Below are 136901 nucleotides of genomic sequence, written 5' to 3' on the forward strand. Positions count from 1 at the left end.
ACTGCTGCTTTCAAAGGCTGGATGGTTTCCAGGAGGATCACACCAACCCAGGCATTGGAAGGAGAGAAGGAGAGAAGAAATCTTAGGGTTTCCTTATTTCTTTTTAAGCTCACACTAACTCATTGTACAAAATACTTGAGGCAGTGTACCTGGAAAGACCCCTGTGGAGTACAGAGCTGGAGGCAACCCTGCTCCGACTGGCTAGTGGCTGTGGCAACCCTGTTTCTGCAGGTACCACTGAATGGTGTTGTACAGAGGGGAGAGGAACAGTTGGGTTTGCTGCTAATCTGAGCCTCAGCAGGTTTTGTTTTCGAACTTGATCTTTTTGACTTGTAGAGCAATGTGAATGAAGTCCATGGCCATCTGTGGGGCTCAGAGAGCGCTGCATCTTGCCCCCTCATCCTTAGCTGTGGGCAGCCTTGGGGGAAACCTGGAAGAACAAAAGGGTACAGCCGACAGCAGAAAATCAACAGGAGCACCCAGCAGGCACTGAAAACCAAGGATGGAAGAAGTTCTTTTGAGAACATCCAGGCAGACCCACTGCTCCACCAGTGCTGGTTTAGGTGGTTTAGGTAGTCTTAGGAGTTTGGCTTCCATTCATTAACTTTATCTTCCCTATCATCAACAGATAAGAAGGGGAGGAGGGAGTTGGCTTCCAGGCCAGGGTAAAGAGGGGATGGCTGGATTATCCCTCTTCTTGAGGATCACAGCCTCAAGCAAGGCTTCTTCAGGCTCCAAAGCAGGCAAGAGTACTTCACAGTCAGGGAGTCCTCACAACTCCTAGTCTACAGTTCTCAGGATTCCTTGCCTAGTCCTCTTTCTATGGCCTGTGGGGTTTTTCTTTCATGCTGTTTAACCATTACAGACCCCAGCATTCAGTTTTTCCCTGTATTAATCTTTCAAGCAAAGCAGTCTTCCTTCCAGCCTGTGTGGTTGGGGTAGAGGAAACTCCAAGAGATCCTGATCATGGTTTTCAGGAGACAGTCATTGGTTTTACAGCCTAAGAAGGCAGGTTACTTCCAATAATGTCATGCAGCAGAGTTCAAACAGCCCGAATTTGTAGATCTCCTCACACTGATGAAGTAATAAAACATCAAATTAATTTACCTAGAAATAGGACAGCAATCACAAGCCAAAGTTCACCACAACGATTTGCATTACAGTAACAAACACAAAGCTTAATCATAGCTGCACATTTCTATTTCCCTTCAGAAAATACTATACCCTCTGCTCATCATGGATAGCTCATGACTGATCATGCATGTAACTAACGCTGGTTTTCCTTTAGAAATACCAGGTAAATCCCATCTGCTCTGCTAAGCAGTGCATGTTTCATCTCATGGAGTGTGTGGCACAAAGAACATCATGCCAGTTCCCTCAGGTGCAAATGAACACAGCTCCTTTCCAGGCAGTGGAGCAATATCAGATTGCTTCTGAATAATGCATGAGCTCTTAGGGAAAAACAACCAACCCAAGACTTAAGAAAATATTTCTGTTAAAATTAGCTAGTGTACACAGTAGTACATAGCTGAGGGGATAAGAGCATTCCTCTCTCACTACCTAAAAACTACTTCACTGAATTCATTATTCATTTTTATCAGCACCCCTTTTGTTCCTGGGCTATAAGAGTACTTGAACTAAAAGTTTCTTAAGTCCAAATCCACTCTAAGTGATGAGTACCTTTGAGGTCATAAATTAATGAAAGCAATTGTTATGTTAGCCACATAGTCTGCAGTAGAAGAGCAGTGACCCCAAGAGAGAGATTTTACTAGAAGTAACTTTTGTCTGACCTCTCTGCAACCTCCTAGACAGGTAAATATCTTATAAATATATTATCTTATAAGGTGATCTTGTAATAATAGATAGAGAAGAATTGGCATTTTTCCTGTTAGAAAGAGGCTGGTGCTTGGAAACTGGACTGAAATAACTTTATTTTGCTTTATAACTTCCTAATCTTGATGCACAGAGAAAACATTGTATGGAAAACCAAACAGGGAGCATTCTGATATCTTTGATTCTGATATTTCTATTTTCCTCCCCTCTGTAATTATCACGTATGTTTCAATATTTATTATTACAAGTGTTTGCACAGTCACTGTAGACTGTTTTGAAAAAGCAATCCATTACTGAGCACATATGGCAGAGTACCAAGCTTTCAGGAGATTCGAGGAATCCCACCAAGGTGGGATTCGTTGTTGTCAGTTACAAAACAGAGAATATATATATATATATATGTATGTATGTGTATGTATGTGCCTGTGCCATGTACCTATGTGACTCTGGAGGGATGAAGTACTGGCTGCTGTAAAGCAGCTCCATGGTTTTGTTTACACTTTAGGGCTGGAGCAGGCACTTGGAATAGCCCTGGCTGAGGTGCAAGACAGCCACCCCCACCTCTACTGCTCATGAAAACAGGTGCCAAGAAGATTTCTATTATGGCATCATGGAATCAAATGCTGAAGAAAAATCAGGCTAAGTTCATCCCAAGCTATTGGCTATTGGAATGTCTTCTGTGTGGGACAGGGAACTGAAATATAAGGGGTTTTATCCTCATTTGGGTATTCATTTTTATTTTACTGGAATTTGTTTATTTCACTGGCATACATAGGTATGAGTATATATACATGTATGTATGTATAAAAGCTACATAATGAGAACTAACTGGATTCAACATATTTCAGCTAATTGCTTATTAAAATAGTTTGGGAAATGAGTAGTATAAATACTGGTTAGCAAAAAAAAAAGTCAAGTAAAAAAATCACAAGATTTACCCACACCTACTTTAAAGTATTTAAAACCCCACAGTAATTGTTAGAGTACAGATAAGACAGACAAGTTAAACTTTTGTATGCAAAATTATTTACATGGGGAAAGTATATGCATATTCTAAAGTAAAAATAATGTTGGAGGAGGAACAGTTAGACTTCTACAAAGATTAACTGAAACTTCAGCCTTAAGGTCAGCCTTGAACATCCCAATGGAATTGGTTACTTCTTAGCAACTTCTAAAAGCAGGCAAAGAAGTGTCACCTACAAGTTTTAATTTACTTCCCAGGGATAAATTTCTGACTCTCAAATTTCCCCATCCCACTGGCAGATTGAGATGATAGTAACCAACATGCACATAGTTAACATAGTTTTGCACTGATACAACACATCCTAAAAGAACAGCCATACAAACTCAGCAAATTATACTGAGATCTGCCATGGAAAATTTGACATAATTTTCTTGAAAATACCTAGAATAAAACATTCACATTTTGTTCAGGTGGGGGAATTAACTTTGTATTGAATAAATCTTTGGGGTATTTTTAACTTTTATTCAAATACATAAATGCCTGTGGGTTCACTTCTCCAACACTTGCCATCTCTTTGGCAGAAAAACACTGAGACACAAAGAATTCTAGTTTCCTAAAATCTTACTCATTCCTGTTATTATTTGCAACATTTATTCCTTATCTACCCCAAATTAAAACTGAGCTTCACAAAGGCTGCTGTCCCCGTATTTCATCCTGCTGCACTGGACAGTCACAGCATCCACTACCCTCTGTGGGGTAAAAGAAGACAAATCTCAGAGCTGTATGAAGACTGGAAACTTCCCTGAGCCCTGCACCATGCCTAGGTATTTCTACAGCAAAAGGGTGCATATGCATGTTCCCACATGGGACAATTCCAAGCAGTATTCACTCCTAGTCCAAGGAAACTATCTCATAGAAGGCTTTAGTCACAGAAACACAGGGGCACAATTTCACAGGAGGTTCCAATACAATCTGCTGTAGAACAATATAAGTGTTTTCACAGGAGTACTTTTGCCCTGAAGAAGTAGAAAGCAAACACATGACTGGCATCCAATGTGCCAAGGACATTCCAGCCACAGAGTTCTGGGGCCCTGGAAAGGCAGAGACCAGTTAGCTCCCTGACTAAATACAGAAATCAGAGTTCATTCCAGAGGAAATTTGCAAAACTTTTGGAGAAAAATGTGTCAAGAAATACAGTAACATACATCAAACATCAAACAGAAGGCCCCAGTGCCCTCTAGAAGCCAGCACCTATTTGCATGGGCAAGCAAGGAAGCAGGAAGGCTACTGCCTGAATGTGAAGAGAACCTTCAAATAATTTTCTTGAAAAGCAGTGAGCTCACTCCTGTTGAACCCTCTCTGGCAGCAAGGGGAAAGGCAGTGAGTCACATTCTGAATGGATGACATTCTTGCCAGTAGACAAGATTGCTGACATCCAGAAGTAGAGAATAGCTGGGTAAGTTTTGACCACCTTGCAGTAAGTCGGGATGAGTCTGTATCTATGTTATCTGAAGTCAGCTCTGCGGATTTTTACAAGCAGACAGATGTAGCCCAGCTACATGCTAGCCCTTAAATTTAGAAGGATTAAAGAGGTTCTAGGTGGCATTTAACAGTTCTGCTAGGTTTCTTCATCTCTAGGGTTTACTCCAGCAGAAACCCCAAAGCAGATGAAGCTACTTTTCCCCTTAGCGAGTTCCATCAGACTACAGTGCCCAGAACCATCCCTGCAGAGCGTGCTAAAAAACCACTCTCCAATATTATTTTACTCATTATATACTCATTCTCTGAACTTTAAGCACAATGATAAATTGGGATATACGCTGTTTTTTTATTGACAACACAACACAACTCACTTTACCGCTACTCAACAACCATATTCCTGGTGAGGTAAGAAGTGTTATAATAATGAACTATCTACAACCCAGTGTGGCAGGGCAATGGGACAAAGCCACTTGGTGAGCAGGAGCTGCCTCAGTAGCTCATTAAGCCAAGTTTCTGTCAGGGCACACCTGATACACCAAAAGCTGAGAGGTGCAAAGCACTCTGCATGGGCATCCCAAATCTGAGAGAGCAAAACACATTCACAAGTCCTACAGTTCCCTATCCTCCACTCCAGTTAACCAGGTAGCATGCCTAATCCTTGGAATACAGCAGTAATTGCTCCCCTTAGCCCTAGAAATCTCTTGTCAAAACCATCCCTGGAGGAGGATTGGGAAGGTACTTTGGTGTAAAATACCGATGTTGCTCTCCTTTAGCCTAACTTCTCTGCAAAGGCATGAAGAAGCAGGAGCTCATTGTTTTTAGAAAATGAAGCAGCAGAGGAGGTTTAAGGAAGGAGGTGCTTTTGAGATTTTTTTTCTTCTTCCTACTGTAGATAGAATAACCTCAAACCTGAAGGAGGGTCCTAGAAAAAATATTCTTACCCACAAGGGGCTTCCAATATCACAGGTGAAGACAAAAAGCATGAAGAGAAACAACTTATACATTAGGTCATACAAAAAGGAAGCTGGTAGAATCTCAAGCACCTCTATAAGTCAACAATCTGAGAATACTTGATGCAAGACCCTAAAAATGAACCGAAGATTAAATCTTTTAATCTCAAAGATTAAAATCTTCCTTTTAAACCTTCACTTTTCCTTAACTTCCTATAACTAGAGGTTAGTGGTTGGAGGCAATGAAGATGGAACAGAGTACCTTCTCTACTCCAGACTTGGCTGTAGGACAGATCAGATGATGGGAAATGTTCTTCCCCTCCCAAGCACTGAAATGGGTCAAGTTCTCCCCCTCTCATGTACAAAATAGCATAAAAGGGGAAGAAACAACAATGCTAGGGCTAGGTCTCCAGTTCAGTAGCAGTTTCAACATGTTCATCTCTATCTTTTTTCCCTGAAAGCTATTTTTAAATTAGTCTATAAGTAGCTTCTCTATTCTTTGATACTTAATTAGTTCCAATTAAAATAGACTATATTTATGTAGTGTACATTGAAGTGTGAATGGTGTTCATCAAAATACAGTAAATAATAAAAAAAAAATTGCACCTACACCGAAATATATATCTCCTTAAGACTTCCAAGGGATTTGGGTTATGAATCACAAACATTCCCCTCAGCATTAGAATCTTGAGTCAGAACAATAGTCATCATTAATCACTTCTCGAGCATTCTTAACAAGGTGGCTCCTGCTTGCTGCATGTTTTCATTCACATCAGTCATTTACATAGCATAAAAGGTGTGCCTAGCACTTTAGAGACAATTAACACAAAAATATTTGCTTTGTAGTGTTTACAGCTATAGTAAGATCACACAAAACAAGAAAAGATTCCCTTTGCAAATGAAAGAACAGGACTTGCAACTATGGCAAAGTAGCAAGCTTTTTCCATGGTGTGGGATATGCCTGCATTTCTGTATTATTCTTACTACTCACAATTTTAAGTAGGAATGTATTTATACAATTCCCTTAAGACTTCAACATTATTGTAACCATGAAAGTATTTTATGCTATCCTCTTTCTCAAAGGGATAAGAACCACTGTTAGACTGTTTTGGGGGTGGGGGAAGGCACCCAATTCTCCACCAAACACTTACACTACTTGCATCAACATGTCTTTTAAGAAGCAGTAACAGAGATGCCAGTATTGCTGCAACCTGAGTGGCTACTTAAGAGAAAAAATATCTGGAAAAGAAATACGCTTTCCACTCTTAATAAAATAAAAAAAAAAAAAAAAAAACAAAGAGAAAGATAAGACACCTATTCCATGACTGCCACTTAGTTCAGTACATTTCAGCAAAGAACAGGGAAGATTAAATTGTTCTTCCCAGCTGTCGTCATCTCATCCCCACCTATACATTGAAAAAACCCTCATAATACAACTACCTCTCCACTTCATGGAAAAACAGTATATCCTCACACATTTTTTCAGGACTTGACTCATGCTTTCCTTCAAGTACCACAGCTGTTATTTTGGACTTCAGAGCCATAGAAGGATGCATCAGTCCACAAGTTGAGAGGAGAGTTACAAAAAAAACTGTGAAAGCAATGCAGTAAGGTACAGTTTCAGAAGTATTCTGTCACAAGCAGTTTATTAGAACTTCACTTTGACAATAAATAAGGTATTTCCCAAGCAATCAAAATGTAATTATTTAGAAAGTTAAACAATGCAAATTTTCACAATGCAATTTTTTAATATATACATATTTTACTGTACTTTACACATCAGTTCATCCAGCGCTGTACAACAGTAGGATGTCTATTTTTTAAATTCACACAGCAGGAGACTATCAAGACACTTCTTCAATCTGGAAACTGTGTGTGTAAAAGTAACCCCAAACCACATCAGCTCCAGATTGGATAGTCCAACTGGTATGACTGAATCTCTGTTCCTTAGACTAGCTGCTGAATTCAAAATTTGATGTCTGGATTACCCAGAAGAAATACTGCCTTTTGAGAGTTACGGTTTCAAAGGACTAGTAAGCTGCTCAACTGCAACAGTACGATGCAACCATTTGTAATTTACAATGCTACTGCACAACCTGCTGTCTTCAACACAAGTGGCACAGGATAAACTTCTGTAAAAAATGATAGTTTTCAATGTTGTAAATCTCTAATAGTAAATACAAACTTCGCACTTAAACTGTTAACTGTGAAAACATCTTTCAGGTTTGGTCAAATGAATTAGCATTTCTTCACTTAAATACTCAAGATATTTAATATGCCTCAATAATACTTTTAAGAATTTGACATTCAAAATGAACTTCAAAAGAATGTTCCTGTTAAATAAAGCACCGAGATTTGTCCACGTGTTTATTCCTTAAAGGAAGTCTATGAAACGCTAGATTTTTTTTAAAACATTATTTCTGCTAAGAGTTGTAATTTCAAAATACAATTTAATTCTTATGGTTTGATCAAAGCCATGTTTCTAAAGTGAGCTTTACATATTCTGTGCAACATCCCATTTCCTTAAGTGCAGAGGTACAGGTCTCAAAGTTATGCAGCTGCAATCGAGTTGTCATCTGCCTGACGACCCTGAGGCTTTAAGAAAATAAAAACAGAGAATTAAACAAACAAACAAACAAAACAAACCACCAAACAAACTCCCCTCAAAAAACCCACTCCCAGACAGAAAAGATAAACTACTAGGAAACCAACTCTGCAATACACTGTGCTGTCAATGTAGCTCTGGTACCCAAGTGCAGCATTAAGCTTATCCTACTTCTAAAGGTTTCCAACAGTGGCACAAAACACAGAGGACATCCAACTTAAATTTCAGTCTGAGAACTTGGTAGAGGCCTCAGCTCCTCAACTGCCCTGTTAAATGGCTTCTCCACACACACCTGCACAGTTTAGCACAAGGCCTGGCTGCTCAGAACTGTACTACTGTACAGATCAGTACTGTAGTACAGAAAGCTGATAATTATTATCAGTGTGTAAAACAGGAATTAGACTGACAGGTTCTTGAAGGAATTTAAAGCAGCATCACTAGAGATAGAAGAGATCAAGGAAGAAATTATAAAGAAGGGCACCCTTACAATAAAGTTTTCTGAGATTCTGACAACTCCAAAAGAAAAGCAAAGAACTCTGAAGCTTGAGGGTCCACAGGAGTTTTATGAACACCATGCTTTTGAGAAAAAAATGCCTCTTCTACTTACTTAGGAGGAGAGCCTGACAACCAATCTTGAAGAGCCAGTGACTGCCAGCATACTCAAAAAGTAAGTTCTGCTATCTCTTTTGGTTAAAACAAAACTGAAATAACACCAGGCCCATTTCCTAGAAACATGATTACAGATGTCTCAACAAGTCCATCTCAAATCACATAAACAAGTCTTTGGGCTCCTTGCTTGAATAAAATGTGAACAAAATATTCTGGAGACAGCAGCAGTGGAATGAGAAAGCACTTTTTGGGCAAATGGATTTAAATGATTCTTAAGAAGTCAAAAGACCTGTTTTTCATGGCATGATTGAACTGATCTTCAGAGTTATACCACTTATGAAAAAAAATCTAGACTCATTCACTGACAATGTGTTCTTAGAAGTTATTTAGGGAAGTGTAGGATGCTACAGTGTCTCTGAACCTAGTCATATGGGTTGCTCACACTTTTTTCAGAAGTGCTATGAATTATGGTATTAAAAGCATTTGATTATTTAGCTCCCTCTACTATGCTCAAAATAGAGGCTATTTTAATATTTTTTTTACAGAGTGAGACATGCAACAGAACAACAGGGACATGACAAGTACATTCAGTTCGTTCATCTAGTATTAATCAAATACATACTGCACTGAAACAGATTTCCTAAAGATTTTGGCTGACAACACCAATGCACAACACAAGACTTTTCAAAGCAAGTAACCCTGTTAAAAGCTGGACATTTTTGTCTGCTTAGAGACACTCAGCTTTGAACACAGCTGGGGCAGCTGTCCTCAGACTCTGAGCAGCCCCAAGGGGAGCCTTTAAACACAAATCACTCCTCACAGCCTTACCTTTACAAAAATGTGTGTCGGTATGAAACGTCTGAGCAACTGATTGGTGAAGTTTGGGAATCGCATCAGGTTAACGTGAAGAGAAGGTAACTGCTGATACCCAGCCATCAGAGGATAGAAGTTATATAACATTTCCTGCTGCGTGCCAGGAAGGATTCTTAGTCGGATCTTAAAGGAAGAAAAGAAAGCCACAACCATAGGTAAGTTCTGTGTCCAAAAGCTCTGTTTACTTTCTATTTATGCACTGGTTACTTTCTGAAGCTGGAAAGAATAAAAGTAATTTCCAATTCTAGCTAAACTATTGCTTTTTTACTGAAACACCATGTTACCCATAAACAACATGACAGACAGCTCCTAGACAGGCTTCCATCTAACCCTTTTTAAAATGGAGTCTGCATTCATACATTTTTCCAGACAGAATTTACCATGCTTTAAACATCTTTAAAAAAATGAGTTTGTCCTCCAGGAACATCAGTGTAAGTGTAATCAATGTACTCTTCACTACCAGTTAAACCAGCAGGATCAGTGGATGTGATGATTCTGTACCTGTTTAAGACCAGAGAACATGAAGGCATCACTGGGTTCCACGGACACCTCCACATCTTGGACTAAATTGGTCTTATTTTGCAGGTGATACCTGACAGGTAAGGACTCGCGGACTCGACCAAATGATGGCAGATCTTTGGAAAGAAAGTAAGTAATTTCAAATACAAAACACACCTTCAAATTCCACTCCAAAAAAAAAGTCTATTGCAAAAAGCAGTGAAAAGTTAAGAAAAAAATATATCAGAAGTGCTTTAGATACCTAGTTCTTGTAAGTTTTTTTAGAAACAGATTAAACAACAGAACACAACTTCATTACAGTTTTTCAGTACCATGTTTCAACATCTAGTTACAAACCTTCCAGCTGCTAACACTGCCCAAGAATACAAACCAGGAAGTCACTTCCATTGCTGTTGACTATTTTCAGCTTACCAAAATCTAATCAGATACTATCAGGAAGCTCCTTCAAAGTGTAACAGGATAGGATAATGGAAGAATCTCAGTACAAATGAAACCAAGCTGAGGAAAGCATTGAAATTATGTGTGCTTCGTGGGCATCTCAATCCCCCTCTGCTCTTGTGCAGGTGAAGTGCTAGAAAAGAAACATTTCACCTGCCAACAAGCATCACCAGATCTCCAGTCTGTTTCTTTCCAGGATGCACCCAGGATATGGGTGGATGGAACAACTGCTGTCATAGGCATCTAGAGAAACCTACTGGGAAGGCAGCATCAGCAGAGGTAACGCCAATCTCTGTGCTGCCACATAACACAGGTCAAGTATTGTCAGCTCCACTGACAGCTTTTAGGAGAACACATTTGTGTAACTACCTACCTCCTTTTCCCTTCAAGTGGGAAAAGAAGAGCAAGCCCTGAGGCAGTGCTTTCTCTAGCTCCATAGTATTCAGCACCACTTTTCTCTATTTTGCTGCAGTAAATTGGAGCTCTGGGTGCTGTAAAAATTTTGGCAGTCTTAAAAATTCTAATTGGGACATGCATGTTGCCAAATTAATATTACCTGCATTAACATGGAGGGGGATGCTCTCTACAACCACATGTGGAAGAGTGATGACTGTGTTAACAACAGGTACACTTTCCACAGGCGAACTTCTGCAGAAAAAAGTCAAATGCAGACCATGTTGAATACTATACTACATAAAGTATCAAGTAAGTATGCAAACTAAGTAGGTCCAAAGTCTAGACAGTGCTTGTTACAGGAAAACACATTTTTTTTTTGTTTTTTGCACTCCTCCCCACTCCCAGAAAAACCAAAACCCAAAATCTCACTATCATTCGTAAAAACAGATCAGCTTACTTCCTTTCCTTATCAAGGCCAAAAGATGCTTACCTCTTCCAGGAGATCATGTAACATCCAGTTGCCACTCCACTAGCATTAGTAACTGGAGGACATTGAAGGCAAAAGCACTCACTGGCACTCTCACCTGTCTGTAAAACAACTATCAGCAAGATTTTGTTTAAAATCAAAGCATAATAACAGCCTAAGCCACCAAGTCTAGAAATGCATTATGACACAAACACAAACATTCAGCCATAAAGGCCTTTCAAGTGGTTTGTAAAGTATACCTACAAAATGTATAAATCCAACAGATTGGGAACTATTCCAATACATTAAAAGGTAGCATATACAAATATGTCACTTTACTTTCTGAACAGCATTATAGTATCTTTAATGTACACATAGAATGAGTCATTGCAAATTTAGAGTTCATAAACACACACAAAAAGCAAAACATTTCAAATTCTACACTTCTACAGCAGATTCCAAGACATTGGCATATGATGCCTCTGATGCTTGAAAATCAAAATGGATATGGACACATCCCCTCTCCTTCTCAAATGGATGAGAGCTGGGGAAGAGAAAGAATACAAGAAAAAAATCTACTGGCTTTTCAATTACACTGAATTATCATTTTTCTTCTTTTTTCTTCACTCAAAACCACTTTAGAAAATAGTGCCTTTTCATGTAGAGAGTGAATTAAAAAAAAGTACTAAGAAAATAGGTTTCAGTTGTTCAAAATTTATCATTAATATTTTAAAAAAACCCATCAACCAAAAGATGGATAACTGAATGGTTGATACCTTCAGGGTTTGTATGTCCTGGCACTTAACTCTTTAGGAGTATCAACCAGAAGCCATGAAGCTCAAGATGCCAGGGCTGAAGATGAAATATCATAGTTTGAAGACTAAAGGACTTGGAAAACTAATTGCTTTTTGCCAGGCAAACCTTGAATCAACAGAGCAAATAGAGCCTTGTAAGTCCTTGATTAAATGAGGGGACAGCTGCCCCACAGGCTGCCAGCCACCCAGAGTAGCTCATTGGACTCAAAGTTTCAACAGAACATATAATTCACATCTCTGATGCCACAAATGTAAACACAATGTTTTATTGGAAGATTTTGGATCAGCTCTACTTTTAAGTACTCCACTTACATAACTTTAGCACTAACACACTGCAGTTTTAATGGCTGAGGTGTTCAAGATAACTTTTAAAAGTGTAAGTAATAAGTTACTAAACCATGGTAATAGTAAAAAAAAGATTGTTACTATTGGTTGTTCTTTATACGCTATCCTTTCTAGCTTTTTCAGGTTTTTTTCAGTTTTTCAGTTTTGTGACTGCAATCATGGACATGGATCACTGGCCTTTGGATGCTGCCTCTATCACATGGTAAAGTGTTTACATTCCAGAAAGTATACATGGCTCAGAAACACTGGAAATACTGAGTATCTTTTCATATGGATATCTAAGAAGTTGCACTTCAGGTGCTTTCCGTCATGTCTATTATATTTAGAATTTTGTTTACCATCCATCATCCAAGTCTATTTAGTTGACCTAGTGAAGCAGAACTACATTTTAAAGCACGCTGCTGTCCAAGTTGTATTCTGGCAAGCAACTTGAGTACTAAGCAGCTTTCTTCTACTCACAGTTCAATAAGCAAAAACTATTTGAAGTGTCCCCTTTTATTACTCCCAATTTATGCAAAAAGTGTCCTCCTGATAGAGAACATACTCCAAGAAAACTTACCATTCTCCACATAAGATTCCAGTTGATCCACTGGGGTCATGGAAGCTGACAGCTGCAACTGGCTTGTTACAATTGTGAGAGGCCAAGGAGAGGCACTCAGGATGTCCGTCATCAGTAAAAATGGTATATCTGCAAATACTCTGTCCAAGTGCTCCAGCTGTCAAGACACACACAAGCTCTGACTATTTCTAACTAAACAGGGTGTGATTCCAAAGTGCTGTGATTCCAAAACAGGAACAACTTTTCAAAGACATACCTTTGTGGAGACAAATTTGACAGCAACATCAAAAGGAAACACTGTGTCTATGGTTACAGTTTCATCCTTTAGAGGCAAGGAAAGGGATGGGAAGAAGAGAGGAAAAAAAGTTATATTCAGCTTAAGCCTTGACTAGTGATGTCGAAGATTGTTAATGTGAAGTTACTTTTAATCATTATTTTAACCAAGTCCTCCCCAGAGAAGAACATATCTTTAAAGATATTTACAAACAAATATAGAAAACTTTTCTTCTGCTAATAATTATGGAACAGCTCATGCTAAAAAAGGCTACCATAATGCTGATTTAGCATTTATTCTATCTCCTGGAAAGGGTTCTAAGATTCTCGAAATTACAGCTTTTAGAATATTTCTTGTATTTCACAAATTTATCCGTACAAAATGCAAATCTTTAAAACCTACCCGGTGACACCTGCAGAGGATTTCTTTCCCCTCAACAACAGTGTTGATTAAGTAAGAAATGTAAAACAGAAACATTCTTGCACCAACTGTACCACAACGGATGTATATTGGTTTTTCCAGCTGCAAAATAGAGAAGACTGTATGAGCTATATGCAAACTACGTTAATTAGGCCTAGAGCTGTCCAAAGGTTGTTAATCATCTGACTTGGTCCATTTGTTGAATGGGCATTATTTTGACCATAATATATCTCCTACAATGGACAATCTGGATCATGCAGTGAATGATTCTAACCAGAGCAGCACAACTCCAACTGCTTCACTGGATTTTTTTGTTTCAGATGCTTGTCTGTTATATAACAATGCAAAAAAACCTCCAAAAAAACATAACTGTGTAATACATGACATAACCAACTTCTAACTTGCTAGTCACAACTTCAGTTTAGTGCATATCTGATCCTCTACCAACTTGAATCACATTTGCTATTATCTCCTGTCCATTAAGCAGTGCATTTCATTAGCAGTTGAAATTAGTCTCCTTATTTCATATCTCCCAGCTGTATCACCAAGCCCAGAACATACCTTATTCTCCAATTTAGTCCAAAAGGTGATCTCATTAAAGGAATACTAAACTACATATGAACAGTAGGCAAAACATGCCGTAAGTATTTAATTTATTGGTTCAGATATCAGAAAGTAAACTGAAAGTCTGTCTAAAGAGTCTTTTATTAGTTGTCCCCTATTTTTTGAGTGGGATATAGAAGTAAGGTTTTGAGCCTTGACCTTTTCTCCTGGTTGCAAGTCTCCTACAGGGATATCAGGAAGCAGTGCAGGAAAAGAGTCATCACATGCATCTGTTCCATGAAGAGTCACCTGAGTTTTCTGAGTCAGGTTGGCATCTTGCCCTAGGATTAAAAACAGTGTTCATATCCACGCCGGCTTACATTACATGTAAGCATGAAAATGAAAACAACAACTAAAATTAAAAAAAAAAATAGGAAAAAGCAATGCATGAAGAATTAACAGTTCATTTATTTTGAGACTCTTTCAAAAGTACCAGCAGAAGGTAGATTTGACAACACCTCAACATTTTCCAAGTTGAAGCATTTGCACCCTTGCAAGTTTATTGTTTCACCTCTTTGGGCTAGGAAAAAAAACCCTCAAAAATCAGAAATCGTGTTCCCTACCATCTATGTAAAACAATAGGATTATGTGATCCAAGTTTTTCTTCACACTCTATATTGAAGTAGAAAGGAAGTTTTACTGTTCCGTGATTCTTTTGTTTTCAAGAACATGGTTTAATGATTTCACATACTTTTAAAAGCTTTCGTTCAAGTCAGTGTTGAAAATACATAAAAAGAAATGTATAGATGTCAAATGACACCATTCTTCGGTCAGAGCTTAACTAGAATAATGGCATTATAGCAATTACATGGGATAATTTTCAAAGCAAAACAAGCCACATCTTGCCAAAGAGCTACAGGTGTGGAAAATACATCACTTTCCCTATAAATGAAACGTCAGATTTCAATTGCTCTTTTAATGCAGTCAGCAAACCCACACTGACCTTGCATATTCCATGTTAGAGATTAGATCAAACAAGGAAAAAAAAATTAAGAAAAACAAAGACCATGTATTAAACACTACTTCAGGAGCCAAGCCCAAACATCAAATTAAACATGTTTCAAGAATACTCCACTGACTTTGATGAACCATACAACTCTATAGAAAACAACGTTCTATATTGGAATACACAGAACACATGGCATCCTACATGCCAATGACTTAAAATATTTTTGCCTTTTAGGATAATTGCTAAAAAGAGGCATATTGAGTACAATATTTGTGCTTCACACATTGAAAATTGTCAGCAATATCTACATACAGATAAGCTAGGACTTATGCATACAATATTTGCATTTTTTCTTTTGTTTTCTAAGAAATACTGCTTCGGTTCCCCAAATTTCACGTAGTTTAAGAACCAAACCATCTTGTCCAGGGCAGGGAAAACAAAAATAACAGAGTGGGTATCAGAGAAAACCCACAAAGTCTATACTTAGAAAACATTTATCTAGCACTGTCTAGTGCTTTCAGCTCAGCACGAAAAAGATCTCTACTGAGGGTAAAGAAAAATTTAGTTACAAGCATACTGAAAACAAGTTGGAAAGGAATACAAAAGCTTTCACGTTTTCTTTCGAATTTGTAAAGACTTATATTCTGAAAATACCCATGCAAGCACCACAGACAAGCAGTAGTTTAAAAAATCGTAATGGAACGAGTCTGTTAGCTGTTGTTCTTATCACTGGCATTCATCATTCCCAACTTTCACTTTGGTTTGGCTTTTCATCACTGTGAGAAAACAGTTTACTATATTTCTCTGCACTGCATGCACAAAAAACAGTCGATTATGAGACTGCTGGATTAAAAGAAAATAACCCCAAATACCTGGCTTTAAACCTGCTGTAAGCTTGACATCTTTGGCCACTGTCTCCTCATGTGACTGGACTGTCACAATCAAACAATACATTTCATTAGTCAGGGCAGGAGGTTCATGACGGAGCTGAACAGAAATGTTTGGCACTCTAGAAATAATCCTTTAAGAGAAAAGACTCAGTTAATGTTTCTTTCTTAAATAATTTGCTTTTAAGCCTAGTTTAAAGGAGGCTAAAGCACCCTGTAGTTTAAGAAAATTCCCAGAACTGGTAGCCTATTAAACTAAGAGATGTGAGACTTCTGAAAAACATGGTGGGAACAACTCAATAAAAAAAGACCGGTTTGGAACTCCAGTTACTCACATCGTGCTTGCCTGAATAGCCAAAGTGTCCCAGTGCACTTCATTGTCTGGAAGCTTTGGTCTTCGCTTGAAGGACCGTGCTGCCTGCAATGCTTCCTGAGATGAGGAAGCATCTCCACCTCCTCCTCGCCAGTTCAGAATGACACAGCGGCCAGATTCACTTCCCAGGATCAAATCAACAGAAGTGATCTGATAGACAAAAATTTAAACACTTATTGGTGAGTCTCCCGACCACCTATTGCAGGAGTATAGTTTTCCAACATACACAGACATAATAAACACATAAACACCATCAAAAAGCTTCTGAGAGCTCAGAGACTGAGGACCTCACCACACCTGTTTAATAAAACAGAAGTGAAAAAAGTATCCATGTTCAGGTGAAAGCAGTGTAAGAGGTTGCCATTTCCTACCCTCTCATACTACTATACCACCACTCACTTTTTAAGCATTGCACATATTTAAAAAAAAAAAATTGAAAATTTCTTGAAACAATTCTTTCATTTTTGTGGTTTTGTGTTTTGTCACCGTCAATAATTTCACTCACTTTTGATACTCAGTTTCACTGAGTATCTAATACTCAGACATTCAGAACTGCAAGTGACTTTTTAACTGGTACCAGATTAGGGGCACATTGTAGTTTGAGTTCATTGTATCTAACAGTAAGAAGGGTACAAAAAAAATGGACAAACCTCAATCTTCTTCCCTACATCTTCAGTTTTTGCAACAAATTTGAAAGAGAACTTTCTTGTTTTGCCAGGCACTAAGCACATTGTTCCTTGTGATGATGGCTCTAAAATATCACTTTTCTGATAGGCTTCTTCTACAACACAGTATTGGTTGTAATCCTACAGTGGAGGAGTGAGGAAAAAAGTTGATACATTCAGATGGACGACATCTTTAGAGAGTAATGGCAATACAGCAAATATTAAGGCTCTGTGTTACTGGATCGAACTCTATGGATTTTTCCTACTTTACACAACAAAGTTAAACTAGCAAGTAATTATGCTGCAATTCTCTGACACAAGATATCCATTATATTAATATGACTTCATGAATCAGAAGAAATAAGACATTAAAATAATCCTTCTGAAACTTCAGCAAGCTTCATAAAAAAAACCCCAAACATACGACAGATGAACGAAACTGCATTTCAGAGTCTTATTCCAGTATCAATATATTTGTCAAAAGCAATAGCTAATGCATTAAAAACCCCAAAATATTTCAGCTTAAGTATAAACATAGTTTTTGGAAAAATCTTGATTATTTTTTAATGTTTAAAACCAATAAAATGCTATTCCGTTCTTATTATCAGTTTCTATCACTAGGTCAGAGATAGAACACAGGTACCTGATTACTGAAACTGATGCAGAGCTTAGAAAACCTGATAGGATGAGGACAATCAGCTCTCAAGTATACATCAAACTGCACAGGAACATCAACATGGAAACTAGGAGCAAGAAATTTTGCTTTGCACTGTACTGGAATTTAAAAAGAAAAGGAAAAAGAAACAAGAAGTAGGTGTTAAACAAACTATAACATTAAATTCCAGAAGCACACTCCTAAAATGATTGTGGCAAGAATTGTCCAGCGTATACTCTTTCAACTCTGTTTTGCAAGTGGACAAATTTGGCTACTAACACTGTCACAGAAAGCCACTTTTCAGCACTTGGCCAAAACCTTTGCACAGGAGAGGACATACAGATGTCCAGCAGAAAACAGATAGTCCTGTACACTTGGATGCTACTCACGTCCCCTTTTCAATGGCAAGTATTGCTTTGCACACATTCTGCCCTCTTTCCTCAGAGTCCTACCTCAAAGCATACCAGAATGTTGTAAGTCTTTCACAAAGCAGGGAATTCCTTAGTAATTCATATCAGGGATAAGATCACTGACTTCTCTCATTATTTCTTATCTTGTTGATTTAGACAAAGAACAGACCAAGGCTGGAACACTGTTGTTAGTTTTAATATACCCTTCCTACTTTCACCCTAGTTATTTTCAAGGTATAACTACATCCAAATTTATGATCTGGTGTAACTTGCTTTTTTACTTACCAAATGGTATGAAGTCTTGGACTTCTATTGTAAAAATATTACTGCCTGCCAAGGAAACACGGTCAGACCACAATTTCTGTGATGCTTTCACAGCAGCAGTGTCACAATCAGGTTCAGGATCAGGACTTTCATTCTGTATGCAGACAAAGGATTACAAAGAACAATAAAAGAAGGTTACTACACACTGACCACTCTTAGGATTATTTAAAAGGGTAATAGGCGTTCTGCCACTTACCATCAGAACTTTTATTAGATTTTTTTCTATTCGAGATTTCTGATCTTCTTTAAGTGTAGATGCTAATAAAGAGAACAAAAAGATTACAAGACAGAAGTGAGGGTCCCTACCTTTTTTTAACTTAACAGTAAATCTTTCCCTCAGACTGCATCTTTCAAACAACACATCCCAGAGGAAAAAAAAATTCTAACATCCATCTACCAGTAACGAAGGAAATTTCCGTTTAAAACATTTTCTCTTACTTTCACTGGAGCCAAGTAAAATATTTTTTTATTAGACAGGCATTTTGCAATTTATTCGAGCAAAGCTTCAGAAGAATACTGCCTATACCTCCTTGTTGTTTATGTTTAAAAACAGAAGAAAGCATAGACAAGTCTGGAACATGCAAAGAGGCCAGCTCAGATAATACTATGAAAAAAAAAGAACTACAGAAGGTGACAGGAAGAAACAAGGACTACTTAAAATAAGCATTCTTTTCTTGAAGAAAGGTGGTGTTGCATCGTTTTCTCTTCTTCAATACAAAGCAGAGTAGCCTGGCTAGCTTTAAGAAGATGCAAACCTGTTTCTACCACACCTGCACTAACAGTGGTAATAGCAATTTAGGGCCCAAAAGGATTATTTCTGCAACATCAAGGAGTAGGCATTACACAGACCAGAGTGCTTGCATCGTTTCTGTGAAGCCACTCTATGCCACATTTTTTCCCTAAAACATCCTGCATACATATTTCATCAGCAGAGCTCTATAAAGAGTTTGGGAGAAGCATATGTGGAATATTAAAGTCCAGAAAAATCGTGTTAGCTTTGTTACTAGGAAAAATGTTTTTCTCTCTTAACTGTACTACAGCTCTTTCCCAACCCAAAGCTCAGGAATTTCCTGTAACATTATTTGAACAGTCTCAAATGAACTTCTGTATCTCAGATATCCTGACACAGCCTATTTTAATGCAATTAATTTTATAATAGAAGAGAAAGACAACTTCAAATGTAGCATATAAGGTAGTAAAAATCCACCACAACTGCAATTATTTTGTAGTCAAATAATCTGAAGTACTGTAAGCACTGTGTCTGACAACAATTTGTCATATTTCAAAATATTCATAAAAGAATACCTCTGCCCAGTAGCTCTAAAGAGTATGTTATATAATTTTTCAGCTGGGCCATGAGATATGAACATTTGAGTGCTGTTGTCAATATGGAAGTGAGGAGGGTCCACCATCCTTCGCTGCGATATTCACACATAACATAATCCAAGAGCCTGCAACACAGTAAAGTTGAGAGGAAACAAGTTATGCTCACCAATATTTTTAGAAGCTTGCACTTATTTGGTATTATTAATACAAAATTCATCTTCACTAATACAAATGCTAGATTAAAGTCTCTGTTTATACAAGGTGATGATTTATCAAAACCAGCATGAAACTATTATAAAGAAATATTTATTCTCTGAATTTCCTATTTTTGCCTAGAAAATTTTTCACAAGAGAACAAGAAAACTCATCTGTCTTCACATAAACAGCTAGCAAAACAGCAAAGGAACAGAAGCACCTTCGTCTCCAATACTGCATTAAAAATATGCCTTATTATTGAACATGCAGTAAGTATTCAGAAAAACAAACCAAACCCCCACAATAAAGTCGCCTTCCAAACTGAAGAAATTTAATGTTCCTTAAGCCAAGATGTTTCTTTTCTCTCCTATTTCCCATCCGCTTCCTATCTCTCTTCAAGGGTTTCAAAGTTCCACAACACATGCATCAATCAGGCAAAACAACACACCTTAATATCTTCCTAATTCTGACCACTGTTTGCTGTTACCAGCAAAGCAGATAAGTGATTTTTATAACTCTTTTCAACTATTTAAGACAAGAATTTCTGCCTACTTCAGAGAAATCTACCTTACACAAATAAAAAGTGCCTGTTCTTAGAACAATCAGGCTTGACACAAATTGATCTGCTTATCCTAGCCTATCTTCTCTTCCATGTAAAGTCAGCTATGAACAAGTAAATGCATCTCTCCTACTTCAAACAAGAGAGACAGACAGACAGCACTCAATCCGTGAGCTAGAAATAGGTATCTGCCCAATATGGCAAATTCCCACAACAGCTCAGAGCAGGAAGTTTTCATGCTCTAATAACTGACTCATCTATTTTACTTTCTTTAATGTAAGTGGGGTTTGTAGACTCAATAGTCGTGCATCAATCACAGCCAGATAAAAGGAGCATCTCACACAAGCTGCCAACATTATTCCATAACAACAGGACATGGGGTCTTAGTGAGAAGATAGCACAAAAAAGAAGTGATCACAAATGATACTCACTTCAAAGCTTTGGCATAATCTTTAGCATAGTAATATTCTTCTCCCATTTGAACCACTGAAAAAAAAAAAAACCCAGATCACTACTGAATGCCTTTGCAAAATTAAATTTTAAAAATGCATGTGATTATCTATACTCACTCAAATGACTTTTCATTCTTGGACATTTGTATTTCTTGAACTGTGCGACAGCATTACTCAACAAAGTGATTATTAGCTCCTAGCAGATAAAACCATTACTGATATCATTATATATGCAAACATTAGGGTCATATAAAAACATATATATATTTTTCAAGAATAAAACTCACCGAGTGAAGAACATTCTTCTCTTTTAACTGTAGGGATAAAATCCCCATCTTCTCCTTTTCAGGATCAGAAAGATCAAAGCCTGAGTAAGACAATGAAAAAAAAATCAATTAAACTGGAATTCTGTCCAGACCCAAAGGGAACAATTTATACCATGAATGATATGCAATGCAAGCTTCAACTCAAACGCACTCCCCCATTCTTTTACCTCAGCTGATCTCCCCAGAAAGGAAATTCTAGAACACAATTATCTTTCCCCTTTTTTCCAATAATCTATCCAAAATCAGTAAATTACAGGAAAACCACCTAGTCCTTATACTGCATCTTTTAACATTGAAAGTGTCTATGTTAAGAGAAATTAGCCCTTTTGTAATCTGATCTCAAGTAAGGATTCAAGCTTATATTTCTGTAGCAGTAGAGAAACATACTTAATATTCCTTGCCGCCATGGTCTTTGCCCATAGAAGTCAAGCACTCCAGTTTGTGTTTCCAGGGGATCCGGATTGGGATATGTCACAGAGGACTGTAAATTCAAATATAGCAATTAAAAAGGTTCCTGTTTCATTTTCTGCCAGGCAAGTGTTAGAAAAATACTAAAACAATACCACCCCCATATCCTAGTACTAAGGCTCTTGTTTCTCTGCTTCCTGTAAGTCACCAGATACAGCGCACACATAAATATACTGGAAAAACAAAGTCAGTTTTCAAATATCCAGAGAAGAAAAAGTACATTTAAAAAATAATTTTAAAAAAACATGTCAGAATTATTTCCAAATAAATAAACACTAATGCATTTGTTCTGGGGCAACTTTTTCCAGACAAAAGGAATACCTGTAATATTGACAAGCATCACAAAGACATATCCTTTCCTTGGATTTCATTTACAGGTATTACAGATTGTTCCACTTCCATTTAAGACTATATTGGCAAATTCACTATCTTATTAATTAGAGAGCATCTTCCCCTCCCAACTTACATCATGGTTACAAAGCATACTTGCTAGCTGTTTCCGTTCCTGTGCATAGTAGGCTGCCTGCTGGTAATAGAAACCTGGATTCTGAGTTTGAATTGCTGTCAATCCCAGCTTAATTGCTTCATCAAACAAGTCACCAAAAGCCTGAAACCTGTTAAGAGAAAGATTTATTACCAAGATTGCATACACAACAACCACATGAACTGAAAGGTATCCTACAAATAAAAGTTCTGGTTACTCAAGACAGATTATATTTCTCTGAACTTTTGCATCTAAATTCTGTGGCTGCATTTGTTCATACTCTGTTCATTCAAAGAGAAAAGTTGTCAATGATCAATGCAAAACAGAACAACAGTTTGTGTTATGTTCTTGTGTAACTCTTAGGTGGAGAACTAAGACTTTGTATCTTGTCTAGACAAGTAAACCTTTTGAAGTTCACTGTTTATCTAAAACAGTAGTAAGCAAAAACATACTGTTTAGACATCCAGGCAGCATGCTCAAAAGCCAGTTCTGCACTTCCTATTTTTTTCTTACATAGGTCAATATGCTTCCTGAACTGTGCAATAGCATCCAGTGGAGTATTATGTTGAAAACAGAGGCGACAGATCTAGGAGAAGATAAAAATAAGATGAAAATCCACTGTTAGGCTAGTAAGGATTAGCACTCAACCCCAACATTCCCCCAGCTAATTTTACATATTTCTGAAGGGCAAAAATTGCATAAAAAACAAGGAAGAAAAGCAGATGTAAACCATTATGTATTACTCCTGAAACCATATGGTTCTCTATTTCACCTAGTACTATTTATTATCCCATTCTTTCCCAAGACATCAATGGAAGAGTGCATAACTCACTGCCAAATGTAACGGGGAACTTCAGACCCTCTAGAAAGATCATTATTTTGGAGCCTGCAATCCACAAATGGAATACAACTCCAAGATTCTTGTAAGTGGTAGGATAGTTTTGCTTTACTTAAAAGTCCTCAAAATACTACAAAAGTATGGACTGATTCTTAGAGTTTCTTTCTTCCCCCTAACAAGCAGTAACTGAACTACATTGGCCTAAGCTTTGCAAGAAGACAAAAACATTCAAGAACAAGCAGCCTTGGTGTTCATCTTCCTGTACAGAGAGAGAGTCTAGTCTTTCAGAAGACTGCATCTCAAATGAACTCAAAACCTTCAAGATAATCCCAAACCACAGCTAAGAATCTTTCTTTTGTGTGGAGTTCAGAAGTCTCTAATAGTCTGAGCATAGTTGGTGTTCTACTGATATCTCTTTCTAATCCATCTCTGTAAAAGCAATATAAAACTGAACTTTACAACCTTTCCCCATTAAAGGTGCATCAACTTTTTTCTTTTAAATAACAGTTGTCAAAGACTAGAAGTACAGTTGTTACCTTGTAATTTATAAATCCTGCCATGGTCTTGATTTCCAGCATGTTTGTTTCATGAGCCCTCAATTCATGCACAAGATTATATGCAGTTCTGTAATTCCTAAGCAGGAATATTTAGAGTTAATAAAGTTTTAGAACTGGACTGCCATCAGTGAAAAACAGTCTCCCAATCAGAGCATTCTTCCCAGTGAAGAACTTGCCCCTTACATACATATTTAAATCATTTTGCATTCAGGAAAATATTTATAACAGTTTATGGCTTAGCAATAATTTGGGGTAGAGAGGGTGGGGGAAGATAACACAAGTCTTACTTGAGAGCATTCTGTGTATCCTGTTTCAGCTCACTGAAGAAGGCTATTTTGAACTGGTGTCTAACAAACAAAAGCTGCAAAACACAACCAGTGTACATCATTCTCAAACACCCAAACACACCTTTTTACCTACAAAGAGATACAGGTGGGCACTTCAGAGGTTTACATAATAGAGCACTTGACTGTGCAACTGTTTCCCAATAGTCCATCTCCCACCATAAACCAGCAGTGATCTTTCAATAGATTTAATCTGTTTAAATCCTGTTGCCCTGGCACAAGGGAGAGGCTTTGTAACACCCAAAAATCTCTATGCCAACAGAGCTGATTGTGGTTTGGAGCTCACCACTTGGATTCCAGCTTCCAAGAGAGCAAAGCTGGCAATCACAACAGAACATAATGTGTCTGAGTGGATTTGAAAAGCAAAAGTTAAAAATTGAAATCAAGTGCAACTCTGAGTACAAAGTATCTAAGAGAAGTACATCCCACAGCTTAAGATACTACACTCAGATAGGTTAAATCATGCAGATAAATGAGAAGTTTTTCATTTTTTAATCTGAGAACTTAATTTTGCCCTGCAGCTCTTCTAAGAAAGATGTGAGAAAGACAAATGTAAGACCAAAACCAATCAAAATAAAAGTTTAAACTGCAGAAAGTTGAACCAGATTTACCTCCTATACTAAGAGAGGACATCTCAAATTGGAAGGGGGGAACAAAAACATTTAAGCAACAAACCCTTATTTTCATGTTTTAAAATGCAACATAACATGCACAGTATTTGAAAAATAGGGTAATGTTACCTGATGAGTAGTTTTGTTCAAGAACTCCTTATGAGATTTAACTCTCCTTATTTCCGTATAATAGTAAGTCTGTGCATGCTCATAGAAAGCATTTTCCAACCTGTAACAAAGTTGCTCATAAGTTTCACAAAGTTTCTCCCACGTACAAAGAAATTCTGAAGTTCTTCAAAATAAGTTACTTTTAATCATGTTTATTTTAGCGTTGGCAAAGGACCTTGGACCTTGTGGTATTAGTAAACTCATCTTTAAGCTACCACACAGGTAAGAGTCTTCAGACAAAAACCTTTCACAAAAGCAGTAGTAATAAATAGAACACATAAGCCTGAGAGCTTTATATACTAACTGCTCATACAACAGACCCTAGTATTTAATGTAAGATAGTCTCAGGAAAAGCTATTCTGATTTTGCAAGGTTAATAGAAAGTTGAGAGATGCTCCTTTGTCAAAACAAGAAAACCCTGCTGAGACTCACACAATACATCTGAACAGCATCTTATTTGCTGGACTGTGGGGGAAGGAATGGGAAGGATAAAATAGAAGTAAAGAAAATTATGAGGGTACAGACTAGGTTTCATCATTCTGTCCAACCATAAGCAGCTACCTCAGTTGCAGAGGGAACAGTGGAACTTGTCTGCAAGATAAATAGCCCAAGGCAGCTCACAGGGGGAGAGGACAAAGAGGACAGGAACACCAAATGCAATATGAGATGGAGGAGGCTCTAAGGAGCATCTATGATCAAGCTGGAAGGGGTAAAGTCAACTAGAACAAGACTGGAATCCAGGAGAGGAATACATGCAACAGCACTGACACATGCAGGAAATAAAGGCTGAAGTACCAGTATTGTAATCTCAACTCATCACAAAAAAAAAAAAAAAAAAAAAAAAAAAAAAAAAAAAGCTAGAAGTAATGGTTACTTTATTTTGATCAATCCCAGTGGCAGTTTGGGAGCAGAATTGATATAATAATAGCATTAATTTATGTTGAGAATTATACTGTTTATATATAAATATGAGGGTGAAAAGGAGTTAGCCTCAGACTGTGACCCCCCCCCCAAGAATATATGGAAAAATTAAAACTAATTACAGTAAAACATAATTTGCCTTAGTTTGAGGCCTTCTTTTTAGATCTACACGTAAGTGTCTACCATTCCTCAATCCGTTTTTGAAAGGCCTTCCTAATTTATTTTAAGTTGTAGTTAATGTAATTAACAAAACAGAAGGCCCAAGAAATAAAATGTATAAAAATGACAAAGACATCATATTTGAAATGAGACAGATGCCAGTTAACGTAAATAGAACTACACAGCCAGGAAGCGGAAGCGGGAAAAAAACAAAAACCTGTAGAAGAGTTAAACCTAAAAACATAATTTGTATGGAAAATCACTTAGAACCAGGAGGGCCAAAACCACTGTAGAAGTAGAAAAGCCCATTTTTACCTCTACCTGGGTAATATCTTGGGATATCTACTAATATTTCTTTAAAAGCAACATCTCTGACTGTCATTACTCAACCTCACAGAGAAATAAAACAGTGTGGAATTCATCAGAATACCTTGAAGAATTCCAGCAAACAGGTAAAACATTCACTGCTGGTCTACAATGAGTGTACCACAGAGCATTCATCTCAACCTATGAACTCTCAAATTCTCCATTAGAATTATGGAATTGTTTAGATTGGAAAATACCTTTAAGATCATCAAACTCAACTGTCAGCCTGTTACCAAATCCACCACTAAGCCCATCCTGCTGTCCCCAAGCACAATATCTATGTGTCTTTCAAATACACCTTTGATGGTGACTCAATCTCTTCCCTATGCAGCCTGTTCCAATGCTTGATAACCCTTTAGGTGAAGAAATTTTTCCTAATATCCAAACTAAATCTCCCCTGATGCAACTTAAGCCATTTCTTCTCATCCTATGGCTTGAGGGGAAGCCCTGGGAAAGAGATCAACCTGTACTCCACTACAGCCTCCTCTCAGGGAGTTGTAGAGAGCAATAAGGGAGGCTTGGGGAAGACCTTTCTCCAGAATAAAGACCCCCAGCTCCCTCAGCTGCTCCTCACAAGGCTTTTGCTCCAGACCCTTCATGAGCTCTGCTGCCCTTCTCTGGACACAGTCCAGCACCTCAATGTCTTTCTTGTACAGAGGTGCCCAGAACTGTACACAGCACTGCATGGATTTCCATCCACTACCTCCACAGAGTCAGCAGAATATTATTTTTAGTGAAACTGGTTTTACCCCTTTCCCACTTTAAGTCTAGTTTAAAGCCTCTTCAGTAAGCTCTGCTAACTCTTGTGTGCAGATCCTTCTTGCCCTGTGAGACAAGTGTACACCATCCACAGCCAGCAGGGCAGGTCTAAGCCAACCCACAGTCAGCAAACAGAGCAAGACAGGGGTTTACAGTCACTTACCTAATAATATATCCAACAAGATGATCAGTGTGTGGAAGTACAAAGAGTGATTTTCCGGAAAGGTCGCAAGCATTACATAAAGCTGCAGCCCTCTCTGATGCAATAACATCTTCCCCTAGCAAAGTCAAGGAAAGCACAAGTAAGTGGTATGTGGTGCTGCAATGTCAAACTAGTTCTAAAAGCTTAAAGGTCATGTTATGAACTTTAGGTAGATCAAAAGGTCTAAACAGTATTGAAAAATCCAATAAAGATAAAATCAAGAGCACATTCTTTCTTACTTCTTTCAGAGTACTATGTACTTCATCCAGCAGAACACATTGCAAAAACTTTGTAGCAGTTTTTGGCCAAAAAATCACAAGCAGGATGTAAGTTTTTAATCTCTCGCAGAATTAAATATCCTGTGTCTTGAGAAATACAATAGCATCCAAGAAAGACAAACACATATAGCATGTAGAGCAAAAAACAGTTTGCCAGACACTAGAAAGCAAGCAGTACCTCTACAGAAATGTAAAGTTAAAGTGTATCACATTTCACAGTTCCACGTGGCTCCAAAATTTTATTAACTAAAAATCAAATTAAGACAAAAGACCTCTGTAGGTACCAAATACCCTTCCTCTAAGTTCTCAATGTTTTACTGGTTTTCCTGATCTCAAGCAATGTTTAAAATGCAACTTGCTTACAAGAAGGCTGGTCAGATGTACCACCATGTAAACCATGTCTAATACTGTGTATCAAAAAATGCACTTGGACTTAAGAGGGAGAATTCAGAGATAAAAGTATCAAGTGTTTAGGGTCAACTGTCCCAAAACATGCTCTGTTTATCCTTACGCCTTCCTGCAGTCACAGTGCATTAAATGCATGTAGATGACATCAGATGAAGAACCACAGATAATGTGACAAACCAAAGTCAGCTCAGCCCATTTCTGAAAAATAAGAACTCCACAACTGTGCATAGAGTTTTCAAGTACCTGGAGGCAATGGTGTTTTTTTCTGAATCAAAACCACAGCAACTTTGGTATTTCTTCCCTGCAAACTTTGCCTAAAATAAAGACAACATCGCACAGTGTCAAGATTTCACTTCTTATTTCTGAATAGCCAGAAAAAAAATAACATTTCAGTCTACATGGAAGCACTGGAAGAATGCTACAAAGGTAAAAAAGCCAAACAGCACAGTAAGCTCTATCATTCAGAGAATACTGTCTTCCCTCTATTGGGACAGAACAACTGTGCTGAGTTTAGCAAGTAAAATTTCAGAGACTGTTTTGACTTAAATAACTTTTACAAATAAACCATTAAAAAAGTTCTTTACTTTGAGTTGTATACTAAAAAGCAAAGTTCAAGTTCCCCTTAATGTTTAAGGAAAAAAAATTGTATGTTCTAGAATGCACACAGATTCTGTAATTCACACTTACATTAGCTTGCAGTACATTATGAACTAAGTGAAAAAGAATCTACCTGACAATTTCAACTCGAGTAGCACACTCCAACTGTTTTTCCTTCCACTGTGGCTCATCCCAGTCTAGTTCATAGAATACCACCACAAGTGCTGGAACCAAATTCAGGTGTTTGTTCATCCAACCAGTCTTCAGGATTCCTTTCGGAATATACCACTCATAGGAAGTCCTCTGAAAATATTGAGGATATTGAAGCAAGCTACAAAATCCATTCACAAACATTTCTAGCAGAACAAAGGACCTAGCCTGTATATTCTTGTCACTTCGTAAGTTTGTCATCTTTCCTTTAACATTGTTCCCCTCAAGCCTTTTCTTCCTATTAAGCCATATCCCTCAATAGCTCAGGCACCAGGGTCTGATGTCTGAGATATCAGCAGCAAGAAACAACAGATTCCAGGAAGACTGGAGAAGAGGGTCAAGTACAGGAATATGTCGCATACACTGCCATGAAATACTAGGCTCAGGTGAAAGCAGTGGTCTCAAAACAGTGCAAGGACACACCAGTTTAGATTCTTTGTTTTTGCCAGCATCATGGAATTATGTAGTTTTCTAATAGTTGAATTCACTTACATTGCTTAACTTGCCATTGCAAAGCAGAGATATTCCTTCTGCTGTGTTTCACTCAGTTAAAGTGAAAAGTTTCGTAAAAAATAGCATTATAGGTTAGACAAGGGTTTTTTTCAGAATATATTAAGTAGCTAGTTTCTCTAAAGTTACATTTTGGGTTTTATTAAACCTCAAATTTTACAAGGTACCTTAATGCTATGTAGAAGAGAAGCAAGTACTTTAAAAAAGCAACCCATACGGGCTTTCTTTGCTTCTGGTTTATGAGCTAAGGCGCTCCTGGGCTTCCTACGCCCCCACGGCGCTCCATCACAACGCCCTCGGCTTCCCCTTCGCCCTCACAATTCCCCTGACTTGCAGCTCCCACCCTTCCCCTCCTATATCGGGGGAAGAGGCGGCCGAGGTACGGCAGAGCGCGGTGCCAGCCGGCTGCACCCCAGGCAGACTGGAGCACAGCCCTTCCCGCTGGGAGCCACCAAGTCCCGCATCCCCGCTCCTGGGGCCGCCGGCGGCTCCTGCAGCTGGAGCAGCGGGCAGGGATCCCGCCAGGGCGGGGCGCAGCCGGGGCCAGCGCCGCTCGCTACCTTCGTCCTGCACTTGGGGTACTCGTGGTCGCCGGGCAGCACTTTGAAGGAGATGGGGACGCGGTCGGCTCTGCGGTTGGCGCAGAAGGCGTCCCACACGGCGCGGTGCACGGCGTTGTACACCACGTCCAGGCCGGTGAGCGTGACGAACGCCATGGGCCGGCAGCACAGCTCCACCGGGAAGTCCCAGTGAGTCGGAGGGGTCATCCTGCACCCGGGACGGCGGCCTGCTAGGCAGCGGCACGGCGGCGGGAGGGCGGCCCAGGCCGGGCCACAAGAGCGCCCCGCTGTCCCGGGGCCCGTGCTCCCTATAGAGCCGCTCACTGCGGCGGGATGCAGCCGGGAAGCGCCAGCTGGGAGCGGCCGCGGGTCACGGGAGGCGGCGCGGGCGGGCCTCCACCTCAGGAAGCGAGCGCCGGGCAGCATCAGAAGGGCAGCGGGAGCGACCAATCGGCGCCTCGGCTGCAGCCCTCGAACCAGTCAGAAGCGTCCTTGCGGGGACGTCACTGCGAGAGAGCCAGTGAGCAGAAGGAGGAAGCGCGGGGGATGCGCAGCCGGCCAATGGTAGGGCAGGGGGCGGTGCCCACTGGTGCCCCGCGCTGCCCTAGGGGAAGGCGCGTCCGTGCGAGTCCGGCGGGGCCGCGCCAGCCAGGCCGGCCCAGCCCCGGCGGGAGCGGGGCCGGGAGCGGGGAGCTCCGGCCATGGCGGCCAACGAGGACCAGGAGGTGAGTTCCGGACTCGGACGCTGCCTGAGAGCGGGACCGGGGCTGGGAGGGCGGGATAGAGCCGTGAGGCGAGAGGGGGCGGCCGCCCGTGGTGGGGGCGGGAGGGAAGCGGCGGCCGCTGGAGCGGGCGAGGGGCTGGGCGGCGGCGGCGGCGGGCAGGGAGCGCGGCAGGTGCGAGCGCGGTGCCGGGGCTGCGGTCGGTAACCCCTGCTCTGGCCATGGCTGCAGATGGAGCTGGAAGCACTGCGCTCCATCTACGAGGGAGACGTGTGCTTCAGGGAGCTCAGCCCGGTGTCCTTCCAGTACAGGGTAAGGCCAAGTTGCACCTTGAAGTTACTTTGCTGCGTTTTAGTTGCCGTACTAGGGGGTTCTGAGCTAAAGAGGCATCCGACGTGCAGTAAAGGATAGATCCGCTGGGACTTTTTTCAGGATGTTTGGTACAACGATGTTTCGTAGCACAGGGCGTCATGTGTATGAACCTGCTCCCAGCGTGGGTTTATTACAGAATCACAGAACGGGTGAGGTTGGAAGGGGCCTCAGTGAGTCATCTGGTCCAATCTCCCTGCTCGAGCAGGATCCTCCTAGAGCACGTGGTACAGGATCGTGTCCACTCGGTTCTTGAAAATCTACAGTGAGGGAGACTCCACAGAGTTTCGGGACAGTCTGTTCCAGTGCTCGGTCACTGCACAGTAAAGAAGTCCTTCCTTATACTCAGGTGGAACTTCCCGTCCGTCAGTTTCTGCCCATTGCCTCGTGTCCTATTGCTTGGCACCACAAGCCAGTTATCCCTGAGCCAGGCATCCCACTTGCATATCTGTGCCCTGTATAGCCAGAAGTGTCAAGCCCTCTGAAGGAGCCAGTCTGCTGTGTAATATTTACCCTAACAGGTCAGAAATTGAGAGATTTATAGAGCTGTTTCTATGTAAAATTTGGAACCTTTGTTAACTGCTCAGTTACGGGGTTCCAGTCTCTTGTCCAAAGGCTGTTGATCATGTCTTGTTTACCTGCAAAAGAGAAAATCCACAAAATGCTTTGGGTGTGTGCACTGATGCAGTCAGGTCAGAAGAGATACAGGGAGTGCTGAGCTCAAGATACACAGCTAGATTCTGACATTAAATTCTCACCTGTTTTCTCAAATTTAAAACCCTGGAAGTTCTGAGCATAGACTGAGGCAGATCTTTTGATGGTCAGAAAATTTTACTGATTAAGTCTTAGGCACCCATGGGGCAGAAGGGAGACTTCTGAAAATGCCATTTGCCTGTTTCCTGGAGAAACCATCTAAAATCACCTTTCTGTGACTTCTCAAATAACTTAGGAATAATGTCACTAATTGTAATGAGATACAGCTCAATTAATTAATAGCACTTGGAATCCCAGCCATTAAGAGCAGCCTTTCTTCATTGATTGGATCATTCTTAATTTAATTTATTTGAAAGGGGAAATATGACACGCCTACAAGCCTAAAGTATGTCCTTTTACGTTTCACTAGCTTTGGTCGTTGCCGATTTTTATTAGGCAAAAAATAATTGTTAAAAATTAGGATAACTCAAGTAGAATAAAATTTAGTGTCATACAAAGTCAAAATGCATCTTTCCCATGAAGAAGAATCTGTATTGTGAGAAGTCGTAATGCAAGTAAGTGCATGAGAAGATAGAAGGAATTCGTATGGCATTGCAGGATTTGCTCTGCACACATACAGTACTTTTCTGAGAGAACCCTGTGAACCTTTGTAGCCACTTCTGCTCTTGGTAGCAGTGGGAAATGAGCTGTAAATGCTGCCTTGAAAAATCTTGCAGATTCTTGATTTAAAGTCTTATTTTTTTCACGATTAAACAAGTGGCTTTGAATGTCAGTTAGTCCAGTCTGCTGAAACAGATACTGTAAACAAGAAAGCAGCAGTTTTTTATTTACTTTTTTAAAAAATTTATTTTCAAGTCCTTGATTAGGACTTCTCTTGTGGACACACTTTATTCACACATAATTAGATGAAGGCTGATTTTTATAATGAGGCAAATAAGAGAGAATTTTGGGTGGTTTTAGAAACATTACTGTGCTAGTTTTCCAAATCCTTGTGTGAAACAGTTATTTCTGATTGTATGTCTGTAAAATGCTCTAAGTTATTGGTTTTTTAAATCCAAACTCATTCTACTGATTAAATCTTACTACTTAAATCTTTTGCTACTCATCCTTTTGTATAGGGAAATAAAATATCTGTAGGTATGAGACATAAATATTGACATTTTTACCCATTATTTTTGCTATCTTAGGTTACTAGTTTATTATCCTTATGTCAACCCTGTCCTGTGGCTTGTTTTCATATTGCTCTGTGCTTAGATGAGTGGGGGGGGAGGAGGGGGGGAAGGGGGGGAAAGTGTCACATTTTCTGGTTTTGTATGTAACAGTATAATGTTTGGCTTGAAGATACTACAAAGTAGCTTTTAAAACAAAGGAATTTAAAAACCCCAACCATAAAAAGAGATTTGACAGTTTCTGCTGCTTCTTATAGAATGAAAATGGCAGGGTAAATGTTAATATCGATTTCTAAAATTTAATGCTCTTTCTAGATAACAGCTTTATGTTCTAACTGATAATTATCAAAATAGTTGTCTCAAGGAATTTTGATGGTCTAAAAGAAGCAATAGAGGTCTGTATTGGCTTTGTAATCCTCAGAAAGTGACTGAAAACTGTTGATTTATAAAGTTGGATTTTTTTTCTCTTCAGATAGGTGAAAGTGGAGATCCCAAAGCCTTTCTAATAGAAGTCTCTTGGCCAGAAACATATCCACAAACAGCACCAGTCATATCGATGGATGCTTTCTTCAATAACACAATGTAAGTATTTGTGACAGCTTCACTCCCTGGCCTTGTGGTGGGGGCTCTTTGTTTGAAGAGCTTTTTATCATCTGTCTTGTTTACAGTTGAGTTTAATGATTTCTTTTAGATCTTCAGCTATTAAGCAAAGTATATTGGATAAGTTAATGGTAGAAGTTGAAGCAAATCTTGGAACTGCAATGACATACACACTTTTTGAATATGCCAAAGACAATAAGGAGGTATTAATGGAAAATCAACCTGTTAACACTGTGGTAAGTAGATAAATTCTGATTTTGATTTCATGTTTTTAAAACTGAAAAAAATACTATTATAAGCTGAATACTTCAGAGTTCTCTCTAAGTTGTAAATCAGTTCATTTGTTATACAAGTTATTGGCTGAAGGTGACACACAAAGCATGGTGCCACAGTGCTCTGTGTTCATGATTGTTCTATTTGATAGTTATTTTGCGGTTACACCAAAATGTTTGCAGCCTGCTTTTATGTCCCACAGAATAATGTTAAAATGAGCAGAAGCAAAAGCAAAGGAAGTTGAAAAAGAGATGTGTCTGCTGAGGATTGGAGGGATGGCAATTTACTGCAGCCTTCCTGGGATTGCATAAGTGCACCTTCAGGGTCTTAAATTAGTCAGGCTGGGTCAGTCTGGGGTTTTTGGGCTGTGTAATCACTTTGTTTGCCATGATGGTGCAGCAGATCTGCTTTGAGGAGAAAGGAATGATTTCTGTGTTTGAGAAGTCTGAATCCATTTAGATTAAATCACACTCCATGATTAAATTTTAAAAGTGAAAACGGTGCCCTTTTCAACTAGAAGAGAATAATTCCAGTCCCTAACACGTTTTTTAAAAGTATAGGCCTGATTATATGTTCATTAAAAGCTGCAGGCTGCTGACAGCATTGCTTCTTTCTGACAGTCAAGGTATTTCAGTATGTCAGGTTCAGTAATCACATCATGCAGAGATACCCGTGGAACTAACATGCAAAACCACTTTTATCCTTCTCAGACTTCTGTAAGCAGCAGTATTTCAATTGGAACTCCTGATGTGCCGCCAAGTAAGAAAAAAGAGAAAAAGGAGCAGTTATCCAAAACCCAGAAACGAAAACTAGCCGATAAAACAGGTTTGTTCACTATAATAGTCTTTGCTTTGATCAGCATGAAAATCCAAATTTTATAGCAAGGACACCTTGCTAGAGAAAGAGTAACTAGTAATTTGTTTATAAGATGAACTGCTTTAAGTCTGTGGTCTCCATTTTATTTGTCTTAGATGAATTATTCTTGCCTGAGATATTAGTTCTGGTCATAGCAACTTTATCTATAGAGTCATGATTTAACTGCATCATTGTATTGTTTTGGTTTGGTTTGGTTTTTCTCGGTTGGTGACAGAAAGGAAATTTTAAAAAAACACTTGTGGAAGGAGAGGATTTGGAACCCCTAAAATTTCACTTCCAGCAAAAAGTGCAGTTTATTGATGGGCCCTCATAAATAATTCACATTATTAAAAATGTAGTTTCTAAACAAAGTATTTATTTGGAGCCCAAAGTAAAGCATCTAATTTAGTTTGCATTCTAGAAATAAAGTGCTTCTGCAGATATTTAAAGCTTTCAGTGAAATAGAAGGGTTTTGATTGAGAGTGTTGATTACATCAGTTAATTTTGCTGATGACTCTTTGGTGTTCCCCTTCAGTTTTCAATAGTGATCTGAATAATACTATCCCATTGTAGCAATAAGTTGTACCCTGTGATAGCAATTTCTGCATATTATCTACCTAACCTAATCTATAATTGGCAAGCTTAATGTTAACTGTATAAAGGGAAAAGCTGCATAAAATTCAGTTCCTTGACTGAATTCATCATTTCTGGCCAGCCCAGCTCATATTGGAGCTATCTTCTAAACTAAATTTCAGGTGGACTGAGGTGTTTTTATTTAAACTGAATTACTTTGAATCACAGAATGAGAGAATCACCAAGGTTGGAAGAGATCTTCAAGTTCATCTATCCAACCATCAACCCATCACTACCATAATCACCCCTAAAACTGTCCCCAGGTGCCACATCTAGACACCTGTGGAGCACTTCCAGAGATGGTGACTCCACCACCTCCCTAGGCCACTTATTCCAATACCTAACTACTCTTTTACCCTTTTAGTGAAAAATGTTTTTTTGAAATCTAATCTGAACCTCCCCTGGCACATCTTAAGGGCATTTCATCTCCTCCTTTCACTTTTAGGTTGGTTGAAGAACACACTGTGTTTAAGACATTAAAATCTGTTTCTGTCTTCATGGCTTCAGAGTGCAGAAATTGAGGGGTTTGGGTGTTTAGAATTTTGTGGGTTGATTTTGAAGAAATATATATATTCCCCTTAGCTTGTGTGTTGAAATTAAAACTTTTTTTTCTGCAGATAACAAAGGGGAGCTTCCGCGAGGCTGGAACTGGGTTGATGTAATTAAGGTAAAGTTGAGTGTGTTATATACAGTATTGTGAGCATGCTGTGTGTGCAAATTAAAAATTATTTGTACCTATATCTGAAGAAAACTGATCTGATAAATTTTTTTCTTGCTTTTCTTCCTAACCGTGTTTGGATTTGACTGTGATTAATTTCTATATCTGTCCAGCATGTAAGTATTTTCAAGTTTTCTTATTTTACTGTTAGAAAGATTTTTATGAAAGAGTAAGAACTGCTGCTTATTTTGGATTCTAATTTACAAATTTCTCAAAAGCTTTAAAATATTAGTTTTTCTGAATATTAGTCTGAAGAACTTCACTCTTGGAACTTCATTGGTTTCTTTTATTTATTTACTGAGCAATTAAATTTTAATTTTATAAAGAGAGGGCTTAGCTAACCAAATGCACTGCAAATATTCATGTCTTTATACGACATGAAGATGAGCTGCCAGGTTCTGGAGGGCAGTGGATGAGTAAGAAATAAAAGGGAGAAAAGGGACCTGTTCCAAGTGGAAGCACCTTGCTTTCTCCTACAAGCCTCATTGTCTGCTGCAACTCCTCCAGTGAATAATTCTTTTCTACTTGCTCCCTCAGTATTGATTTCTTCCACCCACTTGTCTTTGCTGATTCAGTGAAAATTACTGCTTGACAATTTTGAAGGCAAACTATTTTATTTTACACAATTGAAGTAATTTTCACTGTAAGACCTAACACCAGTTCCAGTTGTTAAGTAAGAGCAAGTAAATGTTGAAGATTGTTTTGGGCAGAGTATTTCTGAACTAAAAGTGGTTATTTATAGTGGATGTCTTGGTTTTCAGATAGATTTCATGATAGTCATGCTACTTGTAATAATTACAAGCCTAGCTTTAAAGGTAAGGAATACTAAGTTTATGTTAACATATATTTTTATATTGTCTAAATTTCCATATGGAAATTCTCTCAAAGATGTGTGAAGATAAAGTTCCATTACTTCATCTTTTTTTTCATTCTTTCTGGAGAGCTGGTCACAGAGCCTTCAAATTAAATAGAAACAGTGCCCTGAGGTTTTTCTGGGGTTTGTTGGTTTTTGTTTTTTTTTTTTAATTCAACTTTCATGATCAGGAAATAAGCTCATTTAGTGTTTAAGCTTAAGAATTGATGCTTTTCAGTCTCTTGGTACAGTAGCACAATCAATCTGTATTGTTAATTAAGTATATACATGTTCAGTGTGAGATGGAAATAATGTTTCCTAATAAATGGAATGGCAGTCTAAACTTTGAATACTTTCTTTTTGTGTCTCTTTTATAGTTAAGCAAAACTGGTTCTAAAGATGATGAATAAAGGACTTTGGTACAAGGAAACTCCACCTTTTAATACAGTGCAATTCTGGGTCACCATCTCTCTATTAATAACTTTCGTATTTGTTGAAGTGAACATTTTATAAAGCTCGATTTCCTAACTTGTAAATCTAGTCACAAAAGTTTATCTAGAGACCATGTGGTCATCTTCAGAAAAATCAACCAACAAACTTGCCTTAAATGAAGGTTAGAATGTGACAAAGGATATAGAGAGCCAGTGTGGTGAAGTGAATAGTGCTGAAGTGTTTATTAATTTATATTTAGTCTGTAGTAAAATCCTGTTATAGTGAACCCAATGATACTGTAAACATTTCCTGATGTTCTTATTCCAATTGAAGAAAAAAGCACTATAACAGTGGTTGGTCACTTGACAGCTTAATTAGTCAAAATAAATTATTCCATGGAAATAAGACCTTTGTCATTTGTTTATCTAGTATGAACTAGAAGGAGAACATACAAATTGTTGCATTTCAAAACAGGCTAGAACTTGTGGTCTCATTTTCACTAGTTACTGGCTGAAATTGGAAATACTAGTGAAAGCAAGGCTAAATATTCTAGTCTGCTCAAAAACAAGTGGTTATATCAGGAGTGCAGCTTCTTTGTTCTCCACAATATCCCATCTGTTGGTCTTTCTCCAGTATGCATCTTTACAGACAGTGGGATGTCTGAGGAGGGGCAAAAGTGCTTTCTTGCCTATGTCTCAATGAGTGTTGGAATTTTGTAGCTGCTTCATTAGAGAAGTAGGCATTCTTTGGAGGGATTTGCTGACTGAGTAGTGGGACAGTGGAAGTCAGTAGTCTATCAAACTTATTGGGCATACTTCTTCACGAGAGCTCTCTACTTTATTTTTTCCTGATCTGCTCTCTTGTATAAGGAAGAGAAGTCATCCTCACTGTATTAACTGTTATTGAATACAAGATGCCTTAATGTTCTTTATTATTTTTGTTTGTATTGAGATGAATTTTAATAAATGCCTATTTATCTGCTGTGGTATGTGTTTATTGTTTTAAGTTCTGTATTGCCTACTCCACTTTTCACTTTGCAAATTTGAAATTGAAAGGAGTCTGTTAAAAAGAAAGCATTCTTAAAAATTGCCAGGAGTCTTCTATGTTCCCGCTTGTGGTATATGTTTACATGATCTTCAGGCTGGCTGTGTTTGTTATTGATTGGAGGGTCAGTCACTTTGCCAGGACCATAGGAAATACCCATTGTGTTCAGGACACACAGAGCAAGTCTGGTGTCAATTTGGAAGAGTGTGCTTCACTGTGCACAGTATCCATCATTTCAGAAAGTCTGGTTTCATTTTGAACTCTACTCTCGTGTAGTAAAACATTGTAAAGTACAAAAGGGAGGACTTTTTCCAAACGATGCAGCCTTGCCTTTGACATCAGCTGGAGCCTCATGGCTGCAGGCTGAGCAAGAGTGCCAGGTGTGGAGTGCCAGTGCTGGGAGAAGTTGCTCTGGCAGTATGTGGTGAACCTGTAGCAAGGAAGGGCATTTAGCTTTAGTCTCTGCCAGCACCAGCACAGGCAGGACTCTGTTCATTAGTTCTCCAAGTAGAGGTGACATATCTCTGCTGGTATCCTTGGTACATAAATCAAGTTGCTATGACAATTTGAGTAGATTAATTAGGGAGGGTGAGGGAAAGAGAAATAAGAACCAGATCTCTTGCTTTTTATAGTGTTACTGTGTGTAATTTGCTAACCTTGTGAAATGCATGATTTTTCATCTAGTCTGCCTGTAAATCACATGTGCTCATGAAGATATCAGAGAGTCTGCTGTGGTTCTCTTAGTAAATGTATTTACTTTGAAGTCTACTTTTGTAGGAAATATTTTGCATTGGAAATTTTTATACTAGTTTTTTTGCTTCTGTGTAAATTGTGAAAGGTGATTTGTGTTGTTTCAACCATTTTCTGATGTGCTGTGATGGCTGAAACAGGATCATTTAAAGAATCTGGGTATTTAATATTATGGAGAGCCTGAGCAGTGATAAATGAGGGGAAGGAAAAATTTAATGATCCTTATCAAACAAAGCACAATTGTAAATAAGAGATCATGACTCCTGAAGGAATTATAAACACTGTTGAAAAATTCACTGCCAATTTTTTTTTTGTTAGTTTGTTTTGGTTTTTGTTGTGTTTTTTGTTGTTGTTGGTTTTGGGGTTTTTTGTTTGTTTGGTTGTTGTGTTTTTTTTTTTTTTTTTTTTTTTTTTTTTTTTTTTTTTTTTTTTTTTTTTTTATAGTGAAGACCTACTGGCAGTGGAAAATCAGTGGTTACTCAGTAGGACAAGTCTCTTGATTGTAGGGCTACATCACCTATTAAATTGATGAGTTTTGCTGTAGAGCTTTGCTTGGCCTGAAAAGACAAGTGTCAATACTAATAACAGTAAATTAAAGGTAGTTAATGTCCAGAATGCTGTCAGTACCATGATCAAAGATGCCCCATTGCACTCTAATGTTTCAAATTCCAGGGAGTAATGCAGACTGCCTTTAAGTATGTTAAATAGAGAGGTGACAGTTGTGATTAGTCAGCAGTGTGTGCCTACCATATTCTGCTCATCCCTTTGGTCAGCTTGACACAGATACACTGAAATCGAGGCTGATAATTTCTGCAGTCCTGCTCTGACTGGTTGTATGTGGGGCGAATAGATAATGGGTGCCCAACTGATGAACAATTTCATTTTGGTGAGTAGAAGACCAGTAGGAGAAAAGCCTGCATTTCTCCATAGAGGACCTATGGTAAGAGTGCAAATGTAAGGATGCTATCCTCCTCTCATCTGAGGCAATACAAATGATTTTGGGTTGTACTGTGAAATTTGTGCTGTGAAAAATCCTTGAACTGGTCTGAACCAGAAATAGTTTCACTTTGGAAATTGTTTCCTTCAACAGTATGGCACCCTAAGCTCTTCCAGTTAACAGCAGCATGAAGTATGGAGATCTTCATTCAACAGAGAAAATACAGGAAGTGTGAGAATTCTGGGTGGATTGGAGGAGGAAGTGGATGGAGGAAAACATCCTTGTGTGCAAAACTAGAAGAGCATAGGGGATAAATTTTTATTGTTGCAGGACAATACAACAAAACACAAGCTAAATTCCTGGCATGAGTTTGGGCTATGGTAAAGGACGAGAGGATTGTAGATTTCCTTTCTGTTGCTCTGGTTTCTTTTGCCAACATGGATTTGGCTTCATCTCAGAATGGTTTTGTGGTTGTGAGAAGAATTTCTGTTTGGCTGACTTGTTTCCTGTTAGTCTCTTTCTGTGCCCATGAAAGCAGCCTCTAAAAGCCTGTTGCACTCTCAGAAATAAGACAAAACATATTGACTAGGTGCTGGAAAATCATTAACTGTTTGTCCTCTTCTTCATTCAGAACAAAGTGAGGAGTGACTCCAAGTGGCTAAATTACACAAGACATATGAAAATCTACATCCAGGCACTGGTGTCCTGTGTCAGACTGAAAATGTTACATAGCTGTCCCTCTCTACTGTGTCTGAGCATTCATGCCTGTGGTTCCTACAGATGTTGTGTTTAAAGTATTCATTTTAAAATTAGGGCAGAAATTTGAAAACTGCTATTGTGGCTGCTACTACAAGATGTTTATGTTGTGAGACGGGATAAGGTCATAGCAATGAGAGGGAAAGCCCTTTAATTACAGAGCCTTACTGGAGAAGAGTGAGGTTATGTGGGTGTCTCTGAGGGCGGTGTTTCTTCTGCAGTATCTGTATTACTGCTAATGATCAGAAAGTCAAAATTAACCTGGTCTGAGTTTGGAAGGTATTGTTCAAGGAACGATACAGAAGGGAGAAAGAAATCTTTTTCTCAAACAATCATCTGCTGCAATATCATTGAAAGACAATAAACACAGCCTTGCATGAATTTGCTCTTCAGAGCAGAGTCTTACTTTAAATCAAGTATCTCTGTCAGTAATGCATTTTATGATTTCCTGTAGGTAAAACATATGTGAAGAAAGCATTGTTATGTGAAGAGCTGCTGTTCCATTGTAGAGAATCATTTGATCTCTACCTACCTATAGTGAAAATGATGCTTCAATTGACCTTGAAGACACAGATTTCATAATAGCTCAGGGAAAATGTAGCAGCCCACTGATAAAAAGTACACAGGTTTTGTAGATGGTTAACAAATTTCACCCAGCATTATCAGTTTTATGTTTTTCTGTGAAGATCAGCACTAGAGTATTACCAGGTTTTAGTTAACTGGCATATTGCATAATTATGATTTTCCTTTCCACTCCTTATCCCATATGTCTTTAGATGATAAAAGTACAGGATGTCATATAGAAGTTTATTTCCAAAATTAAAATAGTGCTAAAGGAAAGGAAACAATCCTACTCAGAAGTAAGGATGTGCCAAAATTAAAGCTGCCTATGTGGTGTTTATATGAAAAAGAATTCATAAGAAGATTTTCTTTCTGTGACCATGTGGTTTTTTTGGGTTTGTTTGTGGGTTGGGTTTTTTCCCCAGTAGAGTCCAAGCAGATGGTTAGTGCTTGCTTTTCTTCATAGTGTCCCTGTTGTTGGGAAAGCAATACAAAAGTTTTAGTATTCTCCTAAGGCTGAAAAGAGAAAAACGTTTTCAGTTAGTGAAAGCAAATAGAATAACAGAATTGCTCCTAGAACAAAGTGGACCTTTGAACAGGATGGCCAGGTATTGAGGCAAGTTAATTTGCTTTAACAGAGCTATCTGGATCTGAGTGGCTTAGCCTGTTTCAGAGTCTACCTTCATGTGGTGGATTTGTGACTTATAAATATTTATGGATAATTTTAGCTTGAATATACAGCTACAGTCCATGTGATTTAACCATTGCTTTCAATAAATTTTTGTTACAGGAATCAGTGCAGATTCTAATATATTGTTAATGTACTCCAGTTCTATCCCTTTTCATTTGAGGGAAGGAGAGGAGATACAATATTACTGCTCTGAATGAAAGAAATTCATTGTATGCTGTCAACAAAGGCTGTCTGGACTTAGTTTACAGTCAGTCTGAAAGAGTTAAAATGGTGAAGTTCTACAAGATAATTGTAGTACCTTATCTTAAGATGGATCTACTATTGCTGTTATTTATATATAGTTTTTAACCTGCTTATCATGATGTTTAAAATGCTCAAAGTGCAAGTGATACATAAGCTTATTAGCTATTGTGCATATATGTGATGTAACTAATTGTTCAGTCAGATGAGCAAGAACAGTTACCTTGTGTTTCCTGATTTCATGGCGTGAGGATGGTTCTCTAACACTTTTCATGGTGTATTCCTACAGGTAATATCCCTCCTTTGTTTTCTTCCTAACATGGACAAAAAAGGGTACTCGGCATCGCTGTGTGTTTCCTTCATGGTTTTTATACGGAAAGATGTATTTGGTGGGGAAGGAAAAAAATGCAAATTACTGACTGGTATTTATGCCTCACACCTGGAATGAGTTAAGATAATCTGTGTCATGTTGCATGTAATATAATGTGCAAGGTACAATGTGCCACTCCTGCTTTATTTTCTCCTTTTTTAAAGGTATGTACTTGAGACCTCTACTACAATCTCTGACTGGTAAAAATTGGGCAGAATCTCTTTGTGATCATCACAATCTTTGTTTCACAGACACAAGCTTAACTGTTAGATGCTGTACTGGTGAACACAGAGGAAGGAGGGTAGGTCACTGTCTTACAGGGTCAGGAAATGGGAAAGATATTCTATGAGAAGACAGGCTAAATATGAAAAGCATATGCTCAACTTCTTTGGATATCTGTTTAACGAGAAAAGTTGACAGAAGAAGTGAAGAGTGAAAGAAGGAGGAAGGAACAGCTTGAGTCTGGAGCCTTAAGAGCAGGGTTGGTTAGTCTTCTGAAAATTACAGTTGATAAACATTGTTTCTCTGTATGTTAAAACATCTCTTAAGGTATTTTAAAAGATGATAAAATATTTTTTGAAGTGTTAATAGTAAACCCTTGAGGGAAGGAAAGAATGTCACCAGAAAAAAGTTATATACAGGAACAAATCTAGAAATTTTGATATGAAGCTGTGGGATTTTTGTATATCAAGCAAATGCAACTTGTGTTATGAGAAAAAGTGGAGAAAACTCTAAAGCCTCGCTTCATCTTTTCTGCAAGATTCTCAGTAGTTTAGTATTTTGTTTGTTGCAAGCTCAATTTTATCTGCTGGAAGGAAGGGAAGTGCACAAAATTTGGATTTAGATGTACATTTCGAAAATTTAAATCCAGCTCATAAGTATTTAAATTTCCAGTTGAATGTGCCATCTCATGGCAGTGAAACCCCTTTGGTCTATCATCTCTGTAGAAGACTGAGGCAAAGGATGTGTTAAACATCTCTGCCTGATTCCTGTCCTTGTTTGTGAGGTGACCATCCTCAACCCATAACAAGCCAATGTTATTTTTCACTGCCTATTGCCATTAATATATTTGACAAAAACCTTTTATTGTCCCCCACTGTTCTGGCCAACTTCATCTCCAGCTGAGCTTTGGCCGCACAGATTTTCTCCCTACAGTGGCAAGAAGCATCTCTATATTCTTCCCATGTCACCTGACCTTGCTTTTACTGGGCATACACCTTCCCTTTTTCATCTTATTTTCAAGAGAAGGTCTCTCTTCAGCCAAACTAGCCTTCTACCTTGTCTGACTTCCAACATTTAGGAATTGTGCCCCTGTGCTTTTAGGAGGTGATGTTTAAAAAGTGACCAGCATTGAGGGATCCCAGCACCTGCAAAAACATTTTTCCAGGAGATTTCACTTTCTAGTTCCCTGAGTAATCTGAAATCTGCTCTCCTCATGTCCATTTTGTTTCAAGTACTTACAAACTGCAGCCTATCAGGTGAGTGCTGAATTTCTTCTGTTCAGAAGTTGTTTGGTAAAGGAATAAATACACATTTCTTTCCAGTCTGTTAAGGAGATTAATTTATTCTTTATTAATCTGAAGGCGATTCACTTCTTTAATCAATGGAAGTTTAATTGCTAAGTACTTACATGAAAAAAATACTAAGTGAAGGGTTTACGTCAACATTTTATCATGCAAACGAATCATATATTTAAATGAACAGCAGTGCTTTTCTCATTATAGCATGAAGTACAGCATTGGAAGATATTATCTGAAGGAAAATATTCCTTCAGCCTTTGTTGATGATGCTGGTTATACTGTCATTGAATAGGCATCTGAAGTTCTATCCCCATCTTAGAGATGATGTAACTTTCCCAATTGAGATATATACTTGCAAGGTAATAAAAAGCAAAGGTAATAATTCTCAAACCCGTATCTGTCCATCTGCCAAACTGGAGCAGTTTGGTAGGCTAGAGCTGCATCTATCTGAAGTAATGGTGTTCTTTAATCATGTTTTATGATTAGAGCAGCTTCTTAACTTCCCACTATGTTCTCACAGCTTGTCTTTTAGTCATGTTCGTAACACATTTTTCAGGGATATTTTCAGCAGAGATCTGCACACAGGCAGCAAGCTAAGAGCAAATGGCTGAGCACTTTACAGAAACTGTATTTCAAGAGTATGCTCCATTTGCTCTCAGAGAGGAAGCATCTGCTGAGCTTCTGGAGACAGGTGAGACTAGAAACCCAAAATTAGGAGTAGGGCATTTAGCCAGAATGATCAGCAGTGCATTATTTCCTAAAAGAGGGGGACAGGTCAGTTTTGGTAATAAGAAGACATTGGTTTTGGTGGTCCTCAGAATCTCGTGTCAGGACAAGCAATACTATAGTGAGAGTGTATTACCACTGTAATAAATATATCAAATAGACGTTACTCCTCAGTAACCCTAAATGCCTTTTCCTGTTCAATGTGGTTTTAAATCCACTTAAACATGTAACTCTTTTTACAGTCTGCAGGCAGCTCTTTAGGCGCTACTAGAGGACCAGAAAGCCTGGAGTTTGGCCAAACAAAATAAAACACATGCTGTGAAATGCTATTTAACTGCAGAGAATAAAATGACTACTGCAGAGTAGTCTTAATAACACAATAATAATTTAACAGCAAAGCCATAGATTTCATGAGCTTCTACAAACAGATCTTTTCTGGACTTTATATTAAGAACAAAGGAAAATCAGATGTTTTCTCTGCAGTTCAAAGCGGTTGTACATCATAGTTAATGAAGTCACTTAGTACTTCTTTCTTAGCACAGAACTATGAGTTTTGTAAGCAGGTTCATACAAATGTGCTCTGTCCCCAGTCCATGATACACGAGCAGGAGGATTCAGAAATTTCCAGATTAATTAGCCAGCAGAGACCACATGGAGGATTCAGTCCTACATGTCTACAAAAATGTCTGTCTGTACTGTATATGACTTGCATGTAAGCCCCTCACCTTATAGGAACCTTATGTTACTTAATATAAGTGCAAACCTATGAAACAGCATAAGGGTAGAGGAGCTAATTAAAATTATTCTGGAAGGGGTTTCTAGGGTATATTATCCATTGCTTAGAATTCCAATTAAAATTCCATATCTTGTGAAGAGCTGATATCAGGTTCTTATTTGTCCCTGAAAGTTGGATGGTTTCCTTTTTTAAAAGCAGAAAATATATTCATAGGAAAGAAATGTCTTTTATAAGTTCTACAGTTTCTTTCAGAATGAAAGTTCTGATGTAAAACACATGCCTGCAGCTTAGTTATCAAGGAATCATACATCTAGTCCAACTGTCCTGTAATGACACCTTCAACAGTGCCCCATCCAATCTTACCTTGAATGCTTCCAGGGACTGGACATACCCACCTCTCTGAGCAATCTATTCCTGTGTTTCATCACCCCATCATAAAAATCTTCCTTATATTCAGTCTGAATCTATGATCTTAGGTTTAAAACCATTACCCCATGTCCTAGGACAAGAGGCCCTGCTAAAATATATGTTCCCATTTTTATTAGAAGCTCCCTCTAAAAAGGGACAGGCCATAATCTGGTCTCCACAGAACTTTGTCTTCTCTGAGAACAACCTGAGCAACCCCAACAAGCTGAACAACCCCCAGCCCTTAGTCTTTCTTCATGGGAGATGTGCTCCGGCCTTCCCCGACACTTGCTCCAACAGGTCCATGTCTTTGTTTTGCTGGGAAACTCACAGCTGGATGCAGCATTTCAGGTGGGGTCTTACGAGAGCAGAGCAGAGGGGCAGGGTCCCCTTCCTTGCACTGCTGCCCACGCTGCTTTGGATGCAGCCCAGGACATCTTTGGCTTTCTGGGCTGCCTAGTGCACACTGCCAGATCATGTCCAGCCTCTCATCCACTGAGTTGTCCTTAAATGTAATATAATTCCATAAGCAATTTAATGAATAAGCTATACAGTTGCTTAAGTTGATCCTTAGCCTGAACAGTATTGTCATGGTCCTTGAAGAACATTAATTTACTTGACCATTCTTATCCCAAATGTTTATCATACTGAATTGCTGTTTTCTGATGGGAACATTCGGGGTTTTTTTTCCAAAACAACTGTCAGTATGAGATTCAGACCAACAAGGAAGCTTCTGAATGAAAGAAAAACCAACACAGGGATGGAAGTACTAAAGTTTGATTTATTGGTGCCACTTGGGAGAGCAGAAAAGTATCATTCTAAGCCTCTTCTATCAGATTGCTGATGTTTGCAACATTTCCATGCATTTTCATGAAGTAATCAAAATTTAATTACTGATTTTATTTCAGCATAAGAATTATCACAAGTTGCCATTATGATAACTGATGTATTTGGGATACTGCCATTTAGTCTGCACATTATTCTTGTGGAAGGACTTAGATTTGTCCCCAAGTATATAAATTACAAAATATGCTTTAAGTTTCAGTTATTTCAGCTGATAAATATGTGGGTATACATGTTTTGTAAGTAAGGTATCACAGATTTAAAAGCATAAGGGTTTTTTTCACTGAAACTAAATTCCTTTTAACAAAATAAGAATCTCTGGGGTATAAGATTTACCAAATAATGAATATTTTCTGATTCCTGCCAACGAAATGCTTTTAAAAAGGGCATCAAACTTTATGCCTTTGCTTTGTTTTAATCCCAGACAGCAACTAAGCATCACATGGATGCTCGATCACTCAACCCATTCCCCATGATGAGGAGAAGAATCACAAAAAAAACCCCAAAACTCATGAGTTGGGATAAGAACAGTTGATGAATTGAAAAAGAATGAAATATATGACTACAAATAGTAATAATAAAAATAATTGTAATGAAAAGGAGAGAGAGTAATAAATGCCAAGGACAAGAGCTGCACAGTTCAATTACTCACCACCTGCTCACCCTGCTGACCAGCCTGTCCCTGACCAGCCATCAGTGGCCCTTGACCAACTGTCCCCAGGTTTATGTCCTGAGCATGACATTCCATGGTATGAATATCCCTTTGGCCAGTTCAGTTCAGCTGTCCTGGCCATTCTCCCTCACAGCTTCTTGTGCACTTCCTCACTGACAGAGCCTGGGACACTGAGAAGTCCTTGACCTGGGGTAAGCACTGCTTGGCAACATCAGTGTGTCATCAACATCATTCTCATACTGAATCCAAAACACAGCACCACACCAGGAAACAACTCCCATGCCAGCTGAAACCAGGACAGCTCAAAGTATCAGTCAAGAACAGAAATCCAAATGAATGTTCTCATTAAAAAAAATAGTGTTTAACTGGTTCTTCATTTTAATCAGTATTAGATGCTGAAAGTCAGTTTCTGCGTGGACTGAAACCTCCATCTCTGAATTCAAAGGGAGTTCTGTTCTGACAGGAACTTTGTATCTTTTATTTCTCAGCACAAATGTGTCAAGTTGCAGCTTTAACTCTGATCTCTATTGTAATCATTGCTCATCCAGTGTATTTATGTGTATTTTAAGAAAAATGTAGCAACCTGCAGGTTGTTTCATTTTTTTTGGTGGTAAGTTATCTTTAGCAGTGATTGCTGGTCTCTGGAGTGTGTGTTACCCACCAGAGGGAGCTGAAGCCAAGAGCAGTCTGATTTTCATAGAACCACACAATCATTTAGGTTGGAAAAGACCTGTAAGGTCACAGAATCCAACAATTAACCCAAGTCTATCATTAAGCCACATTCACAAGTGCCATAGCTACATGTCTTAAATAACTCCAGGAATGATGACTCAACCTCTTCCCTGGGCAGCCTGTTCCAATTCTTGGCAGCCATTCTGGCGAAGAAATTTTTCCTGAAATCCAATCTGCCATCTTCTGGAGCAACTTTCAATACCCAGGAGGTTGCCAGGTGAAAGTCATCTCTTACACTTCACAGAGCCCTGGATTTAGGAATTTGTCCTCAAGTTAGCTTGGGACCAGATGGTGACCAGGTAGGAAATAAGTTTGCCTCCCTATACTAAGTTATTACCTCTTTTGGGAACCCTCACTTCAGTGTCAAAGCAGGCAAAGCAAAACCTTGTGATGTACATGTTATCATTCCTTGATTTTTATGTATGCTTTTCTTGTAACATGAACAAAGACACCGGAATTGTACAAAATAGGAATAACTGAGAATAAACCAGTCATCCCTAAGAAAATTAGGCCAGGTAGAAGCAAGTGTGAATAGGTTCTCTGAGTCTTTAAAAAGGAAATCTCTCAAAATTCTTGACAACAAACAATATGCCAGTACTGACATGGGCAATGAAGCAGGAGCTCCTTGGGGTGTTTATTTTTGGTAAACAATTGGTCAAGATGAAAGGGGATTTATTGTTCTAGTTTGTTAAATCATAGGATCAATATGTATTTCTTTGAAAAAATAATCTTCCTTTGACATAGAGTGTGGGAGGAGTGCTGGTCCTTGTGGACAAATTAGCTTATTTCTACACATTTCCTTCTGTACTTGGAATAAGTCATCCACAGAGAAATAAGTAGATGTTGAGACATAGAGATTAACAGCTGAGAGGTGGTCAAGAACAGCTTCTTATACCATTTCTGAGTTGTAGCTGACCACACAAACAAAAACAGTCTTTAGAAAGAGGTGGAGTTGACTTCTTTATACTACAAAAGGCAGGAAAGCTCACACAGCTAATTATAGCTGAGCAATTATATACAAAGCTGGTCCCTACTGCCTCTATTCTACTTGCTCAACTCATTTGTAATTTTCATTGCCATGGCATTCCTTCGACTTCTGCAAAATGGTTAATCTATTGGTCATGAGAACTGTGACTGACAGAAGACAGAAACTTCCCTAGGTAGTAGTTAAATTTGCTTTCCACACACCAATTATGGCTTAACATCCTCTTAGGCTTCCTATGGCTTTTCTTTTTTTTTTCCCCTTCAGTTTCAAAGCCCTGTCTTGCAAAAATGGTAACAGTCTCATCAAATAATGGCAGTTTCAGCTCAGGTTTCTGTTTCTGGACAGGATTTTGTCATGTCCTTCAAAGGAAGGTACAAGACAGTTTATATCAAACTGCTGCATAATGGACTTTGCTTAATGGCTTCCTCAGTTAGAGGTTGCCTTATATACTGGAGCATGAGGTTTTAATACCTTTTATTTTTTTTAATGTCTAACTTATGAAGGGCTCATTATCCATTTTTTTCAGCATTTCAGAGAGGAGGACTTATTACTGTATTTATTTTGCTTATGAATTTAGTTAATAATAGGATAAGTTGTCAGGACATTTAATAGGTGTTTTCCAACATTTCAATGGGAATGAATCTGTGAAATGTAGAAAATAAAAACAGAAAGGTAAAAATTTGAAAAACATAGCAACTCATTAATTTTAAAACCAAAACAAACCTTAAATTATGCACTTTACAACTGTGTCTCAGCAGTGGCTGTTGGATACCTTACACACACTTTGTATGTCCACTTAAGGATTTTCTTAGTTAAAGAAAATAGAACGGGAGAAAATTCCACAACTCTTTTGGAAGACAAGATACATTATATTATAATTTCTTTCAGAAGTTAACTACAAAATTACCCTTCACTTTGTTTTTAGGGGTTTTCTTATTACTTTTTGTGTTCCTCCTAATTATTTCTGACAGCTTTTTACTTCTCTCTCTGCACTTCATTCCTGCTGTCATTTCAATCTCTGTTTCAATTCTCTCGTTTGGATTTCTTTTTCTCTTTTGTTTTGTGTGTGGGTTATACTTTCACATTCTCTGTTTTCTTATTTGACTTCCTTTCCCCTTAGAATTTATTGCCTTATACTTCATTCTGAGGAAAGGGAAAGGAATACATGCTAGCTACAAACTCAAGAACTATACTTAGCTCTGTATCTTTTTTTTTATTATTTCAAGGTTTTTATCTGATGGACTTATGCCAGTTGCTGCATGAAATACTCATTCCTTCAGCAGATACTACTATATACAGGAATTGCTCCACAGTTACATCTAGAAATTCAGTGAAAGATTACATTCTATGCGTTTATAGACTGGTAGAAAGTATTTTTCACCACTGAGAATTCTGAATTAAGAAGTTCCTCTTCATAACTCAACTGAATATCAGCCTTCCATCATTATCTTTTTGAAAAGTCAGGTCTGTTAATCATTTCTTTATATTTACTCCACTGCCCTGTAATTGATATATTGTCATTATATAAACCAAATCCAAATTTATAAGGGATTCCAAGGATAAATTTTGTAGGTTTGTGTTCTCTCATCTCTTCAGCAACTATCTATTTTCCACTAACAAACTGCTACTCAAGTACTTCTTCCAAACATAATTTGAAGGGCATTCTTTTCTGGTTTGATACATGATCTGTCATGCAGCTTTGTGCTTGTTGAGATTGTCAAACTGAATTTTCTGAGAACTAGATTTGTGCTAATGCAGTGCAGGAGTGTTCTCTCAGTTGGTGTCATATTCCCAGTATCATCTTAGGGTTCATTATAAATTTTTGCTGTGTAAATATTGTAGTCATGTAAAAAAATTATGGCTTTCCTAAGGGTGACGACTACTATAACAGATAATGCTAGGGAAGGATGGTCTTAATTACTTATGCAGTATATTTGACAGGACTTGAATGATGAAGTTTAGGACAAGTGTCTGCCACTCACATTAATTTGATTTTTCAAATTCCACTGGCAACACACTATATCAAAGACAGATAATTTGCAAGGTAAATCCAGGAGTCAATTGCTAGGAGTTAAGACAAAGTGTTAGAAAGAAAAAGGATGAAAAAGGAAGGAAGCAATAGACCATACATACAAGAGATTGTAAAGGGAATAATCCAAAGTGCCTGCTGTTGTCCTTATTTAGTGCTGTTTTCTATCATTGGAACATCTGAAGTATATAAAACTGGATTTGCAGATGGTGATGACACTGAGAGGACAGCAAATCATAATGAACGCTGCATCCAAATTCTGTGCAGGTAGAGAGAGGAGATGGGGCAAAATATTTTCAAAATAGCAAAATCAAACCACATTAAAAGTCCCAACTACCAAACATGACAATCTTTTATAGCATTAAAATGTGCAGTTAACTAGAATATTTATCAATGTGATATTTTTTATTCCTGAGCTGTCACTGCCAGAGCAGTCCACCCCTTCCCAGTCATGTCATAGTTTGTATGAAAAGTCCAAATCTGGCAGCATCAGAGCATGTGGGGGTTATTCTGTACCTTGCTCATCTAGTTGATTTTGACAGTATAGACCTGACATTGTCACATACCTCTTGCACTGGGTTGAGCATGCACATCTGGAAACAGTTCAGTCTTCCTTGTATATGCATTTAACTCTTCAGGTTTCATTTAGTAGTATGATACATTAAAGCCACAAGTATGGGGATGTTTTTTTCCTTTTTTAATTAACTCTTCTTTTGTACAGAAATAGAAAAGAAGCCAGGGTATTCAATGCTAGCAAAGGAGATGTGGTTGTTAAATTGTTTTGTTGGGACTCTGTGGCTGCTGTTCAGGGAGAAGCTGTAACTAATGACTACTTCCCTGTGATCTTTAGTTAATAAATGTTTAGAAACTTTATTCTTGCTTCTTCAGAAAAGGAAGTTATGCCCAATTTTAAAAAATAATTTGGTGGTGACCCATAAGGTCTTCAGGGCCCCTTTTCTAAATTCTTCTGGAGTTTTTGAAAATCACACTGGAAGCCTTTCAACAATTTTAGGTGTATAATTCCTCCTAAAAGTCTGGGCTTTTACCCACATTTTTTTCATCCAGCTTTGTTTTGTCTAAAGGGAGGAGGTTTCAGCTCTTTTACACCTCCATTAAACCTTCCAGATTCTGGTACCTGCATCCCATCATGCCCAGCAGTTGCTTCAAGAGCAAATCCTGTATTACTCCATTACATTGAGAAGGATCAGCAGGGCTGCCTTCACTTTACTCTGCCATAAGTTAGACCCTAAAATATTCTTCATAGAGCAGGTTTTCTTTTCAAATAGTCTTAGAGAGTTTAAAACAATTCCTGTTATAAAGTGCCTCCCTCCTCCTATGAACAGCTCTGCTGTTCCTTACAAAGCAGCAAGTAGAATTTTCAGTGTTAGCACCTTTGTCTTCTCTCACATTCTTCAGGGTTGCTGCAATGACTTTATTTGTATCTGCTTCATTAATCATCCAGGCTATCATCTCATGGCATTAATCCATGTTGCAGACACTACTGAGATAATACTCTTGAAGGTGAAGACCACAGGCATATGGCCCACTTACTTTCAGTTCACCCTAGAGGTGCGTGGTTTCATTTCTGTTGCCATTTCTTAATAAAGGAGAGTTGTTTCTTTGGGTTTGATTAATTTCTGAAAGGATCATGCAAATGGAAGTTTCAAACTATTGCTATTGTTATTCCATATTCTATTTCAATAATCTCTTCTACTTTACCATGGTACGTTATTTAATTTCCTACTCTTTCACATGAACATCTGTAACAAAGTTGCAATGAAAACCAGTGTGCCATTTGGTTAATGAAATTAATACCAAGTGACCTGAATGCTCTGGAATAAATCATGTGACAAAGGAGATGGGCTTAACTTTTGAATAAGTGTATTCATTACACTTATTGTGAGAATACAAGAGATATGAACCAAATTTAATGTGGATTTTTGGTGGAATTTTAAGATGATTTAAATTATGTTACAAATGTTACAAATGCTCTGTATCAATGAAATGTATTCTGCTCCTAAAAGTCTCCACATTCTGGAAATGAAAGTATGATTTTCAGTGCTGACTTCAAGCTTCTGTTTCTATCTCAATAGTTTACCAGTTAACTTAATACTGATATCAATGATCTGTAATTGAATATACATTTTGGATCTTCTTATAAAAAATACAAGATTAATACATGTATTTGGTGGCATTAAAATCACAAAACCATGGCATGTTTTTTAGAAATGTCCTGTGCAGCTTGGCTCAGAAAAAGATACCTGGAAACATTGCTTCTGAATGCAGCTGTTGTGGTAAGACAATTGAATAGAGAAAGTTTTGCTGATTTCTGCTTTCTTTATAAGCCAAATTACATCAGGGTTTACACATAGGGATGATCACCCTGTATTTTCCTTAGAAAGTGAAATGTTTACCACTGCAAACATTGATGTATCTGGCTTTTGTGTACTCACCAAAAAGGTGAACTGCAAAATTCAGGTAGACTGTTAAGCTCCCAAGGTAGTCTCAGTAGAACAACCACAGACACATGTTAAATGCAGAATATTCTATTCCTGTGCTACAAATACCTTTTTTTCCCAGTTTAACCTCAAGTATGTAGGTGTTTCTCTTGAACTTCTTTGTTTAGCTCTTTGTGAAGGGGAGACTGCCTTCAAATGGAACTTGTCTGCACAGATCAATAACCAGGCAAAAAACACAAATGGAATTTGAGAAATTGTGACTGTACCAAATTTTTCAAATACATCGGTATTTGATGTTTAAACATTGCCTTCCTTTCAGATGAGGACAGGTAGCTGACAAGACAACATGAAAAGCATGATATTGCCTTTGAAAACATGGCTGAAACCTTTAAAGGGTGGTTTTGCCAAAAAGGACACACAAAAGATACTACTTTCTGCAGTTGTGTCTGAATTGCCTTGCTTGTTCACACACCACAAAGGGCTGGATTCAGAACATACACAGCGCTGAACATCGCTGAAATCATCTCCTTTAAAAGCAAGTTGAACATAAAGCATTAGCCAAAAGATCTACCCTTGCAACACTTTGATGTGGATACTTTCTTAGGTCCTGTCTCAGCCAAATTATACCCCCCCAAAAAAAGGACTTTTTTTTCATAATTAGGAAAGTGCAGAATTCCAAAAGTGAACTCCTGATTCCCACTGGTTTCAGTGAGGCCAGGATTTCAGCCCTGTGTTGCAACTGGATACATATACATCTGTTCTGGGGAATTGGAAATCACTGTCACAGAATTGTTTAGAAGGTTCATAAACCAAGACACTTCAAACTTTAAAACACAACGGTGACAACTCTGTAGGCTGAATAATTGCTAGTCATAAATTATGAGTGTTTTGGGGGTTTTTTTTCTCAGAAATGTATGCAGGAATCTAATTGCTGGAGTGGTTATAGCGTTAAACACAGGGAAATCAGAAAGTCATGTTAGAATGGAAAAGGTAGAAAGCTTTGAAATTGTGCTGATGAAGGATACAAAGCTCTTTGTCTTTACAAACAAGGGATTTGCCTCTCTTCCCAATTCTCTAACACTCATTTTTCAGGTACTAAGGACAAATTTACTCAGAAAGTAAGTTTAGGGGATGTGCAGGCTTACGGTTTCGGGTTTTTTACATTTCTATAAAACGTAACTAAACAATACACATATTTAGATAATTGATTGTACAAAGCAGGCAAGGCATTTTTTAAGTACGTTTTTACTAAACTCCATTAACTTCTGACTTTTTAAAAAAAAATATGAAGAAACAATCGGGTCATTACATGGTTCCTTGCCAAAGTAAAGAGTACAGGATTCTTGAGGGAGGGCTACTTACTTGGCCTCTCTGAGAATAGGTAGGTGTTTGTCTCTGGCACTCACTGCAGCATTCACAAAGTTTTATATATCGAACAAACCATATGTTCACTCTCCATACAACTAACTGCTAAATACTTCTAATTAGAATGATTGTTCAGTCAACCATCTTAATTTGATTTTCTTGAGGCACAATAGTTATTAGCATAAAGGGTTAAAAATCCATCAGATACTCATGGAAGTCTCTAAACAAAGTTCAAATCTGAAAATAAGCAATTCTTTATGGTGTATTGTGAAACTGAGTTGAAACTTTAAGTCTGGTTAAGGTCAGCTTTACTTCTTAGTTTAAAAGCTACTGTGGGATCTGAAACGGGAGCCAAGGCCCTGTTTTCCAGAAACAGAGGGAGACAAAGGAAGTCACTTTCTGGAGATAAAATCCTCTAATAGTAATAAGACCTCACTGAAGCAGAAAGATGCAACTCATTCTTCCCTGTGCCTGTTGGACTGAGTTGGTTTTCCCTAGTGTTTATGAGGTCTGTGAGAAATGTTTGGATAAGATCTTTTGGTGCTGTTCCCAGAACATGGTTCATGTGATATCAAAGAATCCTGATGTTTTGCCAGGGACCTTTTTGTCATTGGGAATGTAGAGGCTGGGTTTGCAAAGAGCTGGCTGAGCTGCAATACAAAGAAAACTCCTGAGCAACCTATTCTGGCAGGCTGTCTTCAAAGGCCACCAGAGAGCTGTACCAGCAGGCCCCACCCAAAAGGACAGTGAGTAGAAGAGAGACAAGTGACAATTTTAACTTCTACTAACACTGCAGAGCTGAAATTGAAACATCAGTTGTTCAGGCCATGGATTACACTGAAATATGAATTACTGGAATTACTAAATGAGGTCATTGTAACCTTTCTTAAAGCCAGACTGTCCTTGTCTTGAAGCAGGGAGATCAAAGAGACGAAGACCCAGAATGATGTGCAATTATTTTATTCCTTCAACTGCAAGAAGTAGTGACTCAAGCTCAAGAAGTGGGAAAGAGGGATTTTGACTGATCTCACTTAAATACTATTTCAGTAGCATTACTGTCTCTTTAGACATCAGGCTAAACTGACTGGTAGTTTCCAATCTTTTTTTCCATCTGCCACCCATAAGTTTTCTGCATTCACAAGGCAGTCCTGGATTAATGGGAGGTAAACATATGGACAATTTTCTGCACTACTTCCATTCACCACTTGAAATCTGGAGTTACAGACAGCATGTTTTGACTTAATCTCCCACTGCTGTGCACAGTACTTACTTTAGATGCAGTTTGCCACCACGTGCTTACAATACACAAAAGATGAGAAGGAAACAGGTTTTCCAAAAGCCTTACATTTGTAGTGATGACCTGTTAGGTAAATTTACATCCTTCCTGCTTAGTGAAGATGGAAAGGTGTAAAACAATATCCTAATGGATCAAGTTTATACACTTTCTCTCAGCTCACAAAATACTGTTCTGCTTACTAAGGAATATGTTATGTAACAACTGTTAGAAATCTGAGAAGCTATTTTGTCCAACTTTGTCTTCCATTTTTAATTATTATGCCACTTATTTCTGTATTGATTCTACTTCATAGTTTCCACCATGATCTGGTGTCAGGAAGGTCTAAAATAGGTAAGTGTTCTGGAGTCAAAACCATAATTAAGGCCACTTTTTAATTGTATCATTTACACTGATGATTGAATTTCAAATCAGGAAATCTTATTTTTCTTCCTAAAGGTCAAGTTTAAATTGTAATAAAAATATTATAATTTCTTTTTTTTTTGTAAGCAGAATTTATTTTTTCACAACTTTGCAAATTTTATTAATAATCTTCACTACTTACTGTCACCTGCATGTATCACTGGTGGTCTGTGGTTGGCTTTACCATGAGCATTCTATCTGACCTGCTGTATGTATTCTCAGCCCTGTGTTCATTTGACATGATTCACTTTGATTTTTATCAGCCATCACTGCATTTGGTCAACAGACAGATCAGCTGAAGAAGGTATTACAAGTGCATATCTGTACATATACAAATAATTTATATGGCCATGTGAAAGGACTTATGCCTAGAGGTTTATTTGGTGTTAAGGTTCACTGACCACCTCTAATGCCACTTAACTAATTATGTAAGTTAATATGCTAAGATTGAGAAAAGGGTGCATATTTTTAATTAGATATAAATGAGATAGAAAAGTGCAGACAAATCTGTAGAAAAGTTATGGAGCTTATGACTGACTTGCCACATGTTCTCCTTAGATCAGTGTGTTCTACCACATGCTCTATGTCTCTGAGTTCAGTATGCAAGCCTTGTGCCAACTCTGCCCTCTTGAAACCAGCCCATCTATCCTATTTCTAATATTACTGTCTTGACTTACAGTGGCCCTTATCTGGTGCTTTCCTGATACACTGAAGAAGAGAAAATCAATTCTATAATACCATGAAATATGGAAACTGGAATGCAAAGTATTACTTTTTCTAAGTTTAAATACACTTCCAATGTTGAAAAGTGACAGCTATATTTATGAAAATCGCTTGGATAGTGAATATTGCATGACACTACTCAGAAATTATTAGCACAGTAAGGATTACAGACTATCTTATCTGAATAAGCTGCTAAAAATTCATACTCTCATTTTGCCAGTTCCCACTACCAAAAATTAACACTTATCAAAGAAAATACTGTGAAATGTTATTCCTGTCTTTCTTGAATAGGTTGAAACCAATGCAGAATATCCAGGATTGCTGCTTAAGATACCTGAACATCAGATTTTCTATTACTGCAGAGAATATAATTTCTTCATTATTAATTTATTAATTAGGTGCAGCAAATAGAAAGCAGAGCTGAAAATCATTTTTAGGAGGTAATTTATTTCAATGGTACTGCAAATTATTATTATTGGGCCTGTCTTTCTACTGTAGTGGGATAGGTCCTTCATGTATACAAGCATCCCTATTTTCAGTCCAGCAAGTAGGTGTTACTTCTGTTCAATAGCTATCTTGTTCCTGGGTAGTTGTGTTCTGCAGCCGCTGCCTGAATTGCCAGGTATCACTAGAAACTTCCTCTCCCTGACCGAAGTTTTGATGCCCTGGGGAAATTATACCATTCCTCACATCCTATGCCTCTAAATGCTCCTCAGTAGTGGACCTGAATTTCACTGGAAAGAGAAGGGTCACCCTCCATGGACTTTCTGCTGCTGGGGTAGCATAACTTTCACCACAGTTAGGTTCATTTTTGCTGAGGGAATGCAATGAACATGGAACAAGTGTCCCCCCAGCTGGCCACTGGCAATGCTCAAAATGTGCCCTAGGTAGGGAGAATCTGATGGCTCTGCTCCCTTCCTGTCCTGCTGACTGACAGTAAGTGCAACATTCTTCCAATGACTTTCAGAGAGACCTTCTAATGGAAAAGGTTGGAAGAAAGAGAAATACCAAAATAAATTCTTTTGGAGCTTTACCTGGGCCTCCAAGGTTATGTCACTGTCTTCCCACAGCTCAAGAACTCCTGATCCAATCCATTTCCCTTGTTCAAGAGCAGGATCAGTTACAATTAAACTGATGTCACAATAATTGTCTAGCCTGCCTTCTAGCATCTTTGTCACTGGAGATCTTTACTTTACAAAGCAATATATTCCAGTACTTCATTGTCACTATGGTTGGACAGCACATTTTTTTTGTTTTGTTTTCTCACTAGTGTCTTATTTAAACTTCCAGTGCTCCATCTGAGGGACATTCATTATTGTCCTTTTCACTTAGACAGATTTTCCTTTTCCTCTTGAAAGCAAACTATCACATTACTGAGGATTCCTGACTTCAGTCCTCTCATTTCTTGGCTCTGTTGTATCAGTAGAAGTTGTTGTCTTCTGTATCTCTCCTCTATCTTGTTTGTTTGAACTCCCTCCACCTTTAAGTGTGGTTTACTAAGCTAAATAGCATATAACTACTCAATATCTGAAAACAAAATTTCTATTTATTAATCTCACAAGATTTGGTGGGTTTCTGCAGGTGTTTTGGGGTTTTTTTTTGCTATGGCACAAAATTAGCAATGTTGATCTCAATCTCTTCATATCCTAGGGGTTTTTATCATTAATTATAGTACTATATTAAATAATTATTAAAATGCTCTACCTTAAGACTAGTATCAAATGTAATACTAGATATGTTTATCTACATTTTAAATCACTATTTGTCTAGTATCTACTATTTATTTACATTTATCTACATTTTAAATTACTATTTTTCTAAATTTTAAATTTAAAAATTACTGAAAAATGAGCCAGAAATATACTGCTTGACAATTACGTATGACACCAGGAGAAATGAGTTTGGAGTCATGATGGAAAATGGGTAAACTCCTGAATATGTTCCTTTTTTCCCTTATGTGAATGGTACACTCCGGAACCATCAAATTCTTCTACCATGACACTCGGTCAAAAAGAAAAAATGAGGAAGCTGGCTAATGCTGATAAGGTGACTTCCTGAAATGGAAAGAATAAGTTAATAGATTTTGTGCTTCTGCTAAGTCAAGGATTTATAACGTTTGTAGAAACGACTTTGACTTACTGTTTTAAACAAAATTACTCCCATGTCATTTCTGTCCACTCATTTGCATCCTTTCACTGTGCTAAAACCACAGTCAGTCATCTTGCCAGGTTTTTGCTACTTTAAATAATGACACAAATATATTAGTTTCTACTTCTATGTTCTCATCTTCTAAACTGGAAATGAGCAGGAATGTTAGGCTCTCGTTGGTAAGGAGTTCCATGATTTATTTGAAATTAGACTTTGTTTTGTGCCATCTCTAGCAAACAGTGCATGGCACTCTAGTTTTAGGTATGACTATTTGTGAATGACCCCCTCTTTTCCCAGCTGAAGTAGATGATGATCATGCCATTCCAGATGAAAAATCTAACCACTGTGACACAAACAATACAGGGAGACTGAAGAAAGCACAAGCATAAAACAAAATTAAGGGATCTAGTTAAATTTAGTGATAAATGCAGCCAGCCATCCCTAGCTACCCAGTGAGATTCCAGGAGAAGGTAACATGATTCCAGTGGCTATATTCATATCACAGTAAGACTTAGAAGAAATCTAGTATTTTTAATGCATGAACCGTACTAAAGAGAGGCAGCTGAGAGAAGTAATGCATGCCTTTTATTTAGAGCTATTAGAAGACCAGTCAACCATCTCATGATCTTGCCAAGCTGAACTGTTCACATGGTGATCTCTGATGGGTTTTATTTGGGGTTTAAATAGAGAACTGCTTGAAATGATACATTGAAATAAAACTATGGCAAAACTATTATACAGTCTATTTAAATAGAGTTGTTTGTATCAGTACCACCTTCAACTGAAACACCTAGTATTTCATTAAATATCTGCCTACATCATTCAAAAGAATGGCAGAAATAGCAATACCACAGTTATTATTTCAGATACTTCCTATGGAGTGACCAATGATAACTAATGGATTCTATCAGACATGTTTTAGAGCCTTAGGTTAGATTACTTCAGTTAGAATACCTTAGTTAGGATGCAACCAAGCCTTCAGTAGAAATGTGGCTGTTTTGCTGAAAACACAAGCAGATTCTTACGGGAATTAACTTACTGCCCTCTCATTACTCATAATTTGCATACCTGGCTTTAGTTCAGGAGTTTGCAGCCACTGTCTCTCCTTGTTTTTGCTATTCAAGGCAAAAAAACTCCCCAGTTTCATCATTATGCATTCATGGGCTTTGAAGGTTTTTTTTAAAGAGCCAGTCTTTGAACAGAGACAGAAGCTGCTAGGTTCTATATTTTGCCAAGGCCATGATTTAAAATTTCACCTCAATCTTATCTGTCACAAACTATTGAATAGGAGATACAGCACCTGATGAAGAGTATGTCTACACACCACCTTTGGAGAAAGGAGCAGAGTGAAAAGGCACAAGCTCTTTGAAAATATCAGTTTACATAAGTGGGAAAGTAAAAGGTGTTTGAAAGCACAGTCAGTCTAAGGAACTTAGTTTCAGCTATAAAAAATTGAATGGAAGAATGTAATTTTTATATTCATCAGGTAATTCCAATTAAAATCTGGGCCTAATTTTGTAGAAAGCAAAACTACAACTATATTTGGAAAACATTTTATGTATCTTTATATGCATATTTACTTAGGCCATAAAGCTCAAGGAGGAGCCTTACCAAGTGGCAAGCATTCTATTATGACCTTAACTCAATAATAACATTTTCCTGCTGAGGTTTTTGGATAAACTTGTATCTTGCAGCTGCATTCCAAAAATAGCAGATTTTTTTTTTAAATCCTTCATCCAGCAACATAATTGATGCAGGAATGTTTATGGGTACTGTCAGGCCATCCCTCTTCTAAGGACTCTGCAAGATTTTAATTATGATGAGTAAGTTTAAAATGTCTTTTCAGTTAATTTAATTCCCTGAATTAAACTGAAGTAACTGAAGCTGCAGTTCAGCTACTCTGGTACACTTCACAAAGTCAAGACTTTGAAATCTGTGGATGCTTTCTTCCCTGCTATTGCACCTCATGCCAGCAAGTACAGATGAAAAGTCATTAAATACAAGACAGAGGGCTGTGAGCAAAAAATATTTTATTAAATATGAGATCTGTGTCTGACCTGCTTCCCCCAAACCAATTTGGTCTCTGTGGCAACAGTCACAAGGGTGTGACAAAACATTTGGGATTTTTCTAAAGAAAAGTTTACATACTTAAAATATCACTTTTCAAGAAAACATCATATTTTATTTTTAAGCAGGTTTCAAAAGTGCAGAGCATGTTTACAGGAAAAAAGTCTTGTGGCTGTAAAGCTTCATCAGATAATGCATTAAAGACTCTCCCCACAGTGAGCACAGCCAAAAGTTGCATAGTTTTGAGTGGACACATTCTCTATTAACTTACCTGGTCTGGCAGTGCTTTGTGGCGAGTCTACAATAGCCCTGGTATGATAATCACTAAATCTATTGCATGTTCTTTACATAAAATCATCCAGAAGTACCTTTACAGTTTACTGCAAATATTTTAACTGTGTAAGAGGTGAAAGGGTTCAAAATTATTCCTACCTTCTATTGCTACATAAAATGCAATCGTACTGTAGATTAATTTGGCATGCTGGTGCATAGTATCATTAGATTGTAGATTACTGGACTGAAAGTCATAGCCAAAGTATGTATTTTTATTTAGAAAATCTCAAATGTCTGTTTCCATATCACTTCATCTATTATTCCACATTTCCAAGTTTTATGAAATTAATACAAATACTTCTTCACTGATGCAGAAATTCTGATGATCTGGTACTCAGAAATACAGAATCATTTACCATACTTTAAAGCCCTCTCAAAAGCAATGTGGATGTGACATTATCTCCTGTGTCCCAGCTCTACTGGTTAACTTATACAACTCACTGTGTTCAACTGACAATTGTTTGTTATCTCAATATTAGACCCTTGGGGAAAAAAGATATTTAGATTTTTTTTTATAGACTTTACTACTTATTTATCTATATTTGAGTATGTTCTTGTTAATCTGTCACAGGATAAAAGCTTGGGTTCCATTTGAACATGAGCAAAGAATTAATCCAGTTTATGAAGAAGTACATTATACTGTGATCATCCAACTCCAGCTGCTGGAGGAAAAGGCAAAAGCAATCCTACTTGCAGGCACATAAAACATTATACTGGCACTACTTCTTTCTCATCTTTCCCCAGTAATATATGGCATGTTACTATTAAACATTTTCAGTACAAAATTTCTGCATAGGCAATAATGTAGGAATGCAGTAGGCTGCAAATCTACTACATTTTGGAATGGAAATAGTGCAAATCTAGTGCGTATCTATTTTTGATATTATGAAATAGTGCAAATCTAGTGTGTATCTATTTTTGATATTATCTTGGTTTTATTTGATAAATTATGGCTGTTTTTTTCCTTTTAAATATAATATTGAGGACTTGAACTTTGCCATCTGATGAGGTCTAAAAGAGCCTTGGAATAATTCTGTCTGCCCAGCAGCAGTTGACAGGCTAGGGAGTATGCAAACTACCCCCTCTGCCCTGCTTTGTCCCTGCACTGCAGGGCAGGATTGATGATCCTGTGTCACCCACCAGGCTATCCAGGCAATCTTAATGGATCCAATAAGGCATTCCTCAGACAATTAAAGCCATTCTTCACATAGGCCAGAGAGGATAGGGTCAAAAATAGCCAAGAAGAAAATGGAACTAAGTAAACAGCAGTACTAGATAATCTTCATGCAGATAGAAATCTGGGGGCTTGCATTGTTGTTGTTTACCATAGGTTCTAATGTCTACTTATATTCATTCACACTGCTGATAACCTAAGCATTGTTAATCTCAAAAAACAAGAAAGCAGTATCTCCACACAAGTCTGAGACTCTGCTTCTGTGGCACAACTGAAACACCTGTGGGCAAATGAATTCACAAGCTCCATCCATTTCCCTCCCCTCTCCATTAAAAACAAACAAGAAAAAAACAACCAAAAAATGTACACAAAACCCCCAAACCAATAAAAAAACCCCCAGACCAAAAACAAAACAAAAAAAACCAAACAAAAACCAAAGCGCAACCAAGCAAACAAAAAAACCCTAAACTAAAAAAAAAAAATCCCAGCCCAGTATTCTTCCACTGCCAGCAAATGCAAACTATTATGACAACCTCATGTTGTCCCTGTCTGGGCTGTTGACTCCCAGTTAAACCTTGCTGTATTCCTTACTGGAAGATTACAGTCACAAGTAAATTGCAGTCTTCTCCCTAAAGTATGAAACAAGTTTACACACCTAAAACATGTCAGATTTTAATTCATACTGCATATACATCCAGTTTCCCACCCACAAAAATCTCTGCCTCACTGATTCCATAGGGGGAGAAAATCAAGTTTGGGGTGGTGGTATCTACAAGCTTTCCATTTCCTAGCCTGATGGGTGACCTAAATAAAACTTTTCAGTATTAGGTTTTTCCAAGATGTAATTTATACTGTGGCTGTCAGGAGTTAAGATAGTAGTTGCCATGGAGCTTTAATCTTTTTTTAGGCTTTAGTCAAAGGAAGCTGGAAATCAGTATGCTGGGTAGAACCCTGCTCAATAGAATTTTATTCAAATTGAGCAAGATTTAATCCTAATTTTTCTGCTGAACGTTAGTATCAAAGGTCTAGAATTCATTCTATTTTCTTCTCTTCATCAGGATTTTTCCTGTCCAGATTCTTAAATCACACTACATTCAACCCAAAAAAGTACCCAAGTTTCTTCCCCTCTATTCCTTCAACTATAAACTGTAATTTTCCTCTAATCCTACTGTGCACAGCTAATCACTGTAGTGAAATTCATTCACCAGTTCTTCTGTTTTCAGTGGAGGCATTCTGTAAGTATATGAAAGCAAAGCTTTAGGGAGGATTTTATTCTTCTATGCACACACTAATCTCTCTACTGAAAAACACGCCTTTGAAACAGAAATTAAAGTTTGAATCTATGTCTGTGCTACTTATAACTTCCTTGATGTGTATTTAAGAAAAAACCCCAAAAGCATACAATGCATGAAGTATTTCTCTGAGAAGTACAAAACCGGCCATGCTATAACCACTAATGCTATGCTGGATAACAGCTGCAGCAGAACAGAAATGCAATTCAATTTAATACTTGCAGTTAAAACATGCACTTAAAACTGAACTTGCCCTATACCAGGTAAATGAAAAGAATGCACATCTAGGTGGAAAAAACCACAGAATTTTTTAAAATGAGCTTTTAGAACTCCTACCCACCAAAAAAATTAGAAAGTATTCTGATGAAATCTTGACCTTGAGACTTGGATTCAAAAACAAATGACAGCTTTGCTAAATGAAAAAATTCCCAGAATTTTCACTAAATACAACTGTTTGCTGCCCAGCTGTAATGGCACTGCATAATCCTCAAGCTGTTCCAAAGACTGCAGAGTAGTCAGAAAATTGTCACAGGAGAGAATTTCAAGCTCTTTTCAACTCTTTCATGGCATGTATTAGAAAAGAGGCAAGATAACAAGAAAAAAAAACAAAACACCATCTTTTCCCTTCTACAGTATATAAGTGTGGGACTTGAAGACTTGCACATTAACATCTGTTTTTACCACTGACAGCAAAATGTCTTACCTAACTAGCACTGGACAGGAAAACAATTGTGAGTTTGAGTGAAATCCCTGCTCATCAACTTCAGAGGATCAAATGCAAAGACCTGTGGTATATTTTTCAGCCTGAGGTGTCAATATCGAAGACTTGCAGAGTTACTGGAGATGAGACCTCTTAATAAAAGAAATATATATGCAGATAAGAGGGAGAAAGAACTCCAAGCCCTTAACTTGCTGGTGTGGCCAAACAGCTCATGATAAGTATGAATTTAGACAAACCATAGTAGTTTCCTTAAAGCTGAAGTTAGAGACTTTTAAATGAAGAGTCTTCAAACTTTGAAATGCCATCTTTATCCTCAGCTCTAAAAGGATATCAGAAACAAAACCCTTACAGAAATTCAGGGAAGAAAGGGGCATTTCCCTTACTTCTATTCTGAACCAGTTTCAAGACCTGTCAGTATCACATTACCTTTTCTGGATGTGTACATTAGTTAAAGCTTGGCAGGGAAATACAGTTAAAACTAGTTTAAATAAAGAAGTGCTGCGGATATCAAGATGGCCTTACAATATAGATGACAAGTATTACATTTCTTGTTTTGCTTTCAAAACAGTATGCTTTCTCTTATGCATATTTGTATTTTGCTTTAAAGCTTATTTCATCAAAATTAATTAAACCAGTCCACAGCACAGTGATCAAGAAACATTCTTGCTCCAATATAGCTTCTTTTAAATAGCCTGCGGGGACCTTTTTCTGCTGGTGAATTTGCATTACTTCAAAACCGAACAGCAAAAAGAAAAAACTTAGAAGTGCACCATTTTTTCAAAAGCTACAAGAAAACAAGATGTAACTAGGCTGAATTACGATGCAGCATTCATTTTCAAAAGAGAAAGCAGTTAACTGTGTAGTCATATATACTTCTATCAACTTCCAAATTTTTGTTTTGCAAGAAGATAGACTTACTTCGTGAGACTCAATACACATCTTGAAGATGAACTGGTTTAACAGTATTTACTTTTCATTTTGACTTCATCAGTGAGGTTCATCCCTTTAAGAAAAGTAACTCAACATTAAGAAGCAACCCAAGAATTCTCTACTTACCTTTCTGATTTCATACTAGTATCTTACGTGCATCTTCAGCTATTGCCATTGATCTTCCATGGGAATGGATAGAAACCCACATAATTTAGGTTTGGTTAAAAATAAGCGGTGAAAGGCTAAATACCAGGTAACATCAGATCTTTTCTCATGTGTGTCATAACAACAAATTAGCTAGAACATTTAAAATAAGTAATTGCAGAAGCACCCACTATATTTTAGGCATGCTCATTTGCAATATAAACTGAACTATTGCTACATTTGAGCAATTTCATGTATTAAACCAAGCAAGTGCCATTTTCCAGTAGTATCTTCACTGGAAGCCTTGAGAATTCCTATTCACTACTAGAAGTCATTAGCATAAAAGAAAAGCATCCCTGCAATGAAGATATTTATCTGGACCACTTTCAAAATCTAAAATTTTCTTTCTTTAACACCCCAACATACACTTCCTACTTCAGCAATTATTTCAGATGAACAATTATATAAGGCTCCAAGATTTTCTCTCTGCATTGGAAAGAAGTATTCTTGATTTATCAAGAATATTCAAAATTCAAGCGGTAACTTTCCGGATAAATCAGTAACATTAATAGTTACAACTTCACTTGTACTTTGTTCTGCAACTTCAGTGCTTACTTAAGCAATGTTTGTTTTTTAATAAGGGAGCACGTCCATTTTAGGTAAACATTGGATGTTCATATAATCCTCAGCCCAAGGCTTCCAATCAATCTTCTCAAGAAGGAAATTTGAGAGTCCTTAAGCCATAACAAATAAAAATAAAAAGAGTCAAATGTTCAGAAGACAACTTACTGCCACTTATCTCCAACAGCTGGTCTGATCATTGTCCATGATCCAGCTATTGATCATTCTCTATTGACAATAGATATGATCCAGCCCCTCAAGGCTATTTTTGCAACCTGAGATCAGCCAGTAGGCCTGGAAAGCAAGGAAGGAATAAGTTTTACCCTGCATCCTACTCTACTGGTGGTCAGAGCTCTTACAGGAGTCTCCTGCAGGAGTTGTTTACTTACTGTGACATGGGTCTCCCAATGGAGCACTTACTCCACTTCATAAACCTACCATTTTAAAGCAAAAATTCAAACCGCTGCCTTTACACTCCCCTGGTACATGCTAGCTACTTGCAAATGCTCAATCCTGCTAAGGAATCAGATAATACCTGAAGAAACAGGCTTGGTATGTTACCTACCTTATAATACTGAGCATGCTGTGCATTGATTTGTACCATCTGGTCTGACAGCACCGAGGCTTTGTGCCCTGCACAGCACATTCCACCCTCGAGCCCCAGCTGGCACGGCCCTCTAGTGGAGATGCAGGAAGGACTTCTGATGGCATTTATCCATCCCAGCTTGCTTTTGCTCATCTGCCTGCCTTCTGGGCCGCTCTCAACTCAGCACAACTGCTTTCTAATCGGGCTTGGTCAGAGCTGGTGCCACTTTTCCCTCTGTACTCTCAAGAGAAACCTTAGCAGCAAGGGACAAAGACCTACAGAGACTTCTGAGCACTTGCAGCCCACCCACAGGCAACCCCACAGCCAGCCCTGCAGAGCTGCTGCCTGCCTTGCCAAGCCCACCCCAATTCCAGTCTCAAGAGCACTGCTAAGCAGGAACCCTAGGACTGAGCTTTGGTACCCTCCCCTCACTTCTCCATCAGCATCTCCCATTGCAAAAGAGCAGCAACAGCTGTTTTCATCTTTTCTTCACCTCTTTTAAGACACGGGGGTGAGGAAGTTCACTGTTAACTACCACCCAAGTAGTGTTTAGATACTACCAACATACTTCAGGAAAATGCTCTTAGATTGCATGTCAGAAACCTGCTGGGATTTGTCTATTGGCTCTGCACCATGCATGCTTTTGTTTTTTTTTTTTTTTAGTTATCAACTTTTCATTGAAAGCTTTTGCCTTCAGGCTTTTTAGGTAGTTGCCCAAGTCCAGGAACTTCGGTGCTGTTGCCTAAATACAGGTCTGGCGACATGCGCACACAAATACTAGTTAAGGAAGGGCAAAGTCTACACCCCAGAGAAATACCATACATGTGTCAGCTCTCTACAGATTGATTACAATTAAGAGTCCATGACATTTCCAGTTCCTGTTTGCTGAAATGTTAAAATCCCCTCTCAAGGGATCCTTCTACCACTTCAAGGCTTACAGAGAGATCATGTTAAATGACCATAAAGACTGTATCAGGATGCTTGACAAAACCTATTATCAAAAACTGAGTATACACCATAATTATATCATACCCAAAAACTGACTCCCAAGTATAGTCACAAAGACAAGAGTTTAATGTTGGCAAAAAAAGAAAATATTAAGTTAGTGGTATTTTCTTCCTTGCAATAACATACTGGTCATATGAAAGTCACTGGAGAGGTCTGCTTCTAGCTCGGAAGACTTTTACAGTTACAGCTGAATTCAAAACCCCTAACTCCAAATGTGTGATATTAACACAAAAACTGAAAATGTAAAACCTGGGATAAAGAACAAACTCAGTTGTTAAGATGCTAGCAGAGATGTGAGGCCTTCCAACCCCTTTACCATAACATGAAAAGTTCTTCAGTATCTTTCCCACCACCATTATTTCAGGATTCACAAGGTATTTTAAAATACTAATGGGGTTAAATTGAAACCAAGCGCCATCTGCTTGTAATGTCTTCTGTGAAAGGTCTGAAGCCACCCTGTTTCAATTATTTGGTTATTCAGTGCAGAAAGTTAAAGATCACAGAAGGTATAACAGCTTTTAATACTCCATTAATATTATAGATTAAAAATTATTGCATAGTCTTATGCATTTCCTATAACAATGTTCTCTGGAAATGAAACTTTTTAATATAAAAGGAGCAACTCTTTAAAACATAAATTGCTTTCACTACCTCGATCTCCTATCCTTTTTTGATTTGTCAGTACATTTGTCCATTGTTTTCTCATTGTCTCCTCTGCACTTGGGGCAATACCATTTCCCCTTTGGTTTGTACGTGAGTCCAACACAGGAAAAGTGGAACCACTCAATAGGGCACTGTTCATTGTCACATCCTATCATTTCACCATAAGACACTTGGTTGCATAAGCAGTACGTTGGTTCATTGGGATCAATTGCAAATTCTACAGGTGAAACCTCTCTCTCCTGTTTGGCTTTGGAGCGTTTTTTCTTCTTGGAAGATTTTGATCTTTTCTCCTTAGGTGGCTGGTCATCGCAGTCATCAATACCATTTGCTATGTGACACAGGTCACGGCTTTCACTGGTTCGCTGGCGACGAGGCCTGCGGGAGGATCTCTCTGGCTGGCAGGACTCCATCTTGGCCTTTTCTAGAGGCTTTTCATTCTCAGACATATCTTGAAAACACTGAGAGTGTGTTTCCATTTGACGGGCTCGATTCTCTACCAGTTCTAGCATCTGAGTAACTATTTGAATTTTTTCATCTCCAAGTTCTTGACTGTTGATTAATGCACGCTGAAGATGCTGCTGCAAGCGCTTCTTCTGAACAGGATCGTTTTCTGACTTATATTTTTCATAGACATCATCTATTTCTTTTAACGCTTCTATAAAATAAAGATAAGCATAGGAATAATTACACAAGATGAAACATACTCTGGAAAACAGAAATATATTTCTAACTGATAAGAAATACTACAAATCTTAATTATAGTATACCCTAGTGGGTTAGATTGGGTTCAATCATTCAAGTGCATGTGGTCATCAAATCAGTGTTTAAGGTCACTATCTGTTTCAAGAAAAAATTCTCAGGTTCTAAGAAAGAACGAGCTTATTTTAGCCATTGGAAAAAAACAGATAACACAAGAGAGGGGACACTATAGTTGTTGAGGCATGGATAATCCAGATACTCCTTCCATCTGAAACAGGAGGAATTTCTCTCAAGAGTCCTTAACACAGTAAATCCAAAACCCTGGCCAAAACCCAAAGCAGCAGCTTATTTCGTCACACAACGAATCCTGAAATGCATATATCATATGTCACATATCATGATATATAACACTCCAGAATTAGTTTATGCACGTCTTCTGCCTTTCCCTCTTATTCATTACATTTTCAAGTAGCCATAGTTATAAAAGGAATATGAGAACTGAAGTTACATAATAACAAATTTACAATCAGGATGAAAATCAACTTATACCCCTCAAAATACTTTTCCTATTACTAAAGCAAATTACAGCAAGCTTCATTTTAAATCAGAGTTGCAGAATAGGTGACCTTCTCTTTAGTCATAGGGTATTTTTAAGCAACTAGTAAATGAGTGGCTCACAGTTTGATTTCCACGCTTTCCCTCCTCCAAGTCACGCAAAATAACTGCATGAGTTGCTGTGAATCTTTCATTAAATTTAGTTCTAAGAAGCAAGTTTAATGAACCTAAATATGGAATCAATAAATGCCTTATAAATCAGTCTTAGTCTGTACTCTGCTGTACTATATTGCTGGATTTTAAAATATTTTCCAAGCCAAATGTTGCAATAGATCTACACATAAAGGATAGAGAAACTCCAGACAGGGAAGGAAATAATTAATAAAACTGACAGGGAAACTTGATGTACAATGCTAGGTATAGTACTGGTTCAGTCAGAACTTAGGATTTTATTTGAGCAGGTAAGGCAGTTTATAAATGGTACTAAACAATTTACTCCTAAAAGCAAACGCTATGTACTACAATCTACCTCTTCCTAAAGACCCGCATTTAAATAATTTGCTTTCATTTGAAAATAATTTGTCTGCACTGTTGTGAAATGATTCAAGCTTGTTATCTCAACATCATTCCTAGTATTTTTTTTCCCTGCTGATATCTTAGAACAGTAGCTCAAGCATGAACAGCTGCTTTTTACTATAAATTCTGAAACCTGTATGACAACAGGAGCTAACTGCATTTTGTTCTGTTCCAGACTTTCACTAAGGTGAGATAAAAATCATTACTCTGCCTGTCCACTAACTCAACCTGTATTTTCTCAATATCAGCCTTCCAGCTACCATTTAAACCAAAGGCTTATTTCCCTGTACCTACAGCTGCATCACTTGCCTGTTGCCCTGGCAAGAGAAATAAAATTTTTAAAAATCTTACTCTCAGCTCCTGAAAAAGCATGGAGTAGGGTACTTTGTATGGTGTTGAACACAAAAGGCATAACCAGAGTACAATATAGTACAGCCACATTATCACCCACCCAGACTTCTTTTTTTGGAGGCAGGAGTGTAGGTACAGTTCCGTAGATTTCCTATATTGGGAACGCCCTACCCAGGACCATTCACAAACAATAGCTGTTCGCTCATTCACACTGTGACAGAGAACAACATTCATCCTACATCGGTTATTGCCTGGATGGATGCAGCCTGTGAAGATATGCTGAATATTACATGGATAAACATCCACTAAAGAGAGCAAACAAGTTTTGGATTGACAAAGATAGAAGTTTACCAAACTTCTTGTGAATCCCCAAAGATTAGGCAAGGCATTCATACACCCTAATAAACAGCTCTAAAAACTCTGTTTAAAAGAAACAAAAAACACAAAAAAACCACAAACAAAAAACTCCAACCCGAACCAGGGCCAAGTGTTCATTACAGATAATCTGATTAAGTTTGGTGGAGCTAATAAAAGCTAAAACGATTTGTTTTCTAAGCACAGGAGTGACTTTTTCCTTACTTCATAGACCATCACTACTTTTTAAATCAGCTGAAATAATACAGCATTGCTTTTACATTTTCAGACTTGGGTCTAAAATATTTTTATCCCGTTTTTAGAGTTTTGAAGACTTTTTGTCATTGCTATTTTTTTTTAATACAGTTAAATGCTTCGGTTAAAACTAGCAACAAGCCTCTTATATGGTCCAGTATCGTATTAGTGGCTGGATAAATACACAAAGGAGATACAGTCTAAAAAAATATTTAATCTATTAAAGGCTGAGGAGTGCTGGCTAGTCAGCACGGATCAGGAGGTAAAGAGCCAGCCTTGACTAGGAATTCAAAATGCTGCAGGCAAGTATTTGCCATTTAAACTTTAAAATCCCAGGCAATTTACAAAAGCCTGTTCTTATGTGTCTTCTCGGGTAATTAGAAAGATAATTGAAAGAATCCCTTCACAACAGTTGCCTCCTGAAGTGGCCCTTCAACGTCTAAGAGGCCTTGACAGTTCCCGCGGTCCCCTCCTGCCCACGCCGAAGGAGGGAGATGCGGCTCCAGCGCCGATTCCACAGGCTCAAATTCCTGCCTCATGGCAGGGGCCGGCTGGCAGCCGCCGAGCACCGACGCGCCCCGCAAACTCCGCGGGGCGCAAGGTCTTTAATCGGCATTGAACTTCCCTTCCGAAGGAAGGCTTGGGTCATTCCTTTCGATGAGGTTTAGGGCAAGTTCCCGCTCCAGAGCCTCCCTCCACGACCCAACGGAACGCTGCTGGCGCTTTACGTATCCCCGCCCCCACCGTGCGGTCCACCGTGGGACGGGCACTGGGCTCCGCCGGGACACCGCCCCCCGGCTCCGCACGGCGGGAGGAGCTGCGGGGAGGCCGATTTCCGCACCCCACTTCCAGCGGCACCGCCGCCGGTTCGGGCAGCAGGGCTGCCCGGCGGGGCGGAGCGGGGCGGGAGCGGCCCCACACGGCGGAGCCGGGGCCTAGCGCCAGGAAGCGCGGCCCCTCCGGCCCCGAGGCGGGCGGCCTTCCCCGAGATGGACCGGACGCCGAGGGCCCCGCGCCCCCGCAGGCTCAGCCCCGCGGGGCCCCAGGAGGGTTTCAGCCAGGCCCCGGCTCCTCCGCGCCGGGCGCATGTGCGGCAGGTCGGAGGCCGTCCCCTTTCCTCTCTTTCCCCGCCGCCCGGTGCCCCGCGGCGGCGCCCACCTTGGCACTGCGTGTCCATCTCCCGCAGCAGCGAGGCGTTGCGCTGGATGTCCAGCGGCAGCGATTCCACGCACTCCAGGTAGTCCTGCACGTAGAGCGAGAGCAACCGGGCCCGCTCCCCGCCCGGCGCCGCCGGCCCCGCCACCAGCTGTGGCCCCGCCAGCATCATCCCCCCGCGCCAGCAGCACATCCGCCGCCGCCGCGCCGCCCGCACCGGGCGCGGGGTCCTTGCGGCGGCCCCGCTCCCTTCTCCGTCTTCTTCTCCTCCTTCTGCCGCCGCCCCGTTGCCCTCGGGCGGACTGCACCCGGGGGACGGTGAGCGCTCGCCGGGCCGGGCCGGACTGGGCCGGGCTGGGCAGGTGCGGACGCCCCTCCGCAGGGTCCTGCGGGTCGCGCGCCCCTTCCCGCGGTGCCGCCGCCGGAGTGAAACCCCTGCTTGGCGCCCCCGCCCCTGCGCGGAGGGCGCATGCGCGAGGCCCTGCCCTTATAAGGCGCGGCCGGCGGCGCTGCCAGGGGTTCGCATTCTCCCGCCTTCCCCAGGAGCGCGCTCCCGTTGGCTCGGCGCGCGGCGAGGGGCGGGAGCGCGCGCGGGGGGGCGGAGCCTCCCTTAAAGGCGCCCGGCACCTCCGCCGCTTCCGCGCCGCGGCGGAGCCGGGCAGGAGCGCTCCTGCCCGCAGTGAGAGAGACGCCTGATTTATCCTTAAAGAACGGAAACGGTGGTTTGTGGTGAACTAGTATTTAGGGAAGCTGAGCGACACTTTTATCCTGAGAAATAATTTCAAGAGTATTTTAAATACAGTATCAACGAACTTTGGCCTTTTAAAAGACACTCGCCAAATAGCAAATCTCCAAAATTTGACAGTGTCCTGTCTTTCCAATGCCCGTTGCAGAACTTGTATCAAATGTTGGCCACAACAATTATAATACGAAACGAAAGAGTTAAATTATACTTTTTGACTATATACTAAACTATCGAGATTTCATCTTCTCGTTGATGTCTTTTCTACATGAATAATAATTGGTAAGAAGGAAAATAAAATTTATTTTGTCGAGTCTTGAAATATCCTGAGGAGACTTGTATATTTTGCATTGCTTCATTTATATTTCAGGCATCCAGGAAAAAAAATCCAGAGAAAATGCATATGCTAAATGTAGCAAAACAAACAAACAAAAACCAATCAGAGATTATTGAATTCAGGAATAAAATTGATAAGAAGAAATAAATTCAAATCCCCAGACCCCCTTCTGTCTTACATTCCTACCTCTGGTTAAGTAGCCAGCACTAAAACAGTACCCACACTAACCCTGCAGATGGTCTTTCAGGATCTGGAGCAGTGGTGGAACAGCAGCACAGGTTGCCCAGAGAAATTGCATCATCTCCATCCTTGGATATTTCTTTGAGCCTTACTGGATGAGGCCTGACACAACCTGATCTGGCTGTGAAGCTGGCTCTGCTTTGGTGGCTTCCCAAGGATCCCATCCAGACTCCTTTTTTCCTGTGATTCAGTCTCTGTGTGGTCTGTGCCAAATAGCTCCATGGCTAGTCCTACAGGAAAATTAGTGTCTCACATGATGGCAGTCTGCAAGTGTTATTTTCTCAGGACCCTCGTTCACAGAACTATTTAAACATTCCTAACTTCCAAGTCACACAGCCGCTAAGAAGGTGTTCTACACGGCAGGGATTTTCATATGTCTGTGTCCAAGCTGTTGAGTAATTGTAGCTGCAGTCAGTCAGCTTTGCCCAAGTCAGCAATGTGTTGGCAAGGTCGTAAAAATTAAAGAAAACAAAGTTGCAGGCAGTACTTTCAAAACATCCTTCACTACACTGATGTCACTCTGGCCAAAAAAACAGGAAGTCTGTAATTCTGTGTCTTCATGTTCTTAAGAGGGCACCTTCATGTTAAAATGAACGGTTTTAATTTACAGTGTAACACCTGTAAAAACAGATGCTGCTTTTTTTTTTGTGCACTGTTACAGCTCAGGTTAATGAAGCCTCCAATAATTTTTCTCTACTTGTCTCACTTTTGCACAAATAGATTTATAAAGTGGCAATGATGTGGTTACCTTGGTTTCCATCGACACTAACTGAAACTTTACTGTGCAGCATTCATTGCTGTCACTTCTGAGTAACTGAAGTAATTGAAGATTGATTTTTTTTTTATATAATATTAACAGATAACACTCACTGTACAGGCAAAAAGTGCTACCTGTATGCCAGAGAAAGGAACCTGGATTAATATGATTGATACAATATTCTTGAGAAAGGTGTTGGCTCCTTTGGGAGTAAGTACTATAGAGCTTATAGAGTTTGAGTGGGTATAACATTCTGCCATCTCATGAAGAAATAAAGCTAAAAAACAGGAGATTTCCCCTACAGAGCAGAAAAAATTAAGCAAAAATGTTAATTCAAAATCAACATGATATTTAAAATTAAATGCTAATTACTATTAAATATGAATTTAAACCAAACATTTTGGCATAACATTTTTTTTCTCACAAGAAACTGTGCATGCACTATCAGTAAAGAAATAGCCAAGAAAATAATTCATAACATTTGTTATAGGTAGTTTTTGTGCTAAAAGCTTGCTGTTTGTCACTATGGGGGAAACAGTATCTAAGGTACAGCAGAGAAGAGCTAATAATATCTGAATTTAAGTGTTCTCTGCTGCTTTCAAACACTAAAGTAAAAATTTAAATTTTGAGGAACCTTAAGAAGGCAGCAGTGGCACTGGACCATATTTCCCTTGGAAAAAGAAGTCTTAGTTTGCTGCATGTTTGAAGCCTCAGGGAAAGGGAAAGCATGTAGAGCAGATTGAATTCTCTGCTTTGCTCATGCCTCAAAATGGCTAGGAGCGAGCACAGGAGAATTTTGATATAATTGGCTCAAGTTTGGAGGTTGATAGATAGCTCTGAGACCCTACTATGTTCCTTCTTTCACTGTATGTGAGAATAATCTGGAAATAGGAAGAGGCATGGTAGAGCAAAACCTTGCTAATTGTAGAGAGGTACAGGCAGAACAATCATGTGTTTCCACCAACCCTCTCTGCTAAGTGGGAAATTGTCAACTTGAGGTTGACATACACGGGTGTACTGCATCAATCGTATCTCAGTAGTTGTCCACCAAAGGTAAGTAATACAGAAATATCCAGTTTATTTAAATTTATTTCTGTATCTCTAAACTAATCCCAGTTTTCATGGAGAATAGATTCCAACAGTTTTGTTTCTTTATAATTTACCAGTATAGGTTTTTAAAGTCCCAACCAGAGTATTTCCCTTCTTTTTGTGAAAGATTATTTCATTATATTACAGATTTTACTATGATAAAAGTATTTCCAGAGATTTAATCCAACTCTTATTTTCTGCAATGGGAGTTTTTCTTCTCACCTTCCATAATCCTGATTTTACATCCTCAAAACACAGATGATTCCTGTCCTGTTTCACATAATAATAGACAAGTTTGTTAGGGTTTTTTTTTGTTTGCATTTTGGTTTAGTTTGGGGTTTTCTGTTGGGGTTTTGTTGTTTGTTTGTTTGTTTTGCTCTGTTTTGGTTTTTGGGTTTTTTTGTTTGTTTGTTTTATTGATTCAGTTTGGTTTGGGTCTTTTTGGTTTGATTCAGTTTGGTTTGGGTTTTTTGTTTGGTTTGGTTGGTTTTTTTCCTCACTTTCTATTGATAAGCCAGGAAGTGTTTCAGGCTGTAGGAAAAGAAAAGCAGCATTTTTCATGAGGACAAGTCCATAGGGGGTTGTAACTGTGAAAGATTTTCTTAGCATTTGGTAGAAATGGTCAAAGGATGACAACAAGGTATTTCTTTTAAGCAAAAGAACTGCTTTTTGATGATACATATTTCCTGTCAGAAATGCTTCTCTGGCTTCCATGGGATGAAACGGATGAAGAATTATATGCGATACTGCAAAAATAAACAGATTAAAAAAAGAATGATTACAAGCCAGATGGGCTTCTTAAGAGTCAGCTGAAGGAAGCTATAGGCCACAGCAGAGTTCTGTACAGGCAATATTCTGGGAAGAGGCTATCCTTGCCAGAGATACTACTATGTTTGACCAGGTAAGCTATTCTCAAAAGGTTCTCTAACATCAGGTCATCCAAAAAAAAAAAAATAAAATACCTCCCTGTAATGCCAGACATTGACTTTTTTTTTTCCTTAAATATTAGGCTTGATTTATCTGGTGGAACACAAATCACATGAATTCAACTATTACTGTTTTTCCCTTTCATTTACACAAGTGTAGAATACTTAAAAATAAGACATGGGCTGACATCAAATAATTTCAATAAGATGATAAACTAAACAGTAGATTTCCTGAAAATGTTGGTATGTGCTTTTTTTCCCCATTAGGTTCATCCTCAACAACACCAAAGAGCTTTCTAGTACCAAGTAACAAATATCCTGCACTTATCAGGAGATGTATGTTCTTCCTCATCCACAATATCTACTCTGTTTTCTGCCAATATGCTACAAAAGAAAATATCTTCCTGAACCCAACTTAGTAACCAGTTGACTTGTATTAACATGGGAAAGAGGGAAGCCACAATATCCTGCTACTCTTTTCTTTAAGCAGATAGGTTCTGCTTATTTCACCATGAGCAGACTGAAAAGGGGAATAAAAAATGCAGACTAAGTTTACTCCGTGCTTTGTTTTGCAATATTTGTTGTTGGGGGGGTTTTTTGTTTGTTTGTTTTGTTTTGTTTTTTATACAGTTCTTCACATTCAGTTTGCATGCTATATTCAGTTTCCATACTCTAGTGCCACAGCAAAAAGTGTTTTGAGAAATTGGTAGGCCCAAAGCAGGACATGTTAAGAAATTCACTTATTTATGACTTCACTGCTTTCATCAGAGCATACTTGTGTCCGAAGTAACACTTCTCTGTCTTTCTCTCCAGGAAACTGCTTTCAGACAGTAACTCTTCCTCCTGAGCTACTGTTATAAAGCAGAAATGATCAGTGGATTTGGTTTCCAGCTCTAGAACTAATCACCACATGAAAAACCTCAGGAGGCGTGCAGATGATGTTTAGGGAAGCCCTTAGAAACGGTAACAAGGTATTCTTACTGCAAACCTAACCATCTTTCCTGTCTTACCTCAGCCCTGAAACCTGGTCCCCTTTCATTCCAGTAAATGGAAGAATCCACACGAATTTAAGGGAAAAGAACCAATACCCTTTTGCACATAATAAAGAAAGGATTTTTTTCTGTGTTCTTACCTGAGGTACCTACTGTCACGGATGCTCCATTTCTGTGATTTTGCTTCTTGGCACAGGTCATGTGAAAGACACATTCTTACTTCTTCCTTTTGTGAAGAACAAATATACACAAATGCACCTTTGTAATCAAGATTATGAAATGAGTACAGGCAGTGCACCTGCAGAAAGTTTCAGCAGGTGATAGTTTAAGACATTCATAATACTCTCCCATATGCAGATGTTAATTTTTCTTTCCAGCTCAGGAAATAAAGGTGGGAGTCATTCAGCTAAATATGCAGAATGAGAAAGAATCTTAGTATAAATAGGTCTTGCTCTAAAAATGTCTCCATTGACTGTAAGGGGAGCCCAGGTCTCTTGTCACAGATGTCAGTGAAATAAATTCCACTCTGTATTCAAAAATGGGGTAATTACATGCCTATGATTACCATTTATGAATCCCCCTGAAAACTTGGACAGAGTTTTGGCATATGTAATTAAAACTGCAACAAACAGGAGGAAGCCTCATTTTATTTCATTTCTAGTGTGGATTTTTTTCTCCTTTGGAATCTGCTTATTCTAACCTAGTAAAAATGATCAATTTCTAGTGCAACTGAAAAGTCACCAGAAATAGCACTAGAGAGTAATTTCATATCTTCAAAATAATCCTGTAGCACCAAATCACCCACATTAGGGGTTTTCTAGTGGTGCTTCTGCTAAGCAAATTTTTCAGTGCCATCACTTATTCCACGTAACCAAAAAGTAGTATTATCCTTTCTTACTATGATATGATCAATGTACAGTGTTTTGTTTTTTTTTCCCAAAAACAGAGAGAGTTTATGTTTGCTTTATTATTCAGTTGTAGTTGTGAGAAAAATGAATGGTAAAACAAGATTAATAGATTCTTGCCTCTCAAACATCCTCTTCCCCAAAATAATGAGAAATGTGGCATTTACTCCAAACGAAAGGAGGCTTTAGGCTGAAAGATCGCTGTCAAAATATAGGCAGCATCTGACTGAACATAGAATTTAGCTGCAGTTAAAATCACAGAATAACAGAATAGGTGAAGCTGGAAGGCACCATAGTGAGTCATCTGGTCCAATTTCCCTGATCAGGCTGGGTCCCCTGAGCACATTGCTGATTGCACAGGTTGTGTCCAGACAGCTTTTGAACCTCTCTAGAGATGGAGACTCTACAACTTCTCTGGACAATCTGTTCTGGTGTTTGGTTACCTGCACAATTAAGAATTTCTTCCTTGTATTCAGGTGGAACTTCCTATATATCGATTTCTGCATGTTGCTTCTTCTCCTATTTCTTGGTACCACCTAGAAGAGCCTGGCTCCATCCTCTTGACCCCTTTCTTTTGGATACTTATAAACATTGATAAGATCCTCTCTCAGCTGTCTCTTCTCCAGGCTACACATTGGAGGATTTGAAATGTAAAATGTAAAACATCAGAATATTTAGTAAATCCACTGGTGAGATAAGTTTTCTTACTAGTGACAAAATATGTTTTGTCCAATGTGATTAATCTCTTGTATTGAGAAGAAGTCCTTTTGCAGCCCGCTTGGGCTTAACAGTTAATGTTGCTTGACCACCAGTGGCAATGAAAACTTTAAAGGGCTGCAGGCTCAGATGATGGAGCTGCATAATGTTTTTCTAGTTGCAGGAATGTTACTAGAGGAGGAAAATACATAGCTGCTAACCACTGTAACTCAGTCTTCCATTACCTTAGGAACAGGCAGTAGTGCTCAGAAGTTATCATGCACCATTTTCATAATTAGCCTATAACATGTTTGAAACTGGTACCAGGTATCAACATAAAACCTGTTTTCCTAAATGCTTGTCTGTGAGTAAATATTAATTAATGACAGGCTAAAAATTGATGCTTCGTCACAGCAGATTTAATAACAGCATTTTCTTAGAAATGTTTAACCTACCTAATGGCAGTACCTTTGCTGTGGCAGTGGCAACTAACAGAACCATCTAGAATACATAAACACAAACACAAGTTAGTTGTTGTTACCTAACAAAGAGCGTGGCATATTATACGTTATGCAAAAAAAATTGTAAAAATGAGTATCTAGCTTAAAAAAACATTTAAAAATACAGATACTGCTTTTATTTTCTCTATATTTTGCAACTTACAAGCTGGGGAACAGATCTGCCCAGTGAAAGAGAGAGACAGAATCAAGATTCTTTCAGTGTGTGCTTTTTTCCCCTGAGTCTCTGGACCACTAGACCATGTTGTGTCAGCTTAGTTTAATGTATAGGCAAAAGAAGTTTGATGTTTGACATATTCTCTCCAACTAACACATCTGAAGACCAGCATCTACCATAAACTACAAATGAGACCATTTTGTTCACACATGCATGGAACCAGTTAAAATCATTGAGGTAGTATAGTGAAAATTTAGGGCCAAAAAAGAAAAACAAGCACACATCAGTCACTGCACAAGCTTTGGGTTGTCTCCACAGGTTTGGTCAGTCACTGCACAAGCTTTGGGTTGTCTCCACAGGTTTGGCTGTGGTCTTCAGCCTGCATAACAGGTGCTTAATAGAGCTTTAGATATGTCCTTCTAGTAGATGCAGCTGGGACACTGAGACTTTGCCACAGTTTCTCAGCCAAAAAAACAAGACTTCACAGAGCTGTATGCCAGTTTAGTTGTTTCTTTGGGGATGGGTTCTGTGATAGTTATTTTAATTTGAAATCTCTCTTTCCCCACATACATATATGTGATCACATGCAGGATCACAGGAGAAAATAAAAACACTCAAGTAGTTCAAGTGGCTAAGACAGCAAAATAACAGCTCAAGCCAGGTGTTTTCTGAGCCCCTTGTGCACCCTTTCAGGGCTCTCATGTGAGGCAGTCAGAGCTGCCACCACCAGTTCTGCAGAGGTGCTCCTCGCTCTGCACATTTGTCTTTTCTGCCTAGTGTGGGCTCTGACATGGCTGGAAAGAGGTCACCATGAAGATGTTGCTGGAAGAGGAAGAGCAGGTGTTGGAAACTAACAGGGTTCAGAAGCTGTACTGTGCCTGCATATAGGCCACATGTCTGAGGCTCAACCAAAGAGAAAGACACTGTTTAGCAGACCTGGGCTTGCCACAGGAACTTCAAAAATACCAAGACACAATGAGCCAGAAGGAAGCATTGTCTCTGGGCCACTTGGGAGCTTTTAGGGTAAGGTAACAAAGATAATTTGGGTAAGTCAATAAACCATTTATTTTGGGCCTAAAATGTCCGAATTTTATGTCATTTGGGGGATCTCTTCCAGTGCTCTTCTGTCGTGTTTTATACCCAGGCATGACTGTAGTGCAGCAGAGGGCTTTATTCCACAGTTGAGAATGATGATGTGCTATTTGCTTGACATACCAGAGGTAAGAGTGGCACTGCCTATGAAATTAATTCAGTTTATCAGCAGGGCAGCAGCCTCTTGCATAGCTAATACCTGGGAGTTAAAGTATGACAATCTAATTAAAGTGGGCAAATAACACTGGTGGCACGCACTGGCCTTGTCTGCAGAGAAGGTGGAGCAGGGAATCCCGGGGATAGGTAGGCCCCGCACAGCACAGCACAGCACAGCACAGCACAGCACAGCACAGCCCGGGTAAGCGGCCGCTGTGCTGGAAGAGTGTGGTTCGTACTCGGCGCTGTGTCAGCCTTTGTGCAGATGCTCAGACACCCACCGAGCCCTCCTGTGCTGGTGCACCACCAACCAACGCTGGTGCGAGTGCCCGCGGCAGAGTACTTCCACCTGGCCTCTTCCCACCTCCTGGAGCAGGGAAGGAGGGAAAGCCTTCGCAGGCAGGCAAGTGCTCCACCCGAAGTGCCTCCCCAGTTCAATTTGTTCGGGTTGGACATGAGGAGGAATTTCTTCACAGAAAGGATTGCCAAGCACTGGAACAGGCTGCCCAGGGAGGCGGTGGAGTCACCGTCCCTGAAGGTTTTTAAGGAAAGACGATATGGCACTTAGTGCCATGGTCAGGTTGACAAGATGGCGTTCGGTCCAAAGTTTGAACTCGGTGATCTCAAATGTGTTTTCCGAACAAAACGACTCTGCAAGGAGGCACCTGAAGTCTAGCGGGTATGAGCAGGAGGGCGGTGCGGGACCGCCACAGCGCGGGAAGCAGCGTGTCCCCTTCACGCGCTTTGCTGTGCCCGCGCACGGCTGTGGGATGTGGGAGGCACCACCACAGCCTTCAGCTGTCATGTGGGATGCGCCGCTACGGAACACCCACCGGCAAAAACAGGATGGCCTGAGAGTGAGCCCCGTTCTGTTGGCGCGGCCGCCGCGCTACCTGCGTGTCTGTGGCCGTGACGAGAGCCCGCCCCGCGCTCACCCGCTCGGCCCGCGGGCGTCTCGGCGGAGAGTAGCGTGAGGCGGCGGCGGGCGGGGGCGCGGCAGCGCCCGGCACTCTCTGCCGGCGGTCCGGGGACTTTCCCCTAGGCGGGCGCGAGGCCCGTGAGGAACTGAAGTCCTCCGTGCGTAGCCTAGCGAGCAGGTCTTCAGAACATCCCGACAAGTAGTCTCACCAATCAGTATATAAACCCCGGCAGATAGGAAAACTTCGAGGATAGGGTGAGTGGCCGTCTGCATTGCGTTTGCCTCTTTGCTGGTCTCTGCAGGCGGTGCACAGCGGGAGGCCGGCCTGGCCGCCCACCGAGGGGTGTCACGGCCCGTGGAAGGCGGTCACGGAGGGACAGAGCGCCGCCGGGAACGCGCTATGCAAATAGAGCGCCTCGCCTCGCCTCGCCCCGGGCCGGCCGGGAGCGCCAGCCCCGCCTTGTGCCCGCCCCTGGGGCCGCCCCAGCTACGGCGAGCGGCGGGCGACAAAACCCGCACACACCCGGCGGCTGCTAACAGCGGCCAGCGGGCGGCTGTCCGCCAGGACCCTGCCGTACGTGTTTCGGCTGTGCTAGCAGTCCCCAGAGGAAACGGGAGTCACTTTCTGATGGCCGCGATTTCCTGTACTTCCGTAGAAAAATACGGCGTCAGTTTTCCTTTCGGTTGGTTGGTTGGCTGGCTGGCTTTGTCCCCCCGAGACAACTCTGCACACCTACAGTGTTAAGTGCACGTGTTCTCCCCGACCCTCATCAGCGGGTCCGACAATTAAAGACCAGCATCCTAGTCGTTAGAGACCAGGACAGTACCTGGAGGAGAGACAGCGATTTTAGAACTGACAGGACTGCTCAACGCAGCTTGCCACAGCCAGTTCTTTCAATTTCTTTCTATCTTCCTCTAGGGCAAATCAAATGTTAATAAATTCTCATTCGAATAGGCAAATAGTACTTATTCACTTGTATGTGAATCCATGATGAGCTGCTTTCCATGCAGAATGTGAAATAAAAATAACACACTTCAGCTTTCAGTTTCTATTAAGAGTAGCTACAGACTTGTTCTTTAATGATTCACAACCAAACATCAAAGAGGAATAACATCCAAGATTTTTTAAAAAGTAATCCTAAGCCAGGTCTTTTATAAAAGGCATCTAGCACCTCAGCCTTTTAACACAGTTGCCCTAACAGCCCCTTCAGGTCAGTGAATACTGAGAGCTTTGCTTTACAGAGGAGAAACACGGCTTTTCACATTACAACACGTGCTGCAATTCTGACCCAGAGATCTGGAGCTAACCAAACAGCAGTTTGGACAGAGGGCACGGGATGCAACTCCTGCCCCACAAGCACAATCCTTACTTGTGTCTACCTGAACAGGGTAAGGACTTGAAAACAGATCTCACACTTCCCATCATGAATTCCACAGCTCCTAAGCACAGCATGAAGCTTGCCCCGCGCTAGAAGCAGAAACCAATTCTTGCACTACGATGCAATTTAGCACACAGCATTCTGAACGCCAGGTGGTGCTCCAGGAATGCCAAGGGGGAACTCCTGAGAAATCTAACTAGGGCGCAGGGCAACTGAGGGCACGGAAGCATGGGTCAGGTGGAAGAAACACTCAACCAGCCATCGGGAAGGGTGACTGCTTTGCAGGCTTCTAGTACTGTTGACTAGACAGCCACTGCTGTTCAAAAGCACGCGGGGTACAGCGTAAACACCACTGTGGTTTAGTCCCAAAAATTACAAAATAACTGGAAGTGGACATATGTGCTACTGAGATCCCAGAAATTCCTGTTTGTTCCTTTAGCATTTGATCAACAGATCTGTCAGTCAAGTGTAAGGACACCACTAAATTATGCTAACTACTCTAATAGGACAAGATTAATTCAAAAAAGCACTGAAGACATTATGTTTTTACAATTACATGTCATTATCCAATATACCAAAACATGCAGTTTGTGCAGGTATTTCAGCAACATTGAAAATAATTTCCCACTTTCTTTGCCTCCAACTATTCTGTACAGGGAGTAAAAATGTAGCAAAGGAAGGGCTTGATTAGAATGAATGCTTTACAATACACTTGCTGTCTCCAGCAGACAGCAGTATTTTCATTTTGCTTACCTTGGTGTTACGAAAGTAGAAATTTATATTCTACAGGTCCCCTCTATCAGTTTTACAGTATTTCAGCTACACATCTAAAGAAACCAACTCATCCTTGTGGGATTACACCTTGAAGCCACTCAAAGCTTTACTGAAGGTGTTGCAATGCTATTGAAATGACTGGAATATTTACTAGCCAAAACCAAAATACTATAAAAGCTTATCACAGAGGTTTTATTGTTTTAGTAGCAGTCAAAATATACTTAGTATGGAAATTAATATTCATTTGGGAAACACATAAACAAAACTGCAAATGATACCATATTAATTAAATCTGCTTACAGTTTTGGTGGCTGAAATAGCTGTGACTTGACTGCTAATTGCTAATTTGCCAATGTGATATTAAATGGGCTCTAACCTGATAGTATAATGTTAAATAGGATCAGGATGTCACTTATATTGCAAGTGCTATGAAAACATCCCATAAAAATAGTGAACCAACTACTTTCTCTCCTAGTATGAGCAACAGTGAACATTATGAGCAACAAGCCTGAAACAGATAATGCAACTTTTTGATTGAAATTTTTGAACAACTTTCAATTATTCAAGTATTATGGTCCCTATGTACACACTTCTACAAGCCTAGAAAAGATGTGGTAGACAATTGAGCACACTACCATCAAATTGTAAGAATTACAAAAACGTCAGGTTTTAAACAGCAAATTGTACCTTAATAGTTTAATTAAAAATAGAAGAGTTAGGTAGACTATTTTGCAAATAAAACAGCACACTAGCGTGCTGCATATTAAGGCAATACCTTTAAATGATCACTTGTCATCTCTAACAAGTTTTATACAATTGCTACCAAGTGAAAGAACTACCATTGTCTTGCAAAACTGAGAAAGAAATACAAAATATCTGGAAGCCTACATTTTCAAAGTACAAAATTAACCTTCAGTCCTTGTATTGAAATACTATACACAGTACAAACAGTGATTCTCCCCTACAAGATCTCACGAGGATTTCTTAAAGCTGGAGGCAAATTTGAAGGTTTAGACTCTTCATCCAGAAGCACCAAATCTTCAATTTCACTACCTTTGTATTTTCTTTTACATATCTTCACAATAACTTTCTTCTTGAGGAATAATTTCAAAGCTTCTCTTGAAGCCACTGCTTTGGCATTTTCCATGCTTCTACCGCAACCAGTGCCCAAGTAGACAGACTTGCACCTCAGTTCACAAACTATATTTTCTAGAGAGCTTTTATTTTGAGGCAAGTCTGCAAGTTCCTTCAGGGGAACAAAAGCAACATCTAACGTAGCTTTTACAGACTGAATAGATGAATTTAGAAGTTCTGCATGATTTACATTGGGACTGAAGCCTCCAACAGCAACCAGTTTCCAGGCTACAGCTTTGTAAAGTCTGTTGAAAAAAGGCTGTCTTTCCTTTGCATCTTCGCTGGTTAGCGGTTTGCACAAAGCCTTCGCAGGGCTCTCACCTGCCTGCGAGCCGCTCTTGGAGGCCGGCAGGGAAGCGCCTGCCTGAGCTCCACCCCGGGAGGGCCCTTGCTGAGCTCCGCTCCGAGCAGCCAGTAGAGAAGCAGCCACCTGAGCGCTGCTCTTGGAAGCGAGCAGTGAGGATCCCGGCTGCGCACCGCTCCGAGCGGCCAGCAACGAGGCGGCCACCTCCGCACTGCTCTTAGAGGCCAGGAGCGGGGAGCCCACCTTAGCCGGGCCTTTGGAGGCCAGCAGCAGCGAGGTGCCCACCTGAGGGCCACTCTTGGGGGCCAGAAGCAGTGAGCTGCTCACCTGAGCACCATTCTTGGACACTGATGCTGGGGCACCCACTTGGGCTTTGGAAGACAGCAAAGCAGAACTTGTTTGGGGGGTGCTCTTGGTGGTTGGTGGCACTGCTGCTGCCGCCACCGCTGCCTGTGGGGTGCTCTTGGTGGCTGGTGGCACTGCTGCTGTCTGTGGGGTGCTCTTGGCAGTCACTGGCACTGCTGCTGCCACCGCTGCTGCCTGTGGGCTGCTCTTGGCAGCTGGTGGCACTGCTGCTGCCACTGCTGATGCCTGTGAGGTGCTCTTGGAGGTTGATGGCACTGCTGCTGCTACTGCTGCTGCCTGTGGGCTGCTCTTGGCAGCTGGTGGCACTGCTGCCACCACCGCTGCTGCCTGAGGGGTGCTCTCGACAGCCAGTGGTGCTACACGTGCTACAGTTTTCTTTTCAGGAGATGGCATATTTTCACACTTGCTTTCCTTATGTGGGCTTGAGCAAGTCTTCTTTCCTGGCTCTTTTTCAGATGAAGGTGGCTTTTGCTCAGCAGTACTTTCAGCATTAGCAGGTTTTCCTTCTGTTTCTATGTCTGAAACTATGACCATTTCTTGATCTGTACTGCAAGTTGACTGGGAAGTTTCTGGATCTTTGCTAGTACCTTTTTCCTGCTTTTTGGACAAAGTGCTCTCTGTTTCCTTCACTCCTTCTGCCTTGGTTGTTTTCACATCCTTTCCAGCATCCTTAGTCTCTCTGCTTTTCTCAACAGCTTGTCTCTTGCAGGGCTCCTCTACCCCTTCTGCAAAACAGGTAAAATATGTGATCCTCTTTGATTTCTGTACTATGAAACATCCATGTAGAAAGAAAGAATCAAACTTTCTAGAAATATTCTTTGTGAATTTAAAGGGTATATATTAGCAATACACCTTGAGCTGTCATTTCAAGTATTAACCTACTATTTCAGAATTTTGGGTTTGTTGGACAAGATCTGGAAAATACTCATGCAATACTTCAGATGCTGGTTTGGACCCATAGGGAATTATGTATTTTTGTTCTTTAAGTGCAAACCAAAACTGGCCAACATATGTTAAATGGGCTATCTGGCCTAAAAATAAAAGAAGTTAATTCTGTCTACTAATATCACAAAACATCTTTAAAACATTAGTCTGTGAATTACTTTAAGAAACTCAGTTTTTTGCCCAGCAACAATGCCTGACTGGCAACAAAGGCAAAGTAACAAGAACACATTTAAGCTGGAGCACAGCAGCCCATATCGCAACGCACAAGTTATCAGATTAAAGGGCACCAGTAGTAGAAATTCAAAACAACAGCTCTATATTACCAAAGGACTATGTATGCATTATGTCCATTTTGGAGACATTATATTCAAAAAAGAATAGCACAAAAAGAGGAAACTATTAACGGGGGTTTTGAAAGTAAATTATTTCGACTACTTTCTAAGCCCGAGGCAAACCGAGAACATTCAGAAACAAGCATTTTCTAGACTCCTATGTATTGTCACAGCTATGATCTGCTAACCATTGCTACTTGATATGCCTCTTTTCTTCACCTTGGCAACCAGTTCGTCTCTCGTGGTGCGGACAGGCGCGTTGGTCACTTGGATGCCTTCGGCCATTTCCAGCGCCCTCTCCATGACCTGCGGCGGGTACCTGGAGGGGCGACAAGAGGAAAGGAGGGAAGGGGCTTCGTCAGACGGTCGCGCCGCGCCGTCCCCCCCGTCCCCCGGCGCGTCCCGCTGAACTCACCGGCATCCCAAGAAGACGTGGTTGGCCCACACCATGGAGAGGGACACCAGGCGCTGCAGCTGGGCGCTGCCCGCCGCCGGCAGCTCCCCCACGTTGCGCAGCAGGAACTCCCGGCGGTACCGCCAGTGGTGCTCCGGCTCGCAGGCCCCGCGTAGCGTCTCTGCCCAGGCCGCCTCCTCCGCCGTCCGCCCCAGGGGCTCGCCCGCCGCCGCCTTCCCCGCCATGGCCACCGCCGCCGCCGCGGAAACACCCACCCCTCCGCTTCCGCCCGGCGCGCTGTGAGCTCACATCCGGCCGGGCCGCGATGGGCCGGGCCGGGCGGGACGTGAAGGGAAGGAAAGCGGTGCCAGTCCCTCAGGCCTAGGCGCTGTCGCAGAACCGCCGTGCCCCCTCCCACCTGCACATCTCGGGGTGTCGGGGAAAAGCAGGCGGCTACCAGCCCTGTATTGTGACTGGTGAAAGCGTGAACAAAAGTTCTGCTACGCCGGTCGGTTCTTCCGGGCTTGCTGAGGTTGGAGTTCGTGGGGGATCAATTGGAGTCTTACCTCAGAAACACAGAATCACTTAGGTTGGAAAAGCCCTCTGAAATCACGGACTCCAACCCCTGACCGAGCACCACTTTGTCAGAGCACGGCACTAAGCGCCACATCCAGTCTTCCTTTAAACACCTCCAGGGACCGTGGCTCTACCGCCTCCCTGAGCAGCCTGTTCCAATATCTGATCACCTTTTCTGTGAAGAAATTCTGCCTAAAGTCCAACATAAACGTACCCTGGTGCGGTTTAAGGCCGTGTCCTTTAATCCTGTCACTGGTTGCCTGGGAGAAGAGGCCGATCCCCACCTGCTACAGACTCCTTTCAGGTAGTTGTAGAGAGTGATAAAGTTTCCCCTGAGCCTTCTCTTCAGGCCAAACAGCCCCTGCTCCCTCAGCTAACTCCTCTTAACACTTGTACTGCAGACCTTTCACCAGCTTCACTTCACTTCTGTGGCCTTGCCCCACCACCTCAGTGTCCTCCATGACCTGAGTGGCCCATGACTGGACACAGAAGTTGAGGTGTGGCTTCTCCAGTGCTGAGTACAGCGGGACAATCCTTTCCCTATTCCTGCTGGCTACACTATTTGTGATCCAGGCCAGGATGTCGCTGGTCTTGGCCACCTGGGCAAACTGTTGGCTCATGTGTTGCTGGCTCATGTTCAACCAGCACCCTCAGATCATGTAACACTGGTGAAAGGAAAAGGACCCTCAGGTCCTTTCCCCCCTTTTCTCCTTGGTGTTGTCCACACAATTGGATTTGTTACCTGATGTGCAACAGGACAATAATTGCATACTCAAGAGAGAGACAATGATTATTTATTTCAGAGTTGCACAAGCCTGGGTGCTATTCCATAAATCAAGTATGCCTCTCTGGACTTTCAGTGCCACTATTGCTGCACAGAAGTTTGGAGTTAGTTACTATCCAAGGAGAGCCCCTTTTTTATGATTGATTAGTAATTTCCATACAAGTTATGTAACCCATGCTAACGTCTATGCAATGCTCCAGGGAGGGATCTTCACCTGGACATGCGTATTTTGACCTATAGGCACAAATTTTAATATTATAATGAGGATAGTTCAAGTATAGGATACATGGGCCTTGAGTATGAGTACTTGCCAAGTTAGCAATGTTTACATAGATGTATGTCAACATCTTCACTTGTCACATTTTTAAACCCTTTTAGTTCAAGGATGTCCTTGACTAAAGGATGCTTGCTGCTGCCTGTTCCCCTGAATAGGTCTCCTTTCCTGACGGCTTGCACCAAAGACTTATCTTGACTTAAAATAATCTTGACATATTCCATGTTTTACAACATTGGCATGTGACAGGAAGGATGACAGGAAGGTAGTGGTAAGGACATGGGTTGTTGTAGCATTTTGGAGGAAGCATTAAATGACTGCTGGCTACAAAGGGTTCAGCTAATTGGTCTTGCAGCTCTGCAGGCAGTCTTGAGTTTGCAATATTACCCCAGAATTTGATTCAAAACAATGTGAACAATTCTCTGTGAAAAAAAGTAAATAAGCATGCTGTGAAAATAGCACAAGCTTCAGTTTGCCAAGATAGGGCTTGCAGAATCAGTGCGAAAGAGGAAAGAATTTTGAATTCCAAAGGGCAATCCATGGAGAGCTGGAGACTTTTCCCCATGAATTAAAAGTCTGGGTTTGCTTAAGTTTTCAATTTTTAACACCTACATGTCATCACAAACTGAGCTACAGGCTAGGTTGCATTTAAGGAAGGAGTGTTTCTCCTCAACTGACTTAGTTGTCTTATTTTTTGGAAATGGTTATGTAGTGGTTTAACTAAGAATACCTCTATAGAGCAAAAACTAAGTGGTTAAAGAAATGAAGTCAGAAAAATGAAGTCCAATTCACTTTTGCTCATTGTTAGAATGGAAGTGCTTTTCCTTTGCTTTCCTGGTTAGGCCACAAAATATTATCTTGTGCATTGGCAAGAATAATTCAGTGACAGAGAGCAAGGGAACAGTAATGAATGGAATGGGGCTGACAGAATCCCTGTTGTTTTATTTCCGCAAGTAGGGGAAGAAAAGGGCAAAAAATTTGTACTCTCTTTGCTGTGGGTGTCTTGGAGCAATGGGTTTGTTACAAAACAGTGTCAGAAGGTTTAGCAAATGTAGTTGCCACATCTGTTTCCAGGCATTACTTGTGTCTGTCCCACACCTGGTTATCTGGTAATATAGGCTAAAATACAGGAAGGGCATGATCTGTCACATTGGGGCTTCTGCTTAGAGGTGAGGTGGGCCTGTCTCCTGAGTCTGTGATGCCACAGTTCTTGACTTCACGGTCCTTGCAGTCCTTAGAAGGGAAGGGTGAATGGAATCCTTGGCAAACATAGGTTTGAATTTGCACCTCAGCCAAGATCATCCATTCTGTCAGCCTGTTTGTTCAAACTCTTCAATGAACCAGTTTTGTTTTCTAGTGAAGCTGGTTGGGACTTGACCCAGGCTTGAGATTTGCCCCTCAGAGACAGCAGGAATTCAGCCAAGCCTGAGAAGCTGCAGCAGAATGGTCTGTACTTTTGCAGAAGAAGAAGAGCAAGCAGTACAGACCAGAAGGCCCCATCCTCCTCCACAAGCATTTAAGTTGCCAAGTGGACTAAGAACTAGTCCATGTTGAGCTGCTGATATAGCAGTTGAGAGTGGGAGCTGGGGAGGGTTAGACTCCATAGGATGGTGATAGGAACATTTCATTCACTCAGAGGGACCTCCAGAAGCCATATTCTGGTGTTGCTGGGTTAATGACAGCCAAACCACAGAGGCAGGACTCCACACCTCAGGGCTTTGCAAGTGCTTCCAGTTACCCATGTGCATAAGATGATAAGGACTTGCCTGGACTTCTACAAAAGAATTGTTCTAGGAAGTGTTAGAGAGACAGCACAACTACGGAGCTTAATATATTATCTGGTCCTAGAGTGGCTAAAGGACTGATTAAAAGAACTTATTCTTGCCCAGGTTTAGAGGACAAATGTACTGAGAGCCATTTCACCTCTTTGCCCACTGACTATATGTGTGGACACAAATATTGGTGACAGCTGGAGAAAAATCAGGACCAGTTTTGCACACATGTAGAATGGGTCACAACAGTTTTTGGTTGTAATGAACACCTTCTCTAGTCTGATACCTTTCTGGAACCTTATGCTTTAATTTTGGGTTAATTTTCTCTGGTATTACTGCTGCATCAAAGTAACATTGATGGTACAAGGATGATTTTTAAAAATGAGCCTTTTGTCTTCCCTACCAATTTTTTTTTCCGGTCATATCCTTTCTACTATATTAATGTGTTCTTGAATCACACTGGAAACAGGATAAATCCTATTCCCAGAGTATGGGATGGTGTGCACAGACAGGTATAGGTGTATACCTATAGGTGTATTCTCTGAGCACTAAGGGACATACTGTGTTTCAGATTGATAAGTGTATTAGAAAAGAGAGAAAAAAACTGCTGTTAATTTTGAAAAACAAAACAAGTACTATTTTCATTCTCACCAGGAAAGGCAATTTTGAATTTAAACACCTCACTGATGGTGCTAATGCTGTGCATTTAATTTTCAGCATTGGAAGAGATGGTTTTGTTCCCACTAGGGAAGGAGCTTCTAAATACCATGTCAATAGCAGTGTTGTTTAGAGTCATTTGGCGTTTGATAATAGCTGCTTTTGGCAAGGTACAACAAAAATTTCAAGGTGAATCATACCAGTGTCTATAAATCACAGTACTGCACCTGCACTTCTCATATAATAAGTTTATTTGTGCCTTCATAAACCAGTGAATTATTATTTCTTCAAAGTCAAGTCCCACTAAAACACAGAGGGCAGTATCTCCCATTGAGTTCAATTATGTTCTGTGCAGTTAAAGTTAATATATAGTGATATTCCCTACTCAGCTTAATATGGGAACTGTGCCCATAACAACACACAATGCAAAAAGAGCTCAGAGTTATTGACACAGAAAGGCAATAACAGTGGAATCTTACTGGCCTGGCAGAATAAATCCCCTAACACCATCTTAGGTTGGTCCCTGCTATAAGTTATAAAGTGTACTACTGGAGAGCTTTGGCTTAAGTTCATTGGAAATGCAGCTTGAAGAAAGATGGGGAAGAGATGTTTTGCCATTTCCTGATATCATGTTATGTGTTCTGCCAGAGCACATCATGCAAGTTTTCCTTCTAGAAGAGCATTAATTACTCCCTAAGCTTGTCAATGGAAGCTAGAGCAAATCTGTGTTTTTGTTTCACTACAGTCATGCAACTGTTCTTATGCTACTGTAAGCAGCTCTGGATTAGAAAATCATCCTCTCCTGAGATTCCTCAGCTGAGGAAAATGAGAAAAATTCCTGAGCTGAGCAATTACAGAGTATAAAAACTAAGAGTGAAAATGAAAGTAAATGAATAATAATTTTCCTTTCCTTTCCTTTCTTACTAACATAAATACTATTTTGCATTTAGTAATACATTATACTTTAAATATATAACAGTGCCTACAATAGGGTTGTCAGTTATTGTTCTTTAAAAGTTTGTTAAACTTTAACTACAGCTTAAGGTAGCATATCAATTGCTATTTTTTTCTTGCTAAACTATGCTTTAGGTAGCATGCAACTTGCTAAAAGTCCACTGCTTAGCATGAAATTTTCCATATTGAGCATGGAAGTTTAGGAGGACTTTACAACTACCAAAAATGATCTAAGAAAAAAAGGGCTTTTGCTAAGGTAAATTATTGCGGAGATCTTATATTTGAGGTTCTTAAATGCCTTTACACTCCAGAGAAAACTTGGAATTTGTCAGAAAAAAACTGAATCACGGTATCTGGTCTTGTGACTACATGGAGCGCAATCTATAAGCCTTGAAGAAATTAATTTCCCACATTCCTGAATTAGCCTGTGTCCCTACCATCCTTAATACTATTGCAGTCAAATGGTCCCTTGTTTTGGGCCCAGAAGAGATCTCTGTTTGCTACTATGGGCTGGGTTGGGTCTGTGGACTGAGTGAGACTATGGAAATCATCCCCTGTGCTCCCCAAAAGCTGCTGTTTTCTCTTTTTCATGGGTGTTTGAGTGTGTCTTATTGGAATGGTGAGGGAACAGGGACCTGACGGAAGGGAAGGAAACAGTGAATATGGAGGCAAGACTGAAACTGTTGGAAGTGGAAAACCTTAACATGAGAGCAGTAGGGATCAGATACTGGAATTAGGTGAGGGAGGAAGAAATTAAATTCTCCAAGAGAAATGAAGGAGAATGAGTTCAAGGCAATGGAACAAGTACATATGGACAAGGAATCTATATGAGAGAATAGACGTGGAGGCCAGTGAGGAAACCTGAAAAATGAGAGCACATTGGTAGAGCAGACAAAATCAAACAGAATCAAATCTTGATTCTGAGAAAAGGGACAAGCTATGATGAGAAGGGGAGCACTAAAAGAGAAACCACTGGGATTTGAACAGAGACTTAGAGAAAGTTAAAACTCACAAGCACAGAGACATTAGCATTTCAGTGACTTTTTTATTATTATTTTTTCCAGTAGTTATGTGCTAGGGTAAATAAAACCAAGAAGATATTCTGACTTTTTAATTTAGTAAAAGAGATTTTCTTGTCTTTTCTGTGTCCTATAAAGGAAAAAAAAGAGGTAGAACTCAATTTGGTTGCAGAAACCCACCTTTAAAGAGTTTTTAGGTAGGAAACCTTAGGCCATTGGCAGACAACTGTAACCTGGAGTTGGAAAAAGCAAGAAAATGGCCTTAGGAATGTTAATGCAAATATTGGCATGGGTTCATTGTAATTCGAGAGGATTCAGGAAATTACTAAAAGGGCAAGGAGGTTTTATATAAAAGAGAATCTATTGTGAGGCTACAATGTACCTACATCCTGTTTGTGTGTGTGTATATTTATGTATACAGCATGTATGCATGTCTACATGCACACACATATGTAATACAATACAGATGTGTGTGAATATGTGTTAAAAATAGTGTATTACTGATAATGTGAGCACAGATCCAGATATCTCTGCTCCTTCAGTCAAGTTATTCATACCTCAGAGGAGAAGCAAAATTACAAATAATATTTTGCTGGCTTGAGTTTTGGATAGGTGCATTACACAAATGGATGCTGTTAAATCATTATACCATGCTGTACCAGTATGAATTCTGTATGTTCTACATATTTTGCAGATACAAATAACTATTTTAGAAATTATATAAAGAGCCTTCCTGAGAATACAGGCAACAATGTCACATGTAATTTGAATTACAGCTATTGGAAATCATGGTTCTGTTTTTCATTACTGTTATATCAATATCCCTGACAACCTGCAATTTACCTGGTATGAGCAGCATCTCCTGAAAATGTAGAGCTTTTTTGGGTGCTGTTGTATTTTTGTATATCTTCCCTGTGCGTAAGAATGGTATTTCACATTCATTCCACTGGATGGCACTGAAGGAGACGAGATTGCATGGAAGTATCTATGGAAGTTGGGTATAATTCCAAAAATTGAGAGTGGCTTACTTTTTCATTCCATTACTGAAACAGACAAATGTGGACTAATTTTCCATCCTGATGTAATAATTTGTCATCAAAATCAGCTCTTAAACACTCCTAGCTGCAGTTCTACGTTTTGACAGTAGCAAAATTACAGTGGAGGCAGAGTCAAGGCTTCTGAATCTGAATACACCTTCTTCCTCAACAAAGGTAAAAGCTGAGAGAAGTAGCTTTGGCCCGTTCTGGATTCTTATGTAAAGGTTCACAAAGTATCTGAAAAATTTTAACCTCTGTCCCCCATGGAAATGCTGTTGACACTGTCCACTTCTTTCCTTATGAACAAGTGCAAGTACTTTAGTTTTCAACCTAATTTGAAAAAACTGCATAGGAAGGCATTCAGGATTAAAAGCTTCCACCTGTTGAGGAAATGTCATATACTGGTCAGAGGTTTCTCTGGTTTCAGAGAACCTCCTGAGCTGAAATTCCATCTGCAGTCCCTACACAAGGATCCCTGTTTTTTCCTGGATAAGGAGTTTGCAATCCTGTCTGGAAGGCACACAATTACAATCTGTCAATCAGACCTGTAGGAGTCATGGGAGTCATCTTTGACTTCACTCTTTTTTTTGACCTGTTTATCTTGATGTAAATGAATTTTATTTCCTTTTCTTCTCTGAAGTATCATCTTATCTTTGTTCACGTCACAGATACACTTTTTTAGTCTTTTGTTATCTCTTGTCCTGCTTATGACAGCCTTTTTTTTTTCCCCAGGCCTGACCTGACCTGTCAAAAAGGTCCCTTGAAACACTATTCTTGCACTTATCTCCCCAGCCTATTTCTATGGTTCCTTTTTGTACTTACCTCTTTAGTGTATCTCCATAGATTTCCCTGTCTCTGCAAACCCTGTAGCCCTCTGAGAGTGCAGTTTGACAATTATTTTGGCAGCTGTGCTGTCCTAAGACAGTTTTTGCTCCCAGCCATCCGTGCCTGTCTCTTTGATATGCCCGCTGGTTTGCTGGCGCAGTTGTTTAGTTCAGCTGTGTGATAAACCAGATTAGGAACCTGATTTGGCTGAAAAATAGCGCGGGGAGGGGGAGGAGAGGAGCCTTTCACAATCAGTTTATTTCTCCAGTCAAGGCTATGAGGCAGTTTGGTCTGCAGCAGGGACAAACAATGAGAGATGCAGTTGCAGAGCAGCCATGGCTTGTGCTGGTTTATGTAGGGCTGTTGCCAGCTGTTAGGCTGTGACCTGATTCTGATGATAAGCCAAGCTAATAGCTGCCTGCTGCTGACAGGGTGGTGCTGCACTTCTTTCCTCATGGGTTGGTTCCTGTTGGTTCCCTTGTGCCAACACAGGTGCTTGTCTCACCCAAGTGAGCCAGCTGTGGGAGCTAACCCAGCACAGAAGCACTCCCTTCTTCTGAGGGCTTTTCTGGCTATTGTTTCAAGAGCCCATGGAGCCCATCCACTCTGCAGCAGCTGGGTGCTCTGTCTGCTCGACTTTGGCCTCAATTGCACCACAGCACTTCACAATGTTGTTTTTCTTGTCATTGCCTGTCCTCTCTCAGTCTCTATTTCTATTTCATCTGCTTTTCTCATAGCTGTGTTAATGATGTCCTTTTGATCACCCTCAACATAGGGAATACACTCTCTGGAGCAATTGCTGTATCTTTCAAATCTCTCAAGATTTTCTCTTACCGTGACACATAGTGTAAACTGCTAGCAGATAATGCCCAGTTTAGTTGTTTGTAGGAATTTTGGCTTTCATTACTATAGTTATTGTGTCCTTGTGTTAACTTGAAACAGGCATAGTCTATCAGTTTGTTTGAGAAGCTAAAAGGGATTAAACAGAATTTTAAAAAAAAATTTTAGAACAAAAATTCCCAAAGCTATGCCCTGGAGGACATGTACTTCCCTAAGGTCACATATAAATATCAGAGGATTATTTTCTGTTGCTTTCACACCTTGGATCATCATTCATGCTTGTGCAAATGGACATAGCCTTGCTACTAAGCAGTTTACAGTAACATCTTACAGAATTGTAAATTAGTGCCCCAGAGACATGATAGTAGAGAGTCAGCACTTACACGGGCAGCTGAGCATAGAGATTTAGAGATTTCTTTTCACCTAGCTGTTTCTACTGTTTGGGTACTTTTTAGACACATGTAGAAGCATATCCTAAACATATTTCATCATAGTATCTTGGCATGCTAAGCATTCTTTTTCCTATTCAGTTAAATAGAAACTGTATAGAAAAACAGCAGTGACTGAAGCAGCATATTGCCTTGGAAGCAATAAAATCAAATTATCTGTGTTTGCTATTTAATAAAACAAGCAACACAAACATGACAGGGGACACCTCTACACCATGGAACAGAGCACAGGACTTACCATATATTCATCAAGTTACTTGTAAAATAGGAGACAGCAGCTGTAGACTTGTGTATGAGTGCTGTTGCACCCAAAGTACTTAACCCTGTGGTAGGTGGTGCTAATTACGTTGGACATGGTGCTGATTAGGTTAGATACAACTCTGTGCAAATGCACAGTGCCTGTGAGTCCAGCTCAGACCTGGCTGGAGGATTCTGCACAAACTGCATGAGGCCGTATGTGTTCATCCAGAGAGAGAAATTGTTTGCTCATGGCCTCTTGTTCATTACCCCTGTAGGGTTTAGCTTCAGTAACAGATGCATTTGCCACATACATACATGTCAGATGTGGCTTTGTTCCAGGGTTCACCTCCCTCTTAGTAAAAACAGAAGATGCACTTTTAAGTGCATTTTTCAGGCTCTGGGTTGTTGCCGTGGAATAGTGGGCATCCAACATAGCTGATTCTTAAAACCTTTCTGTTTTACTTCTTAATTCAGGCCGTAAGTACTGAGAGGAGCAGGAAATAAGGGGATGGTAATTTTTTCAGTCACCAGAAGTTTACAGAAATTGTGAGTATCTGCTGCAAGGTCATGGAGGAAGATAGCAGTATGACAAAGAGCAAAGCACATTCTCCTCCAGTACAATTTTCAGGAGAGCTGCCTTCCCCCTTCAGTGAGACAAAGCAATGTTTCAGATTGGAGATACAATCATGACTACAACGTAAATTCCGTGTCTGAGTAACTGGATGGCAAAATATATCCCCAAATCACTGACTGCAGTATTGCTTTCTTTTTAATTAACTGATTAATATATCTATAAACATAGCATTCTTTCAAAATTTGAATATTCAAGTTGATATTTGTAGAAAGGTTAGTGCTTATAAGTAAGAACAAGGTAAGCTGAAGAAGAATTGTTCAAAAGGCAGTGTTCAGAATGATCTGTGGGATAAAGGGTATTACAAGATCTTTCTCAGGTTTTTTGGGTATTTTTAAAAGGATCTCAAGTAATCATTCTGGCAGCTTTTCTCTGTTGTTTCATTTCCATTTGATGGACAGATGAGACAGAGGTTTGATTAGAATGTCATGAGCCATCAGTAATAACTGGAAAAGACTAGTGAAAATGTGGGCCCTGTCTATAAAGAAATGGGATGTGGTTATCCAGTATATGGAGAAAGCTGAGGTACACAACAATGTTTTTTGCCTCAGTCTTCACTGACAGGTGCTCCAGCCACAGTGTCCAAGTTACAGAAGGCAAAGACAGGGAGAAGGAAGAAGATCATGTTCTCCTCTAGGAGAAGATCAGGTTTTTAGAACCTTGAAGGTGCCCAAGTTCATGGGACCAGATAAGATACATCCACAGGTTCTGAGAGAAGTGGCAGAGAAAGTGGCTAAGCCACTATCCATTGTATTTGGGAAGCTGTGACAGTTTGGTGAAGTTCCCTCTGTCTGGAAAAGGGGGAATGTAGTTCCCATTTTTGGAAAAGGGGAAATGTAATCCCCATTTTTAAAAATGGGGAAAAGAACGATGTAGGGGACTAGAGGCCAGTCAGTCTCTGTTGTATTGCACTAAGTAGTTTGTTTTGTATTACATGGTTCGTGGTTATTATATTGCACTAAATAGTTCTGTATTCCCCCGAGTTTGTGATGTTGGTTGAGTCCTCCCCTCACCCCTCATTGGCTTGCTCACCTTGCAAGGTATCTCACAAGATTATAGAGCAGATCCACCTGGAAACTGTTCTGTGGCACATGGAATATAAGGAAGTGATTGGTGACAGCCAGCATGACTTCACTAAGGGCCTGACAAATTTGTTGCCCTTCTACAGTGTGGTACCAGCAGTGGTGGATAAGGGAAGAGCAACTGACATCATCTACCTGGTCTTGTGCAAAGCATTTGACACTGTCCTGTACAATAGCCCTGTTTGTACACTGGAGGGATACAGATTTGGTGGATGGACCAGTTGGCAGATAAAGGGATGGCTGGATAGTCACACTCAAAACAGTTGTGGTCAATGCTCAATGTCCAAATGGAGGAGTGACAAGTGGTGTTCCTCAGAGGTTGGTATTGGGACAGGCGCTGTTTAACACCTTTGCAAGGTGACATAGAGAGGGATGTTGAGGGCACCCTCAACAAGTTTTCTGATAACACCAAACTCTGTGGTGCAGTTGACACACTGCAGGGAAGGGATGCCCTAGGGGGACCTGAATAGGCTCAAGATACGGGACAGTGCAAACCTCACGGAGTTCAACAAAGCCAAGTGCAAGGTTGTGTGTGTGGGTGTGGGCAATCCCAGGCACGAATCCAGGCTGGGCAGAGAATGGATTGAGAGCAGCCCTGGGGAGAAGGACTTGGGGGTGTGGGTGGATGAGAAGATTGACTTGAGCCAACAAATGTGCACTTGCAGCCAAGAAAGCCAATTGTGTCCTGGGCTGCATCCAAAGCAGCATGGCCAGCAGAGCAAGGAAGGGGTTTCTTCCCTTCTGCTCTGTTGTCATGAGACACCACTTGGAATGCTGCATCCAGCTCTCTGGGGTCCCCTACACAAGAAGGACATGGACCTGTTGGATTGAGTCCAGAGGAAAGCAGGATGATTAGAGGGCTGGAGCACCTCTCCTATGAGGAAAGACTGGAGAAGAGAAGGCTCTGAGGAGACCTGAGTGTGGCCTTTGCCACTTAGAGGAGGACTGCAAGAGAGCTGGAGAGAGACTTTTCACAAGGGTGTGTAGTGATAGGACAAGTGGGAATGGCTTTGAACTGAAAGGGTTTCGGTTTAGATTGGATATTAGGAAAAAGTTCCTTACTGGTGAGGCAGTGGAACAGGTTGCTTTGAGCAGTTTTGGATGCTCCATTCCTGGAAGTGAACAAGATCAGGTTGAATGAGGCTCTGAGAAATCTGGTCTAGTGAAAGGTGTTCCTGTGTATAACATGTGGGCTGGAACCAGCTGATCTTCAAAGTCCCTTCTAAACCAAACTATATTGCTATAATCTATGATAATTGACCCGTGGCAAGTCAGCAAGCAACTATGCTGCATAATGTACACAATGGATTAAGATATGACACCTGTGAAATTATGAAAATTATGAGAATTCATAGCTTTTTGATATTGGTATGGTTGCTCTTAACACTTTGTAAATTGTTTAATGTCACAGAGGGATCCAGTTCCCTGAAGATTTGAGCAATCATTGTAAACTTTATAATGTTATCAACAAACTTTTTCTTACTCAAGGTATGGCAGTGACAGTGACCACTTCATAGCAGGAACATATATTTTAAAAAATAATATTGCTTAGAAAAAGGCACACAGAGAGTAAATAATCAAAAGCTGGGTATTTAATTTTTTAAAATTCTTTTTGATGTTATCTTCAATTAGTTTTTTTTCACCACTGTGCCTGCCAGAAAAATATATGCATGCACAGATATCTCTGACTTTTAAAGTCATGGCACTTAGCAAAATGCATTTAAAGAGAGAAACACAAAAGCCAACATTATCCATGAAAACTATGTAAATATTTATAAGCAGTATATGTTTGATTTCTGTTCTCTTAAAAAATTATTCATTTATTTTAAAAATCCATCTGCTGCTACCAGATGATAAATATTTAAATCAAATTTGTGCCTGGGATACAAGGGGACTATTTCTTCCAGAAGGGACACTGTAAATTTGATACTGTAGGCCCAACCTCAGTTCCCCATCTCAAGCAGCATAGCAGGCACTTTGTTGGGGTACATTTATAGACTTGTATGAAAAAGCTTCCTGTCTGGTAGGCTGTAAACAAGTGATCATTTTGCCTAATCTCTTTCAGGAGATTTCCTAGAGGCTGGACTGGAATATTGCTGCTGAGAAAATACCTTACTCTGCCTGGAAGACTCCAAGCAATGACTTACCACCTCCTCAGGTAAGTTGTTGCAATGTCTAGTTACCCCCACTGCTAAGAAATCAGATAATTTTAATCCTGAATTTGTCTGACCCCACGTTCCATTCATTGTATCTTTTTATGTTTCTGTCTGCAAGACTGAAAAGCTTACCCTACAATCATGTACCTTTTCTATGTGTGTATATCTGGGTACAGTGATCCACTCACCACTCTTCTCTGACAGATTTAACAGATGTCTTAAACCTAATACCTTAGGTGTTATTTTTCAGCCTCTGGATCATTTTTTCTGCCCTCTGATTTTTTTTTCTAGTGCTTATATATCCTTCTTGAATCATGGGCACTGCGTTTTCTGATGCTATGTATAGAGCAAGGTCACATCCTAATAGTTACTCCCTTTTTTCATACAGAGGATAATCAGTTATTATGTATTACAGCTGAGATTTGCTGATACATTGCATGTGTCAGTAGATTGGTAAGATAATGTCTCTAGAACTGTGGAGGTCTGACACTTGCATTCTCATTGTGTGTTTGCACTACTTAATGCATGCTCTGAATTAAAGGAGCAATGTCTGTCAGATCTTCTGCATACAGTGTCCCTTTTTGCTTCTTAGATGATCCACAAATCCCACTAATACAGAGAAATTGTAATTCCCCTTTGCTAAATAAAGAGGGAAAGGCTACATTGTGAAGAGTTAATTTTGTTCTTCCTGTAGGAGAGGTCCTACATTAGGAAGAGAACTATTCTATTGCTATGGTCAGAGTAGAAGAAACAAGGGAGAAATAAGGGTAAAGAAGCACCGAGAGAGCACAGTGACAGACTTCTGTGAAAGCTCTGAGTGACTGTTTTTCTGGGCAGCAGGGAAGTAGAAATAGCACCCAGTTAGGAGTTTTACCTAAGAAAAGCTGAAATTTAATAGAGCTGGCTGGCTTATGACTGGACACATACAAAACTGGTAAGAAAAACATTGTCATTAATAGCTTGTGTAAACTTGAAATGCACTTATTTATCTCATTTGGTGCATATACAAAAACTGCTTTGAGTACAGGTGTATGACTTTAATTCCCATGATAGAGAATTATAAAATCACAGAAATGTTGCTTGGGAAGGATATGTGCAAATCATCCACTCCAGCTTTGTGCTTGATGAAGGTGGCTGCCAACGTTCACTTTGGAGTGGACCTCCTTGGAAAATTTCAAAATTTTGTCCAGAGTTCCTCCAACTCCTCATCTACCACACCTTTTACTTATTCTGCTATCAGACAGGCAAATCTTATTCAGCTCTAACATGAACTCAATCAGGGAACACCACTGTCAGGAAAAAAAAAAAAACTGTTATTTTGCTTTTCTAGATTTCTTGAGTTTAATTGAGCATTGATCCTGTCTAACATAGGCTGTATGACTGTGGGTGCTGGCACACAAATGGTACAAGAGCAGATAGGAGCATTCAAGGGGAACTGCTTATGCAGCACAGCTTTGTAATGTAACCACAATGCTTGCAGTTTGCCATTGCAAAAAAAAGTGAAATCATTCTGCTTCTCCCCTTCCTCCTTGGCCATGCATTTCCATTTTTCTGGTGTCCATGGCAAGCTGAACTAGAAGAAAACAAACCTCACCATAAAAAGTAAGTAATTACTGAATAGTTTATTGAATACCAGTGCCAGTTGGGACAGACTTGTTTGGAGCTGCTCTTTTCAGTGGCAACTGGCCATTTAGTTGGCTTTGCTGCAATGAGAAATTTCATCTCTGAAGTACAGTTCCATAGCAGTTTATCCTTATCTAAGTCAGAACTATCATGGTCTGTCCTGGTATTTTTGCAGCTGAGCAGCAGGCTGGTCCAGGGAGCTTTGCAGCTGAGAACTAAGCTTGAACTAAACCCCAAAAAACTGTGCTTGTTCTCCACTGATTTCAGGAGTTGATGTATCTGAAAATGAATAACTCTTTTATATAGTGAGTTTTAAACCTGTGACCTGACCTGATGTTGGTGTGCTGGTACATGTGGTGAGAAGGGGAAGGGAAAAAGGCTGGATTGGGAATCTGTGTCCTCAGACATGGACAATGTCCATGATTTAATTTCTTCATTTCTTGAAGCATATTGCTAATGTGACTTTTTGTGTTCACAGTAGTCTTAAGATTATTGTAAGATGATGAAAGAGACCTGTCTTGTATGGAAACATGCGGGTTCAATATTCTGTGGATGATTTTTGACTCAGTCATTATTGAATAACAGCTTGTGTTTGCAGGGATTGATTCAGTGACCCAGATGGTCTCTTTCAGTCTTACATGTTTAGCTGTACCCTTGCTAAGAGTACCCTAGTGTTAAAACTGTTGAGAACTAATTTTTCTTAATTTGACATTCGTTAGCCACTTTTTAATTTGTTGCATTTGGTACTATTCCATCCTTCACTGCTATATTATTTTAGCAGCAGAGTGAGAGAGAAAGAAAGAGAGCATTTTTGCTCTTAGTTGTGCTAAAGATTTTCTCCAAATGCAGTCATTAGAGACCAGCTGCAGACAAACAGCACAGACAGTTGATTTTTCAACAATGTTAGATTTTGAGCTCCTGTCTGCAGTAATTAATTAGCTTCATTGCTGAGCCGACTCCCTGCGGGACTGCATGATCATTAGTGCCAAAGCCAGGAAAGGAGCATGAGCTCCCAAACCCCTGAGAAACTACTGCAGCAACTCTTGTCATCTACAGAGCATTTCAAGAACATTTCAAGTGACACTGGCAGAAAATACTCACTTTCTCATCTATATGAGGACCTTGCTCAGATTCAGTTAGACTGCTGGTTGGGACCAAGCAAATCTACTTCCTGGGCAAGATTTTGTCAAAGGCTATTTAAAACCCAAAGGGTTGCTCTCAGCTAATTCATCTTAATTTTGCTGATATGTAGAGAGGATTATAGAAGACTTGAGAGATATCAAGGTACAAATCAATGGTGATGTACAGTACTGGGGATGCTGTGCCAAAAGCTAGCCCAGAACCAAGTATCTATCAGCTAAAAGTCAAACTTGGATCCAGCAGAGACACAAATTAATCCAAATATGTCAAAATGAAAGTGCTGGCATGAAAATACACAACTTCCTTCAGGTGCAGAAAATCAGCAGACACTGAGATTATTTACAAATCACTTTTATGAAATACTTTTTGTAGGCTTGGGATGCAGTGTAATATAGTTTAATCTCTTCTCTCATCCCCCATGCTTGTTTCAGAAGAGAACAAGAAATTTAATCCAAACAAAGGATTAGAAATTTCAATAACTGGACTACTGCCATTATTGAAACAATGGGCCAGCTCTTTAAATGCTTATTTTTGATTGAATTGAAGTCAATGACTACATCAGAAGGAGCAGAACTGGGATGCAGAAAAGAGGAAATGAAAAGTCTAGAAGAGAGACACAATTATTTTACCTATTATGCACTTCTAGCAACGCATTGCATAAACAAAGCAGCTCTGAGAAAGGATCTCTCCTCACTGGAGAATAAAGTTAGGGACAACTTTTGAGAGATGGACAGAGGAAAGAGAAATGAGATTTAATATAGATAAAGGTAAGGTAATACACCTGGGAAAAAGTAATAATCATCCTATGTACAAAATCAGCTGCTGCTCTTTTGAAAACAGTAATAGAGAGGAAGGCCTGGGAGCAGTGGTTTATAATTAATTACTGCAGACAGGAACTCAAAACCTAACACTGGGGCAAAAATCAAATACATTCTTATTCTGGGCCAGCACCAGAGGTTTGTTTCTACAGTGAGTACTCAGACATCAGGGAGCTGGCAACAACACAAGCAAAATATTAAACTTATGGCTATGATGTTATTAATTCTATTTAATTCTATTAATTCTATTAATTCTATTCTAGTCAAGCTAGAGACTTGACTGCTGTTACCCAAGCTTGTGGATTTCTGTTTGCTGAATACAGTAAAACAATAAAGCATGTCCAAGATAAAAACTCCTGGTGAGTTTTTAGAAGGATACTTTTTTTTTTCTTGTCCTCATATTTAAATGCAGAACTGTGGCTTAAAAAATATGTGATTTAACCTCCACGAGATTGTGGAAGCAAACCCCCTTTCCTAAAGAAAAATACCACATTTGAAAACAGTACTGAGATAATTAAAACAATGTAACAACTTCATAACTCAGTGAAAGGGAATCTCTTGGCAAGAAATGAAGGCCAAATGTAGAGCTATGCTGTTACTTAGGTAAGAAATGTTGGTCAGTAAATGCATTTAGCAGGTAGAAAACAAAGATATTACAAGTAACTGTGTTCCACCAAGGACCAGATGAAACATTACTATGCTGAGAAGACAGTGTCATGTGAAAGCCTGCCAGACAACCCAGACGGAGTGCCATAAAGAGCTGTCTGATTTCAAGAGCTGATGGCTGTGTATTTAGGAGTTCACAGACTTGCAGATCAGATTGAAGCAGAAATTGATTCTAGTCCTAGAAAAGGAAAGGAGGAAAACCCTAACAAAGTATAATACGTAAAATGTTAAAGATTAACAAGACTATTTAATCTTACTAGTCCTTTGAGCTAGTATCACAGGGTAATCCTGTCTTTGATTCCTTACAGTCCATGCTAGAAAGATGGCACTTCTCCCCACTATAAGGCAGCCTTGCAGTGGTATCCTTTCTTCCCAGGGTAGATACAGCTTGGGCTCATACCTCCAGGCTGTATGCAAGCACAGAAAGAGGCATTCATTATCCCACAGGCAACTTTTCCTCCTCCTGGGAAAATAATGGTGGATCATTTTTTAGAGCCCTATATGTCAAAAAGCTTATTTATTTATTTATTTATTTATTTATTTATTTATTTATTATTAAAGTAAGTGCCAAAACAAGTAACTTTTTTTTTCTAAATATAGAAAGGAAAAAAAAAAAAAAACAAAACAAAAGTATAAAAGCTCTCAAAACTGACATTCCATCTTCTATCTGAGAAGGCAGATAAAGCTACATAATTAGTCAGGGAAGGATCACTCCCTTTCTCCCTACAGCCTCCAGAGGATAAACTCCAGATAAGCCTTTCAGAGACTGCAAAGCTCCAACTGCAGAGGGTTTTAGTCTGTGAAAGATGTTTGAAGCACACAATAATTAGCAGCTCACAGCTGAATTTTGCTAGCTGTCATAGTATTTGTTGCTATCACTGCATGAAGGTACTCCTGTAGGTCTCCTGAGTCTTCCTAAATGTGTGCTGTAGTCTGATTTGTCCACACAGAACTTTTTAATAGAAAATTTGGTCAGTGTACAACACTTAAAGGCTTACAGCAAATCCCTTTTCCATGGCAGAACACCACCTGGACAGAATGAGAAAATAAAAGTTCTTCTCTTGGACAAAGCAGGAACTCCTTTACTCTTTATGGTCTATCCAGGCCTTTACAATCCAGGGGGATTCAGTATGCTGGGAGAATCAATGGGTAGCCTGCTAATCCAAATCCACATCTTTGTATCCCCAGATCAGTGCTCAAGAGTTCTGGTGGAAGACAGGCCTTCTCTTAGACTTGCCCTTCATCTTTGCTTGCACAGTTTTTAAGTCCCAGTGGGAAAACTGTAGGGACACTGGGAGCAAGGCAGTAAATATATTGTAATTCCTTTAAACTTGAGGTTCATCTCTGTTTTAAAAAAGGAAACACTAAGAACTGTTTGGGTTACCTTAAATTCAGTATGTGCTTAAGTGTTTCAGGACTGATACTGGTTTTGAGATAGTCCTCATTACTGCTGCTTTCCAGACTGCAGTCTCAGATTTGTATAAATTTCTTACAAGTATTTCTAACCTTTAATTACAGTTTACTTAATGCTAGATATGCTTACACTGTCTCTTTTCTCATCCAAAACAGCTGTTCAAGTTGTTAATCTGTGGGCTGTGCTTTGTTTTCAACAGTTGATATCTGTCCTGTTACTGTATTTTTCAGGCATGTTTGGTCTCTCTACCCCCACCCCTCCACAAAAAAGCCAGCTGCTAGAGCTGTATATGCATGACATAATGCACTTAGCACTTTCATTGTCTTTCAATCCAATTGCAAAGGTCGTTTTCTCAGCTCATTGTCCCAGTCCTGTCACTCCTCTTTTTTTTGCACAATGCCATTGGCTCATTTTCTTTACTGTGTGAAATACAAATGACTTCTCTTTACTTTTCAAGCCATGTCTAATCTACATCACCAAGAAATATCCCACACTGCCATTATACAAATTATACCAGTCTCATATATTCACTTTCATGCTGCTGATTATGCATAGCACAAAATCTGCGTAATCCCCCTAAACCCTTCTTTCTCTGCTTTTTCAAGCATCAGGTCTCTGCCTTGAGCTTTGTTAGAGTCTGAGCATACCTACATAACTCTTTTGCTAGAGGTGCTTTTTCATATGAACCAGTTATAACCTCTTCCTGCTCAGCTCTCTATAAGGTACTTCAGAGGCAAAATTGTTGTTTTTATGTCCGTAAAGTGCAAGCTACAGTGAGGGTGGGTTTAGATGTAATTTTAAGAGTAGTATTAACAATAAAAATACAGTAAACCATATTATTTGTCTTGTTGCTAAGCCTGTAAGATACTTCCAGAGAGTAGTTCCAACACAGACTGTTTAATTTGCCATACCAAAGTTGCTTAAGTCTGTGGATTCCAGGAATAAATTTGCCGCAGGGAGTAAGAGAGAAAGAGGGGGACTGGAACTGTGCCTTTTCTGACAGATGACTGTTACTGGCTTAGTAGAATTACCAGAATGCACCCTGAGGGGCTGTAGTCACTGTTTGATTCACTCAGTGAGAGCCATGCTCAGCACAGTGCGATGGGGGCACCGTGATGTGTTTTACAGGTCCCTTACCAGGATCATAGTCAAATTCACCCACGGTGTTGACTGGACAAATATCTGGACACATTTCTTTTAGCATGAAGATACCAGTGCTTCTGCAAAATTCTGTTTCATGGAGAGTTAATATAAAATGCCATTTCCCCCCCCTGCCCCGTTTCTGTCCCTTTTGGAAATTCTGTTATTTTGTCATCTCACGTGTAGGTAAAGAGGGAATATTCTGTTGTAAGTTATATCTCTCAAAAGCCAATTAAAAAGGTTAAAACTGGAGCAGAATTTAGAATAATAGTCAGGGTATGCAATTTTAGATTCTTAAAGACTTAAGATATCACTGAGAGGTGGACAGAAAGCTAGAGAAATGAGATCTACATACTTTCAATATTTAACAGCGAGAAGATCACATTTTTATTCATGACCACAAAGTGTCTGTTTTATTCAGGAAAAATGAGTCTTGTCAAATAGCTTTGATATCGTTCTCTGGCAAGATTACAAGTACATTTGATAAAGATGACTCTATTGACATAATACACGAGTTTATGTAGGGCATTTGTTTTATTCTGTGTGGCAGCCTACATAAAAGAGATGCATGGGAAGCAAAAAAACCCCTGTTTTTCTACATGGTTGTTTGCCATGCCACAGCTCCCTGCAATATGCCTGCCTCCTTTCTGTATTTTTATTTTATTGCCTTATAATGCTTCTAGTTTAAAAATGTCCAGTCTTTGCATAATGTCTAACATCTTGAAGTATTCAGAATATCAAACAATGGGCACAGGATCCAAAGCAGTTTGCCCAGGATCTGTCCTTTTCTAGTTACACCTCAAAACTCTAAGGCAGTCACATCTCCTCAGTTTTATAAAATGAGTATTATCAGGTTCCTAATTGAATGAATCAGTGATGCAACCACACAGTAAAGCTCAGGAGCTGCTGATCCCAGTGCAGGGCATGGCTCCATCCAGTGCACAGTGGATAGATATACATTTAAAAATATCCAGCTATCTTCATTCTGTTGGACTAATCACAAAAGAATCTGTGGACTGAATAGTGAAAGGGTGAAAACTACTCTCAAAGCCCCTGGTAAGAGTGAGCCCTCAATAGTGTGAACACATATGCCAGATGAGAAGAGAGAGCCTCCGTTCCTCTGTAGTCCTGATGAGTCCCTGATGCCATTCACTGATACTAAGTTATACAGAGCTTAATCTCAATGATGTCAGTACAATTCTCAGCATATGTCTTAGTGACTTCTCCATGCAGGCAATGAAATGCAAAACCATTTTTTTCCTAGCATTCAGGAACAAATAGCATTGCTAATAAAATGTCTCTTTACTTGTCTAGTAGTTTGGCTAGTTCAGGTGATGGGTCGTGAAGTTTCAGAGTATTTGTGCTTTTAAAAGGTGGAGTATATACCCAGTAATCACCTATAGATAGCTGACTCTAGTATTCAGGAAGACTTGATTCCCAAGCTGCAAACCCTATTATTCATCTGGGTATTAAGTGTTGGTTTTTCCAGATACAAGGTAAAAAGGCCTTTCACTTAAGTCATTCAAATAATATACACACTCTATGAGTAAATCACACAAAATCTCTGACTATAGGTGAGGAAGGCTCTCTCCTTATTTATCTAAAAAAGTCTCAAAGGCTGCATGTTATTGTCTTTTTAATGATGAATGTGTAGAGAGCCGGGGCCCTGAATATTTGGTTGGTGAGGGTAGGAAACAAGGTAGTAGAGAAATTACTTTTTATAAGGTCTGTTCAATTGACAGCAGTCAAAACCTTTCATTTCCTTCAAAAGTATATTTTGATTGAGACAATACTGTAAGAAGACAGGCATTGTGTATTTAACTTTATTAAAGTAAAAATGGTGCAATTTGCTATGAGAGACACAAAATTAAATACACTTTTTAGTGGCATGTAATCATCTGTTATCTCCTAAAGTAACAAAGTGCAACCTGAATTGTGTATAAGAAATTTTCTTGGGATTATGAATATGTCTGTAACAAGTGACTAGTGTTATCAACAGAGCTTTTAAGTGAAGGCTTGACTGTTATAGGCTTGTTGGACTTGAATAACAAACTCTTTTAGTATTTCAGCCCATAAATCCTGAACAGAAGGATACTATTCTCTTGTGTCTCTGACAAACTAAAAGAGAATCTTTGTTTGCAGAGGTCCCCAGAGTTAACACAGTACTAGTTAATGATTTCACCATGGTAATTACTTTCTAGGGTCTGTCAGTCAGGCAGTTTTAATGTACGCAGAATGGGCTGCATCAATTTTGTGCAACATTACTATTTTACCTGGTTTCATGCTCCTTGTCTATCAATATCATAATAAGTTCTGAATATATGGACCAATTTATCATAGAATTATAGAATCCTAGAATGGTTTGAGTTGCAAGGGACCTTAAAGATCATTTAGTTCCAACCCCCCTGTCATCCACAGGCACACCTTTCACTATACCAGGTTGCTCTGAACCTCATCCAACCTGGCCTTAAACACTTCCAGGAATGAGACATCCACAATTGCTCAGGGCAACCCGTTCCAGCGTCTCACCGCCCTCACGGTAAAGATTTTTTTCCTAATATCTTATCTAAACCTACTCTCTCTCAGTTTAAAGCCATTTCCCCTTGTTCTATCACTACATGGCCATATGAAAGGTCTCTGGCTTTCCTGTAGGCCCCCTTCAGGTATTGTAAGGCAGCAAGTAGGAGTCCTCAGAGCCTTCTCTTCTCCAGGCTGAACGGTCTCAATTCTCTCGGCCTTTCCTTGCAGGAGATGTGCTCCCTTCCTCTGATCGTCTTGATGTCTCTCTTCTGGACTCACTCCAACAGGTTAATGTCCTTCATATGCTGGGGACCCCAGAGTTGGATGCAGCATTCCAGGTGGGGTCTTGATATCTCACCAGAGTAGAAGGGAGGGGCAGAATCACCTCCCTTGCTCTGCTGGCCATGCTGCTTTTGATGCAGCCCAGGACACATTTGGGTTTCTGTTCTATGAGTGCACATTACTAACTCTAATCCAGCTTCTCATCCACCAACATCCCCAAGTCCTTCTTGGCAGGGCTGCTCTTGATCCCTTCATCCCCCAGCCTGTTTTGGTATCAGAGATTGCCCCAACCTAGGCATAGCACCTTGGTCTTGTAAACCTTACGAGATTCCCATGACCTGGCTTCTGGAGCTTGTCCAGGTCCCTCTGGATGGTATGCCATCCTTCAGGTGTGTCAACAGCACCCCTCAGTTTGGTGTCATCTGCAAATTTGCTGAGGGTGCACTTGATCCCTTCATTTATGTCATTAATGACGGTATTAAATAGCACTGGTCCTAGTATGGACTCCTGCAGCCATCCAACTAATTCCTAACCCACCCATCAAATCCCTCTCTCTCCAACTTAGAGGGAATGATGTTGTTTAGGACCCTGTAAAAGGCTTTACAAAACTCCAGATAAGTGACATTTGTAGAGCTTCCCTTGCCCACTGATGTAGTCACCCCATCAGACAAGGACACTAGGCTGGTCAGGCAAGACTTTCCCTTTGGTCAATCCATGCTAGGTGTCTCAAGTCACCTTCCTGTCTTCCATGTGCCTTTAGCATAGCTTCTAGGATGATCTCTTCCATGACCTTCCCAGACTCAGAGATGAGGCTGACAGGTTGATAATTCCCAGGGTCCTTCTTTCTACCCTTTCTAAAGATGGGTACTATTGTTTCCCTTTTCCCAGTCACCTGGGACTTCACCAGACTATCATGACTTTTAAAGTAACTTGTCAACTACATTAGCCAATTCTCTCAGGACTCTGGAATGTTCCTAATTGGGTCCCACAGGCTTATGTACATTCAGGTTCCTTGGAAGGAACTTAATCTTTACCATCAGAGGGACTTTGCTCCCCCAGTCCTCATCTGGCTGTCCATTCACTCAAGAGGTGTAGGAAAAGAAGTTTCCATTAAAGACTGAGACAAAAAAAAATGTTGAGTAACAGTCTTTTTTCTCATCTGTTGTTACCAGTTTTATATGTCAAGTTTTAGAAGAAAATTGTTTTTGAATATCAAAACTGGTTAGAATTCTGCAAATTTTGTGAATATGGAAAGCTGGGTAGAGAGAAGCTCACACGAGGGTTCCCATGGTGCAAAGGTTTTGGAAAGGGTTCAGCTATTCAATTTACCTTAGATACACTAGGTGACCAGTTGGTATATGCCTAATTCAGAAATTGCACGTCACGTGCTATGTCTAGCCATGCTCACAGGTGGGGGACATGGTGGACTAAAATGTACATGAAATGATAGCTGTGTATTTTTAAAAGTGCTTTTATCCACTGTGATTTAGTCCAGTCCTAAATTAGCAGTTCATGAGATTTATACCATGGTTGCATCACTGGTTCATATGTGCTTTATTCAAACAACTTCACCTAATAATAACTCTTCTATAAAATAAGGAGAAGGCAGGTCTAATCTTGCAGTTTTGAGGTGTAATTAGAAAGGGACAGATCCTTGATTAAATTGTGTGGTTTCTGTATCTGTTGTTTTGGTATTCTGAATACCAGGAGACACTAGAATTTATGCAAAGATTGGACTTTTTTAAAACATGAGATCCTTGAGTATGCTTGCACATGTTTGTAAAGGACTCTGGCACTCAGTTGGAGTGCTGACATTGGTTTCAGTTAGTGTGTGATGAGTCCCTTTGTCGTTGAAATCATCATGTTTAAAGGTATAAATAGGCAAAGCAACTGGCTAATAAAATTTAAAGTGAAAAAATCAGCTTTAATATGTTTGTAAGAGCTAGGTCATGACTTTTTCAGCACAACAGTTGGAGTCACAGCTTGGAGAAACTTGAGAACATCTGTTATTTCTGTTGAAAAGTACAAGTACACGGAGTAACTTACACCTTTGAAATTCCTTTGTGGGGGTGGAAGACAACTCCACCCCAACACAAAGCTGATTTGCTCAGGATTTAGAGAACATTTGACTAGTTCATCCTTTAGGTCTCTCATAATTCAGACACAAATGTTCTTCGGAGGGAAGCTTTGAAAAGGTTTTTCCTGGGAAGTTAGTTGAGTCCAGACATAAGGGCTGAAATGACTTGTACATTTGCAATAAATATAAGTTAATTTTACATGCAAGCTTCTTTAGTTTGTAATGTACATGAAGTTGCTGTCTTAAAGAAAACAAAACAAAACAGAAGAAATCTAGTTACAATTGATCTGTGATCCAATACTTAATTTATTTTGCTATATTTTTTTGTAATAGATTTTTGGAAACCTATTTACTTCTGTAGCAAGTCCTAGGGACAAGATAAAAAAATCAGTGGAAACTGAAAGCATTTCTTATCATCAACATACCTATCATATATACATTCATGTTATACTCCTGGGCATATACATCACAACACATAATTGAAAAAAAATTACTTTTTTTTTTTTAGCCCAATGAAAATGTGTGCTCTGTGCCAGCACACACCAAGGACTTAATGTTTACTCACATATTCTGTTGACCCTTTAGTTAAAGGTACAAACAAGCATCAAGCCAAGAGGCCAGTTTGGTGGGATCAGGAAAAGGGTCTGAGTGACAGCCATTTAAGAAGGAAGATTCCTGGACAGGCTGATATGCCCAAAATGCCAAGGAGAGCATATTAGTTTTCATTGCAGACATACTAGACTGCCTAGCAGGCAGTGTCTAGTAAATAAAGGAAGGAACAGAGAGAAGGTGGCAAATATGTGGAAAGAGGTGTAGTAGAGGTAAGAGCATGGAGCCTAGAAAAATATCTTTGGGTGTGAAAGGAGGTGAGAGTAGGAAAAAGAAAACCATAATAAGGCTGTGGACTGGAAGCAAATAATGACTACCAGTGTGAATGGGGACATCTATGAAAGAAACTGTTCTGTGGCCTATTCCCATTTTCATGTCTAGATTAGGTGTCTGTTTATTTGATGTCTCCCATGTAATATGGATTTTCCTGTGTACTGTGTAATGTAACAGTTTGGGCAGATGGAAAACTGCAATTCTCCATGGGAAACTTAATCCATTGAATAGAACGTGGTAGTTGAACAGTAACTCCCCAGAAACTCTACAACAATTCACCCAGGAGAAATTTAGTTATAGATTAACCCCAGATAAGGGGATTGATTGGCTAGGCAAACTAAACATCAATTCAGTTTAACTCAGCATAGTAGATGTTGTTCTACTTTTCCTAATAGAATGAAAATAGTTCAGGGAAATTGTGACTTGGACACTTAGTTTTCCAGGGAAAAAAGCAAAACATTTTTAGAGCCTTCCCAACTTCCTCTAAATCAAACAATATTCCATATAATTTAGATTAGGTTTCGTACAAATGAGAAAATGACAGATAATTTAGGTTGTTTTTTTTTTTTTTTCTTTTCTAGCTTCTGTTTCTTTAGTGTAACTTAGTGAGTTTTCCTGGTGACTCTAATTTTTTCTACATGTGCAGCGTCTGGTTTCCTGTGTCATGCAAGAATCCATGTTTCACTCTCACATCTTGATGCTTTTTCCTTACTATCTTCTTATACCTCCCTATGATGCCCTTTTAGTTCTCCTCATTTCTACTTTTTTCTCTTAATTTCTTTGCATTTCTGTTTCCTCTTCATCAAATCGACCAAAAGCACTCTCTCATGTGTTTTTTAATGTTATTTTAAACTGCAATTCTAGCCTGACATTAACTTCTCATTTTCTCTCTCAGAATTGCATACTGAGTTTTCTCTCACATTATTAGAAAGCAGGTCCTTCAGTTTCCTTCCCTCTTCACATAGCCATGATTTTATTTTTCTAGATCAAGACTTCTGTGGGTTTTTTTCCTCAGTTATTTTTCTTCCAGCTTCAACTTTGCCCCTAGGAGGAAGAACAAGATAGTTTTGCCTCTTGGGTGGCATTCCTCTCTAAATGAGTAAGGTTATTTCTGTTCTTGGTGTTTAGTCATTAACAGACAGTTTGCCTTGCAAATATTTGTCAATAATTTAGTTAAATAGTAATAAAAAGTAAACGGTGTGATTGCAAGTTGAAAATTCCTTCTCCTGCAGTGGTTCAAGTGGTTTAGGCCATACATAAAAGGGAATTTCAGGTTACAGAGTAAAATATTTGTAAAAGGGCTTTTTTAGCATGAACATGTGTATATGCTGCAAGAACAATCACAAAAAATATTCCTATTAGAAAGCACATGTAAAAACTATAAGATTAAAGTTACAAGTTATCTTAGTAATACTTTAAAATATATTAAAATAATCTGAAAGAATGCACACATTAAACTTTAGAGAGTACAAAACTTATTTTTCCCCAGAGAAAGAGAAATCATGGCCAGAGTACAAGTGTAGAGATAATTAGAGACTTGTTTCTTTTCTACCTCCCAAGGTAAGGCTTAATCCTACAGTAATCTCTTTATTGAGAGCCAAGTTTTAGTCAAGGAGCCTGCTGCACAGATTTAAAACTAGCATTTAGTTAGATATTTTCAGTATCTCAGAAGGAACTATCCTATGAATTTATAGTCTGTGTTGTTTTTTATTTCATCCTGCACTGTAATGCACTGGCATGGATTCATTATAGATTTGCTAGCTTGCATCATGGTATAGAGTGAGACTTCCAGTCATGACCAGTAAAGCTCCAGAGTCCTGTCCTTTAGCACAGGAAGGGAGTTTGTACCGGGCACACAAGGACTGCCACGCTCTGGGAAAGAGCATAAACCAATTATCTGAGAACGCTTTTGCCTTTGAGCATTTCAGCCTTGTGTTGCCCCATTACCAAGCTTGCTTTAACGATAAATGCCGAACAAATCTGGGGTTCATTCCAGTGGGGTGAATATTAAGCAAATTGGTCTTCTGTCTTTTTAATTTCCAAACTGTGGTTTGCAGCCCTGTTGTAAATTGTTTGGTTCTTTTAAAGAGAAACATAGCAAAAAGAGAAATATACATGCTGAGGTTAAATTTGGGTTTAGTTTTTGTTACAGGCCCAAAGGTTAGATCTACCAATGGATTTAAGTGATATTTATGTATGTGATGTTAAAATTTGCAGTCAACTGAAATTTTGCACTGAAGATTGGTAACTCACAGGTGCTGCTTCTCTGATAATAAAGTTCCCACAGACTGTGTACCATGCCTGAGGATGTGTCAGACTTGGTGGTGCTGGAGAGCTCTCTCATCTACATGGGTCCCAAAGATGTTCAACAATGAGGTAACTCCTTCCTAACTGGAAATTAATCCTGTCACCATTCTGGACTTAATGAGCTCAGGATCCATGTGAAACACAGTAGCTCAGGAACAGTGGTACTTTTTAGGGGAGGAAATGTAGAGCAAGGGGTGTTCTACACGCCTGGGAGAACAGCCATAATACTTAATAAACCAATCTGTGAGTGTCTGATTCATACTTAACTATGTAATTTTGATTACCAGTCTAGAAACCAGTCTAGAAAGAGAAGTGGGTGGTCTAAAGAGAAGTGTCTGGAAGGGATGGATGTTCAGAGGGTGTGGGTATCCAGATAACTCTGTGTGACACAGGCGTATTCCTACACAATGGTCTTAAGGGTCAGATAGAGAAAGAGTAGAAAAATTGTTTGGCTGCTTGCTGGGTTGACTTGCTTCACATTTTTTTTGTTTCTGTTTAAGATGAAGTTGACATAGAAAAGTTTAGTAAAGTTCTTGTTTATCCAAGAACTTAATGATTAGTGCATTAATGCAGGCAGTAGATGCACAAAGTCCATTTAATTTACTGCCTGCAGGACTTCCAAATGCAATGCCTTAAATGAGAGTCTATAAAATGTTTAAGTAGTCTGCTAACTGAATTCCTTTTACTAAAGTTTTGCATGGAATGATTAAGTATGTTTTGGATCAGGACGAGTGAGTGTGTCACTAGCTGGTGAGAGGATTCCCAAAGAAAAGGGAAGGTGGGGGAACCTGGTTCTTATTGAACCAGTTGACATAAGATAGTTGCCAAAAGAAGGACTGAAATCCTTCTTGTGCAGATCTAACCACCAGGCTGTAGAGGTATTCAATTGTATACTTCCATGCTGAGGACCAGCTTCTTACTGCTGTTCCTGAACTTGGTGATACCTGGTGGCAAGAGTACATTGTGTTTGGTTTTGCAGCATTTAAGACAAAAATCTTAGGTTTTGTTGGGAAGTGGTTTTGTTTGTTATTGGGAGGGCTAGTATGGTAACTCAGTTACCTGAGGCCTTTTTGTAGCTGTAGAGTTTACTGCCGATGACACAGTCTTACATCATACTTTTGTGGTTTAAGGGCTGAACCTTGTCACAAATTTAGGAAATTTGTCTGAATTTAGGAAATCCAGGCAATTGCAGTGGCTACTGTTTTAAGCTTGCACATTACCAGGTGGAACTTTGCCAGTTTATTCTGGTTCAATTTAGAAGTAACTTTAAAAGGAAGCATTTGATTTACTTAGAGAAGATCTATCCTACTTTTATCTAGAATAATTGTCTCTTTTGCAAAAACAGAATGGTCTTCCTTATACCTAGGGTATTTTGTCTTACCATACAAAGTTACTCAGCTGCTTTTTCCCTACTGATTTATTAATGGGAATTTTCTTCTTTTTTAACTTTCAATGCTTTTAAGAGGAATATATTAGTAAAGCTGCTTGATTTCTTTCACAGAACATAGCTGAACAAAGAATCATCGCTGTTTAACAATTTGTCTTCTACCATGGCAGTGTATGATAGTGAAATATTAGCTTCTGCTAATTTGCAGAACTGACATATTCTAATAAGGAGTCCTAATAAAACTGGTTCATTACTTCTATTCCTGTTAAACATTAAATTTAAATTACATGCTGGAAACAATTGTATTAGAAACAATTTTTTTATGATTAAGAAGTTATTAAGAGTTACTAAAATCTTCCTCGTGCATACTCATGTCATCTTATACTTTTATCTGTGTGTCTTAAGACTCTAATGGGACTAGAAAAATCTCACAATGCATATCTCCATAATTCCCACTGGTATGCTGAAAGATAGTATTAAGAAGATCATTAAGAGCATAGTCTCTTTATGTTCCCTTAAGCTTTCCATTAATTTGCATTTAGCTGTCTAAACTACAGCAAAGTTAATATTTACAGCAACTTAAGACATTGCTAATAGAAGTGTGAAGCACACTTATTTCTCCTGGTTATTAATACTCCTGTCTGGGCAAGGATGTGTTTGGTTGCTAGATATTTGCTGATGACAGGTACACCCAGAATCTTGCTGGGCACACTCAATTCGTAAGAGCATTCTGTCCTAAAAGCCAAGTTGTGAAACCCTTCCATGTTTTCAAATGCCCCTGAAGAGTGGTGCTGGGAGCAATAGCAAGCAGGCTTTACTGTAGATAAACATAGTGTATGGATTAAAGAGCAACAGTGTTGCTTGAGTCCATGAGATGTGTACAGCTCTGTTTTGGGAGGCATGCCTGTCCTATGAGTCTAGCAATGGGCTGAGGTCACCTGGTCAACAGCCCTGGCGCAGAGAAGAAGAGATATGTGTTTGTTGAAGCAATTGAATTAGGCTTTCTGCACATTCAGGCATGCATTGCTGTGTTTGGTGATCAAGAACTGGAAGCACAGCTTTGGATAAAATTACAGGATTCCATAAGCTGGTACTCCAGGCACGAATATACACTGCCTGTACTACCAGGCTGCTGATTTTATTTGCTGGTAAGGAAAGGAACAATGCTGCAATCTTTCCAGATGTGACAAAACAAATATTTTGCTAGAATAAAACATATTTGTGTGTATTTGCTGCAGTCTGAAGAGACGTGTTTTCTTCCATCAGATGGTGAGGCAGTAAATTTCATTGGTTCAACTTGTTTCTCACTGCCAGCAGCCTTCTGTGCCTTACAGACCTGTTTTTGCTGAGACCATTTCTAATGTTCAAAAGTTTTAATTTGCTTGTTTAAAAGCTGTCAGAAAGTTGACAAGAATGAATGTTTTCTTTAAGTAGCCCCAGGCTTCCAATCTGATTGTGGGCTGTGCTCCTGATAGGAATGGGGACCCAGCTTAAGACCAGAGAAAGTTGAGGCAAGGGTTGTTACTTTGCACAGCATTTAGTTTTATTGTGCGCTGGTTGGAGCCCCAGTGAACTTTGGTGAAAATACTAAATGTGGCTTTTTCATCAGGCCCTCGGGGAAACTGTTACAGAAGATTTTAATCTTTTCTTTTTGAAAGTCCTGAGGATCAGGCATTAACACTTTGTATGTTGTCATAGAATGCCTCAAAGCACTGCTTCGTTTGTGTGAAGGATCACTGAGCAGTCATATCATGAAAGGGAAAACAAATGGTGAATGACTCTTGATTGCTTTTGGTTGTGCCAACTGCACTAAGGTATTTGTTTAAATGAAAGCTTTTAGCATAAATAGCTATGCATACAGAAACCAATTCAAGTTTTGAGAGCTCTACCTAAAATTTCTCTTTGCTTCCATAACAGCTGTAAGGATGAAATAAACGGAATAGTCTGACAGGAGCCATATGCCCCTTCTCAGATTAGAGCTGTAACCATCATGGCACATTATTGCACTAGCAATAAAATGTTTGTAAGCTACATAATAAAGGTGTTCAGATATTGGTCTCTCAGATGCTGAAGAAGTCAAGCTGCATTTAAATGAAAATCTTTGAAAACACTCAGCTCAGGTCATGGCATAAGAGAAATGGTAATGTAGGAGAGGTAAGTATAATGTTAATACCAGTTGTAACTTTCTCTGAGGTATGTAACCATTTGGTTTTGTTTATGAATCCACATAAACTGTGTGTGGAAATAACCCCGTAACTGTCTCTTATTTAAGTGGAGAGGAAACTTATATGTGGACAAACTGCCTGGAATGGTTGTTCATCACTTTACTAGTGGGTAGTCATGGTTCTGCAGAAATATACCTTTAAACTTTGCTTATTCAAATATGTAGCAACATAAAACATTATGTATGTGAATGATATTTTTTTTTTTTTTTTTTTTTTTTTTTTTTGTGATTTGCCCTACTCAAGAAGAAATAAATTTGGCAAGTCAGGGCTAGTTCATGGTACAGTAAATTATTCCAGCCTTCCTTGGTATGAGTGTCTGGCGTTGATAACATTAGCATAAATGCCCAACTCTACAGTTTTAATAAGCTCAAAGGTGTTACCACAACCCCTTACAACACAAACCTTTTCATTTTTGAATTTCTAACATAATCTAGATGACTGTCAGATCTGTCTTTTAGGAATTTAGGAAATGGCAAGTATAACAAATTCTAACTTCCGTTGGCATATACGTAAGCAGAACAGGGTTCTACTACAGCTTTACAGAAGTGAGAAAGCAGAAATAGATACTTAGCAGGAAGTGGTTTAGTTTTGCTTCACTTGAATTTAGTTCTTCAGGCTTATCTTTCTCATTTTATCTGACTTCTGAGTTATGCCTGACATTGTAGCATAAGGAAGGCTTAGACAATTCTAAGAGCTTGTTCCTAAATAATCTTTTAGAGACATGGATTTTCTTAATTGATTTTTTTTCCACAATCCTGTTAGGATAATAATTCTTTACCTGAAGACATATCAACCTAGTGGCATTTGCCTTCAGATAAGGAATATAAAGTAGTAGGAGATTGATTAAAGCAAAATCTTGTATCCTTGCAAATACTACTGCTGTCATGTCCTTCTGAGTTCCGGTTCGTGTTGATATTGACCTTGGGTGCTTCAGTGGTACCCGAGTCAGAAAGAAAGATGGCTATTATTACTGTTAATCAATACCTGCAGGGGAGCATCTGGGACCAACTATGATGTATTCTGAAGGGACAATCAGGACTATCTGGAATAGAATAAATATTGGCAATATTACTTTGTGGGAAGGAAGTAAGTAAGTACAGAGTGCTTAGCCCTCTATATCTAGTTGAGATGTTGCTGCTGTAATAGGAGATTCTGAAGTTGAGTTTTTTTGGTTGTGTTTCTTTCTTCCTTTTCCCTACCTGAAGGTCTTGTTTACAGAGAGTGATGTTTGATGACAGGGTTACAGCTGAAGTTGACACCACAAGGTGTAATTTCATTCAGAATTGCTTATTTTGGCACAAAAATAAGATAAAAATAGATAATGCAATTAAAAAAAAATCTTTAGGATTCAAAGATAGGGGATAGGTAACAATGACTGTGATTATGGGGCTTGAGATTGATAGCTCACTTGTTATTTACTCTCTAGGATGCTTGTGGGATCCCAGAGCTATGTATTATTGCAATTTATGGGCAAATGGAAATGTAGCAACATGCTGAGTTGTCCATACTTGCAGTGTTTTGATGGAAGACTCTGTGAAAATTAATTTCCTAATTTGGTTTGGTTTCTTTGATGCTAGCAGATTCCTTGTGAGGTTATGCAAAATAATTTTGTAGTTCCTGCTAGAAAGTACAGAATAGCCAGGTATGTTGGAATGTAAGAAAGTAATATTTTTAATCTTCTGTATGTGAGATTAAATATAGGAAACATAAGGGGAAAATGAGTTGTCTGTGAAGGTGTGTCCACCAGAGAGTCTAGAAATCCAGTCCTATTATGCTGCATGTTCTTTTTGAGACTTAGGAGCAATAAAGCAACATATTTTTCTACAAAGTAAAGGTATATCCCCTTTTTGTGATGAATCCTGTTGAATCCTGTTCTTGAAATTAGTGCACAACATAGTTTTGATTTATTAATAGGCATTGGATGTCTATCTGAGCTGCCAGTGCTTGGTCAGAGATGAGTGGGAAATATATAAGAAACAAAACCCATACCCCTTGCTTTTCCTTTTTATGTTTGCTTCACCTGGAATCCTGAAAAAAAATCTGCCATCAGTAGATGATCAAAAAAGTAGACCATTGTATGTCTGTTAAGGAACATATTGGAGCTGCTGCGTACTTTTCATCTGTTCACTCTCGCAGTTACAGCAGCGGCACTGTTTGGATCCATCTTGGTTTATACCCCAGATAACTTAATTTGGCAGGGTTAAGTAGAGAATTATATGCTGCCTAAATTACAGATACTTGTTATCCTTGTATCCTTGATTTTTATTCATTACTGGATTGTACTTGTGGCATGTTCTTATTCTCTCCTGATTTATAATGGATCTCTTTATTGAATTATTGAGCAAAACTTTTAAATAAAACATCAAAGAATTCTCTTCTACTATCAATTCTCCTATAGTCATTAGATGTATCTACCCTTAGGACCACTTTCCTCATCAGAATACTGACACTATTAGACTTATTGCTAAATGTAATGTGCACTAAAATGTTCCGCCAATATAGCCTTTTTTCTTTTGAAAGTGAAATTATTCGCCTTATAAATATGCAGAATTAGTCTCCTTCTTGTACAAGTATTTTCCACAATAATTTTGTTCTTTCTGGTCACCTTAAATGTGCAATAGTTTTTATAGGTGAAGGAAAACTAAGTATAGAAAATGTAGTTAAATTGCTTTTTAAAAGTATGTCCATTATCAGAATTAACAAAAGGTCTGGAGTTTGTCTTCCAGCCATTGGTCATCTTCCATGTCCTGTGTATCACATACTGCTTTCCTTAATTTATAGAGTCACTGAATCCAGACTGTGAATTGTGATGATTTCTCAGTGGTCCAGTTTGTGTGGAGGTCCAAACTTAAGCTCAGGTCTTCTTATTCCCAATTGTGTAAATTCTACTTGTTCATGCTGCTTTTATTTATTTACTTATTTGTATATTTGTCTATATTTTTAAAACATATTTTTCCCATGCATTAAGACTGACTTAACTTTATGGTTCTGATTTCTATTATACTATAACTTTATGCTACCTTTGAGCTTCTTGTCACTTCAATAGAAGCAGTAAGTCTGTTTTTTTGCCTGGAAGGGGATTAGTGTTTTACTTTGCACATAACAAAACAAAGAGAAGGCACAAAACACTCTTCAGAATGCCAAGAAATAGTTTGTAGTGTAAGTTATATGCTTCAATGATAGATGAGGCTAGTGGAAACAATACTCAGTTTCTGAAAGTAAAGCAGATGCCTAGATTTACCAAAACAAAAAGGGAAATTTGGAACAGCTTGGCATATCTCTCTTTTTTTTTTTAATAAATCAAATACCAGAAGGAATACACAGGTTTATATTTAAATGTTTAATTTCTGTGGGCATTATTTAAATATATATTTCTTCCATCTGGCTATTCTCATGAAAGCCAGAATAGTCTTGTTAGGATATCTGAACTAGAAAGCCCTTCTGTGTCTTGTTGTCTAACACATTTTAGTCCCTCAAACAGAAATAAGCAGAAAAAACTTATTTAGGTGCTGATTTTGAAAGAGGGGAAAGGGCCCATCTTTCACCATCAGCTAATCCTTCTACAGGCAAGAGTGTTTTGTAGTGTTGGCCTGAGATAAGTTTTTTTGGAGCTAAGCATAATTTCAGTAAGTGCTTGAACAACTGATGAGCAAGCCAATGAATTCAAAGACATAACCTGTAGACTTAGGAATCCCCTGACCTGCATTTATGTGAAAGCTGAAAAAGGTATTGAGGGTATGATAGAGCATTGTCTCCTTACCCTGTTGTTCTGCCAGTCCCTGACAGAAATAGGATACTGGCTAAGCAGTGCTTTGGTGTAATGTGTCCTCTTAATGCACCTTCTTGGATTTGGCCCCACCTGTGTGTGTCTGGGTATCAGAAGACACTTACTGCTTGGGGCTGTCAGCATGTTTTCTGTCGAAACATTTTGAGCTCTTGATTCTCCAATCCATACCCTTGGCCCCCATTTAAAACTAAAGTAAAGCAAGGTTGTCAAAGGCAGTTTAAGATGTGTGTAGATGCAAACTGCGTTATGAATCTTGTGACAATCCCCTTCCTTAACTGCTTCTCATACCAAATTCTAACACCAGTGTTTCTTTGCTTTATGATCTAAATTATTTTATTTTTTGCCTCCAGGGCCCTAGATGTGTCTCTATAAATTAGGTTTTTATCTGTATCAGATGTCTGTGGCATTGCAGAGTCTCAAGTTTTCTATATTAATTGTCTAATGCTTCATACACATGGTGTTTCAGTGATGTTTTTTATGCTTTAATTTGCAGCATTTCTGTGAGGCACATTCCTAAAGACAGTTTCTTGTCCCAGTTTGCCCAGCTGACTGTAAATCTTGCTTTACTGATGAAATGTTAGTAGGCTGCTCTCAGCAGCTCTTAGCTTTCTATCAGTTATTGCTTCTTCCCTGAGCTGTTGGGAACTCCCAAATTATGCATTTGTTGCTTCTGTTTCATTTGCAAGAGTCATTCATTTCTGCTTTTAATTCCTGTTCCAACTGGCAGTGGGGACTGTGGCAGTCCCAGGCTGTGCTGAAGTACCTGACACTGTAGATCCATCTATTGAAACTTGAGTATCTTCAATCACACTCAAAGATCTTTTTCTGTTGCTGGTTGTTTAGGTCACTTACCAGGCTCTATCAGCATATTTTTCAGCCCTGCTGCCCTCTGATAAAAAAGCTAAATCATACAAAAGACAAAGAAGACAGGGGTTTTGTTATATTTTTGCCATGGGAACATGAAAACTTTTCCCTGGCTCACTTCTGGTCTTACACATAAAATGCAGCTCTGTAGTCAACAGTGTGTCAGAAGATCCTGTTGCATTGGGAGTTCAGGGCTGTGGTGCAGCATGATTGCTGTACTCTGATAAAAGCCCTTCCCTCCTCTGACTAGTTTCATTGCAGCTGCCCTCCTCAGCCCCTTGACAACTGTGGGCTTTACAGCTTGGGCTACCCCAGCTGGCTGGAGGTAGAACCCTGTTTTCCTGTACAAGCCTGAGATGTTTGCTGAATTTGGTGGAACACGATATGACCACAAGGTGTATGTTCTGTGTGGTGAGATCATTTGAGCACATTAAGCTTTTCTGTGCTCTAGAAAATAATCAGAGAGATGCGACTGCTCTGTTATTAAACGGGAAAAAGTGCCATAGCTACATATTGACACATCTTCTCATTTACACTGTGCCTCACATGGGCACAGTATTTAGGAACTCAGCTCTAGATCTTTAATCGGATCTTCCCAGGCTACATCTTTTCCAAACCCTTTCCTCAAGCCACCTCATTTACAGCTTTTCATAATTTGGACATAGTTTGATTCTGATTCAGAAATCTCAAAAAGGCTGGCATTTGTGGAAATGAAATAAGAGTTCAACAGGGAGCTAAGTGATCAAGCATTTGTGAAAGCAGGATTGTAGAGGAGATGAATCCCTCTGCAGACATCCCTGTGAGGGCCCCCTGGCATCTCCTTTGAGATAAGAAAAACTACTTGCTTAGAATGACTCATGTTAGAAAAAAATGTAAGCTCTTCTTTTTATCTTTTTAGAATATTATTGGTTAGGTTTGATTCTTTATAATTGGTTGTCCCAAACAAAAAAAGAAAATGTAGTTACCCAAAATGTGTTAACCCTGTTTTCCATTGATTTACTTGTGATCCCCCCAAACCCTATAAAATTACATGTGTGATCCCCCATCTTTGGATTTGTAGCCTGACCCCTTCACGGACGATAATAAAGCCTGTGGGAAAAGTCTGAGCTGCTCTCCCAGTCTTTTGATGCCGGCTGGAAACTTTAGGTTTCTGTCAGAAACCATGAAGCTGAGTGCCTGAAAGGCCAGGGCTCACAAACCTTGTAACTTTCCCCTGCCCAACAACAACAGGGCAGGGGACACAAGAAAAGATTACACAGGACCACTTGCAGAGGTGAGAGACAAAGGCTTTTCTGTCATTGGTACTTGGAGGGATACTAGCAGAGAGTAAAGGAAGGGTAATGATTGTCAGTCCCCATCTTCCATACATCTGCTAGGAGCTGGGAAAGGGCTTTGTCTTGTCAACATCATCAGAGGATGCATGTGGGTTGCAAGAAATGTGAATATTACACCAGAATTAAAAATTACAGCAAATCATAAACTGAATATGATATAATGATGACAAAAAAAAAGCTACTTCCTTTAAGGATTGCAACAAGAGGAAAGTTGTAAGAGAGCAGACAGTGCTCATCTCTCTGAAACATGGTGTGATTCTTGGTGTTTTCCTGTTCAGGGCCAGGACCTGGACTTGTGGATCCTTTCCAATCCAGGACATTCTATGATATTTACTAGGTGCTGTTGCTTACAAAAGGAAGACCAAATGTGAGAATATGAACATGGCCTTAGGAAATACAATCCATAATCCAGTGCTTCATTAGAACAGGTTTCTTCTTAGGAATGCTGTGTTTATTCTGTCAGCTGAGTTTTTGGGTTTTTTTAAAGGAAAGCTAAGTAACTGTCTATTAATTATCTTTTGCCTCATTTTGTCTTGTAAGACAGAGATGGACAAAAGTGATTTTTACTGATTTTTTGAACTTGTATGGAAGCTAGATGTGATTTAATTTACATTTTTGGGGGAACTCCCCTGGTTAAAAGCATTTCAGCACCCTGCTGTTGGTGTTCCTGTGGGTTACAGTCTGTATAAGTGGACATAAGGGTCAGTTAGTGAAATTCACTTGCACTCTTGGAGGGACATAGTGCCCCATTGTTCCATTTACCACAATAGCAGAAAATTCTGTGATCATTGTCCTGTGGAGAAGTGATAATTAGATAAAGAGAAGCATGATAATATGCTGTAGTATAAAGGGTTTTTTTAATGAGTACAGACGTATTGCTCCTAACCACTGAACCTGTACTTTATGAAAATCATCACACACTTGATGCAAGGAGCACTTTCCTCATCTCTTGCCATCTGTGCATCTGGCAGAATATTACAGAAAACTCATTTGTACATTCACTTGGGAGTATATCCTTCCCATTAGAAAAAACCCAAGTGACATTTAGATCATATCTTACAGTGAAAGATACTAGATTTCAAGCGGGCCACTGTTGAGATAATTCATTTTTTTTCCATTTTATTTCCAGGGCTAGAGTTCTTGTTGCCAAAATGCAGAGACCAAAATGCCAATATACCAACAAGATGGTGTTGTTCAAAATATTTTCAACTTCAGGGAAGATTTTAACAAGCTTCTGTCCTAAAGTTAGATTTAAATTCCAGACTCAGAGATTTTCACACTGTAGGATGGAGACAAGAGCACTCTATCCTTACATGTTTTCATGTTCTTTTCCTGCTGGGATAGATAAATTTTTGGCTTGCCCTAGCATAGTACTGCTGTTCTTATATGAGTGAATGTAGCTTTGCAGTGCATACCAAGCTCAGTAACGTGTCTTTGTCTTTGTACAGTCCTTTAACTCATGCAGCTACTTCCTTTTTCTACATGGAATTTTGTACAAATAATACAAAGACTTCAGCATATTTCAAAATAGTCACTTTCTTAGTATCTCTTTCTGGGTACCATGTAAATTAAAAGTAGGCTCTTGTGACAGGCCAAAGAATCAAAAGCAATGCCTGCTCAAGTGAGCACAGGTTATCTTCATGTTGGGGAATACCAATTTTAATCATCTTCACAATTGTTTTCCTGCAGTCAGAACCTGAGCTTCTTCACTGACTTTCTTTCATTTAGGATGAAGCATTCTTTGTTTAAATGTTTGAGTCCGTGGATGGAAGTACCCCTCACCTCTATGCAAACATATTTGGAAAATGTGTGATACTTTGCAGCAGATTCTTTGACCTTTCCAAGATACATTCATCATCAATTAGTAAAAGTAGAAACAACTACCACATAACCATTGCAGAGGCATGATATTAGAAGTCTCCGGGATTTCTCGCTCTCTGTGGGTTGATACGAAATGTGGGCAGACATTGTCTCAATCCACCCATGCAGCATTCATTGCAACTCCTGCACTCTTGCTTGTCTCAGCTATATCAAGTTTTGCAGTACATGGGGCATTGTATGTGCTGGTGGATTCTATGCATCACCCCTTTCACCTCTGTGGGCAGTGTTTGACATCTGAGGGTGCTGCTGGGTGGCTGGTGAAGGGAGGAAAATGCTGTCCCACCTTCCCTCCTGTATCCATTCTTTTCACCAGAGTAGCCTTGGGCACTTCAGCTTGACTCTCTCCTCACTGCCCTGCTGAAGGAACCTGAAGAGATAGTGGCCTCTCAGCTTTTCTCGATGTAAAGTAAGGAAGGTGAGAAGGAGTAGAGAGAAGGGGTGAGGATGAATGTGGCGGAGGACAACATTAAAGTGTGTATTTAAGCTTCAGCTAATACTGAAAATGTTAGTGCTTTAATTTGTTCATGACAGTATGCCATGAACTCTAAACAATAGATTTGCTTAGATTTCATTACTGAGGGGATACTTAAATTCTGATGAAATCCTCTGAGGGAAGAAAGGGAAGCAAAACTGGTGGTTTCTTTAGTTTTTTTCTTTTTGTTGGTTGAGGTTTTTGGTGTTACTTGTTTTTTGGGTTTTTGTTTTTTTTTCTACTGAAAAGATATCGCAGTGTGAGAGAGAACAATTCCTTGCTAGGAAAGATCTTCCCTTTCTGCATTTCCCAGCTCTCTAAACCATAAAAGGCAAAGAGCAAAACCAATTTAATCCATTAGAATCTAAGGAACAATTGTATTTCAAATAACCATAAATTAGCTTCGTTCAGCTTCTTTCTTCCCTTCCCCTCAAATCTCAGTATGGTAGGTGAGCAAAGTGCCATAGGTGTCCCACACTTCCTTCACTTACAGTTTATGTTACATTGTGGCTAGATTGCTGTTAAAAGGTGTATGCAGTCTCCTAATTTATGGTTAGCAAGTCTGTATCACCTTTGTAATCCCAGCTGTCTTGCAATAACAATTCCTATGTAGGTTCAACTGGGAACTACAAATAATTTCTCATAAATTTACTGATAATAAGAAACATATCTTAAGGAATGAGAGAAAGCTTGTTATAATAATTGTCTGCAGATGTGAAATGAAAAGCATTATAGAAATATATATCTGTAACACTCTATTAAACCAGAATCTCCCAATGATGGATGCATAATGATAAAGAAGCACATACATTTCACAGCTCAGAAACTAGTTTCTTAGACTTCCATCATTCAAGGAATTCACATTCCAATCATGCTCAAATGACATGAGTTTTCATACTTACAGTAATCTCCTGTATTGACAGTATATCAAAAATAGTTCCCTGAAGAATAAGGCTAATTTTCTAACCCAGTCAACCCTCACTTTGAAGTCTGGATTGGGATGGTGATGGAAAAGTTTTGCAGAGGTTGAAGTATTGAGCCTTAAAGCATTCTTTATTCTTCCAGTATAGTGATGGCAAATCTATCCTCTCTCATTTCAATGTTTTGAATAAGTCCCTAAAGCAGAAATCAGCAGTTTCATGTTGCTGTGCTTGACTCTTTCAGTGCCTTTCCCTTCTAAATTTTGTACAAAGACCGTTAGTTCTGCATGGCATCCTATTTCAAGCTTTTGATTGATCTTACAGAAGTGAAACTGTTAGCAAGGTCTTTCAGTCACAGAAGTAGATTTCTTTTGCATGTGTAACAGGCTCTTGCTAAAATTGCTCAGTGAATTGCACGCAGTGGTTGAAGAGGGAAAGTATGCAGGCTTGGGCAGTCCCTGCAATACTGAAAAGCAGGGAATATGCCCATTTGAAATCATAGGACAGTGATGGCTGTACCCTTTTCCCACTTGAGAGGGTTCTGCAGCCTCTTCCTGGCTCTCCTGAAGGTGCTGAGTGCTCACCTTCTCCTGATTTGCTCAGCCCAGCTCTGCCTAGCTGTCTCTGTGCCAGCCCTGGCACACCAGCATTGAGAACCATCTCCAGGGGCTGCACTGCTGGGGAGTCCTCACTGCCCACACTGGGGGGGATGGATCAGAAGAGATGTTGTGGCCTTTGTGATGATTTTCTTTGTTTCTGCTGGACTGTCCCATTCTGCTCTAACTTCTCCACTATTCAGCTGTTTGGGTTTCTGACTTTGCTCAAGCAGTGTCCTAGCATTCACTGAGGGGCAGTGTCTTCAGATATAATACAGAAACAAATAATGTGGTCTTATAAATCATCACCTCTCAATATTGAGTTTGGTTTTTAGTGAAAGTGTAATGACACCATGAGCTAACTGAGTGTGTTTAAAGTTAATCTCTTTTCCCTTTTCAAGATGGTAATTGTCATTATCTTCACAACTGGCATACCTCTCTCTGTATTGCCTCTTACCTGCTTTCACAATTGCTTCTAAATGCCCATAATTAAAGGTTGCTGTTGTGGATTACACTAGGGTTCAAGAAGAAGTATAACAAGTGCCACTCATACATTGGAGTGGGGAGTGCTAATGGACATTGTGTTGTTTTGATTCACTGAACTTCTCACATGAACACTACATCAACCCTTCCAGCTCTGTGTGAGGCTGTGTCTAACTTGGTACTGTAACTCCAATGAGGGAAACAAAGAGGAACTCAGAAGAACCACCAGAGTAACTTTAGGAATAAATAAATAAAATTTAGATTGGTCCACATCATTAAGAGGTCAAAAGGTACTTGCCACTCTCTTGTGAAGTTTATGACTCAAGATTTGGAGATACACAGATGTATACTCAGGGAGAAGTTGACTTCATACTGTGATGCTCTCTGAAGCACCATGAAACCTTAAACTCTACCAATACAATTTTTTTTTCCCAAATCTCACTTAAATGCAGACTAGAGTAAGTCAATATGGATAGTAGTACAGGTTGTGTTCTTTGCTCGGTGTTTCAAAGGTTTCACTGAACAGCACATTGGCTATGCAAAGCCAAAAGATGCTCCAGCTCCACAAAGAAATAAATTCTTAGCTGGGTAAGGAAATACTAACTCGTGACTTTCAGTTCAAGCAATAAGGTGAAAAGCAAAAGACTGTCAAGCTGAATGAATTAAGTCACTCATAGTAAGATGCTGGAGTTGCTACCTTGCCAACTTCTGACAGCAGCTGCTTTACTGGCTGTAACTAAGATTCTGCCATAGAAAATCAATATACTAGCTCTTATTTCCATCTTTTGCATATATGTCTATAAGATGGAAATCTGAAATGTAGAGACCTGTGAATTATTCATGAAAATACTTGACATTTAAATGAGCAACAATGACAAAAATTTAGGGAGCTCCACGACTATGCAAATCAAATTAGCAAAACAACAGCAGTGTCTGGGCAATGCTACTGGATACAATCATACTTAGCAGATGAACACACTTTTTGGACCACTAGAGGAGAATAAATAAGCCCACAACATGAACATGCTTTACAACAGAACTGAAAGTGTAGCAAAGAGCCAGTCTCATAATTCTGCTTTTGAGGGTTTAAATTGCCTAATCAGATTACAAAGTGTTAAAACTGGTATTTCTTTCACTTATGCTGACCATTAAACATTGGGATAATTGTGTGGCCTGCAGTGCTGTGTAAAGACAACAATTCTACTCTTTGCAGGGGCTAAAGTATTAGTGTATCTATTCCTGGCTGTGGAGGTTCCCAGAAGGATTAGTGTAGCTTTTAAAGAGAATATGTATCACTTGCAGTGAGATTCAGAATCCTTGTGTTCAGCCTGAGATGTTTTAATGGGGAGTAAAAATTTAATGCACCTAACTGCATAAAATGATATGCACACTGACTACCCTGATTCTGCTTTAGTCTACTCAAAATCAATTTGCAAAATGATGCTTGGAGCTAGTTTGAATGAATGATATGATCTCCAGTACTTGAAAAGTGTTACTGAGCCTGTATGAACTTGATCACGACCTTTGCTATTTTCTTCACAGGCATTATTTTACCTGCATAGACCTCAGTAGGCTGGTATCCCTGTATGTTACATACCTCAGACTTTAAAGTTGATATGAAAAAATGAATGGGAAAAAAAATGCTCTAAAGCTGGTCAAAACTCTCTCTACATCCATCCTCACCTTCCTTACCTGAAAGCACACTGTCAGTAATAGCTGTACCTGCTCTTCCTTTTCTTCTTGACAAGCCTGTGTTGCACAAGTCCTTGCTGCAGATGCTGACGAGGGGAGCAGGGGCAAGAGAAGGGGTAGAGCTGTCCTGGAACAGCTTTCTTGTGCATGGGTCCCCTGCCACTGGCTGCAGAGGTTCCTGGCAGGGACCTTCCTTGCCCTGCTGCCTGGGAGCCATCTTTCAGTGGCCATCTCCACTGAAACCCCCTGAGATGATCTGTTGTTACAGGCTGTGCAGATGCTAGCAGATGTTTTTTGTCATGGCAGGGTAACACTAAATTCTGGGCTTTTGTTTCCAATTGCCCTGAGCAGTGGGATAGAAACCGATGGGACTCCAGTTCTAGCCTTTTAGACTTTGCAGTAATTCTGACACATCACCTCCTGTGTAGGAACAAGTTCACCAAATACAGTTATTCTGAAAATGAGACATTTTTAGATGTAGAGAAAAGAAGTAACAATGGGGAGGAAAAGTGTTAAAGAAGGACAAGGGAGGTAAGACTAAGGCAGTGACTGACCTAAGAATATACATAGTTCAGCTTCATAAGATCAGTAAGTTCCAAGTAAAGGCATTTCAGACCTTATTACAATCCTAGTGCCAAGGGAAGTATTACCTTCTCCTCCCCTCCAAAAGAGCAAGGAGTGTATATAATCTTATCCAGAATAGTATAAGGAAGCTTTTCTTCCTCTGTTAATGCACTGTAAATATTAAGTTGCACACTTAATTGGAAGATCTTACTAGTGCAGCAGTCCCAGTGCTTCTGATGCCTGTCATTTAAAGGCTGGTATACTATGCCCATTGTAGTCAACATTTGCAAAATGGATGGACTTCACAGATCTGATGCTATGTTCTCAGATATATTGACTGTTGGAATTAAGAGCAGAGAACAAAATATTAAATGTTCACAGTCAAGAGAAGCACAACAGGATTCCATAATAGTCTTTCAGTAACTGTGATTTAAAAGTCAGATAAGGATGTAGCCCCTGAAGGAGCAGAATCACTCCTAAATTGTGGTTGTTTATCTTAAAAATTATTCAAATGGTCTTATGGAGATTCTCATTGAAAGTCACAAGGATTTCCAGAACTAGCAATCCTGCTCTGAACAGAGAAAGGGGAAAGAAACAACACTGCCAAATATGAAAATACAGTCTGGAGAATGAATGAATGAATGAATGAATGAATGAATGAATGAATGAATGAATGAATGAATGAATGAATGTGGGATTGATCTGTCTTATTTTTCTTTTGCCCTGTGGATAGCCAAAGCTACAGGCTAGCTTGCAACACTTTGTTCCCAGTGTTATCAGTTATATATCCTTGGTGATTTCTGGTCTTGTGCATAGTAATGTTTTGATCAAGCATAAACTGTCGAACTAATGGGTTGGTACACAAGAAAAAAGGAGACAGATCATCTTTCTGGCTTTTTGTTGGTTTGTTTTTGTTGGTTCTTCACAGTTTGTGACATGAAAAACCAAGGGTTTGAAATTAAGACTGTATAAAAATGAGGAAGAAGAGGTCATCTCATGGTGACAGTTCTTAATGATACCCTTAATGATACCCATGATAATGATTTGGGATTTTCGAAACCTTCAAAATCAGTGTTATGTTTTTCCATCACATAACCTATTCTGAGCAACTGGGAATTAAAATATACAGATAAATACATTATCACATCTAGGAAATTAAATCAAGAAAGACTGGAAAACATCTCTGGGTCATACTCATGTGGATATGTTTATACTGCTCAGCTCCTTCCCAGACAGGCTGGGCTGTTGTACATGGAAAGGAAAACAGAAAATAAATGTTCTCCTTCTGACCCTGTAGACAAGCACAAGGTTAGCTGACATAAGAGCAGGAAAAAGCAGGGTTTCCTAATGGGGTAATGGCATAATGGTATCTTGCTTTGATCAGGAAAGTGTACTAGGGATTCCTGGCCCTGGGAGCACTGAGTGCCAAATGCTCTTGGATACTAAGTGAATACACTGTGTGCCATCTGGGACATGGGCTTTAGGAAAGGGGACACTGAGCTGGTGTAAGCTGCTACCATGGTGTTGCTGAAGCCCTGGGGCAGGTAAAGTTTACACTGGCTGATGAACTGCCCGGGTTCATTATGGTGGAGGGGATGTCTAGGATTTCATTTTCTATGGTACTTTCACCATATCCGTCTCCTTTTCCCCGTAAGAGTCAGTCAAAACAAAGCCCATTTTAAAAGAAATGAATGTAGAAAATGTGAAACATAAGGATCTTTTACAAAGCGTCTTTTACAGTGCTGGGGACATAAAACAGGGCAGTGGAAGATAAGCCATTATGTATGTTGAGGAAGCCTAAGAATAAAGATTATAGGCAAACAGTCTACCTTTCTTTACAAGGCCTTGATTTACATCCCTGAAATCTCAAATTTAGCTATTACAATGAAGTCCTGTTGCACACAGAGCTGCCTTTTTATCACCACTTAAAATCTAATTAATCCGTATTGAAGCACAAAGATTTCTGTTGTGTTTTAGGGTGAGGGGTCATAGAGCCCTCTTTGTTCATCCTCAGGCTTGTAATCATCAGGCATTGGGATATAATTTTACCAAGCAAATTGGAAGGTAACAGATCAAATCCTTATCGGAAAGCCTAACTCATGGTTTAGTGAAGTCCTTCGTCCTTTATGTGAAACTTTATATTCATGAAGAACAAAAACGTGTTTCAGAGCTTGCAAAGGGTTAATAGCAAAGGCTTATATTTGGGGCAGCAGAGACCTAAAATCATCACAGCTTCCACCATCACTCAAGGTAGCAGTTGGTACAGAATTGCTGGGGAGACCTTTCTCCTCAAGCTTTCAGGACTCTGCTCTCTTAAAATGGCCTTAGTCTATCAGCCAGTGATGCAATTAAGTGGCATATTGGTCTCTCTGTTGGGATGGGTCCTGTCCTGTCTCACCACCTATCTACCCCAGTGGAAAAACCTTAACTTGGAACTAAATGAACTGGAGATCTGGACCATGGGACTCTGGCAAGCTTGTGTTGTCCAGGAAGAAGGTGGAATGCAATGCAAGGACTTTGATTCTTTCCTAGCTTTGCCTCCAGAGCTCAGGATTTCTAGGATTTTGATGTTTTTTTCCAATGGATCAGGGCTTTTGGGCCTTTTGCTCTCAGGATTTGGGTTGGACTGTTTGAAAATTGGTGAAAGACAACAGGAACAAAAGAAACGGTTGTTGCTGTTTGGAGGAATGCTCTTCTGGATATCGGGGATTACAGCTATTGTCCCAGTTTCCTGGGTTGCCCATTCTACTGTCCAGGAATTTTGGGATGAGAATATACCAGATATTGTTCCCAGGTGGGATTTTGGGGAAGCATTGTTTGTTGGCTGGCTTGCTGGATTTTGTCTTATATTAGGAGGATCCCTACTTAATTGCACAATCTGTTCTGCTGAAGGCCATCCATCTTCGGTCCATTATGCAGTAGCAGAACAGCAGGATCAATGTCAACGCTTGGAAACTGAAACAAGGCCTTAAATTGGGAGGCTTTAAGCAGTACAGCAATACTGCCCTATCTTTTCCAAACCTTAGTGCAAGCCAGAAGCTTTTTCTGGTAGTAATTCAAAGGACTCTGTTACCCAACTGATTTCCTAAATTCATGTCTGTTTTCTCCATAAACTGGTGTTGGAAGGTGGTGTTTCCTCACCTGTGGAACTGCTTAAAACTGTTCCCCAGCAAAATGCTGAAGTGTTCACAGACTGCACAGAAAAGGTGCTTTTGCTTTCTTAACTGCACTGTAAAATCCTGAAAATGAATATGCATGTTCTCTTACAGCTTGGATTTTAACCAAAATGTGCTTCCTTTTTTATGTAACTAATGATATAAGCCCAGAAGTTTGACTCCCTGTTGCAATTTTCCACTTGACTGATGTATGATGTAGGAACTTGGAGGAGATTTCCCTAAACAGTCTGAATACCTGCATTGCATTGAAATGTTCTTTTTCCTGTGCATTTGGAAATGGTAGGTTTCTGAAATTGTAGCAAGCTTTGCAACTGTCTTTTTGTACATGGGGTGTGATGGTGTGGGTGCTTAGACCCAGCAAGCTGTATTTTTCCAGTCTGCCACATTAAAGTGCCCATACAAGTTATTCTAAGTGTTTCTGGCACCTTCATACTTTATGCATCAAAAATAGGCTGAGAAATGCTGCTTTAAAAAACAGTGTAGCAATCTTCCTCTGACACAGATCTTGAGTCATTATGCATCCTATCCAAGGTCCCCTAAGTTCTGTTCACTCATGTTTAGAACATGTTGCTGTATATTTGACATTAAACATATGACATTTAACTGGCCACAAAGCAGAAATATCATTTGCTCCAAGTGGAAATACATCAGTGTGATATTAGAACTTAAAAACAAACTGTGAGATGCCAAAATCAGCAAAACTTCTGTAAGGCTTTAGCTGATTGATGGAAAAGTATATGTATATGCTTTTCTTAATAAACAAACCAAAAACTAATGAAAAGTGAGTCCAACTGTGGCCACATGATTCTGCTACTGCTTTACCACACCACCTCCCTGTCCCCCAAACACTGCACATAGAACCAGGCAACACAAAGCAGGCAGGAGTGGAGAAGTATTTCATGCTTCGTAGAGCATTGTTTTAACCTGTGCTTATGTATGACAGAGTATGTCAAAGAACTGAGCTGAACAATGCCTGCAAAAGCCAATGGTTTGGTGCTTCTGTGACTGCAAAAAAATGAACTTGGCCAACAGACACAGGCTACTGTTAGCTGGATTTCTGTTGTCTGTGATAGGATGCAATTTAACTGGTACCTGTAACTATTTGCTAGGCTGGAAGAATCTCAACTTAAGATATAAATGCACCAGAGCTTTGAAACAGTGGACTCTGGCAGATGATATAGAAACACAGTGTAAAGATTTTTTATTCTTTCCTAGAATTCAAGATTTCCATGATTTTAGTAACTACATAAAATGCACTAGGACTTCTGGTTTGGACTG

At 39.5% G+C, this 136901-nt stretch overlaps 5 protein-coding genes across 8 annotated transcripts; 2 read left to right on the forward strand and 3 right to left on the reverse strand.

The window, feature by feature from the left end:
* Window positions 1–6864: 6864 nt before the first annotated feature.
* TRAPPC11 (trafficking protein particle complex subunit 11) lies at window positions 6865–29919 on the reverse strand. The gene is made up of 29 exons (XM_062492828.1): window positions 29713–29919; window positions 28566–28735; window positions 28079–28149; window positions 27111–27225; window positions 24704–24803; window positions 23907–23980; window positions 23599–23695; window positions 22677–22810; window positions 22207–22354; window positions 21660–21753; window positions 21234–21313; window positions 21064–21142; window positions 20926–20980; window positions 19720–19865; window positions 18611–18672; window positions 18376–18508; window positions 17669–17799; window positions 17011–17166; window positions 16323–16510; window positions 15973–16121; window positions 14311–14432; window positions 13531–13650; window positions 13111–13176; window positions 12855–13011; window positions 11160–11268; window positions 10830–10921; window positions 9818–9951; window positions 9272–9439; window positions 6865–7824 (listed from the first exon to the last, which is right to left on the reverse strand). Exons 1-29 carry the CDS (start codon window positions 29917–29919, stop codon window positions 7780–7782), a joined length of 3402 nt encoding a protein of 1133 aa, XP_062348812.1. The 3' UTR covers window positions 6865–7779.
* A 448-nt stretch (window positions 29920–30367) lies between these two features.
* On the forward strand, window positions 30368–38007 carry RWDD4 (RWD domain containing 4). Of its 3 annotated transcripts, XM_062493588.1 has the most exons (8): window positions 30368–30437; window positions 30666–30746; window positions 33159–33268; window positions 33378–33522; window positions 34270–34384; window positions 35665–35714; window positions 35879–35881; window positions 36996–38007. In XM_062493588.1, the coding sequence occupies exons 1-8, from the start codon at window positions 30414–30416 to the stop codon at window positions 37026–37028; spliced, it is 561 nt and encodes a 186-aa protein (XP_062349572.1). In that variant the 5' UTR covers window positions 30368–30413; the 3' UTR covers window positions 37029–38007. The 3 variants fall into 3 exon arrangements, with proteins under 3 accessions (XP_062349572.1, XP_062349571.1, XP_062349574.1); XM_062493587.1 differs by having other exon boundaries at window positions 35879–38007; XM_062493590.1 differs by lacking the exon at window positions 30666–30746 and having other exon boundaries at window positions 30376–30437; window positions 35879–38007.
* Window positions 38008–68424: 30417 nt separating this feature from the next.
* Window positions 68425–73360, reverse strand: ING2 (inhibitor of growth family member 2). Its single transcript, XM_062493591.1, has 2 exons — window positions 72927–73360; window positions 68425–69633 (listed from the first exon to the last, which is right to left on the reverse strand). Exons 1-2 carry the CDS (start codon window positions 73114–73116, stop codon window positions 68963–68965), a joined length of 861 nt encoding a protein of 286 aa, XP_062349575.1. The 5' UTR covers window positions 73117–73360; the 3' UTR covers window positions 68425–68962.
* A 10158-nt stretch (window positions 73361–83518) lies between these two features.
* Window positions 83519–88322, reverse strand: CDKN2AIP (CDKN2A interacting protein). Of its 2 annotated transcripts, none has more exons than XM_062492829.1 (3): window positions 88099–88322; window positions 87872–88002; window positions 83519–87131 (listed from the first exon to the last, which is right to left on the reverse strand). In XM_062492829.1, exons 1-3 carry the CDS (start codon window positions 88320–88322, stop codon window positions 85564–85566), a joined length of 1923 nt encoding a protein of 640 aa, XP_062348813.1. In that variant the 3' UTR covers window positions 83519–85563. The 2 variants fall into 2 exon arrangements, with proteins under 2 accessions (XP_062348813.1, XP_062348814.1); XM_062492830.1 differs by having other exon boundaries at window positions 87903–88002; window positions 88099–88181.
* Window positions 88323–134765: 46443 nt separating this feature from the next.
* LOC134044380 (claudin-22-like) lies at window positions 134766–135419 on the forward strand. The gene has a single exon (XM_062493592.1). It carries the CDS (start codon window positions 134766–134768, stop codon window positions 135417–135419), a length of 654 nt encoding a protein of 217 aa, XP_062349576.1.
* Window positions 135420–136901: the final 1482 nt, after the last annotated feature.

Source organism: Cinclus cinclus, chromosome 5 (assembly GCF_963662255.1).
Source record: "Cinclus cinclus chromosome 5, bCinCin1.1, whole genome shotgun sequence".
In the NCBI taxonomy this organism is placed as follows: Eukaryota; Metazoa; Chordata; class Aves; order Passeriformes; family Cinclidae; genus Cinclus; species Cinclus cinclus.

Excerpts from the sequence above, each read along its gene's own strand:
- TRAPPC11 (XM_062492828.1), bottom strand. The coding sequence starts at position 29,919 with ATGACCCCTCCGACTCACTGGGACTTCCCGGTGGAGCTGTGCTGCCGG. Across the intron at positions 18,673-19,719 it reads TTTAGAGCTACTGGGCAGAG|CATCTACACTTAAAGAAGAT; the intron begins GTATTCTTTTAT and ends TCTCTTTATTAG. Across the intron at positions 13,012-13,110 it reads TCAAATTTGTCTCCACAAAG|CTGGAGCACTTGGACAGAGT; the intron begins GTATGTCTTTGA and ends GTGTCTTGACAG.
- RWDD4 (XM_062493587.1), top strand. The coding sequence starts at position 30,414 with ATGGCGGCCAACGAGGACCAGGAG. Across the intron at positions 30,747-33,158 it reads CGGTGTCCTTCCAGTACAGG|ATAGGTGAAAGTGGAGATCC; the intron begins GTAAGGCCAAGT and ends TTTTCTCTTCAG. Across the intron at positions 33,269-33,377 it reads GCTTTCTTCAATAACACAAT|ATCTTCAGCTATTAAGCAAA; the intron begins GTAAGTATTTGT and ends GATTTCTTTTAG.
- ING2 (XM_062493591.1), bottom strand. The coding sequence starts at position 73,116 with ATGTGCTGCTGGCGCGGGGGGATGATGCTGGCGGGGCCACAGCTGGTG. Across the intron at positions 69,634-72,926 it reads GATGGACACGCAGTGCCAAG|AAGCGTTAAAAGAAATAGAT; the intron begins GTGGGCGCCGCC and ends TTTATTTTATAG.
- CDKN2AIP (XM_062492829.1), bottom strand. The coding sequence starts at position 88,322 with ATGGCGGGGAAGGCGGCGGCGGGCGAGCCCCTGGGGCGGACGGCGGAG. Across the intron at positions 88,003-88,098 it reads CACGTCTTCTTGGGATGCCG|GTACCCGCCGCAGGTCATGG; the intron begins GTGAGTTCAGCG and ends TCGCCCCTCCAG. Across the intron at positions 87,132-87,871 it reads AGGCATATCAAGTAGCAATG|AAGGGGTAGAGGAGCCCTGC; the intron begins GTTAGCAGATCA and ends CCTGTTTTGCAG.
- LOC134044380 (XM_062493592.1), top strand. The coding sequence starts at position 134,766 with ATGGCCTTAGTCTATCAGCCAGTGATGCAATTAAGTGGCATATTGGTC.